The sequence below is a fragment of the Chlorocebus sabaeus genome, chromosome 8 (assembly GCF_047675955.1).
Source record: "Chlorocebus sabaeus isolate Y175 chromosome 8, mChlSab1.0.hap1, whole genome shotgun sequence".
Lineage (NCBI taxonomy): Eukaryota > Metazoa > Chordata > Mammalia > Primates > Cercopithecidae > Chlorocebus > Chlorocebus sabaeus.
Window position 1 is genome coordinate 2,723,232 of NC_132911.1, and position 144,179 is coordinate 2,867,410.

At 46.5% G+C, this 144,179-nt stretch overlaps 1 protein-coding gene across 1 annotated transcript; it reads left to right on the top strand.

Moving 5' to 3' along the window:
- The first annotated feature begins 835 nt into the window (after positions 1 to 835).
- MYOM2 (myomesin 2) lies at positions 836 to 102,354 on the top strand. The gene is made up of 37 exons (XM_073017921.1): positions 836 to 994; positions 6,222 to 6,340; positions 7,639 to 7,794; positions 12,801 to 12,939; positions 13,076 to 13,233; positions 14,597 to 14,689; positions 25,737 to 25,825; positions 25,906 to 25,956; positions 28,579 to 28,743; positions 29,654 to 29,815; positions 32,918 to 33,059; positions 35,437 to 35,636; positions 36,253 to 36,306; positions 44,169 to 44,296; positions 48,604 to 48,787; positions 51,247 to 51,421; positions 52,886 to 53,007; positions 55,192 to 55,379; positions 57,784 to 57,910; positions 59,738 to 59,916; positions 61,815 to 61,929; positions 65,035 to 65,191; positions 65,284 to 65,390; positions 67,560 to 67,604; positions 68,175 to 68,311; positions 72,300 to 72,444; positions 72,555 to 72,614; positions 74,895 to 74,962; positions 80,176 to 80,289; positions 80,478 to 80,565; positions 81,100 to 81,138; positions 86,256 to 86,361; positions 97,284 to 97,447; positions 97,703 to 97,739; positions 98,950 to 98,972; positions 100,274 to 100,329; positions 101,561 to 102,354. Exons 2-37 carry the CDS (start codon positions 6,234 to 6,236, stop codon positions 101,876 to 101,878), a joined length of 4,398 nt encoding a protein of 1,465 aa, XP_072874022.1. The 5' UTR covers positions 836 to 994; positions 6,222 to 6,233; the 3' UTR covers positions 101,879 to 102,354.
- Positions 102,355 to 144,179: the final 41,825 nt, after the last annotated feature.

Consider the following 144,179-nt stretch of genomic DNA (forward strand, 5'->3'; position numbering starts at 1 on the left):
GCCCCCGTGGGCGGAGCAGCTGGCCGAGGTCCTCAGCCCCTGTGGAGAGGTGCAGCCCGAGTGTGACTGTCCGGGTTCTCAGATGGGGGCGTCCCCTTGAGGCCCCGCCTCTTGGCCAGGCTGCAGCCCAGGACCGTGCCAGGTGTGTGTTATTTATATTTGGACACACGCTGTGCGAAACGACGGGCACCCTGTGGTTATCCGTGTGGTGTAGACGCCGTGTGCATCTGTGGTAATGGCTATAAATAAGCCACAACTTGCCCAGTAGGCACCGCTCCTCTTCTGGGTCGGCAGTTCTTGCTAAAATAGCCCTAAGATACAATCAAGTGAAGACCTGAGTCGTTCTTGAAATGAAAAAACGAACAAACACACAAACACACGCGCACACACACGCACACAAACCCATGGGCTTGCGCACCTGCTTCTGCCACAGCTGACCCCAATTCTGGAGTCCAGGCCTGCGAATGGCCCACATGCTCACTGAAATCCCCATCATAATTAAAGAATCCTTCGGGGGTATCAGTTTATGTGCCAGGGAACCTGTAGCTTGAAAGGGTTGGAGATATGTCTGAGGATTCACACCTAAGGATTAGAACTCGTGGAGGAGAGCTGCAGGAGGGAGCGTGGGAAGTCAGCGTCCTGCCCTCTCTTTCTGGGTCAGGGGCTGAAGTGTCACACCCGGTTTCCTGCGGAAAGTGCACTTTGGGACTCAGAAGGGACGCGTTCCAGTTTTGAATTGTGATTTCCACCGCCCTCCATTTGAATAAGAAGCTTTTCCTCCTGAGGTCAGGCTGGTGATTTATGATGCGGCCATCGATGTGGGGAGAGGCAGGCCCGGGCGTCTATATATAGCAGCTCCTCAGACCTTAAACTGGAGGGAGGCACAGGCACTTTGCAGGAGTCAGCTCTGCCTTCCTTGGCTGGAGTGTGGGTGGCTTGGTGAGCCGGTGGCCAGGGCTTCTCTCTCCTCCTTGCAATTTTCCTTTCTGTCTGGGTAAGTGTCTTTCTCTTCTTTCCTTTTCTAATTTGTGGCTTTAAGGGGAGGACTGGTAACTTCTGCACTCACATTTTCTAAGTAGCTCTTCTTCAGGGTCAAGCAGAGAGAGCCAGTGCACTCCCTCGCAGGCACCCTTCACCGTGGAAAACAGAGCAATTAGTTCTGGGCTCTGTATTTCTTTGACGAAATTTTATGCTCAACTAACAGTTTATTTCCCACAGCCATGGTCTTTGCTAAGTGCCGTCTAGCACCCTGCAGCGTGTGCTTTGGATTTTAACCCTGGTCTCAGCATGGCCCCAGGGGCCCCCCAGTCAGGGGACTGATGTCTGCAATTTTCATGAGATTCTCCAAAATGAAAGCCTCCCCAGAGGAGAGAGCTGGCTTATAAAAGTATGAAATAATAAAACTGGACATTTTCTTAGGGGAAAAAAGAGTTGAGAGTCATTCAGCTTAGACCTAGTCTATATTATCCAGGGTATGGGAAAGAGAATAATCCTTGCCCAAAAATGACAGCGTTCTCATGGCTGTTTTCTTCTTGGTGCCGTTGGGTGTGCTGTGAACCTGCAGACTTCTGCTGATAGAGGCTGTGCCTTCTCAGGGTGCACTCTTGATGAAACCTGCTGGAGAAAGTCAGTGGGGCTGGGTGGTTGCATGTGGAAGGCACCAGACTTGACACGGAAGGAAGGGGTTTGCCGTCGCTGGGAACACCTGGCTTTTTCTAATTCTCCATTTCACATTCCTTTCTAAGTAGAAGTAAAACAGGACTCAAAGAAAGCGTGGAACAAAGATGATTTAAGGCGTTATTTAATAAACCAAGTCCTGAGCTAAAACTTGTCTTGGGAGCCAAGGACTTAGCCACCTGGGGCACAGGCCAATGCTGTGTGTTTTGGAGTCCATTTCCCCTCTAGAAATGCTTTAATTTGGTGTATTTATTGACTTTGACATTTTTAACTGTACAAACAACAATTTCATTCATTGAGTGGAAGTCAGTGTTTTGTACTTCAGACATTTTTTGCAAATTAAAACACATCTGGTGACATGAGGAATGGGCTCCACATACTGTTCGCAGGAGGATTAGGATGGGGATATCAGACACACAGTGCCCTGCACTGGAGGACAGGCTCACGTTTCATCCTGGTGTCATGATTCCTAAACGTGTCAGGAGCATTCCGGGAGTGGCCGGGGAGCCGGGCTGTGGTGGAAAGTGGGCTGGACGCCGTCAGGAGACTCAGCTGGCGCCTGGGTTCGGCCGTGGCCCTGCCGGTGACCCGGGCGAGTCATATTTCCCTGGGGACGGTCTGTGCTAACAGCGCAGTGTGGCTCCAGGATTACCTACACACACACTGTCCGAGCCGCTGGACTGTTAGCTGCCACCTTGCTCAGCCTCCTGGTTTTACAGCAGAGCAGGTGGAGGCCCTGAGCTCAAGGTCAGCAGGTCCCCACTGGAGTCGCAGCCTCCCAATGCCCCTGAGCCCCAGGGACTCACACCAAAAACTGCCCTGCGAGGAAAGGCTGTTTGCTCTCTCTCTCTTTTTCTTTTTTTTTGGTGTGTGTAGCGGGTATTTAACACATGTCTGAGATAGTTCCTTAAAAAGGAAAATAGCTTTCTGCATAGGCAGTGGAGGGACACTGGGGTGCTGATCGGCCTAGGTCCTGCCATTTTCTTTATAGTGTCATAAATAGTACAGGTTGATCACTCCAAATCTGAAGATCAGAAATCCAAAATGCTCTAAATCCTGAAACTTTCTGAGCGCTGGCATGACTCTCAAAGGAAATGCTTGTGCGAGCATCTCAGGTTTCTGATTTTTGGATTTGAGTTGCTCAACCAGTAAGTATAAATGGAAATATTCCACAGTCTGAAAAACAAATCAGACATTGGAAACACTTCTGGTCCATGGATTACAGATCCAGCATTCTGGATAAGGGATGCTGGACCTGTAGGGTGCACTTGGCAGGTCCTCTCCAGGGTTCCCTGCACGCAGAAGGGCCCTGTGCTGCCAGGGATGCAGGCACCCAGCATGCGATGAGTCCGTGGGAATTTGCTTCCCCACTGACTCAGGAGGGCCATCACACCCGGCCAGGAGGTGGTGGCCCAGGCTGCGTGAGGGATGCTGGGGAAGTTCTAACATAGGAAGTCCCCCAAAAAGTGAAGAGATTGCAGCGGGGACACACATTCCGGGTGGGTGAGGCTGGACGTGCCATCCTGCTAGTTTTCTGGGTTGGGCATGAGATTGATAAAAGTGGAATTGAAGGCACACTGGCACCGGGAGTCAAATGCACAGAAGACTTGAGGCTGCTACTCCTCTGAGCCAGGAGCTCTAAGATGTTTTCATTGTTGAAATCCAAGGGTTCTGATTCAGGCTTGGCTGGCACATGGCAATTGCCATTCTTGTGGAATGAACTGAGGCTGACGGATTCTGCAAAGCCTCTGACACCTCCTGATTTTGGTGGTCCTGAGCATGAAGTGAGCAGGGAATACATGTGGGGATAAATGCAGCAAAGTGCCTATGACCCCCATCCAAAGACACCCCAGGGAGACTTCCACAGTACAGTACCATCGGAGTGAGGAGTTCAGGAAGTGTGCACACTTGATCCCAGCTCTGCCTTGCTAAGCACTACAAAGTGTAGCCCCTCACACATGAAGTGTTTGAAGACTTCCAGGCCCAGAGGACTGGGTGTCAAGTCAGTGATACGTGGGCTGCTGGTTCTGCACACACACTGGACAGGACGTCCCAGACTAGTTGAAGGATAAGCTAGTCTGTGAGCTCTCAAGGCCTGAGCCGCTTCACATCGTTCCAGGTCTTAGGTCTAAGGAGGACGATTTCCATCCAGGGTGATTCTCCTCTTTTTTCTCCTTTGACCTCATCGGTCGCATTTTTACTCTTCCCTTTGCCAAGAAATAGAAACACATCTGAGGTGCAACTCAACATAAATGTAAGTAAATACTGTGATGACACTTGAGCCTGTGCTGCAATAGCAGGTACTGGGGATGGCTCACGTGTCTGCTGGAGTGGAACTGCCTGGTATTCGTCAGGCCAATCCCAGAAGAACCTTGGATAGGACACTGGATGGAAGCTGAAACATCTTCCCCAACCTTGCTCCAACTTCAGTTCAGAGAGCTCTTCCCAGTACCCTGCTGGTGAACCCCAGAGAGAGTAAATGGGTTTCCGAGCAGGAAGCGCTTCCTGAAGATCCACCTTGATTAACTCATTGGAAAATCCCAGTGAGCTGCGTCTGGGGAGATTTCAAATAGTAAAGCAATACATAGACTTTCTCAGATACCTTTTCCTGTCTGCAGAGTTCTTGAACCACGATAACAGTCGCAGTGTAACAGAGACAGCTACCGATCTCGGTACCAGGGCCAGTGCCAGGCGTGGTACAGATTCAATATGGAACACCAGAGCTAGAGGAGCTAGAAGCTACCCAGGCCTCATCCGAATGCTGGAGTCAGAATTTGATCCCAGGTCTACCAGACGTCAAAACCGGGGCACTTGACCTCTGCACTATGATGCCTCCTTCAGTATTGGGGCGGGCGGAGGAGATATGCTTTTACTGTGTTCTGTCAGGTGCCACGTTCTGTTATATCCCTGGAGTAGAATGCATGCTGGCACACTCTGAAACACGGCTGGGCCCTCCTGGGGTGGGGTGGTTGGTTGACTAGTTGAGTTTTAAGAGGCAATATTGAGAGAGTTAGTGTGGCAGAGTAATAAAGGCCCAGAATAAGGATGGCCTTGGGGCAGGGGGAGCCTCTTTTACATGCTTTTGAGGAAGAATTTCTCCTTTCTGGCCTGTGTGTCCTGTTTTCTTCCCTGTAGAACAGGAGTTTGGATAATCCCTAGTGATCTTTCCAAGCTCTACAATACTGTCGTTCTCGGAGATCACAGAGTTCAAAGGAAACAGATCCTAAGGAGTGTCCTTGGGGCAATTTATGTGTTGTGGTAGGTTTTCTAGCACGTACCCTGGAGATCTGAACAATGACACATTCATCTCCCAGCAGCCCTTGGCATTTTCCACCCAAGTCTCATTCCCATGGGCCGGGATGTGGGTGGCCTCCCTGCGGCTGTGCCATGGGGCCTTACCGAGGAGTTCTGTCTTTAAATAAGGACAGATTCTCATCGTTTAAACAGAAGAGTCAAAAATGGAGCTCAGGTTGTGAGTCCTTTTGCACCTTGTTTGGGAAACTAATGACTGCAGAAATTTAGCAATATGGTCCCTGCATCACTTTGTAGCGATGATCGAGTCACTCAGCATGTTGGCATTTTATGTATTTTGGGTGAACATGTACAACAGATTGCCATGTCTAACACCTGTAATGCTGCAAGTTCCCAGAGAAAAGGATGGAACTCGATGATTTCTTGTTTGGGGAGAATTTCATCCACGCTCTCAAATTTCCCCACACCCCTGAGGCTTTGATGCCAGGCTCCGTCCTCACTTTCCTGCTCACCTCCTGCCACACCCATCTACTGTAACCAGCGAGACTTCAGACGGCAGATTCCAGGGGGTGTCTCCAGCCAGTCCCTTTTTCCATGTCCCCCGTTGCGTGGTGGAACAACCCCCGGCTCCCCAGTCAGACACCAGCCACCAGCCACCTCTGCTTGCGGCTGCATCTTTCCACAGTGATCTCTGGTCACACCCCTGCAAATCTCCCACGATCCTGGATTCTCCTGCCCCGACCTTTGCTCACGGGCTGCCCTCCTTTCCCACCTCCGCCTGGCAGTCCTGCCTGTCCACCAAGGCTCCTCTCTAATGTCACCTGCCTCGAGGGCCACTCGGCCGTCCTCGGCTCCTGCCATTCCCAGGATACCTTCTATCTCCCCAAGCTCTTGGCTCTTATCGTATGTTCTCTTGTATTGTAAGTGTTTGTTTACTTCTCTAATCTGCTTTAATTATTTTTGTCCTTTCCACTCACATTGCTTTGAACTTTGCCCTGAACACACCAGGGGTTCTAGGAATACTTGTTGAGTTCACAGTTAAATGAAACACCAGCCCAATCTTCCAACTGTTATGGGAGAAAACAAAAAATAAAGTTGGATCCCTGGGAAGTTAATAGGCTTCCTGACTGCTGGTCTAAGGTGATTTCTGGTTATGTAATCTTCCGTTTTTTCCCTTCCCAAGGCGGTTTTATTAACTGGAGTTCATTTTCCCCTTGGGAATGATGCAGAAATTGCAGAGGCCTCATGATGCCTGCGAGGGAGCTCAGTGTTGTGTGTGACTCTCTTTGTAGGAGCACGCCAAGATGTCCCTTGTGGCCGTCCCCTTCTACCAGAAGAGACACAGGCACTTCGACCAGTCCTACCGTAATATTCAAACTCGGTACCTGCTGGATGAATATGCATCAAAAAAGTAAGCTGACATTGGCTGATGAGACGCTCAGAGCTTTGATTATGGGGGTCTGACATTTAACGGCTTTTCCAGTCCTGTCAGCCCTGCAGAGGCATGGGTTTGCAGGCGTCAGAGAGTAGGGATGGCAGCCTCTCCCATGCCCAGGTCCTGCCACGGAGCCGCATTGTGTGGAGCTGGTGCCATGTCCTGGCAGGTCCTGCTGGCCGGGCTCTGAGCTCCTGGTTGAGGTGGGGAGGCAGGAAGTCCTTTGTATGAGCTCATTGATTTTACTGCTCATCGCATGCCTTCCAGAACTAGGATCTAAAGAGCCACCCAAAATAAAGATAAATGAGGTTGAAACTCGTGGGAAAGGCTGTCGGTAGGAGAGAAATTAATGGGTGGCAAAGTAAAGACGGAATGGGAGGCAATATTAGTGATTTTGCTACATTGATCATGGATGTGCCAAGATCAAGAATCCCTGCCTCTGGGGTTGGTGTGGAGCTGCACCTGCCGGAAGCTTCTTGGAGATGGCCTCATCCAGGATGGCAGCTCACGCCCCCATGGACACTGTCTGTCTAGCAGCAAATCTGCAATCTTAATAGGCTGATTGGAAGGCTGTGGTGAAGAGAGGGAGGGACCACGGGCAGGCATTCTGTGGCCCAGGTGCCTGCCTCATGTCACCCACACCCTATATTTAGAAACGCTTAGGGTACTTTTATTTAGTTGCCATCCCTTGTACCAAACAAAGCCAAACATTTGCAGCCCCTCCCAGCAGCCTTGGGGTGTCTCAAATCCCTCAAGATATATATAATCCTGGCATGGAGCCAGAAGGGCTGTGGCCGGCACTGGCTGGCTCTGAGGGGAGGTGGCACCAGCCACAGTGAGCTCAGGGAGAAAGCACCCCAGGGCGGGTGTGTGTGGGTGTGGGTGTGGGCACACAGGGACACAGGCTTGGTTTGCCTGTGTGCAAGCGTGTGTGCACTTGTGTAGGTGTGTTTATGTGTGCACACGAGTGTGTGTATGCATGTGCTTGTGGGAAGGCACGTCCTTGCATTTATGCATTTATTTGCATACACGTGTGTATGTGTGTATTGTATGTGCATATGTGTGCATGTGTGGCCACACGTGTGTGGGCGTGTGCATGTGTGCATGTATGTGTTTAGGTGCATGCCGCTCATATGCCTGTGCATGTGTGTGCTTGTGTGTGCTCTGCGTATATGAGTGGTTTGGGGTGTGTAGAGAGAAAGTGATGTGTGTCAGGATAAATTTCTGTACTGTGCCTGCGTGTGCATCTCCTAATTGTGTCCATGTTCCTGAAGGCGAGCCTCCACCCAGGCATCTTCCCAGAAGTCCCTGAGTCAACGGTCATCTTCGCAGAGAGCCTCCAGCCAGACGTCCCTGGGAGGAACCACCTGCAGACTCTGTGCGAAGCGGGTGAGCACACAGGAAGAGGAGGAGCAGGAGAACAGAAGCAGGTGAGCGTATGGCTTCCCTGACTCTGCCTGTGCCCTGCGTGGTGTCGCAGTGGAGGGACAGTGAGGAGGGAAGGGAAGTGCGACCTTAGCTGAGAGGGAAGACGGAGGAACACAGGCCATACCTGGGGTGAGGGAGAACCCTGCTGTTTCCCAATCACCTGCTTCTCTTTACCATCATTATCTCAATTAATCCGAACAAGAAAACCACTGGGCACAAGCTTCCCACCATTTTGCAGAAGAGAGCATTGCTGTCCAGAGCGCTCATGCCACTGTTTAGGGTTCCATGTCTCACACACGTCCCAGCCGGGCTTAGAGCTCCAGGGTCTGTGGCTTCTAAGCCAAGCTCAGCCCCTCTCCACACAGAGCAGGATAAGCACGCTTGAAAACATCAAAACCTAGCAGCATGAGATTAATTCTGAATTTCCACTTGCAACCTCTGCAGCTATGCAGGAACAGCGTGGAGGGTTGCAGATTCAAGCAAGGTCATCTTCCTAAGAGGGAGCCAGGGTTTTAAACAGTTGTTGTGTGGAAACTAAAGAGTTGGGAAGGGATTCTATAAATTGTCATGCTTTACATTTCAACAGAGGCAGCTCATAGGGCTAAATGTCATAGGAACGGGATGGATTAATAAAAATGCCAGTCTTAAAATTATTTCCAGATGACGGAGAAACAGGTGGTGATATTGCTTTTATCTTTTAAGGACGAAGTGAACAGTTAAATGTTCTCGGATGCCTTGTTTTATACCTGCTATATTTTTTCCCTCATCTCCCCCTGCTACTTCTGGGAATTTTATCTATAGCTTCAAAGCACTTAAAACCTGAAGGAAAAATGAGATTCGAGTAAACATCTTTCACTTTGAAAGTTTCAGAATGATGAAGCCATCTGTTGAATATAAACAATGTATAGCCAAGGAGGTTAACCTTTATTTTAAAAAATTTGAATTTTTAAAAATGTCATAGGATAATTTTGCCATGTAAATGAATTCTAAAGTGAAGATTTCTTTTGTGAAAGAATCTGTTTGAAATGTAGACGTTAACACCATCCAGATTTTTACGGATTGGATTAAAGGGTTCTTCCACCTATATTTAGGTTTTGGGGGCCACAATAGAATACTTGAGCTTATCATTTTATTTTTTTATCATTTAAACATTGATGTGGCCTTGAACATATTGCATAAACTTCCTATCGCTCAATTTCCCCGCTGGTAAAACAGTAACAGTGAGTGGCTTACTGTGATTCACACGGTTTCGGTAGCAAGGACTTTCATGACAGCTTTGGCTGTTGGAAATTGTCCTAAAACCCATTGGGCTATGCTCTTGCAATACCAAATCCGACTCAAAGAAGGGATTTGAATGACTGGTGATGGGTTATGTTCTCACTGCACCTCTGATGCTCACGTTAAATGCCAGTCTCTCTTGTACATAGTAGAGACACAGCTCACGCTCTCCATGAGATTTTCTTCAGCAGTCCCCCAGTGTTGTATTCTCCTAACCCATGTGCATGTCTTCCATGGGGAAGGTGGTTTTGAAATCAGTTCTTTCCTCCTTTAAAGGTAAACATAAGTCGTGGGGACCTCAGTGAGTTGGGTAACCACTAATTGAGATGTATTGTGAAGCCTCTTCTATTACCGTCATGCAGAAGGGCCCAGGAGGGATGAGTGAGCCCCGTGCTGAGTGATGTGAGCAGCTCCGTGGATTCCAGCCCTTATTAGAATTCACCACTCTCATGGGCTGCCAGCATCATTGCAAGCATGTATTTATCCCCGACCTCCCAAGGTGGATATTAGTTTAATGCACTGGACAAGTGGGTCCTTTGCAAAAGATGAAACTGTGGGCTCACTGATGTGAGTTACTGCTGATGTCCCTGTGTAAAATAAATACTGAAGAGATGTCCGCGCTCTGAAGGCACTCAACACATCCTTCTGGAAGATATGGCCCGTTGGAAATGTCCCTCTGACATCTTCCTTCAGTTCCAGTGAAAAATGGGCCTCCCCGAATCTTGCAAGCAACCTGTCCCAGGGCTTGTCGTCTGCAATCAGAACGTGACAAATGACATTGCTTTGCACGCTGAAGTCACGGCCAGCTGGTCATCGACCCGCAGAAATGTTTCCTCGATGCCCTGACTTGGGGTTGGGTGTGGGAGGAATTCCAGACCAATTAGTTATTCTGAATCATAGAGGGTTAGAGGATAGTGGTGCTGTTGACTTAAGAATAAGCTGAGGCTCTCGTAACTCAAACACAAAGAGCCCATAGAAATGTAAACAGCATCAAGAGAAGACGTTCATGGCGCTGCGGGGCACAGACCAAACTTTGTCTTCTCGATCCCTGCAATTCAGTGGGATTCATTCCCCGTAAGAAGGCTTGTTCCATGCAGGACATCTGACGCCGTAGCTCATTTCTTGGACACATATTCCTAGAATTCCTCCTGGCATCTGGCACCTGGATCCCGGGGGAGCTAAGTACCGGGATACTGGGGGAGCTAAGTACCGGGATACTGGGGGAACTAAGTACCGGGATACTGGGGGAACTAAGTACCGGGATACTGGGGGAACTAAGTACCGGGATACTGGGGAACCAAGTACCGGGATACTGGGGGAACTAAGTACCGGGATACTGGGGGAGCTAAGTACCGGGATACTGGGGGAGCTAAGTACCGGGATACTGGGGGAGCTAAGTACCGGGATACTGGGGGAACTAAGTACCGGGATACTGGGTGAACTAAGTACCGGGATACTGGGGGAACTAAGTACCGGGATACTGGGGGAACTAAGTACCGGGATACTGGGGGAACTAAGTACCGGGATACTGGGGGAACTAAGTACCGGGATACTGGGGGAATCAAGTGGGCATTTTCCTGCTTGGTTGGGATTCAGAGTCACAGTACAGGGCTGGTGTCATTCAACATGCACATGCATGTGCTTACAGCAGTGGCACGTGCTCTGCAGGAGGATGAGGACGTACGAAAGAGACCGGCAGGGCTGTGATTTGAGGGTGGCCCCAGGGGAGAGTCTCTGAGGGAGAGACCCGTGTGCTGAAAGCAGGAGGAGCAGAAGCCAGCCCATTAGGGGTTGGGGGGAATCTGCCCCGGGCAGAGGGCATGCAGGACAGCGGAGGCCCAAAGAGACTGTTCCCTAAACATTGGAGGGAAAGGCGGTGTGTCGGATCTGAGTGGGGACAGGGAGGTGGGAGGTGAGATCCCAGATTCCTAAGGAGGGAAACCCACATTCCTTTTATGGTTAGATTTTAGTGGTCCTCCCACCCTGTTTCTGTATGAAGAGGCTGCAGACTTTTCTGCAATTCTGACTGCGAACTTCCCAAATGCCTCACACCAGGCCTTAGTCTTATTCGCTGCAGGGGAAGTGCTGGTCCATGGGAGCTCTGTGGGGTGTGGAAGCACCTCAGACAGAGGCCCTGCACCCTGGGCCTCCGACAGCCCTTACTGCCAACCTGCAGCGGGTCTCGGACAGCCCTCCCCGTGTCTCTGGACAGCCGTGACTCTGTTGTCCGCTCCAGCTTTGACACTGGGACTTTCTGTGCCCTGTGGCCCTGGCCGAACAGCCTCTTGGTGGCTCACACAGTACCGCAGGCAGCGCTCCGGCTCCACCACCTTTCCCTCCACCGCCTCCTTCCCAGGCAGTCTGTGCAGCTTCCCGTCCCTGCCACTCGGGAACCAACCTCCCCCAGCCTAACTTAGACTACTGGGTATTTATGAGTCGTCTTCTGTGTACTGAATCTGGGGAATACAGAGGTGAGAAGCAGCCAATCCTTTCTCCGGGAAGATGAAATGTATGCAAATTACAATCATAAAGGCCCTAAGAGAAATAAGAAGAGGTCTGACGTTTAAGGCAGAGGGGGGAGAATTAGGAATGGCTCCATGGGAGAGATGGCATTTGAGATGGGCCTTGAAGGAAGGATAGAGTTTTGATTGAAAGGGATGGCAGCGCGACTTTTCTCGCGAGTGGGACAGAATCCCAAGACGGCAGCAGAACAGCGAGAGTCCTAATTTCAGGGAGACTTTGGGAACACGATGGTGAGGGAGGGAGATGAGGCTGAAAGAGCTTCCGCAGGGTTTCCGGAGCATCTCAGAGCATGGAGGTAGCCCGGGCCTGGCAGTGTTGGGGTGCGATCTGTGGGGCTCACAAGATGGCACGTGAGCCATGAGGATGTGGACATTTCTTAGCCCCTACGGATTGAAGATGCTGAATCCTTTATTTAATCCTTTATTTATTATTATTATTTTTAGCGTTCAGACATTTCTTATCTGTGTTTTTTTTGAACTCAAAATACTTTAATTCAGTCTTAAAATCCCTCAGAAACTGCATCCTTCCCAGGAAAACACATAGCTTTTATTTGCTGCCCTGCAGAGGAAAACTCACACAAAGGGACATCACCATTTTCCTAAATTTTCAAATCATGGAACTGACTTCAGAAGCACCCCTAGCCCAGCAGCACCTAACAGTTTTGAGTCTCAGACCTGGGAAAGCATCAAGCCCTTTGTCTGATAAATCCACAAAGCTTCCCTGATTTCCCGAGGTGCCCTGTCTTTACCGAGCACCTGCGGCATGCGAGTTTCTGGGCACGCGAAGATGAGGAACGATGTCTCTGTTTTTAAGAGACCAGATTAACTTCCCCACTCTGAGTGGGTGCCTGTTGTCTTTTGCGGCTCACAGCAATTCTCCAAAGCATCTCTGAGGGCCTCCAAGAGGTTGCAATTGTGCACTCTCGGTGGTGAAAGAAAGTTGGGGCCGGCACCTCCTGTATTATTTTTTTATTAATAAATCACATACACGTTCTTCTTTACAACTTCATCATGCATGGCATTCACACATCAAAATACACTCTTGGCGATAGATACAGATGAGCAGAAGTAGCATTTCTCCTGTTCTCTTCTTGAACGCACTTAAGGAAACCCCAGGGGGAGAGAACGGCCTGCTCTTTCTAGCCTTCAGGGGCCCCCTGGTTTTCTCTGCGATTCCTGAAACTGAGGCCGCTTCTTGGCTCCTGCAGGTACCAATCCCTGGTGGCCGCCTATGGCGAGGCCAAGCGACAGCGCTTCCTCAGCGAGCTGGCCCACATGGAGGAGAACGTCCACCTGGCACGCTCCCAGGCCCGCGACAAGCTGGACAAATACGCCATTCAGCAGATGGTAGGAGGGTCTCAGGGTGGCTGGGTCTCTGGGATGCGTGGACTAGATCTTAGCTTGTCTGCATGGTGCTCGAAGGGCCGAGGGCGGAGCGTGGCTCGCTGCCTGGGTACCTGACCATCCTTGCTTCTCGGGGCAGATGGAGGACAAGCTGGCCTGGGAGAGACACACGTTCGAAGAGCGGATAAGCAGGGCTCCTGAGATCCTGGTGCGGCTGCGATCCCACACCGTCTGGGAGAGGATGTCTGTGACGCTTTGTTTTACCGTGCAAGGATTTCCCACACCCGTGGTGCAGTGGTGAGGGGCTCTGTTCCTAGGGGGTTAAGAGGTCCATTCTGCGTTTTCGTTAAGAAAGACCCTAGTTAAGGAGACAAATGCCATTGAGCCTGTGCTGGAGGCTGCTTGCGTTGAAACTTTATGCAGAAATATGTTTATAGAAACTCTGAACGTCCACTTTAATATGCACACATTTTTATTTTCATGACATTGAGTCAACACATTTTTCAAGGGCTTTTTTTTTTTTTTTTTTTTTTGAGATGGAATGTTGCTCTGTTGCCCAGGCTGGAATAAGATGGTGCAATCTCAGCTCATTGCAACCTCCACTTCCCTGGTTCAAGTGATTCTCCTGCCTCAGCCTCCTAAGTAGCTGGGGCCACAGGTGTATGCCACCACGCCTGGCTAATTTTTGTATTTTTAGTAGAGATGGGCTTTCATCATGTTGGCCAGGCTGATCTTGAACTCCTGACCTCAAGTGATCTACCTGCCTTGGCCTCCCAAAGTGCTGGGATGACAGACGTGAGCCATGTGCCTGGCCAGAGGGTTTTATTTAAAAGTCACTGCCCTGAAATGAGCCTGGCTGTCGTCCTGTTTGCAGGAGCACACACGTGATTGCTGAAGGTACACAGAGCTGGAGAGTCTGCTTTTCAATGTGGAAAACTCATAAGTGGAAAGCGTAAACTCTGAAGCTTTGGGACCGCAGGGCTGCAGTTAATCAAGCTGTGATAATTGAAGAATTACATCTTTAAGCCCCGAGACCCTTTTTGTATCAACATGTATTGCTAAAGTTATACCTATATCTATGTGCATTTATACGCGGGGTTGGGACTCTGAGCCACAGACCAGGCGCATTGTGGCTGATGGCTGGATGCTGAGGTTCTCTGGAAGGCAGGCTTGGGAGGCGGAGGCTCGCCTGCTCGTGATGTGGAGATGCTGGGGGGGATGTGGTCCTGCCTTCTGGATGGAGCCATGAAGCCAGCTTCCCTTCCCCAGGGTCAGTGTGTTAGGTCTCGCAGAACTCCCTGAGACACTAGCTCCACCGCAGCTTAAGCAGGCGGGTCCGGGACCCAGCACCCCAGTTTTCCTCATGGAATGACAAGTCCTGAATTCCCAACAAAAGTCAAGCAGGTGTCGGATCTGCCAGGTGGGGAATCCCCTGAGAGTCTGAACGAGGCAAGTGCTGCTCTCGCCTTAGAAACCAAAATCAGTGCGAGCTGTGGGCCTCACCCTCAGGGCTGTGTCCTCCTTCCACCTGAGGCTGTAAGGGAAACATGCGGAAATGGGCAGCAGCATGTCCGAGGGGCGCGGGGGAGCTGGGGCAGAATTGCACACACACAAAATAACAACTCTGCCTTTAAACTAAAAACGTATTTTCCTCATTTAGGTACAAAGATGGCAGTCTGATCTGCCAGGCGGCTGAACCGGGAAAGTACAGAATTGAGAGCAACTATGGCGTGCACACGTTGCAGATCAACAGGTATGGCCGCGGTGGGGGCTCTGGACGCTGGTGTCCAGTAATCAGCATTGCAGACCCCAAAGAAGAAGTCAGATGGGTAACTGGAGGCCAAATCACACCTGTCTGTTTGCACCCCGGGTGACTTTAAATAGCATTTATGAGTTAATGGTACTGGTGCTGGAAGCTTTCCTTTGTTTTTCCTTAGTGTCTGGCCAGAGGAATGCAAACTCTGGGAATAAAGACAGTAGATAGTTTAGGGAATGGTAATGGCATTTGGGTGGAAAGGCTGCTATGCAGTGCAAGGAGGTTTCATTGACACCTGCTGCCAGGTTCAAGTAATACACCCTAAGTTCAGACTGTTCAAAAAATGATAACCTTGATTTTCTTATAAAAAATCAAAAAAGTATATGAAATGTAGACAAATGAAGACAATCATCTGTACATCCAGCACCCAGGATGTTGCTGTATAGCTGGCATTTCTTCTTTTCTCACGTGACACACACACTTCTTTTTTTTTTTTGAGACAGAGTTTCACTCTTGTTGCCCAGGCTGGAGTGCAGTGGCATGGTCTCGGCTCACCACAACCTCCACCTCCCAGGTTCAAGCGATTCTCCTGCCTCAGCCTCCTGAGTAGTGGGGATGACAGGCATGGGCCACCACACCCAGCTAATTTTGTATTTTTAGTAGAGATGTGGTTTCTCCATGTTGGTCAGGCTGGTCTTGAACTCCTGACCTCAGGTGATCCGCCTGCCTCGGCCTCCCAAAGTGCTGGCATTACAGGCTTGAGCCACTGCCCCCGGCCCACACATTTCATTTTTAAAATAAAAGTGAGACCCTGCTGTTGTTTTTCTGTTTCTCTGCATACACGGTTTTTACTTTTCACAAAAGACCCTGACATTACACAAGTCAGCTTTTTTCACCAGTAGTATATCATGGCACCTTCCCATGGCTCTAATGTTAATTTTTCCAGTGAACCTGACAGCCTGTTATAGAACTTAAGGAGCACACCCTTGTCCAGGAGCCAGAAGGCCACATTTACCGTGTGACTTTGGATAAGCCATTAACGTCTCCTGAAAACAATTATCAAGAGACAGTAACAATTTTATCTTCACTATAGGACTCATAGAGTTACTGCAAGAAGATGCACTTTGTGTTTATATATGTTTATATATATGTTTATATATATAATGGGATGTTTGGGGTGTGTGTGCTTGTATGGGTGGTCAGTTATATCAAATCCCTTCTAGGAAAACATGAGGGATGTTAATATTAATAAGGTAAAAAGTAAGCGAGACATTGGAATAGACGATTTGATTGATTTTATTCTGACTAAACTGTAAAGCAGTGAGTGTGTCATTGTTAGGCCTCGTTTCTTCAGAGGAAAAGGTGCCCACTGATTCCCAGAGGGAGCTCGGAGGAGCTCAGAAGGTGAACGCAAACGTGGATCATCCCTGCCTCTTCTCCCCAGAAGCCGGCTTAGAGTGAAAGTCTTGGTTTTTTTGGTTTGTTTGTTTTTCGTTTTTTAAAGCTTTTACACATTGGATCCTGTTAAAAAGTTATCTTGACACTTGTTAAGGACATTAAGGAAGACTTCCTTCAAGGACCACAGGGAGGATTCTTGCCCTGGGGGAGAGAAACTGGGCTCAGCTCTGAGCACAGCAGGAAAGTGGGAGTGAGACCAGGGAGCAGGGTAGGGTGGATGGGAAATTACTCAGGAGAGACGGGGGTGACGGGGCTCACGCCGAGCCTCCCCGGCAGGGTTCCGGCTGAAGGCAGGCTGGGGCCGTCAGACATCCCTGGGGATGGAGGGGTGAGGAGCCCATCTGCTGTCGAGGGAGGGGCTTGAGCTTGGCTGAGCTGGTGGGATTCTTACTCTTGAAGGCCCACCGAGCATGGGGACTGGTTCAGAAGGGGGTTCCAATGAGTTGTCTCTGGTTTAGTGAGGGAGGGCGTCTCTGTCCCCTCCAGCCTGGTGTTTAGTGAGGGAGGGCGTCTCTGTCCCCTCCAGCCCGGTGTTTAGTGAGGGAGGGCGTCTCCGTCCCCATCCAGCCCGGTGTTTAGTGAGGGAGGGCGTCTCCGTCCCCATCCAGCCCGGTGTTTAGTGAGGGAGGGCGTCTCCGTCCCCATCCAGCCCGGTGTTTAGTGAGGGAGGGCGTCTCCGTCCCCATCCAGCCCGGTGTTTAGTGAGGGAGGGCGTCTCCGTCCCCATCCAGCCCGGTGTTTAGTGAGGGAGGGCGTCTCCGTCCCCATCCAGCCCGGTGTTTAGTGAGGGAGGGCGTCTCCGTCCCCATCCAGCCCGGTGTTTAGTGAGGGAGGGCGTCTCCGTCCCCATCCAGCCCGGTGTTTAGTGAGGGAGGGCGTCTCCGTCCCCATCCAGCCTGGTGTTTAGTGAGGGAGGGCGTCTCTGTCCCCTCCAGCCTGGTGTTTAGTGAGGGAGGGCGTCTCTGTCCCCATCCAGCCCGGTGTTTAGTGAGGGAGGGCGTCTCTGTCTCTGTCCCCGTCCAGCCCGGTGTTTAGTGAGGGAGGGCGTCTCTGTCTCTGTCCCCGTCCAGCTCGGTGTTTAGTGAGGGAGGGCGTCTCTGTCTCTGTCCCCGTCCAGCCCGGTGTTTAGTGAGGGAGGGCATCTCTGTCCCCGTCCAGCCCGGTGTTTAGTGAGGGAGGGCGTCTCTGTCCCCATCCAGCCCGGTGTTTAGTGAGGGAGGGCGTCTCTGTCTCTGTCCCCGTCCAGCCCGGTGTTTAGTGAGGGAGGGCATCTCTGTCCCTGTCCAGCCCGGTGTTTAGTGAGGGAGGGCGTCTCTGTCCCCGTCCAGCCCGGTGTTTAGTGAGGGAGGGCGTCTCTGTCCCCATCCAGCCCGGTGTTTAGTGAGGGAGGGCGTCTCTGTCTCTGTCCCCGTCCAGCCCGGTGTTTAGTGAGGGAGGGCGTCTCTGTCTCTGTCCCCGTCCAGCTCGGTGTTTAGTGAGGGAGGGCGTCTCTGTCTCTGTCCCTGTCCAGCCCAGTGTTTAGTGAGGGAGGGCGTCTCTGTCTCTGTCCCCGTCCAGCCCGGTGTTTAGTGAGGGAGGGCGTCTCTGTCTCTGTCCCCGTCCAGCCCGGTGTTTAGTGAGGGAGGGCGTCTCTGTCTCTGTCCCCGTCCAGCTCGGTGTTTAGTGAGGGAGGGCGTCTCTGTCTCTGTCCCTGTCCAGCCCAGTGTTTAGTGAGGGAGGGCGTCTCTGTCTCTGTCCCCGTCCAGCCCGGTGTTTAGTGAGGGAGGGCGTCTCCGTCCCCATCCAGCCCGGTGTTTAGTGAGGGAGGGTGTCTCCGTCCCCATCCAGCCCGGTGTTTAGTGAGGGAGGGCATCTCTGTCCCCATCCAGCCCGGTGTTTAGTGAGGGAGGGCATCTCTGTCCCCGTCCAGCCCGGTGTTTAGTGAAGGAGGGTGTCTCTGTCCCCTCCAGCCTGGCGGAAAGTCGGGCTCTGCCTGGCTTCTCTCCTGTCTGGCTCCTGCCATGTGCCCTTGCTCAGCATCCTCACCAACTCTTCCTCTTCCTGCCTTCCCTTCCTCCTGTTTCTGATTCTGCCTGGGGCCGTGGCTTGAGCCAGTTCTTCCTGATGCTCGCCCCGGTGGCTGGAGCATGGCATCTGCCCGGTGGTGCCCCTCCCTGAGTCAGGGGGTCCACCAGCTCCTCTGGGTGAGACTCCCTCCTACCTCCTCTTCCAAGGAGCCTGCATGAGGCCTGTGGCCTTTCTCCTGCTGGAACTGTCCACCTTTTGCAGATTCACTAGAGTTGGTTGTTGAAAGGCGATAGTTAAGACTGAAATTTGCGGGGCATCCTACCTCGTTTCCCCAGATAAATCTGAGTTTCTCTAGGAAAGCTCTCCCTCTGGCAGCCTCCTCGGCCCTGCTCACAGAGAGCCTGCTCTGTGCCTGGTGCTGTTCTGGAGGCTCGGGAGGATTCAGGGGTCAAGACCCGGATACCGCCTTCCAGGTCCCACTCTCTGGCATCAGGAGGCAATTGTGAGTGAAGGACAGAGCCAGCCACAGCAGCAGTGCTGGGCACGGGGAGGGGCTGCGGCCCGTTGCGGTGTGAAATAGACGCCAGGTGGACCTTCATGGAGATGTCACGTGAGCAAGGCTTGAAGGCCAGTAGAGGACCCAGAACTGTGGAGTGGGTGGGCCCCTGTCACAGAGGCTCTGAGAGGTACATCAGGGGTCCCGGGCTAGCGGATTGGCAGGGGACAAGCTGTCATAGGCATAGCCAGTGGCCCTGCGGTTCAGGGGACCCCGTGGGCCATTGTAAGGACACTGGTTTTGCTGGAGGGAGGCAGGGAGACCCCAGAGGGCTGCGGGGAGAAGGAAGGATGTGACCTTCACCTCGAGAGGATCACTCTGACTGCAGACAGGCTGCAGGGCCTGGCAGGCCTGGTGGGGAGCCCTGGCCAGAATCCAGGAAGGACCACGGGCCTGGGAGCAGGAGGGCACAGGGGAGCGGGAAGAAGTGGGTGCTCTGGGCAGATTTTGAGGGTAGAACCAGCAGGATTTGCTGCTGGGTTCGACTGGACATTAGTGAAGAGAGGGGTCCAAGTGTTCTCAGAGCTGTGGCCGTCACAGCGGGGTGAGCCCTGGCATGGGCAGGGGAGTTAGGCACAGGCTGCACGGGATGCCTCGCCCAGGAACGTCTCCAAGTTTTTCAGAGAGAAACTTTCTCTCCTTGGATTTCCGAAAGTTGTGGGAGTTTTAATAGACCATAGGCCGTCATGTCTGGCAAGAGACCATCTGCCTTCATTTCGGACAGCTCGTGGATGTGTGGGGCTGTCTGCTTTCTACCCTGTGTGTGCCATGACTGTTTAGGGGTAAGTAGGTCGGTCTGAGTTCCAGATCAGCTTGTTCCCAAGCTGTGTTCCAATAATTGTTTTAAAAAGAAAATAACGATATTCCTTTTTCAAGAATGAAAAACGTCACATTGACACTGGTGTTGGCAACATTCAAACTTTACCCTGGGAACCGTACGGGCTTTGAACGGAATGGACTCATTTGTGAGCTAAAGTTGTTTAATCCGCCCCGGGAACACCACGACTCCATGATCCCCAAATATAGGTCTCCTCTGATGGACTTGGATTTTGCCTGAATATGCAAATATTTGGGAAACTTGGGAAAAGGAAATTTCCAAGACCAACTTTTCTCTCAGTATTCTTCTTGGTCCTGGGAAGCTCCAAACAAATGAAATGTTAATATGCTTCAGGAAAAGAGCAATGAGATAAGCCCACAAATTACAGCTTGTCTCAGCTATTCATTCCAAACTGCTGAGCCGCCGGTCATCGGATCTGTGGCCATTTTCAGGGGCGGAATGTGTTGGCACCCACGTCTTCATTGGCTCAGGAATGAGCTTTTCCATCTGTGAGATGAGCGACATTTATTCCTATGAATATTCTTTGGCCACTGTAAGCTGAATTCTTCAAGTGCCGAAAAAGAAGCTCCCCCTTGGTACTATTTGATTTTAAATTTGTAATTGGCACTGTTTTATATGCTCGTAAGATTTTCTCATGGGACTCAGGATGTGAGCCCTCATTCTTCGAAGAATATGATGTTCTCATATTTTTATAAAAATATTTATAATAGAACAATCTATCTGGTTTTCTCTAAGTAACACGCTCACTCCCCACTCACTCCTTGCTGAGTCATTTTAGGGTGAAACATTTCTTGTACTTTATTTGTAGAGTTTGCTATTTACATTTTGATTTAATTAAATTACAAATCCAGTGTCGTCACCGCTTACAATGTGAGAACATGAGGCCCATGAGAATCGATATGGCACTTAACCTCATGTCTGCTCATCTTTAAGACAGGACAGAACCACTTCTCCCAGGGGGTTGTTTTGGGGGCCTTTAAACAGAGACTCTGGGATGGCAAAGGGCCCCACGGACGTTTGTATAAATTGAGACCAGAGAAGACTCTCTCCGTCTATTCTGGGAACCTGTCCGAACAGAAAATAAAACCCTTGCCTCTCCCTCACTTGCTTGCAAGTTCTTACAGCATGAAGCAAAGGCTGGAATTAGACTGGGGGTGAGCCGAGTGCTTGTGTGGGACCTCGGGAAAGGAAGGAAGACTGGGGTCCTTTGGAAACTGCCCATGGACAAAAGCTGTGATTTGCCTCCAAATCCCGAGTGGACAAAGGCTAAGCTGAGGAAGTCTCCACGCGAGAGTGGCTGACCTTCCTCCCGGGTCTGCTCTGTCCTCTGCCCAGGCCCCCTGTTTCCCGGCCTTGGGGCAGCCAGGGGGCAAACCCGCCAAACCCCGTTTCGCCCTTACCTCCCTCCCAGGGCAGGTCTGTGCGTTTGTTTGTAATCTACACAGGGACCTGTGTTCCAACACACATCATACAGCATGAAACAAGGACGAAAGAGAAACAGAAAAGGGTGAGATAGCGGGGACCATAAACAGAAGGCCTGACTTACCCATGCCCACCCTGGGGGTGACTGCAAGCTCCTTAGCGGGGCACACCCTGGATGGATTGGGGCCACCGCCATCGTCAGTGGGTCGGGATCTGTGCTCAGGTGATGGGTTTCCTTACAGAAGGAAGGAGAGCGCTGTCTTCGGAATCAATTCTCTTTGGAATCCATGCTCACGAGCCCAAGTGTTTTGCATCGGTCGCTGCGGGCGGCGAAGTGGATGGAGGGCTTCTTCCCCAGTGGCTGCTGCCTCTGAGCACCAAGTGCTAATTGGTGATTTGACGAGCTAATCAGTGCTAATGCGTGAGGCTGCACTCCCCTGGGATCTTAATGCCTTAAGTCAATTGAAAAACAAGCTCCCTGCCCTTTGGGAGAGGCTGCTGGCCTGGGAGACACATCCCCCTCCTCCTTCTCCTCTCCTGGCACCAGTGATCCTATTTCCTCCATTCTAACACAAGCTTTATCCCCTTCCTGGGCCCCTCCCAGCTATCCCCTGCCAAGGAGCTGTGAAACAGCAATTCGTGGCAGTTCTCAAAAGACTTGGAAATTGTGCTGCTGTATAGGACTATAAGGGCAAGGAGGGGTTTCCGTGGAGGAGAGGCCAGAAGAAATCATCTTTGAACTTTTGGATCAGGAATTCAGCTACTATCTCTTAATTACTGATACATAAGATGAACATTACATGATGAAACTACAAAGTGTTTGCAAATACATTGTTTTATTTAATCACCAAAGTCACCCTAGTAAGCTGTGGGTGCTCAGTACATGTACTCTAGAAGTCTAAAACACCCTCGATGTGTTTCTTGGAAAGTCAGTAGATAAGAATGATTGGGCTGGTCTCGTGAAGGCACCGATTTGGAAGGAAAATTCGAGACTGGCAGCTGCTGGTGTGTAAGAACCTTGGCAGGCCGGGCACAGTGGCTCAGGCCTGTAATCCCAGCACTTTGGGAGGTCGAGGCAGGTGAATCACGAGGTCAGAAGTTTGAGACCAGCCTGGCCAACATGGTGAAACCCTGTCTCTACTAAAAATACAAAAAATTAGCTGGGTGTGGTGGCGCGCACCTGTAATCCCAGCTACTCGGGAGGCTGAGGCAGGAGAATTGCTTGAATCTGGGAAGCAGAGATTGAAGTGAGCCAAGATCATGCCACTGCACTCCAGCCCTGGCGACAGAGTGAGACGTCGTCTCAGAAAAAAGAGCCTCGGTAACTATTTGTGCCCTGAGTTTTCTTATTTATTCTTATTGCTCAAGGTTTCTTCTTATTCTCTCTTCTTCTTATTGCCTCATATTGAAAAAAATCCTGAATCCCAGACAAGTAGTTGCAAGTGAAAACATTTTTACCTTGACATCTCAGAATATTATCCGATTACACAGAGGTGGTAGGAGAAGCTCTGCCCGAGGCCACGGTACCCGTGAGTTAAGTGGCTGTGTGGGGTTTGAGTTGGGCTTCGATGCCTGACCGGTGTGTGATGTGCTGAGTCTACACTGACACCACAGTTTAAAAACGGCTAAAACACACAGAAGAAGGAACGTGCAGCACACAGGGGAGTTTTGAGTTGAGAGCCGTGGGGCGCAGTGTGAACGCCGTCGATGTAATGTAACAGGCAGCAGCAGGGTTTTTGAGGGGACTGGCTGGAGCCCCGTCCATGCAGCCCACACTCCCGCTCCTGGAGGACAAGGGTGGGTCAAGACATTCACCCCTCCTCACTCAGGAACTGGTCATGACGGTGACCTGCTGGGCTTGGGGACAGCCTGTGCCCTTGTCCAGTCAGGTCACGCCCCCTGAGTCCTGCCCTGGTCCAGCAGGGTCACGTCTGGCGGTTCCTGCATGGGAACTGCCCGTGCACCTGCTCTGTGCTTCTCTGGTTTATGGCTCCCTCCTTGCGAGTCTGAGTCCACCTGGATTGTGCATTCACAGGACAGGCTCCAGGTCAGCAGATTCTGATCAAGCAGATTTTACAGACCGCCTTGCTCACTTCCATATACGCTGGCATTCGAATCCTTCCAGCAGTGTCTGTGGGAGGCTGTCACCCTTGTTTCTCTCATCTGTTGTGTTATTGCTAGTGGGGGTGGGATTGTTGGAGAGGAACGGTTAGGGCGAATCCCAAAAGAATATCTTTGGGTTTGGAGAATGCATTTATGAAAACATAATGGTTTTATTATTTAGAAGAAGTAACACGAGCACAAAACAAACAAACAAACAAACAAACAAACAAACAAACAAAATGGAAAAATGCCCATGGATCCCACAGAGAAGCAGCTCCTCCTTCCACCCTGGACCCCAGTCCCAGGCGTGTTCCGAGAGGCAGTGGCACATTGCGCTCCTTGTGGGAATGTGTATACAAGTATTATGTGTGAATTATATGGGTAGATCAGCACAGGTTGTTAACGCTTAGCATTGGAGAAAGCCTCTACTTATGGGATTTTTATGTGTTTTACACACACTGTTACTTTGCCCCTGGAGACATGGCTGTACTTGCGGTGAATCTGGAAATTGCATAGCAGTGTAGCTTCTAGTGAGTTCAGGCTGGAATTGTAGCTTTGGTGATGATTTTGTAGTTCGGCTTGTATTCCTCCAAGGTGAACTAGAAGATAATGCTCTTGGTTTGAAGATCTACTCGGACTGGGCTGTGGGGTGTCATCTGTCCCTTGAGCAGTGGCAGCCAGGGAGACCGGATGACTTTCTCTGACATATTGAGGCTGGATTTGAACTTCAGGAGGAGGGGAAAGAATTCTTGGTAATAGCACAGGTCTCAGACACGCTGTTTCCCTTTTGTTGGAGAAATGGAAATTTTTGGTCTAAGAAAATATGTTCAGCTCCTAGTGGAACAGAGAAGAAAATAAAATTACTAATGACTTTGCAGGAATGGATTTTGTCTCTGGAGGCACTGGCTTCTTGATGCATTTGAAAAGTCAGACTTGAGTAACTCTTGCTTTTCTCAAAAGTGGGACTTCTTGTGTTGTTTCTTTTCCTGGATTAAGATTCTGCTCAGGTGTCCATGGCTTGGAAAGGAGTTACCAGAAAGAATGCAATTTTGGAGTCACGTGGACCTTGTTAACCTAGCTTCTTAGCTTGCCATGTTGATTGCTCGCCATCCTAGTGGGATAATGACGTCTATTTCGAGGCTACTTGGGGATGAACATGGAAATGTTGACATAACGTGACCTGAAGAGGGCTTGGTGTTGAGTAAAAGCTCAGCTGATCTCAGCGCCTCTTCCGTACCCCCTCTTGTCTCCGTTTCCTGGGGAAGCTGGTGGGAAGACAGTTCACAGCCAAGAGAAGAAGTTTTAGCTTTAGTGCCACGGATATGGGGAAGCAGAAGACCCACCCCCACAGGGACTTGGGGTTTGTGAGCCTGTGGTCTCTGGCTATTCCTAAGTCATGTTTTTTTGTTTGTTTGTTTGTTTTTTCCCCAGGGGTAAACATACATCAGTGTCTCAGGTGGAGTCCAACTCAGACATTTCAATACACCGTTGAGTGGGTGATTCGTATCTGGGGATCATATTACTTTGGGATTCTGGACGTAGCCTCTTATGAGCATGGGATCCTGCTGGGGAGCCGGGTCGGGCTGTAGAATCGGCTTTTGGAACAGGGAGCTTGTCACTTAAGAGTTAATTGGTCTCTGTTTGCACCTTGGAACCCTTCGTGTGTGCCAGGCACAAGCTGTGCTGAGGGCTTTGGTGGGTTCTCAGCGGCTTCCTTCCGGGATTCTCATCCCAGGGACATTAAAGGGTGGGGAGCATCCCAGGTGCAGCTTCTCAATGCCTGCATGCACAGGTGGGGGGCATCCCAGGCACAGCTCTTCAATGCCCGTGTGCACCAGGTGGAGAGCATTCTGAGGGCGGCCCCTCAGTGCCCGTGTGCCCCAGACGGAGAGCAATCCGGGGGTGGCCCCTCAGTGCCTGTGTGCACCAGGCGGAGACACACAGCATTCCAGGGGCAGCTCTTCAATGCCCGTGTGCACCAGGCGGAGAGCATTCCGAGGGCAGCCCCTCAATGCCCCTGTGCACCAGGATCGCCTGGGAGAGTGGAGCAAAGCTCAAGCTCCTGGACTACCTTAGAACTGTCATGGGATGGATTGCCCACGTGGGAACAACTCCTTTCATGGGAACAGCTCCCTCATGGAATGGACCCCCGGCCATGGCTCAGGGCCTCCCTGAAGCAGCGCTCTGCCTTCTTCTCTGGCAGCAACCTCGCTCCTACACGGAGCGGGTCCAAGGCTTTCCCCCACAGGCTCTGTATCATCCCATCACGAGTGGTTCTGCCGGAGCTTGAGGTCCCGGGAGGCTGTCTGTTGACAAGATGAAGCCTCACATTCTACAGAGGTAGTAAAAATAGGACCAGAATGGAATAGAGACTTCTCCTTGAGAATGAACAAAGGATTTTCAGGAGTGCCAGTACCATTTTATTCTGAAGGCCAAAGCTGCACCCTCATCTGGGATCAGGCCTTCATCTGTGTCTATAATTAATACCGAGTGCTGCCTCACCTTTCCAAGGACAGAGCTGGCATTGTTCTTGTACAAATCACTCATGAACAAATAACCCACGCCATGTGATTTGCTTTCGAGGAATGCTTTTGTGCAATCCGGGTCACTGACTTTTACAGGACGGTCCCGCAGACTTTCTCTCGCTTTTTCTCTCCAAGGGCAGACTTTGACGACACCGCAACGTACTCAGCAGTGGCCACCAACGCCCACGGACAGGTGTCCACCAACGCGGCGGTGGTGGTGAGAAGTGAGTGTTGGGTGGGCTTTCACGGAGCGCCTTCCTCCTGCTTTTCTCTTTCTTGCTGCACTCACTTCACTGTCTTGCAGGGTTCCGGGGAGACGAGGAACCGTTCCATTCGGTGGGACTCCCGATAGGATGTAAGTGGGTCTTCGTTTCCTTTCCATGTGGTGAAATGTTTAGTGACATAGCAGGCAATTTGAAAACATGGTTTCCTAAGGGCCAAATCTTTTTTTTTTTTTTTTTGGGACGGAGTCTCGCTCTGTCACCCAGGCCGGAGTGCAGTGGTGCCATCTCGGCTCACTGCAAGCCCCGCCTCCCGGGTTCACACCTAAGGGCCAACTCTTTTTTACAAAAATCATATTTCAGAAAACTCCTCCAAGTTTCTCCTGGCCAGTGTTAGCGTGCTGACATTTGTTCCCACATCATTCTATGGCTAGGTGGTATTTTTAGACTGGTGAAAACATCGCTTGGAGAGACTACATTTTTGAATTGGAAAAAAAGAGACACATTCAAATTCTTGACCTGAATGCATCCCGTTGCTGTTTCGTGTTTAAGGAGATGTGGTGTTTTCTTTTTTTTTTCCTCCAAAAGTCTCTTGGTCCTTGTAACAAATAACTTCAGGTCAAAATGAGGGCAGTGCAGCAGGCTTTGGCCCAGAAACCCGCCCCAGGCCTGGGACCTGCCGTGGCCCTGTAATCAGGCGAAGCTGTCTCTGGCCCTGGGCTGGCTTCACCCTCGCAGTCCCGTGGTGCTGGGTGACCCATTCTGGGTGAGGTGAGGAGGTCCCCATGAGGGCATCTGAGAACTGGGACATGATGGATGCACTTTCAATGCAGCTTGTTTATGGCTTGGGAGTGAGTTTCAGAATTGGCCTGAACTTCCCAGGAAGGAACCGTACATTCCGATGGAAGCACTGATTTTACTGTAATGCAAGGCTTAGATGCTCCGGGCCACGTGCTGGGAGTGGAGAGTTGACCAAAGTGACGATGGAGGGTGGAGCCTCCTGGCAGCTGCTGGACGCTGTGGGCGTGGCCTCCGCTTGCTATTTCTGTGTGACTTTTATTGCTGGGCTACATCCAACACTCGGTGAGCCTCCAAGACCACCAAAGGGCAGGCAGGGACCAGGCCGAGGTGAGCCTGGGGAGGCTGGGAGATCTGGGCGTCTGTGTGCAGTTCTGGCCCTCAGGACAGCACGGAGTCTGTGTGGAGAGGTGCCCCAGGCACTGATGAGCTGGGCTGGTCCTGGCGGTCACCTGGTCCCATCCCGGAGTTTCTCCTACCTATGACCATTTTATCTTTCTAAACAAGAACCGGGGTGCAGTTACAGCATAGATCACCATGTAAGAATGCTTGTGTGTTCACCACCCGTGTTTGACAGGGGGAACTATCTTGCTATTTTTGCTTCAGTTGTTTTTCATTGAAGTCCAATTTACATAACACAACATTAGCCATTGTACACTGTACCATTCAGGCTAGCTTCAATTGTTTTCCAAGAGCTGAAACAATCACAGAGATGATGAAGGCACCCAACGCTGCTCCTGTCCGTCTCCCACACCGTCCTGGCCTTTGCAGTGGCTTTTAACATTTTTTATTTTTATTTATTTATTTTTGAGACAGGGTCTCACTCTGTCGCCCAGGCTGGAGTGCAGTGGTGCGATCTTGGCTCCCTGCAGCCTTGATCTCCCTGGCTCAAGGACTCAACCTCCCGAGTAGCTGGGACTACAGGTGTGTGTCACCAAACCTGGCTCATTTGGTTTTTTTGTATTTTGAAGAGATGCAGTTTCACCATGTTGCCCATGTTGGTCTTAAACTCCTGGGCTCAAGTGATCCTCCCGCCTTGGCCTCCCAAAGTGCTGGGATTGTAGGCATGAGCCACCGTACCCGGCCTGTGGCTGTTGTTTAAACTTCCTTACGTGCATATATCTGTAAATCATACAGTTTTTTTTTGGTTTTAAAAATTCAGTATAGACTTTTTCCTGACACGTATGTACTCCCCCTACCACACGTATTTTTGAAATTTAACCAGGCTGACACTTCTGGATCTCGTTACTTCACTTGGGTGAACTCTAAACTCTATGGATGCAAATACCACCGTTTGTTTTGAAGAGGAGGCAGCCGTGGCCTCGAAGTCCATGTGACTTGCCAGAAGCCACAGTCTGGGGCTGAGGTTGGACTTAAACCTTTAGTCTTCACACACGGTCAGGTTCTCAGCCCTGCCTCTAACGACACCACAAGGTCGACTTTGTGACATTTAATTCTTCAGCAGTGGCTTGTCTCAGCTCCGGCTGCTGGAACAACACGCCATGGCCGGGGCAGTTTACAAACAATAAGCACTTATCCTCTCTGTTCCGGAGGCAGAAGCCTGACACTCAGCAGGCGTAGCTTCTGGTGAGAACCCTCCTCCTGGGTTGCTGACGGCACCTGCTCACAGCATCCTCACATGGACGGGAGGAAGGTCTGGCCTCTTCCTCCTCTTCCAAGGGCGCTCATCCCCGCCCTGGGGCCCAGCTCTCATGATCTCATCCCACCCTCATCGCCTTCCAAAGGCCCCACTTCCTCACACCGTCCCACTGAGGGTCAGGGATTCAACCCTAGAATTTGGGACACAGATATTCCGTCTGGAGCACAGACCTGGCTGGGGTGTTCCATGCTGTGGGGCGGTGACAAAGATATGCTTTTGCAGTGACGGCCTGAGTGTGTCTGCTTTCAAAGTTGCTCTCTGCCCTTCGGCCCTGAAAGCCTCCATCGTTTCTGTGCAGTGCCCCTGTCATCAGTGATTCCGTACACGCACTTCGACGTCCAGTTTTTGGAGAAGTTTGGGGTCACCTTCAGGAGGGAAGGCGAGACGGTCACTCTCAAGTGCACCGTGCTGGTGACACCGGACCTGAAGCGGGTGCAGCCGCGAGCCGAGTGGTACCGTGATGGTGAGTAGGACACAGCCCAGACCCGGACACACGCCAGGAGGATTTGGGTCGAAATGTCCTTTAAATGTGGGTGTCAGTGTGGCTTTTGTCTCTCCACTGGGTCAGCTCCAGACAGCCAAACAAACTGAGGGACTGTAGAGAACTTGGCGGCCCACCGTTGACTTTGAACTTCATCCAGGAGAATCTTGGAGAGAAACCCCAAATCTAGAGCAGCCACTTAGAGACTGATGGCTCGTACGACCACAGACAGAATGGTCTCGTGCTATTGAGATTGAGTTTAATGCACATTACTGCATGGAAGGGGCTGGTTAGCAGCTTGTGTACTATCTCTAGACAGAAATGCTACCTTAGTCCTATTACGATTCTTTTCTTCCTTCCAGTCCAGTCATTTTGTTTTTAGAGTTTGGTGATGCGGAGGGTCTATGCTGGGTTCTTTGGAGATGTGACAGTAGCCCCTTCAGACGCACGCCCCTGTGATTCCCTACGGGCAGGAGGAAGCTGGTTGGGGCAGTGGCCACCCAGCAGAGAAGCAGGGAGCCCCCAGGTGAACTCAGCTTACCTGAGGACAAAGCTGGCGACCGCTCGCAGCACGTCCCACCTTTACCCACTCAAGTGGCAGCCCGTGCTCTGGGCTGTGGGGTGGCAGCCTGTGCTCTGGGCTGTGGGGTGGCAGCCTGTGCTCTGGGCTGTGGGGTGGCAGCCCGTGCTCTGGGCTGTAGGTGCCCCATTCATGCACATGCTTCCACGAAGTGCAGCTGTTGGGATTTTACCAGGTTGAGGCTCTGCCTTCCGTGGTGTGCAGTTCCACTGTCCTGTCCCGCTCGGAGACGGCGCTGGTGTCCTCAGGCTTTCTTTGCCTGCCGGGGTGATTTTGGATGCAAACCTTGCGTGTCAACGCTCTTTCTTTCAGACGTGCTGGTGAAAGAGTCTAAGTGGACGAAGATGTTCTTTGGAGAAGGCCAGGCCTCCCTGTCCTTCAGCCACCTGCACAAAGATGACGAGGGCCTGTACACCCTGCGCATCGTGTCCCGGGGCGGCGTCAGCGACCACAGTGCCTTCCTGTTTGTCAGAGGTGTGGCAGGGTTGTCAGGGTGCAGACCTTGTGTGTTCCCGGGGAGGGGAGGCGGCCCTGGGAGGAGGGAGGCACTGGGAAAAGGAGTCAGGAGGGTGTGAGACCACTTTGATCCTTGGAGACCCCCGTGCGGCACCGATTTTCCCTCGGTGCACGGGCACACCAGGCGCTTCCTGCCGATGAGCAGACAGAAGAATCAGGACACAATTCGGAATAGACCAGAATCGTCATTCGTTCATATACTCATGAGCATTTGATAAATGGCTCCCAAGAGTGAGTGCACCAGATTTACTGATTCTCAGGGAAGGTAGCCCGAGGACAAAGAGGGGCACAGTGTTGGAGTCCCAGGGAAGAGCTTCCTTCCTCTCCTGCCAGCGACTCACTGCCTCTGGACTTTGGCTTAAGAGAAACAGACGTGAGGATGACAGCCAGTGCTGTGACCTCCACCAACCGCTTTAATGAAACTTGTGCTTAAGACGTTTGTGGCCGGGCGCGGTGGCTCACGCCTGTAATCCCAGCACTTTGGGAGGCCGAGACGGGCGAATCACGAGGTCAGGAGATTGAGACCATCCTGGCTAATATGGTGAAACCCCGACTCTACTAAAAATACAAAAAAATGAGCCAGGCGTGGTGGCGGTGCCTGTAGTCCCAGCTACTCAGGAGGCTGAGGCAGGAGAATGGCGGGAACCCGGGAGGTGGAGCTTGCAGTGAGCTGAGATCTGGCCACTGCACTCCAGCCTGGGCCACAGAGCGAGACTCCATCTCAAAAAAAAAAAAAAGATGTTTGTGGCCACAACAGCCATCACCACCAGAGGCTTTATGTCAGGCAGTGTGCTGGGGTCCTACACGGATTTAGTCTTCACGACAGACTCACTATGGAGGCTTCACTCATTCCATTTTATGAAAAGAAAGACAAAATTTGTGATATACATATATATATTTATAAAATGCCTATTGTATACATCCTATAGGTGTGCATGTATGTGTCTATACTTACATAAACATCCGTGTATACATAAGCTAGAATTCTTACAATAACAGCTAAAGGAAATACTATTCTCAGTTTTCCAGATGAATCCGTTGAGGCTCAGAGGCAGGAGAAATGTCTCTAGGGTGGAGAGGCTGGGATTTAAATTTTGTTGGAGCCTGAGCTCCTGCTATACAGTTGTAGTGTTTTTGGCATCGTGTGACTGAGAAGGAGGGGCCACCTACCCCCCAACCCTTTTTTGTTTTGTTTTGTTTTGCTTTTGAGACGGATTCTCACTCTGTCGCCCGGGCTGAAGTGCAGTGGTGCGATCTCAGCTCACTGCAAACTCCACCTCCTGGGTTCAAGCGATTCTCCTGCCTCAGGCTCCTGAACAGCTGGGACTACAGGCACCCGCCACCGCGCCCGGATAATTTTTTGTATTTTTATTATTTATTTATTCATTTATTTTTTGAGACGGAGTCCTTGTTGCCCGGGCTGGAGTGCAGTGGCGCTATCTTGACTCACTGGAACCTCCGCCTTCTGGGTTCAAGCGATTCTCCTGCTTCAGCCTCCCGAGCAGCTGGGACTACAGGCGTGTACCACCATGCCAGGATAATTTTTGTATTTTTAGTAGAGACGGGATTTCACCGTGTTGGTCAGACTGGTCTCGAACTCTTGACCATAAGTGATCGGCCCCCCTCGGCCTCCCAAGCGTTGGGATGACAGGCGTGAACCACCCTGCCTGGCCTCACCTACGTTTTTTATCAGTGTCTATTTCACTCTGTCCCGCTTCTGCCCTGGGCGGCATCTCAACAGCCTCTGGGTTTAGGGGCAGCCTCCTTGCTGAGGCACAGCTGACCTACAAGGAAGGCGTTGGAGCACTCCTGCGCCATGTGGCTGCTGCTCCTCTCCGGGTCCCCGGGCTCCTGGCTCCATCCTGATCAGCCCGGTGTCCTTACGTGCTGCCCAGGTTCTCACCTTCCCACCTGCCTCCAGCTCCAGTGGGGTGCACGATGCATCTGTACATCGTCATGATTATTTTTCCATTGCATCCATTAGATCAGAGCTTACAGGAAGGACTGTATCATTAAAGAATATTTCATCTGAAAATAAATAGAAGAAATGTCGACCAAACGTATCTCACCCTCCTCACTTCCCACACGATAGCCTAAGCTTGCAAGTCTGTGAGGTTAGACACTTCCACCATGTTTCACTGCTATTATTAGGTGGGCGTTAAATGTCCCTTCCATCCTCTGCATGTGCCTGCTGGTATGACGCTCCACCCCATAAAAAGGCAATACATGCAACACAGCTCAAATCGCCTTGCTCACTCAGCACCAACAACAGGAAGAAATTAAGGCGAGGGTGGGGAGTTTAACCATTTTCAATCGCTTTCTGAGGCTTTTGAATGTGAGAGGAAACTACTTGGCTCAATGTCAGGAAATTCTCAGCTTTTAATACCCCGAGGATATGTGAGCAGGAAACTGGAGAGTGCTTACACTGCTAAGGATGCATCACAGGACAGCCATGGCTACTGAATAAATACATAGTTCAGATAAGAGGGTTAACATTCTGTGTATTAACTTTCTAAGTTGCTCTGTTGGTTTTCATGCAGCTGTAATTAAACCTAATTGCAACATGGTCATCAATAGACTGAGAAATGAATGATACAATATTGTCCCAAACATTGGCTCAAAATTGGCCCAAAGAGTAAATCACCCAATTTCCTAAGGATTTTGAAATAGAAGAGTATCTCAGGTCATATTTCTCAGGTGCTAGAAATGCTGAATTTTTGCCACTGTTTCATCCGCACCTTTCTGGCCATGTGCCGTTATGCAACATAGCAGCACCAAGAGAAGATGAACTGAATTCGGGATCTAATGACAGAAATTTGTAGACTTAAGTGTTTTATCGAGGATTCTATGTTTTGAAACTTTTTAATTCATAAATAATTTTATATTTCTTGTCACCAATTTCCACCAGAGTAAGAAATATTCTAGTACTTGGAACATGAGGATTAAACAGTGGATCAAATCAAGGGGATAGAATTGGAGCTTGGAGGAGCTGTAAACAAGCTTTGCAGTGACCCCAGCCTTTAAATGACAGATGTGTGCCTTTTCTCTCCCTGCCCCAAGATGCTGACCCGCTGGTCACAGGGGCCCCCGGCGCACCCATGGACTTACAGTGCCACGATGCCAACCGAGACTACGTCATCGTGACCTGGAAGCCGCCCAACACCACCACCGAGAGCCCTGTCATGGGCTATTTTGTGGACCGGTGAGTGTCTTCTGCACGGAATCTTACCACGGACGATATATTGAGAAATCTTTCTCAACACAGGTTGACGTTCCCATTTTTTGATTGGCTCTAGGTCCATGGCTAATTGGTCGTATAAGGTCCTGTTTAGGCAATTGGTAAATACGGCCAAGTAGGCTGAGCCCAGCGTAACCACACTGGGTTTCTTTTTGTTGAAAGTGGGGCCTCATTTGCCTGTTGCACAGTAACCAATTGCCAGTAACCAATCCCACCAATGTCTTCAGGCTTGCTCTGAGCCTCATGCTGTGCTTCCGTTGAGGTACAGGCTGTGCCTCATACTGGAGAGGGCCCTGGCTCTAGCAGAATTCGGGTTTGGAACTGTCCTTCCCTCCTGAGAGAAAAAGTGGTGTGAAGAATGCCAGCTCATTTCTACCGAAGTTCTTTCCTTTTCTCTTCTGAGGAATATGAGTTCTTCTTGTTTCCAAGGCAGAAATCTTGAGCTTTGAAATATTGGAGTTTGTGTCTTAGTTGATAACTTACGTTTAGGTCACCGCTGGAGCCAGTGGAGTTTGAACTCTTTGACTTCCCGTATTGGGGACAGCACTCGGAGGCTGGGAAGTATACTGAGCAGAGCCAGTGGGTTTACTGGATATGCAGTTTATGCCCTAAATACAAATTCCGGTTATTGGAGTAAATTCTAGTTGAGAAAATGAATTTAGAAATTAGAGAGTATAAGAGGATGGTTCTGGCCAGGTACGTTGGCTCATGCCTGTAATCCCAGCACTTTGGGAGGCCAAGGCAGGTGGATCACGAGTTCAGGAGATCAAGACCATCCTGGCCAATATGGTGAAACCCTGTCTCTACTAAAAATACAAAAATTAGCTGGGTGTGGTGGTGTGTGCTTGTAATCCCAGCTACTTAGAAGGCTGAGGCAGGAGAATCTCTTGAGCTGGGGAGGCGGAGGTTGCAGTGAGATGAGATTGCGCCACTGCACTCCAGCCTGGCGACAGAGTGAGACTCCTTCTGGAAAAAAAAAAAAAAAAAAAAGAGGATGGTTCCTGCTAGAAATGCAAAATTTTATATGTATATTAAACAGAAAAATAAGGTGATTAGCTCAGGAAAAAAAGAGGGAATTGGCTTAATTTTTTTTTACGTTGATTAAATTCTCTTCCAACAAAGCTACTTGTTTGGCTTAAACATTCCCCATCAAAGTAATATTTTGATGTGCTAGAGTTCTGCAGGGACTGCTGTTCAGGGCTTACCTGGAATTAAGCAACAACAACAAGAAAAACAAGCCCTCAAAGTGATCTTTTCTCCTGGGACAGCTGATAACTTCTCTGGCCATGTTGACACAAACCATTTCCTGCACTGTCTCAGTTAACAATCCGCACTCCTCCTCTCATCACAAAACGAGCAAACATGAACATCAAAGCAACCGAATGTTTTGGGAATGGGGGTGCATTTGGAAGTGGGGGGTGCAGCTACTCCTCTGTCCTTCCTTCAGGCTTACAACTTGCTAGCTGTTGCCTGAAGTTGAAGGTTTTCCCACCAGACTTTTGGTTTTGACCTTGTTGTTGTCTTTGGCTAAAACAGCCCATGACTTGTGGATCAGAGAGCTTTCATTAAAAGTGCTAGATCCTTAGTGGGAGAGCCGGTTCTTTCCCAGATGAAGGCACCACTCTGGGGTTGAAGTGCTCCCTCCCAAGACTGATTTTCTGAACTGGCTCTTTTCTCCTGGGGATTTAACCTGAAGGTTTTTTTCTTACATTTTTTAACCTGTGGAAAATGGAGGTTAATCTTTCCTGTATTTCCAGGTTTCTGGTCAGGAATTAATATTTTCAAGAGACTTCTAAATTCCACACGATAAGCATTCTAGAAAGAAATGCCCTAATGTTATTCCAGGAGACTGGAAGCCAGCTTTCCCGGGGACCTGGGCCCTTGGTCCCACAGAGTAGGACGGGAGCTGGAGGCAGAGCGGGCTGAGCCTGTTTCCCCAGCCTGGGCCTCAGACAGGTTATGCTGCAGCTTAGGGGTGCCTTGACTATGTCACATAATTCGGAAAAAACTGTTCAGGATACGTCTAAAATAACTTTTTGAGGAGATTTTTGCCTAAATGTGTTTGATGACAGGAATTAATCTTCAACTATAAATTATTAAGATTCATGGGTATATATTACACATATACTAGATAATACATATAATATATATATTGAATTTTCTAAATAGCTCTGTCTTTTAAAGTTTATCTATACAAGACAATATTTTAGCAGCATAGATTTTACTGGCATGAGATATTTTCCTGTTATAATCGGTGTGTTCATATATGTATATACCTATATATATTTAGTAGGTTGCCACATTTGTTATTCTCTGTTGTTTTTCTTTTATTAACTTGAAGATGTGAAGTAGGAACGAACAACTGGGTTCAGTGCAATGATGCACCAGTGAAAATCTGCAAATACCCGGTCACGGGGCTTTTTGAAGGAAGGTCTTACATATTCCGAGTGAGGGCGGTGAACAGTGCGGGCATCAGCCGCCCCTCCAGGGTCTCTGATGCGGTGGCCGCACTTGACCCCTTGGACCTCAGAAGGTTACAAGGTAAGCCGCTCACACCTCAGTATCCGCTGTGCCCAGGAAGCTTTGTGTATGATCTGTTCTCTCTTTCCCTCCCAACTCGATGTGAGCCGAGAGAACGCCCTGTGTGCAGAGTGTAGCACAGGCTGTTTCACTGTTCTCCAACGTCTCTGCCAACATCACTGCAGGAATGGGAACAGGCTGACATGTACACTCTAAAATGATTGTGCCTCACCTCCAGAAAGCTCTTTGCTGGAATCCAGTCAAATTGGCTCAGAATTAGACCTTTTTTTTAATTCCATTGGTGATATAATTTCACACATAATGACACTTAGAAGGCCGTCCTATTTCTGAGTTTTAGTTTCGCATGACACAGTTTCCTCAATGGGACTGGGCCCTTCGTTATGGTTCTAGGCGAGCCGCTGTATTTCCTTCCCACATGGTCCTTTGCATCCACCACCAAGAGCGGAGAAGTGCTGTTACCAGGACACTTCCAGAATCAGCTCGGATGCCCCCAGAGGACTCACAGGCTGTAGTGCGAATGCAGAGGAGACGCAGAACTGGCACAGAATTAGGGAAGACAGGGGATTTTTGGGCAACCTTCACGTGTCAAGTCAAGTGTCAACCTTTCTCTCCACAGCCGTTCATTTGGAAGGAGAGAAGGACATTGTCATTTATCAGGATGACCTTGAAGGTAAGTCGCTCCTCATCACTCCAGCTGCTCGTCCCCTGGGGATTTGGAGTTGTCATTAGAGATGGGAGAGATGGACAGAGAACGCCCCTACTGAGCACAGCCTCTGCATGGAACAATGAAAACTGCGGGTCAGGCCTGCAAGCCCAGTGCCCACAGAAGTTAAAAAAAGAAAAAAACAAGACAGAGTGAGAGGGTGGGAGAAAGGGTGAAGGAGTAGTGAGTGTTAGACTCACCTTTCATTTGGGGTTTACAAAGGCATTCTTTCGGGGACTCGTAGAGAAGAAACCCAACTAAAGCTAAGACTTGATTCCTGGGTGACGTAAGATCCTTTCTCGTGGATTGCGTTGTGAAATCGATTTCATTTTACATTTTCTAAGCAAAAATTTTATTCCTGACATTTTAACTGAAATGGATTGAGTCTTTCCTGCCAAAGGATGTTCTTGGTCCTTATTTATATTTGATTTTGTGGATATTTCTTCTCCCTGATATTCCTTTTAAAGAGCTTTAGAAAGAATGATGTGTTAAGGAGAATCCAACATTATTGACCATAAATCAAAAGATTTTAATTGGACTTATAACTAGAGTTCATAGAGTGCCATGGGTGAAAACTTAAAAAGAAAGATTTCGAATTAGTTTGGAGCCACTGGCTAAGGAGCGGTGATTTTGAGCTGCTCTTTAAAATCACAGCCGTGTTCTCTCTCCCAGAGCTGCAGTCGCAAAAACGTTTTCTGGATCGGTTTTCTACATCTGAAGCGATAGGTCCCCATCTAGTATCCACACATGGCATTTTCTGCCACATGAAGATTTTTCTCTGGGATCTCAGAACAAACATATGTCCCAATGTGTCCCATGAGGAACATAAACTCCCAAAAGAAGACCGTTAAGAGTTCTGGTCAAGCCAAGCTAACCTTTGAGCCTTAGTCAAACCCCGTGGCTCCAGAAGGACCTAGAACTCAGGACGGACACTCCATACGTAAGGAATGAAAGTGAGGGCTTTGGGGAGGGCGACTGCTTGCAGCTTCCTGGGCGTCTGGTGTTTTGACTCAGCCTAGTATTCCGTCTCGTGCATGGAAACCCTCTCCATTTTTTGGATGATTAAAACATGGATATTTGAATGACTGAAAAATGGCTCCAAATTCTTTTGGAAGAGAAGGCATGCTTGAGGCTGACCAGCCTGTGTGGAATGAGGTCTGGTTCTGGTCTGTGGGAGGAACAGGCAGCCCAGGCTGTGTGGAATGAGGTCTGGTTCTGGTCTGCGGGAGGAACAGGCAGCCCAGGCTGTGTGGAATGAGGTCTGGTTCTGGTCTGCGGGAGGAACAGGCAGCCCAGGCTGTGTGGAATGAGGTCTGGTTCTGGTCTGTGGGAGGAACAGGCAGCCCAGGCTGTATAGAATGAGGTTTGGTTCTGGCCTGTGGGAGGAACAGGCAGCCCAGGCTGTGTGGAATGAGGTTTGGTTCTGGCCTGTGGGAGGAACAGGCAGCCCAGGCTGTGTGGAATGAGGTCTGGTTCTGGTCTGTGGGAGGAACAGGCAGCCCAGGCTGTATAGAATGAGGTTTGGTTCTGGTCTGTGGGAGGAACAGGCAGCCCAGGCTGTGTGGAATGAGGTTTGGTTCTGACCTGTGGGAGGAACAGGCAGCCCAGGCTGTGTGGAATGAGGTTTGGTTCTGGTCTGTGGGAGGAACAGGCAGCCCAGGCTGTATAGAATGAGGTCTGGTTCTGGTCTGCGGGAGGAACAGGCAGCCCAGGCTGTGTAGAATGAGGTTTGGTTCTGACCTGTGGGAGGAACAGGCAGCCCAGGCTGTGTAGAATGAGGTTTGGTTCTGACCTGTGGGAGGAACGGGCAGCCCAGGCTGTATAGAATGAGGTCTGGTTCTGGTCTGCGGGAGGAACGGGCAGCCCAGGCTGTGTGGAATGAGGTCTGGTTCTGGTCTGCGGGAGGAACGGGCAGCCCAGGCTGTGTGGAATGAGGTCTGGTTCTGGTCTGCGGGAGGAACGGGCAGCCCAGGCTGTGTGGAATGAGGTCTGGTTCTGGTCTGCGGGAGGAACGGGCAGCCCAGGCTGTGTGGAATGAGGTCTGGTTCTGGTCTGCGGGAGGAACGGGCAGCCCAGGCTGTGTGGAATGAGGTCTGGTTCTGGTCTGCGGGAGGAACGGGCAGCCCAGGCTGTGTGGAATGAGGTCTGGTTCTGGTCTGCGGGAGGAACGGGCAGCCCAGGCTGTGTGGAATGAGGTCTGGTTCTGGTCTGCGGGAGGAACGGGCAGCCCAGGCTGTGTGGAATGAGGTCTGGTTCTGGTCTGCGGGAGGAACGGGCAGCCCAGGCTGTGTGGAATGAGGTTTGGTTCTGACCTGTGGGAGGAACGGGCAGCCCAGGCTGTGTGGAATGAGGTTTGGTTCTGGTCTGTGGGAGGAACAGGCAGCCCAGGCTGTATAGAATGAGGTCTGGTTCTGGTCTGCGGGAGGAACAGGCAGCCCAGGCTGTATAGAATGAGGTTTGGTTCTGACCTGTGGGAGGAACAGGCAGCCCAGGCTGTGTGGAATGAGGTCTGGTTCTGGTCTGTGGGAGGAACAGGCAGCCCAGGCTGTATAGAATGAGGTCTGGTTCTGGTCTGTGGGAGGAACAGGCAGCCCAGGCTGTGTGGAATGAGGTCTGGTTCTGGTCTGTGGGAGGAACAGGCAGCCCAGGCTGTGTAGAATGAGATTTGGTTCTGGCCTGCAAGAGGAACAGGCAGCCCAGGCTGTGTAGAATGAGATTTAGTTCTGACCTGCGGGAGGAACAGGCAGCCCAGGCTGTGTGGAATGAGATTTGGTTCTGGCCTGCAAGAGGAACAGGCAGCCCAGGCTGTGTAGAATGAGATTTGGTTCTGACCTGTGGGAGGAACGGGCAGCCCAGGCTGTGTGGAATGAGGTCTGGTTCTGGTCCGTGCGAGGAACAGGCAGCCCAGGCTGTGTGGAATGAGGTCTGGTTCTGGTCTGTGGGAGGAACAGGCAGCCCAGGCTGTGTGGAATGAGGTCTGGTTCTGGTCTGTGGGAGGAACAGGCAGCCCAGGCTGTGTGGAATGAGGTTTGGTTCTGGCCTGTGGGAGGAACAGGCAGCCCAGGCTGTATAGAATGAGGTTTGGTTCTGACCTGTGGGAGGAACGGGCAGCCCAGGCTGTGTGGAATGAGGTCTGGTTCTGGTCCGTGCGAGGAACAGGCAGCCCAGGCTGTGTGGAATGAGGTCTGGTTCTGGTCTGTGGGAGGAACAGGCAGCCCAGGCTGTGTGGAATGAGGTCTGGTTCTGACCTGTGGGAGGAACGGGCAGCCCAGGCTGTGTGGAATGAGGTTTGGTTCTGGTCTGCGGGAGGAACAGGCAGCCCAGGCTGTATAGAATGAGGTTTGGTTCTGACCTGTGGGAGGAACGGGCAGCCCAGGCTGTGTGGAATGAGGTCTGGTTCTGGTCCGTGCGAGGAACAGGCAGCCCAGGCTGTGTGGAATGAGGTCTGGTTCTGGTCTGTGGGAGGAACAGGCAGCCCAGGCTGTGTGGAATGAGGTCTGGTTCTGGTCTGTGGGAGGAACAGGCAGCCCAGGCTGTGTGGAATGAGGTTTGGTTCTGGCCTGTGGGAGGAACAGGCAGCCCAGGCTGTGTGGAATGAGATTTGGTTCTGGCCTGCAAGAGGAACAGGCAGCCCAGGCTGTGTGGAATGAGGTCTGGTTCTGACCTGCGGGAGGAACAGGCAGCCCAGGCTGTGTGGAATGAGGTCTGGTTCTGGTCTGTGCGAGGAACAGGCAGCCCAGGCTGTGTGGAATGAGGTCTGGTTCTGGTCTGTGGGAGGAACAGGCAGCCCAGGCTGTGTGGAATGAGGTCTGGTTCTGGTCTGTGGGAGGAACAGGCAGCCCAGGCTGTGTGGAATGAGGTCTGGTTCTGGTCTGTGGGAGGAACAGGTAGTCCCCCTTCTCACTCCTCACAGGCAGACAGATTCAGGGAGGAGACGGGCAGCCCGGACCTTGCTGAGTGGATGTGTAGGATTCCAGCCTGGCAAAAATGAGCCACGGTGAGAAGGTGTAACTTGCTTTGTAAACGTCACATATCTGTGATGAGATCTGCCTTCTGTCAAGGCCATTGTGAAGAGCACTGGGGAAGGGAAATCATGGAATGGAATGAATCTTCCCCAGGCGGAAGCCCTGCCTTTTCGGAGGGACAGTCTATCTTTCTAGCGAGACGTGATTGTGGTGGGATAGACCGTAGCCCGCTGTTCATGACGTGTCAAAGGAAGAAAGAGCAGGTGTCCTGAGGCTTGGTTTGCCAGTTGATAAAACGGAAGTTTGGTGTCCAGAAACAGTAGCTCTCATTTCCCGCTGGAGTAAAGACACAGATGCTATTTTCCATGGTCGCGTGTTTTCCTTGCTTTCAGCAAGGCAGGTTTCTGGCTGGTGGGGCCTGTGCCCTCCTCTGTTGGAGGCGGCTGTGAACACAACAGGATTTATTCATCCTCAGGGGACTTTTCCAAGACTGTGTTTATGTGGTGGGTCATGGGAGGCTGAGGGTGAGACTCTTAGATGGAAAATTGCTTGACTTGGTACGTGGACACTGCCTGAGGCTCAGCCTCCCGGGCTTCAGTTCTCTGACGTGACACCTTGTGTACAGTGAACAGGCAATTTCCACGGTCAGAAACAAACTGGGTATGAAACTGAAATTCTGCTACGTTGATATGGGGTTTTGGAAAGTCCATCTGTTCACCTCAGCCATTTTAAACAAGGAGTAACTCCTCTAACTTAAAAAATCTTTATCTGAAGAAAGAGATCTATAATGTTTCTAAGCAAACCATTTCGGGCTTCAAGAATTTGCTATTAGGAAGTTCCCTTTTCTACCTGTGTCTTTTTTCTTCAGCTGATTTTTTTTTTCTTTTACCATTGTTTTAGCTAGAAAACACTTGGTAAATGCCACTTGTTTTTAATGAAACAGAAACTCAGTACTGTTGTTAGCTAAAAATGGCTCCTCTGCTATTTTTGACTTTTTGCTAAGTTTTCCGTATCGTTTTAATCTTCGGCAATGTCTTCCTTCAAACATTTAAACGGCTATCCGTGCTCTTCCCTTAACACAAACCCAACTTGCCCAGTATTTCTTGAATTGCTTCGTTGAAAAATGGACACCGTATTCTTGGAAAGGCCAGAATAGACTCTCGCAGAATTTAATGAGAGCGTTTTTACTCTACTGTTTTACCATGTTTTTCTCTCCTAATTATGCATGTAAGCGTTGGCTGTGCTGTCCTAGGCTGGGTCATCTGCAGCCCACGTGCTCAGTCACTTGCTCTGTGCTCTGCAGGACCCTAGAATTCTGTCAAATCTAAACTAAACTTGGCGTTTCATTTACTTAGAGAAAAATCTCCTGGGGAGGTTGTGGTTTCCTTAGGTGGTTGAGGGAACAAAATGCAGAAGATGGAACCAGAAGACCTAAGTCTGGACTCCAATTCAGCCACCCAGTAGCTGTGCGATCTTAGGAAAATGTTATGTTTTTATGAGTTCAATTTCTGGATTTTTAAGTGGAGGAAACCAATAGTATCTTCCTCCATACATGAACAGAACCCAAAATAAGATATTGGATGTGAAAAGCATTTTACAACAATAATATATATTATATATTAATAATGTATATAACATATAATAATACGAGAAGTATGTGTGTGTTTCTCTCTCACTGTTTTCATTTAGTATTGACTTGGCCCATTGGAACAGGGCTCGGGAGCCTTCAGGGCTGAAGCAGAAGTGAGGGCAGTGTCAGTGCCCTGGGGGTAGAACCGTTGGCCAGTGTCTCGCCTGTGCTTAGCGGCATCTCCGGTGTGCTTAGCAGTGTCTCATGTGTGCTTAGTGGTGTCTCATGTGTGCTTAGTGGTGTCTTGTGTGTGCTTAGTGGCATCTAACCTGTGCTTAGCGGCATCTCGCATGTGCCTAGTGGCATCTCATGTGTGCTTAGTGGTATCTCGTGTGTGCTTAGCAGTGTGTCACGTGTGCTTAGCAGTGTCTTGTGTGTGCTTAGCGGCATCTCACATATGCCTAGTGGCATCTCACATGTGCTTAGTGGTGTCTCATGTGTGCTTAGTGGCGTCTCGCGTGTGACTAGCGGGATCGCACGTGCGCTTAGCAGCATCCTGCCTGTGCCTAGTGGTGCCTTGTGTGTGCTTAGTGGTGTCTCTCGTGTGCTTAGCGGTATCTCACATGTACCTAGCAGTGTCTCGTGTGTGCTTAATGTTCATTTGCTTTCCCTCGGCTCCCCTCTCAGCTGCAGGGTCATTGCTCATCCCCACCCCCGTGCTTCCCTCTCCCTGGCTTGTGGGACCCTTTTGAACCCTTTTCTCCTCTCCCCATGGTTGGAGCATCTGCAAATCCGCAAGGCTCCTGTGATCACATTGTCCGAGGTGATGACGATGTGAAGAATGACTCAAGTGTCTTGCCCTAGCCGGGGATCCCCTGCTGACAAAGCTGTGTTCTTTCTTCCCACCTTGTCATCAAAGGAATTGTCTCTCACTGTGCTTTCTCTGGTCTTTTGCTACGTGCAGGGGCAAAGGCGGCAAGACCGTTCCGAGAGTGTGAACGAGATTCTGCAGTCAGCGGCTCACATCTGCTCGCTGCTTCTGTTCGTTGCCTTGTTCTTTCTGTCCCCTTGGTTTGCTTCCCTCGTCAGCACCTCTAAAATAAACCAGGATTCCATTTTGGAATTTCGGCGTGTATTACAGGAGATGAGTTTTCCACATCTTCTCTCTGGCATGCTTTTTTCTGTGGGTCTCGAGGTGTGGACATGGTGCGTGGGTGGAGAGCAGGCCTGTGGAGTGTCCCCCGCCCCGGTTACCCTCTGCACTTTCTGGAGACACGCTGACTCCTTGTGTGAAATTCAGCACCTTACCAGAATGACCCCAGCTCAGCCTGTGTTGTCTCTGACACGCAATGCACTGTGCAATAGGGCTCAGGAAACGAAACCCAGTCTTGTTTTGTGCTATTTCTGTGTTCAATTCCTGGCCTGCCACAGAGTCCTGAGGGAGCAACTGGATTTTGAGAAGGGCTCAGAGATGTCCCAGGGAGGTTTCAGACCATTTTAATCATGTGCTAATCTAATTGGAGGTTCATAACATTTTGTATCACAATTTCAAGAACTGTGGGTCTGGAAAAACCTCCACCTCCACGCCTTATGAGAATCTCCTATAAATTGAGACAGAAATCCCCACACTTCATAGTGTATTTTAAAAAGATGTATGTCAGAAGAGAGGCGTATGGAGCATCTCTGACTGCAAATATTCTAGCATAAGTCATTTGCAGAAGACTTATTAACATCACTCCAGAATTCAAACATACAGACATGGACTACCGTGCCTGTGAATATGGTACTGAGCTTCTGAGGGAGGAGCAGGCAAGGTGCTTTAGAAGCGGATGCATAATTTAAGTGCTCTGAGGGCACATGGTATAAAGAAAGAACCTGGAGGGGATCCTTAGAGATGGGGCCGCCTCGTTCTGCGGTGCTTCGTATTGCAGAACACAGACTGCGAATACGTTCTCTGCACAGATTCCCAGTGCAGTCAGGGTTCCATTTCGGATGCAATGCCTGGTTTCTTCTGGCAAATCCTTCCCCCTCTTCCAGCAGAATCTCTGGAAGACTTTTGGATGAGATTCCTTTCTTATGAACTGGCTTATATCTGTATCGGAAGCACAAATGATCTAATGGTACCTTATCCTCTGGTTCCGAAGAAGCAGATCTTTGGGGTTTGTTTGCTTCCCCCAAATAGAAACAAGACAAAGTGCAATACCCATGTGGTAGCATCCTCCAGTGCCCCGAGGTGGGCCACGGCGAGGCTGATGGGAGTCCTCCAGCCCTCACCGAGTTTATTATTCCTCCAGGTGATGTCCAGGTTCCAGGGCCTCCCACCAATGTGCACGCCTCCGAGATCAGCAGAAACTATGTCGTCCTCAGCTGGGAGCCACCCACTCCCCGCGGCAAGGACCCGCTCATGTACTTCATCGAGAAGGTAAACTCTCAGTCTGTGTCCTGGAAAAGCAGATCTCTGTGTGGCCCCCCACTGTCATGAGCTCTGCGTGGCCCCCCACTGACGTGATCTCTGCGTGGCCCCCCTGTCGTGATCTCTGCGTGGCCCCCCACTGTCGTGATCTCTGCGTGGCCCCCCTGTCGTGATCTCTGCGTGGCTCCCCACTGTCGTGATCTCTGCGTGGCCCCCCACTGTCGTGATCTCTGCGTGGCCCCCCTGTTGTGATCTCTGCGTGGCCCCCCACTGTCGTGATCTCTGCGTGGCCCCCCTGTTGTGATCTCTGCGTGGCCCCCCACTGTCGTGATCTCTGCGTGGCCCCCCTGTTGTGATCTCTGCGTGGCCCCCCACTGTCGTGATCTCTGCGTGGCCCCCCTGTTGTGATCTCTGCGTGGCCCCCCTGTCGTGATCTCTGCGTGGCCCCCCACTGTCGTGATCTCTGCGTGGCCCCCCACTGTCGTGATCTCTGCGTGGCCCCCCACTGTCATGTTTGCTGTGTTGTAAAGATGGTCCAGCCACACTGTCGTGTTTGCTGTGTTTTAAAGATGGTCCATCAGTGAGTCCAGACGCTGCACCATTGCTGGGGAACATGAGGTCACACCACAGCAGGGAGGAAATTGGCACCAGGGGGCTGGGCTGCGTCCTAGCCTGGCGTTGCACCTTGGTGTGAGCACGGAGTGGCTTCCCTCTCTGGGTGCCCGTGTTCTCCACTGCCCCGTGGAGAGTTCCACCATCTCCTTCCTGCTGCAGCGTTCCAGGCACCTACGTCTGGGGATTCCAGATTCCTCGCTGGCCGTGCTTGTGCACAAGCCGTATGGCCACTGGGTGGCAATCGTGTAGAGGAAATTCACACAAGACGGAGAAGCGTTAGAATTGCCAGATCATCCAACAGAAGGCTTTTTTTTTCCACCCTGAATGCATACAAAGAAATACAAAATACATTGTATATTGCAGTTCTGCAATCACACACATGTGTATGTAGGTAACCTACAGAATTTCACAGATGATAACCTCACCCAGCACACATTCTCTTTTTAGCCTGTCCTGTGACGTTAAAAACACAGGTTGTGACCCACTGATCTGACTTGGTGACCCTCTATTGGGTTGTAGACCATAGTTGGATAAGCCTCCAATGTCCTACAAAGGCTGTAACTATGGTTTTGTGATACAAAATTTATATTATAATATGTAATCCAACAGGCAGTATGCACGTGACAGAGAATATAACATATATAAGCTTATGCCACCTAATACAGTAATCACATCCAGCACCACTCAGTGCGGCATGGCGGAAGCAGAAATGGAAATGAACATATTTCAGACTCCAGAATGGAGGAGGGCCCTCTGGGCTTCTCTGCTTATTTGCAATGCGTGCTATCTAGGGGGTAGAAACTGGAATTATTTCAGGGTAAACATTACATTATTAATTCTGGGTGATAAAATATAGTTATTTGTGTTACGAAAATACAAGTGGTCAGTCCCTCTGTGGGGCTCTCCTGGGGTGGAAGGTATTTTCTCAGGCCCCTCATTCCCCTCATCTTCCACCAATACCAGAAACACCAAGTTTGCAAACACACTTTTATTTTTGTTTTTGAGATCAGGTCTCATTTTGTCACTCAGGCTAGAGTGCAGTGGCACAGTCATGGCTAACTGCAGTCTCCACTTCCTGGGCTCAAACAGTCCTTCTTCCCCAGCCCCCAACCCCCAGAGTAGCTGGGACCACAGGTGTGCACCACCACACCCAGCTGATTTTTAATTGTTTATGTAGAGATGAGGTCTCGCCGTGTTGCCCAGGCTGGTCTCAAATTCTCGGCACAAGCAGTCTTCCTGCCTCAGCCTCCCAAAGTGCTGGGATTACAGGCACTTCAATGTGTTTACAGGCCAGGTGAGCCACAACACCTGTCCTGCAAACACAGTTGTAGAAGGAGGACCGTACCGTCGAGCCAGTGTGTGGGCAGAACCACCTGCGGTCAGTATTGATGACATGGCAGACACACTTTTTTTGTAATTTTTATTATTTTATTTTTCTATTAGTTATTGGGGTACAGGAGGTATTTGGTTACATGAGTAGGTTCTTCAGTGGTGATTTGTGAGATGTGGGTGCCCCCGTCACCTGAGCAGTGTACACTGCACGGTATTTCTTGTCCTTCATCCCTTGCCCGCCCTCCCACTCTTCTCCCCAGTCCCCGAAGTCCATTGTGTCATTCTTTTTTTTTTTTCTTTTTTTTTTTTTTTTTGAGATGGAGTCTCACTCTGTCGCCCAGGCTAGAGTGCAGTGGCCGGATCTCAGCTCACTGCAAGCTCTGCCTCCCGGGTTCACGCCATTCTCCTGCCTCAGCCTCCCGAGTAGTTGGGACTACAGGCGCCCGTCACCTTGCCCGGCTAGTTTTTTTGTATTTTTTAGTAGAGATGAGGTTTCACCGTGTTAGCCAGGATGGTCTTGATCCCCTGACCTCGTGATCCGCCCATCTCGGCCTCCCAAAGTGCTGGGATTACAGGTTTGAGCCACCGTGCCTGGCCCATTGTGTCATTCTTATGCCTTTGCAGTAAACACATTTTTAAGAAAATGTAATTTCAGCTTTTATTTTAGCTTCAGGGGGTACCTGTGCAAGTTCTGACAAGGGTATATTGTGTGATACTGATTTCGAGGTACAATTGATCTCATCACCCAGGTAGTGGGCATTGTACCCCATAGGTGGTTTTTCAGCCCTTGCCCTGTCTGGTAGGTTTCGATGTCTATCGTTGCCATCTTTGTGTCCATGCGTACCCAGTGTTTAGCTCCCACTTATAAGTGAGAACATGCAGTATTTGGTTTTCTGTTCCTGTGTTAATTCACTTAGGATAACAGCCTCCAGCTGCACCCATGTGGCTGCACAGGACATGATTTCGTTCCTCTTTATGGCTGCGTAGTATTCCCTGGTGTGGAGGCACCACGTTCTCTCTGCAGTCCACCGTTGATGGGCCCCGGGGTTGAGTCCATGTCTTTGCTGCTGTGGACAGTGCTGCGATGAACATACAAGCGCATGCATCTTCTGGGTGAATGATTTATTTTCCTTTGGGCACATACCCAGGAATGGGATTGCTGGATGGAATGGTAGTTCTGCTTTAGGTTCTCTGAGAAGTCTCTACACTGCTTTCCACAGTGACTGAGCTAACTGACATTCCCCCAGCTGTGGATAAGCCTTCCCTTTGTGGACCCACATTCTGAGGTAGGAGAGGAAGCTCTCCTATAGACACCTGGACTGCGGTTGCTTGGGGTTGTGAGGGCCTCAGGCCCATGATGCCCTGGAGGCTCCCACCACGAACGCCTGGGGCAGATGCAAAATAGCGACTTTTCACTTCCACCAAAATGAGAGAAAATCCCTTCAAATATGAGTCTGATTTCTAGAAGTCTGGGTTGCTATCTGAAATTTTCAGCAGACTTACCAGGGTCAATGTATATCCAACTTTTACGACCACAAAACTACTTTCAAAAAGGAGTTTTATCTCTATGTGAAAAAATAAAATAAAATGTAATCAAGGTTTTTAAAGTAATTATGAAAGATAAAAAATAAATAAGCAGTATATAAAATTTGGGAAAGACAGAGAAGTTACATGGAATGCAATTAAAATCAACAATAATTCCATCATATTAAATAGTCATATTAAAGTGTGGTACATATAGTTATAGTCTTTTTCTCCATAGATTTTAATGTACTTGTTATATCATACAGTTTGCATTCTGTGTTACATTCCACAAAATAACATAATTTCTCTTATTAGACTAAATATCTTTCTACAGTAATTTAACTGGCTATGTGGTTTTTAATCTATGAACATATCATCATGTGTCTTACTGTATTGGTAGTCATTTTGATTGCTGTCATTTTATCACTACTGCAAGTAGCTGCAATATGGTAATAATTTTAAGTTGAAATGTGAACCACTGAGTTACGATGGAATTTTGCAAACATACTTCTAAATTATCTTTTATTATTTGCAGGTTAATTCTATTTTGCTAAAACTACCACCTATGTATTTATTCTCTTACGTTTTCTATGGTTTAATCATTTACTTTAATGGAAAAATATTTATTAGTAAATATGATCAACTTTGGGTAATTTGTGACTTCCTTCTCCAAACTGGCATCATGTTTCATAAAACTCCGAGAAGATGCATGGCCATCCTCTGTGTGCGAGACGCGGTGGGCGAGCCTGGTGGACCTGGGTTAGAGAGAACAGAGCATTTTTTCCTCCTCCACACGCCTCTGGGAACCTCTCGGTTTTCACCGCCAGTCTCGTTTCTCTTTGTAGTCCGTGGTGGGGAGCGGTAGCTGGCAGAGAGTCAACGCCCAGACGGCCGTGAGGTCCCCGAGATATGCCGTGTTTGACCTCATGGAGGGGAAGTCATACGTGTTCCGAGTGCTGTCAGCCAACCGGCATGGCCTGAGCGAGCCGTCGGAGATAACGTCCCCCATTGAGGCCCAGGACGTGACTGGTGAGCTGTCACCCTGGGTGGCCCCAAGGCAGGACGGGCTAAGAGTGGAGTGGGGTGACACCAAATAGCCTTAAATTATGTGAATAAAGACATTAATGTTATAAACAAATTGAAGTTCAAATGGACTTAAAACTTCACTTTACGAGAGATTAAGAGCTCTGTGCCATGTTTTGTTTGGTTCTTGACATTTCTCCAAAGCTCCATCTTCTTTTCATGAAACCAGTAAGTGAGTTGAAAAATATGGTTAGGAAATGGTCACTTTCATTGTTTTGTTTAAACTTTTTTTTAACTTTTATTTTAGGTTCAGGAGTCCATGTGTAGGTTTGTTACACAGTTAAACTTGTGTCCTGGGGGTTTGTTGTAAAGATTATTTTGTCACCCAGGTACCAAGCCTAGTAGCCATTAGTGACTTTTCCTGCTCTTCTCCCTCCTCCCACCCTAGACCCTCTGACAGTTTTCAGTGTGTGTTGTTCCCCTCTATGTGTCCATGTGTTCTCATCATTTAGCTCACTTATGAGTGAGAACATTTGGTGTTTGGTTTTCTGTTCCTGCATTAGTTTGCTAAGGATAATGGCCTCCAGCTTCACTCACGTTCCTACAAAGGACATGGTCTCGTTCTTTTTTATGGCTGCATAGTATTCCTTGGTATATACGTACCACATTTTCTTTATCCAATCTGTCATTGATAGGCATTTGTGTTGATTCCATGTCTTTGCTATTGTGAACAGTGCTGCAATGAACATTCACATTTATGTCTTTATAGTAGAATGATTTATGTTCCTCTGGGTGTGTACCCAGTCCTGGGATTGCCGCGTGGAATGATAGTTCTTTTTTTTTTTTTTTTAGCTCTTTGTGGAATCATGACATGGCTTTCCACAATAGTTGAACTAATTTACATTCCCACCAACCGTGTATAAGTGCTCCCTTTTCTCTGCAATGGTCACTTTTAAAGTAATTCAAATTTTAAGTACACTAGGGTTTGTTTTTTTTAAAATTAGTGTTTTTTTTTTTTTATTTTTTAAATTGTTTTGTAGAGATAGAGTTTTACCATACTGCCCAGGCCAGTCGTTTGAACTCCCGAACACAAGGGATCCTCCCACCCTGGCCTCTTGAAATGTTGGGATTCCAGCGTGAGGCAGTGTGCCCAGTCAGGCACTAGAGTTTCTTGTCTATCTGGCTTGACGGTCCCTCTTGGAAGGTTGCAAATACAAATTACAGAAATTCTGAATTGCAGTCCCTGGAGTCATAACTCCTTCATGGATAGCAATTAACTAGCGTGTAAGCGGAGGCACCCTGGAAATCCCCAGAAGCCTTCGTGGGAGGCACGTTGGTGTCAGGAACACAGTTCTGAGTGCCTGGGTGCCCTCCTCCCTCTCTCTCTATGTCCTGTTTCCTGAGAAAGCCAGATATGGAAATGAACAAGGTCATGAGGCCGGCTGCCTCCAGGGCATCCTCAAGTTTCTATCTGGCTCTGGTTTTAATCAAAGCTCTTAGAACTCACACCCAGAACCACAGGCTTGACGAGACCAGCTGTCTCTCAGCAGGGCCCAGCCTTCTTGTGCTTTATGACGCATGTGAAAAATGACAGTGTCCATCATTGAGAAACATTGTGGGGTGTGGCCCAGGTGGCCAGCATGGAGGACACAGGTGGCCCCAAGGCCTTACCGGACCCCAGTTCACAGTCCACTAGTGGGACCTGGCACGAGATGAGAAGATCTTTTTTTTTTTTTTTTTTGAGACGGAGTCTCGCTCTGTCGCCCAGGCTGGAGTGCAGTGGCGTAATCTCGGCTCACTGCAAGCTCCGCCTTCCGGGCTCACGCCATTCTCCTGCCTCAGCCTCCCAAGTAGCTGGGACTACAGGCGCCCGCCACTGCGCCCGGCTAATTTTTTTTCTATTTTTTTAGTAGAGACGGGGTTTCACCATGGTCTCGATCTCCTGACCTTGTGATCCGCCCGCCTCGGCCTCCCAAAGTGCTGGGATTACAGGCGTGAGCCACCGCGCCCGGCTGAGATGAGAAGATCTAATGGTCAGGTCATGACTGAATTTTGAGTGCCCCTGGGAGATTCCAACAGATCTGATAAAATTGAGTCTTTCTTTCTTAAAATTGGTTAATTTCCAGTCCAAAAAATAGTTATTACCCAGGTAGCCTCATCCCCAGTGCCAACAGAGGATCTTTTTAACTGCTTTGGTGGGGGACAGGAGGCTTCAGGATGGATGTCATCCTGTGTCTCTAGGAGTTGTGTGGAGCTTGGGAAGAGATAGGAGAGACCAGCACCTCCCAATGACCCTTGGGTGGTCGGCCCCGGGCTCCTCTCCTGCTCCCGGACCCCTCGTCTGATTTTCTTCCAAAGCCCCCAACCTGGCTGTCCAGTTCCCTGTGGAAAGGGCTGGAAGATCTCTGGTGCAGCTTCCAAAGCTCTGATGCCATCTCACCACTCCTTTTGTTTCCTACAAAAAGTTGTCCCTTCTGCTCCGGGTCGGGTTCTGGCTTCCCGAAACACCAAGACGTCGGTGGTGGTGCAGTGGGACCGACCCAAGCATGAGGAGGACCTGCTGGGCTACTACGTGGACTGCTGTGTGGCCGGAACCAACCACTGGGAGCCCTGCAACCACAAGCCCATCGGATACAACAGGTGCGGCCTCCTTCCCCAGCCCCGGAGTCAGCCCTGAAATAAAGCATGAGAAGCAAGACTGTTGAGGCCCCTGTGGCCCTGGAACAGGGAGTACCACGGCCACAAGGCTTCTGCATAAATGAGTCTGTGTTAGCCACGCACGAGGACTGTATAATTTTACAGTGTGACCACTTGGATCAGCTAGTTACTGCACTCGCTCATCTTGACCAAAACGATTTATTTATGGATGAAAGGAGAGTTCCAGAACCTGTTTTTTTTTTTTTTCCTGACATAATTAGCACTTAGGCCTTTTCTTTGAATAGCAGAGTTAAAAATAGTGACTACAATGTGAAAGTCATTTTATTTTTTTCATATTGATTTTTTTGAACTTGAAAGTTGCTTTGATCACGTGCCTGGTAGTTCTATTCTCTAGTGCCTGATGGAGACCCCACCAGGCGCCAACTCTTCACTTGTTGGGGGGTGGGGGCAGCTTGGGGGGATGCTGGCTGCTTTGCAGGGGAAAGCCAGTGACCCTGCCTCTGGAGACCCTTCCTCCTGCTGCCTGCTGAGTGTGCAGGGATGTCTGAGGTATTAGGCTTCTCTGTGATACACGTCTTAGGAAAATGTCGGCAGCTGTCAGAACCACCCTTGTGGATGAATGATCAATTATGGCTCAGCCATTTCTCCTTTTACAATCTGAAAAAAATACACTGTAAAAAGCGGTGGCTAACAAAAAGAGATGTCATCGAAAAGAATAACAGATGTTCTTCACAGCCCACACCAAATGCAGAAATATCGATCAGAATAAGAAACTTAAAACATGATTCCAGTACAGGGAAATGGTTAGTGAGTATTTATTGACTATATATGATAAGTAATAATTGCTTACACAGACTGAGTACCTTCCATACACAAGGCATCTGTGCTGAGTTCTCCACCGAGAGTTTTCCATGTAGTGCCTGCAACAATACTGTGGGTAGGAATTATCCCCATCTTACAGACAGAAAAACGAAGTCTTACAGGGGTTAAGAAGCTTGATTAAGGCCATAAAATCTGTGAGGATCTGTGAGGTGTCAAAGCCAGTATTCGAGTCTAGTCCATCTGACTTCCAAGTCTTGGCCTCTAACCACTGCAGTGTGATTACCGCTCACTAAGTTTTACATACCTGAGTTCTTTTAGATAAGGAACGGCATACTGTTGGATAATAGACCTTTGATCCAGACAAGGCCCAGAAAGTGCAAAAACAAAGGTGAACTCACAGAACAAATGGCTTTGACACCACGTGTAGTCAGCTCCGGCTATAATTGGGTGCTGTGACCTTACTTTTAGACTCTAAATGTTGAGCTAATTAACTGGAATTGAAAATGAAGGATGTATGTTATCCATAAACATTTTTTATGGAGCGTTCAGGATGATTTTCGCTTCTGCTGCAGGAGAGAAAAAGTGGAGCCTGGCAGTTCTGACCCTGATCCCTGTGTTTCTCAGGTTCGTGGTGCACGGCTTAACCACGGGAGAGCAGTACATCTTCCGAGTCAAGGCGGTCAATGCCGTGGGGATGAGTGAAAACTCCCAGGAATCGGACGTCATAAAAGTGCAGGCTGCACTCAGTAAGTCACTCACAGGCTGTTCTGGGCCGATGGCTCCCATACACTGTCATTTCTGTATGAATATACATTTATGATGCCATTCGGAAATTTATTGGAGGGAAAAAGGGGACTCGATTGTTGAACAGAGAACATGCATTTCTTTGAAGCCTCTCGGTTGGCTGCTTGTCTTGGAAATGAGGGAGAAATGATAATAGGCTAATAAAATGCAAATTAAAAATAGAAAACATTATTAGAGGTCACATGTGTTGCCAAATACCTGTACTTGTGTGAAAATGTATGCTGTAGGCCGGACGCGGTGGCTAACGCCTGTAATCCCAGCACTTTGGGAGGCTGAGGTGGCTGGATCATGAGGTCAAGAGATCGAGACCACCCTGGCCAACATGGTGAAACCCCGTCTCTACTAAAAATAGAAAAATTAGCTGGGCGTGGTGGCGCGTGCCTGTGGTCTCAGCTACTCGGGAGGCTGAGGTAGGAGAATCACTTGAACCCGGAAGGAGGAGGTTGCAGTGAGCCAAGATGGCACCATTGTACGATCTTGTGTGTGTGTGTATATATGTGTGTGTGTACATATATATGTACAATCATGTATATATATATGTATATGTGTGCTGTAGGGGATACATTTCTCTTTTCAAAATATGTGGTAAAATACAGCAACATCAATGGCCTTTTTAGCTGTTCTCAGTTTAAGGAACTTTAATCACTTCAGAGAATGTCACGTTTATGTAACTTTGTGACTTTGTTGGTAAATAGTGGTGTTTAACAGTTTTTATTATTTTGATCCAACGAGACAATTGGGATCCTAAATCTCAGGGACCCTCCCTAGAACAGTTGCTGTGTTAAGCTGTGCTGCAGCCTCCTGGCTTTGCTTTCTCATGAAATGCACCACGCCAAGTAAGTGCCCATACTCAGAAACATATTGAAACACAAAGGCCACACACGACACACTTGGATTCACAGTATTATCTTCCCACTTCAGAGGGAACTGTGTTGCTTGTTGATGATTTTTCATCTCTGACTAAATTTGCAACATTTTCAGAAATTAAAATTTGTCTTCTAATGAGATTGCTGTTGGATTTCCAAGGAATGTCAAATCTGATAACACCTAGCTGGGTACAATAGCGCTGACTCTTTTGTTTTAAGATTAATCTCTCAATTTTTTCCATGAGGGACTTTCAAACATTCCCATTTTCTTTTTAAAGTCATTCCTACTAAAGGAAAACCCGTAATTTTCTTTTTAGACTTAGAGTCTCGCTCTGTTGCTCAGGCTGGAGTGCAGTGGTGCGATCATAGCTCCCTGCGACCTTGAGCTTTTGGGCTCCAGTGATCCTCGTGCCTCAGCCTCCTGATGGGCTAGGACCACAGGGACGCACCACCAAGCCCAGCTAATTTTTTGATTTCTTGTAGAGACGGAGTTTCACCATATTGCCCAGGCTGATCTCAAACTCAGGAGCTCAAGCAGTCCTCCTGCCTCGGTCTCCCAAAGTGCTGGGACTACAGGCATGAGCCACCGCACCTGACCTGTTTTTATTCTACAATAAGTATCACTTAACTCTAGTCACCTGTGTCTCGGGTAACAGAGGATGGCCACACCGAGGTGACTCAGAGCTGGGCAAAGCAGACTCAGGCCCATCCATTCTCGACTTGTTAGGAGAAGGTGGTCTGTTTCGAATGCCCTGCTCAAACAGGGAAACACAAATTCACACTCATTTGAAGGAACCTGAAGCTCCTGTAACTGTGTAGGAAATTAAAACAAACTGGAATCGTATCTGTCATCTCTGGTCACAGATGCTGAGTAGTTAGTCCTTATGGTTGTAAAGGTGAAAGCTCCTTCTCCAAGCTTCTTTCAGGGGCAGGGAGGACAGGCCATCTTCTGCTGTGTCAAATGTTCACACCAGATTCAAACCGTTCATCACCCTTGTCCTACGGAAACCTAGTGGATACACTTAGAAATAGCAATACATATACAGGAGATACACTTTTGATTTATTTTTATACTCATCCCCTTTAAAAGGGTATAAAGACCAAGGTGGTTAAATGTGGGTTAAGAGGGATCAGAGGGCACAGTGTTCAGGCCCTTCTCCACGTTGCTTCCTCCTCCCTCTGCCACACTAGAGCTGGCTGCCCCCGGACAAAACTCCCAGCTGAGGCCCTCGGTAACTCCCTGGCTGTGCTTCCTTGCAGCTGTCCCGTCCCATCCTTATGGGATCACACTTCTCAACTGTGATGGCCACTCCATGACCCTCGGCTGGAAGGTCCCAAAATTCAGCGGTGGCTCGCCCATCCTGGGCTATTACCTGGACAAGCGTGAAGTTCGCCATGAAAACTGGCACGAGGTCAATTCCTCACCCAGCAAACAGACAATCCTAACGGTCGGTTGGTTTTTATTTCTTTGTTTATTTTTGCCTGGGTGGTTCTTTACATTTTTTGGGCAATGTTTCCGCGTTTGATGACATTAGATAATTTGATAGACACAAAAATGGATTAAAAAATAGTATCATGAGATCATGAAGTTTTGGAGCTAAAAAGATCCTAGGAATCATATTCTTTTTCTTTTTGAGAAGCAGTGAAGAAGGGAGCTCAGTGGCGGAGTGGGTCTGACAGTGAGTCCATGACCTCTGGTGTGACCAGCATCTGGTCCCAGTACCGTGGTAATGTTCCTTGCCCCTGACTCTGAGGCCTGGAGGGCAGGGATGGAGTCTCACGTGTGAACCTGAGGGAAGAGTCGTGCTGAATGTCTGTTTAGGAAGAGTGATGTTGGCTCTTTGCTTGTCACCCACCGCTTCCCTGAGACATTCTTGTATGTCAAGCCTCCAAGAGAATCCCTTGCCGCGGTGCCCGTGGTGCTCAGGTGCAGAGCGTGGCAAGGACATCAACTCGGAGCTCAGAGATCTGGGGTCAGATCCAGACACACCCTTGGCAGCCATTGTCCTGGTTCCCTGCCCGACCCTTGACCCCTCATCTGAGCATGGATGAACGGCCCTCATCTCACAGTGCAGCTCCCATCCCGACCCTGGGGAGCCACAGACCCCCGGGGAGTCACTTACACTCCAACAGGAGGCCTTTCCTTTGTGGAGGGGGTAAGGCCTTAGACGATCTGATCTTTGTCTACTAGAAAATTCTGCCTTATAAATATATCTCTTTATAATGTATTTTCAATATTTTATACACATATTATGATATGTAGGCAACTTCCCAGTTTGTTGTGACATGACTGATATTTTGCCTGCGTTCAACCTCTGTTCTGACCCCTTACAATGTCTGAATGTTCTCAACTTAAAAATTGTTTTATTTTCAATTGACAAATAATAATTGTACGTATAAATGGGGTACAATGTGATATTTTAATGTATGTTTACATTATGGAATGATTAAATCAAGCTATTAACATCTCCATTGCCTCCCAGTACTTATAATTTTTTTGTGGTGAGAACATTTAAAAATCTATTTATTTATGCATTTATTTATTTTTTGAGACAGAATCTCACTCTGTCACCCAGGCTGGAATACAGTGGCATGATCTCGGCTCACTGTAACCTTCACCTCCCGGGTTCAAGCAATTCTCCTGCCTCGGCCTCCCGAGTAGCTGGGATTATAGGCGCGTGCCACCACATCCGGCTAATTTTTGTATTATTTTAGTACAGACAGGGTTTCACCATGTTGCCCAGGTTGGTCTGAAACTCCTGACCTCAGGTGATCCGCCCACCTTGGCCTCCCAAAGTGCAGGGATTACAAGCATGAGCCACCATGCCCAGCCTAAAATCTATTTAAAAAATTTTTTGAAATGTGTCTACAACACATTATTATGGGTTAAATCATCCCCAAGCTGTGCAGGAAGCACCAGGACTCGCCCCTCCTGTTCATGTTGGAGCTTTGTCCCTCTGTCCAGCACCCCCGCCAGCCAGCACCTGCCCTTCAGCTCTCTGTCTTTGTGAGTGCTGCTGTTTCAGATTCCACATCTGAGCGAGATCGCACAGTGTCTGTCCTTTTGTCCTGGGGTCATCTCGCGCGGCACAACAGTTCTTTACTTGGTACGAGATTCCTGAGAAAAGTACTGCTTACTTTCTGAATGCTTCACAGCTCATCCAGTGAGGAGGATGAAGGCCATCACCATGGACCGAAGCCGTTTATCCTCAGATATCTTACTTTGGAAGCTATTTTTTTGAGACAGTGTTTACCCAGATAGTGTTTTTGTCCCACTAGCCCTGTGGAGTCGAGGCTCGTAGTGTTGGCCAAAGGCCTCCCTAGTGCTTTGTCCTCCAGCCAGACAGTGTCCCTGAGGGCCTGGTGGGTGGCCCTGGACTGCAGCATCCCAGGGACCTGGGCAGCCCAGGGGCTCTTGTCCTGTAGAGTCTGAGTGTGGGGGACGTGGTGGGCTCTGTCTCCAGGGTGACCCCCCCTTGGGTCCAGGGCAGGGCCTGCTCAGGGGACAGTACGTAGCCTGAGTGCCTGTCTCCTCCAGGCCTCTGCCCTTGCATTGGCCCTGGGTGACCGTCGCCTGTCTGTGCCTCAGTTTCCTTACCTGCCGCTGGGGTATCACCTGTCCCCAACCCCCGTAGGAGCCTTTGGGGATTGAGTGAGGGACACGTAAGGTTTCACATGGCTGCTGCTTGTCGGGCTCCATCAAGGGCCTTCCTGAAATATTTGGTCCAATTTCCCGACAAGGTTCCTTCCTCTCATATTTTATTTCACAAACCAGTTATAACAAATCCTCCCCCTCAGTGGACTGTAATGCATCCTTTATCTCATGTATTAATTTAAACAAAATCCGAATAGGTGGACGGCTTGACAGAAGGCTCACTCTACGAGTTCAAAATTGCTGCCATCAACCTGGCTGGCATTGGGGAGCCCTCGGACCCCAGTGAGCACTTCAAGTGTGAGGCCTGGACCATGCCAGAGCCCGGTGAGTCGCTGCCCCCAGGATACCTGCCTTCTAGCGCACAGGCTGGCTGGGAAGGGGCCTCTGTGGCTGTGGCTCAGGCCTCGCCAGCCTTCACGGCATATCTGTTCCTCTGACACCCGCAGCCGCAGAGCCGCCGTGTGCCAGGTGCAGTGCAAGGCTGTGAATCAGGCAGGCTCAGCGTCTAGTTTGGGCTGTGCATGGTCCACAGACCAGTGATGAGGGCAGAGTAGGAGGCCCTGAGGGTGAGGTGGGAGGGAGCACAGGAGGATCCAGACTGTGGGGGAGGGATAGCTTCCCATGCATCCCTGACCTATGACAAGGATTTGGCCCAGGTCACCTACCCCAAAGGAGCAGGCAGAGAGGGTCACAGCTGGAGGGGAAGGTGCAAGCCCGGGCCCCAGCTGGGAGGCACAACAGGGTTCTAATTCGTGGGTTAGCTCCTGCCGTCCTCTCATACCATTTGGGGATCTCGGGGCTTCCAGTTCTAAAAGGCCAATTGTTGCAGATCTGCATTTATTTAGCTAGTACTCTACTGATTTTTTGTTCTGAGATGAGGTCTCTACGTTGCCCAGGCTGGTCTTGAACTCCTGCCCTCAAGTCATCTTCCTACCTCAGCCTCATGAATAGCCGGGATCACAGGTTCACGTCACCGTGTCCCGCTAACATTTTCTCTCTGTTTTTACAAGTTCTCAAGTACCAGACGTTGATTTCTTTGTCTCTAACCTATCAAGAATCAATTGCAATGGATAATATGCTCATACTTTGACAAAGTAAATCCTGAAAGTTGAAGCTGAAAAAGATCAAAGTTCAGAGTGTTTTCCGATGTTATGGCCGGAGTATACTGCCTTTTTCCTTTCAGTCAGCGTCTTTTGACTTAGCAAATCAGCTGCTAAGAATCCAGATAAATAAGTCAATTAGAAAATTCCTTCCTTCCTTCCTTCCTTCCTTCCTTCCTTCCTTCCTTCCTTCCTTCCTTCCTTCCTTCTTTCCTTCCTTCCTTCCTTCCTTCCTTCCTTCCTTCCTTCCTTCCTTCCTTCCTTCCTTCCTTCCTTCCTTCCTTCTTTCCTTCTTTCCTTCTTTCCTTCCCTTCCTCTTTCCCTCCCTCCCTCCCTCCCTCCCACCTTCTTTCCTGCCTTCCTGCCTTTCTGGTTTTAATGAAATTAAATTTTGGACCTTAGAAAACCAGCAGAAGAAAAAGGTTTTCTAGTTTCCTGAGCCTTTTTTGAGGGTTGATAGGAGATGGCCTCTCAAGGCTCAAGGCTGCAGTGAGACTGGCTGAAGATGGGGCGGGGCTGCCTCTCCGTTCCCCTGCACCGCTTGGTGCTTGCCTGGACCTGGGCCTCTGCACCACACGCCCTCAGAGTTGCCGTGGGTGTTTGTAGAGGACAGGGCTGCAGCGATGTGCTTCTGGCCAGGTGGGCAGGCTCCCTAAACGACTATGACTGACAGGTGTCCAGCCCCTTGGAGGGTAACTTGAGAACCCGTCCTTTTCTGCACACCGTTCCTCTCTGTGATAGCATCTGCTGGTCCTGACAATGCAGCGTGGACTTCTGAATGATTCTACGTAGATCCACAATTGCCCAGATGCCCAAAGAGGGGGTGGCAGGAGCATGAGGCTGGGCCCTCCTCCCCGACCCCCAACATCACGCTGAGCACCCTCCTTACCCCGCTCTCCAAGAGAGGCTGATAAACATCAGATGGGGAACAGATACAGATGGTCCTGGTGGGGGGCATCCTGGAGGAGCAGTAGGTCCCCGGGGCTGGGTTGGTGGTGGGTGTGCTGGGCTGGCTGTGCGCACAGAAGCAAGGTGGCATCTGACTTCGCAGGTCCTGCCTACGACTTGACGTTCTGTGAGGTCAGGGACACATCCTTGGTCATGCTGTGGAAGGCCCCCGTGTACTCCGGCAGCAGCCCTGTTTCTGGATATTTTGTGGACTTCAGGGAGGAGGATGCTGGAGAGTGGGTCACTGTCAATCAGACGACAACGGCCAACCGTTATTTAAAGGTGAGTCTTGGCCGGCTGTAGTGGCTCATGCCTGCAATCCCAGCACTGTGGGAGGCAGAGGCGGGCCAGTCACTTGAGGTCAGGAGTTCAAAACCAGCCTGGCCAACATAGAGAAGCCCCGTCTCTACTAAAAATACAAAAAAAGGCCGGGCGCGGTGGCTCAAGCCTGTAATCCCAGCACTTTGGGAGGCCGAGACGGGCGGATCACGAGGTCAGGAGATCGAGACCATCCTGGCTAACACGGTGAAACCCTGTCTCTACTAAAAATACAAAAAACTAGCCAGGCGAGGTGGCGGCGCCTGTAGTCCCAGCTACTCGGGAGGCTGAGGCAGGAGAATGGCGTGAACCCGGGAGGCGGAGCTTGCAGTGAGCTGAGATCCGGCCACTGCCCTCCAGCCTGGGCGACAGAGCAAGACTCCGTCTCAAAAAAAAAAAAAAAAAAAAAAAAATTAGCCAGGCATGGCACCATGGCAGGCATCTGTAATCCCAGCTACTCAGGGAGCTGACGCAGGAGAATCGCTTAAACCTGGGAGGCAGAGGTTGAAGTGAGCTGAGATTGAGCCTCTGCACTCCAGCCTGGGTGACAGAGCGATACTCTGTCTCAAAAACAAAACAAAACAAACAACAAAAAATAAAGGTAAGTCTTTTGTCTTGGAGTTTCCCTGTGTGTGAAAGTGCTGTCGATCTCTGTGCAAGCCAGCACCGAGCCCCAAGGTGAACCTGTTCTGAGGACAGGGGCGTGGCTGCGGAGGGAGCAGCCGCCACGCATCGTGGGTCCCAGCAGATGGGGAGCAGTACACAGAGCCCTCCTTCCATTCATACCAACATGCTGTTCGCTCCTGGGGAGCTGCGCAGACACACCTGTGTTCTTCCACATTGCAGTCTAATAGCTGTTAATTGTCTGTTCATGGGCTACGTCTGTGTGCTTTCCACAGGGATGATGCATTTTGTGTTATGTCCTTCCACTTCATGCCCTGCATTGAATTTACTTAATTCATGTGATCGCTAAAGTCCATTTGATGAACATCACACACAGATATACACACAGTTTTCCTACACGGAGCAAAACTTTAATGTGGCACTTCCGCCAGCCTCTCTTTCTCCAAATGTTTCGGTTTTCAGCACTTGCGGTTCCCCAGTAACTGGGTCAGGTGTAAGGACTGAGCCCCAGGAGGCCTACATGCTCCAGCTGAGTTGTCAACTGCCTTAACCCAGAGGTTTTCTTCTCTGGGTGCTGGGCCCTGTGGTGGGGCGGATCTGCGTCCTTCCCTAAAGCACAGTCACATCTGGGTCCGGTGCCCGAGCACAGGCCGAGAGGGGCTTCCACAGGTGACACCTTCTGGAAACCCTTTGACTACAGGAAACAACCAGTTTCTTTAGAATGAACGAATCAGCTTCTAAGAATCAGCTACATAAATCAACTAGAAGCTTAGTAAATATATATTGATGTTTATCCAAGCAGGTTTTAATAGGAATAACCCAGGTATGTACAAGTAGAGATAGATTTAATTTTGATGTCCCAGTGATGATTTTACACAGTTAAATATCACACTTAAGACTGTATTAGTTCCATAGAATTATGTTAAACATAAACACCAACATAAACACCAGATTATAAACTAGTCAGTATGATTTTACTTCTGCTTTAAAATATGCAGAGATAAAAAAAAAGAAAGAGGTTCTATCAGATTGGTAGTGAATGTGTTTATTCCTCCAAAGTCAAATTCTGCACCACTGTGAATCTCCTCTTCCCTCCTTTTCTAGCTCATTCAGTATCGTTTTTCCAACTGGAAAAATAAGCTATTTTTGAAAAGGTCTATTCATAATACAATCTGAAAAACTCCAAAGTCATCTTTATTTTACCTCCACACATCTGGTGTTTCCTCTGTTGTTTCAAGGTCTGTGACCTGCAGCAAGGTAAGACCTATGTCTTCAGGGTCCGGGCAGTCAATGCAAACGGCGTGGGGAAGCCCTCGGACATGTCAGAGCCCGTGCTGGTAGAGGCGAGACCAGGTAAGGCTTTGCTGTCAGTCATTCAAAACAACAAAAATTACAGAACAGCAAGGATTTGGGGGGAGAGTGTGCATGTATTATGTATGTATGGATGGGTGTGTGGATAGATGAGTGGGAGAGCGTGCATGTATTATGTGTGCATGTATGTATGCGTGTGTGGATAAATATATGGGACAGTGTGCATGGATATATGTTTATGTATGGGTGTATGAATAAATGAGTGGGAGAGTATGCATGTATTATGTGTGGATGTGTGGATGGGTGTATGGATAAATGAGTGGGAGAGTGTGCACATACTGTGTATGTATGTATGTATGTATGTGTGGATAGATGAATGGAAGAGTGTGCGTATATTATGTGTTTATGTATGGGTGTGTAGATAAATTAATGGGAGAGTATGCATGTATTATGTGTGGATGTGTGGATGGGTGTATGGATAAATGAGTGGGAGAGTGTGCATGTACTGTGTAAGTACGTATGTATGGATGTGTGGATAAATGAATGGAAGAGTGTGCATATATTATGTGTTTATGTATGGGTATGTAGATAAATTAATGGGAGAGTGTACATGTATTATGCATGCATGAATTGGATGGGTATGCGGATAAATTAATGGGAGAGAGTACATGTATTATGTATACATGTATGGAGGGGTGCATAGATAAATGAATGGGAGAGTGTGCATGTATTTTGTGTATATATGGTTGGGTATATGGATAAATAAGTGGGAGAGTATGCATATGTTATGTGTACATGTGTATGTATGGATGGGTATATGGATAAATAGATGGGAGAGTGTGCATGTGTTACGTGTGCATGTATGGATGGGTGTACAGATAAATGAATGGATGTCTTGTCATTATTTTAAAAAGATTTGGATGGGCAAATGAAGTGTGCACTTAAATCTCTGCCTGTGCACTAATGGCCCTGGGTTGGAAGCAGAGCACGTTGGGTCATCTTCATGGTTGGCAGGGGTTGTTCTTGGAATGATCAAACCATGTGCAGGAAGGAGGGCATTTAAAAAATATTACTGCTGAATTTTTATCAGAAAATTTTAAAGCTGTTGGTAATTTTCTTGGTTTCAATGAATAAAACTTCCCTGGAGTCAACCTTAAAAGAATGAATACTTCTGAAGGCAGGACACATATTCATAGGATACACAGTCTATTTTGTGTTGCTGTAACAGAACACTGAGGCTGGGTAATTTGTTTTTAAAAGTTTATTTGGCTCATGATTCTGGAGGCAGGAAATCTAAGAAGCACAGCGCCAGGATCTGCGGTGGTGGCTCCCGAGGCTCGGGTGAGGAGGGCCTCCCGCTGCCCCACAACACAGGGGAGAACTGGGCTGTGTGCGGAAATGGACCCAGCACGGGAGGCAGCCTTGCTTTACAACACTTACTCTCACTGGAACTAGTCCACTCCAGTTTAACTAACCAACATCTGTCGTTATCAGCAAGAATCTACCCAGTCTTTCCAGAAAGACATGAGTCTATCTTAACAACCTCATCACCTCTTTTAGAAAGATTTTCATTATTCTATTTATTTATTTATTTATTTTTTGAGATGGAGTCTCGCTCTGTCACCCAGGCTGGAGTGCAGTGGTGTGATCTCGGCTCACTGCAAGCTCCGCCTCCCGGGTTCATGCCATTCTCCTGCCTCAGCCTCCTGAGTAACTGGGACTACAGGTGCCCACCACCACGCCTGGCTAATTTTTTGTATTTTTAGCAGAGATGGGGTTTCACCCTGTTAACCAGGATGGTCTCGATCTCCTGACCTCGTGATCTGCCCATCTCGGCCTCCCAAAGTGCTGGGATTACAGGCATGAGCCACTGTGCCCGGCCTTCTATTTTTTATAGAGACAGGGTCTCGCTATGTTGGTCTTGAACTCCTGAGCTCAAGTGATCCGCTGACCTCGGCCTCCCAAAGTGCTGGGATTACAGGCATGAGCTGCTGCCCCCAGTCATTAATCACCTCTTAAAGGCCCCATCTCCCAACACCATTGCACTGGCTTTTACATTTCAACATGAGTTTTGAGGGGATAAACCACATCCAAACCACAGCCACAGAGTGTGACCTGAGTGAGTATCAGGAAGCAGTGCAGCCTCAGACTGTGAAGATCCTCACGGCTCTCTGCAGTGGCCTCTCGTTGCTTCATCTCACCCTGCCACCTGGCTTTCCTTGCATCTGTGTCTTCTTCATAACCCGAGAGCATTGACACTTCATGGCCTCAGTTCCACTCACCAGCAGAGGCTCAGATGTGTCTTGTCATTGGACATGGCCAGATGTTCACCTGGGTCAAAAAGTAGCAAATAAACCACAAACAACCCCTACTCCCAAACAAGACAAGGCAAGGCCCCTTGCAGAAGGCAGAGCTGTGTGAAGGGGGAGCTCTGTGGTGGGCACATGGCTGCTGGGCTTCTCCTGAGGGTCAGAGGAGGAGATTCCAGAGATAACAGGATCTTTAGGGCCTGGAGAGGCAGCCCTGATAGGTTTTCTGCGGTAGTATGAGATGCAGAGAAGGACGTGGGCAGAAATGTGATAAATTAAAAAAATCAGCAACCACAAAACAACCAAGCCCCTCCAGGTCCTCCCTAAAGTGTTTTCTCTCTCATGACTCTCTGGTCAGCCCTGGGTCATTAAATGCAACGGAAGATTTGGTGTGAGATGGGGTCTCTGCTTTGGCTAACCTCTGTGTATTAGTCCATTCTCATGCTGCTATGAAGAAATATCGGAGACTGGGTGCTTTATAAAGAAAAGAGGTTTAATTGACTCACAGTTCCTCATGGCTGGGGAGTCCTCAGGAAGCTTACAGTCATGGCAGAAGGTACCTCTTCACAGGGCGGGAGGATGGAGTGAGTGCCAGCAGGGGAAATGCCAGGTGCTTCTAAAACCGTCAGATCTTGTGAGACTCACTCACTATCATGAGGACAGCATGGAGGAAACCACCCCCATGATCCAATCACCTCACTCCCTTGACACTTGGGGATTACAATTCGAGATGAGATTTGGGTGTGGACACAGAGCCAAACCATATCACCCTCTCCCAAAAAAGAGTTGAAAGAACACCATGTCCCTGAGCCGCTCACCTCATGCTCTTCTTACACAGGCACCAAGGAAATCAGTGCTGGTGTCGACGAACAAGGCAACATCTACCTGGCCTTCGACTGCCAGGAAATGACAGACGCATCTCAGTTCACCTGGTGTAAATCCTACGAGGAGATTGCGGATGATGAGAGGTTTAAAATCGAAACCGTGGGGGATCAGTAAGTCAGGCCTGGAATTTGGATATTGGAAACTTTTAGAAGTTCCTGCCAACAGAAATGATCGACATTCACCGACTCTTCTTCCTTTTTAGCTCCAAGCTGTACTTAAAGAATCCGGATAAAGAGGATTTAGGGACTTACTCTGTGTCTGTAAGTGATACAGACGGAGTGTCCTCCAGTTTTGTTCTGGACCCAGAAGGTAATGTTTATATGGCAGAACCTTGCCTGTTTTGGTTTTATCACACTTTTAAAGATTGACGCCAACATAGAAAAGGCTTACTTGCTTAGAAAAAAGATGTATGTTTGCAGGAGGCTGGCGGTGGTGGCTATGTATATAAGGCAAAACTTACTTTAGAAATTAAACAAACTCTAAAGTTTATACTGTTTCCACCAAATAGTCTCTGGTCCTGATATATTGCTTGTACAGCCTTCAACTTGTACTTTTAAAGTTGAATCTTAGCCACATTTTAATAGTTTGGTATGCAGAGGGTAACATATTAGCTAAGAAATCCATGAAATTAATGAGACCTACGGATGGAAGAGTCTTCCCTTCCTTCCAACACTGAGACATCTGGATGATCAAAGAAAAAATTTTTTATGTGTATGAAATAATGTTTAACTGCCATAGTGAAAACCTGCTGTTCTCTTACAAATGGAAGACAGCAGAGAGAAGTGAGAAAAGTCTGTTTAGTAATCAAGGGGAAAAATAATAGTTTTCTTAGGTAGGTTCACAGATCTGAGTTCACCAGGCACACAGTCTCAGGCAGGCAGGGCTGATTTTTTAACTGTTTGGTATCACGTGTATTTGTGTGGCCGCTCATCTACCCCACTCGTAGGGCAGTGTCAGCCTTAGACATTTTAAAATGAAGGGGCAGTGATGCAGCGTGACCTTGTAGGGCTGGATGGTATCCTCAGATCTCTGGGTTTCTTTGGGTCTTTAAGGCATGAGTTTCCAAAAGTTTTCTATTAAAATGCTCTCCACAGATGGCATAAATGATCTCCAGGGTTGCCCTATGATTGACAAGCAGATCCTTTAGTTAGCAATCACTGTCCTGGCTGATATCATGCAGAGGCTGTGATCTGAGAACATCTGACCCAGGATGGGTGCTGTGGGCTGGGCAGGAGGATGGGCAGGGACCCATGGAGGGCGCAGCCAGAATCACACTCCCAGCTTCTCAAGTGTGCGGATCTGGCTCAATGTTGGTTAAATTCGGGAAAACTCATGCACATTTAACAAGACACAGCCGGACAAATGAGGAGGCCTCATTGTCTTGCCTTTCTGGGGTCCTCAGTTCACCGCTCACAGGCAGGGCGGGGAAGGACCCAAAATCGACTTGAGTGCTTTTAAAGCAGCCTCTGCTGGCCCCACCTCCAGGGTCAGTGCAGTTTTGTACCTTCACGACATCCTGAAGGAATTCCGAAAAGCTATGCATTCCTCCGCACCATTTCAAAATTTCCATCTTAAATATTTTAAATATTTGCAAAAGATAAAATTTCCACCTCTCTTATATCGTGTATAGACTTCAAATATATTTGAGGCGAAACTTTGCAGTTGAAGATTTAGCTCATTCCATGCATGGAAATTCCTACCAGAAGATTTAACTGGGAAAGCCTGTCCTCCCTGTCAAACCTGCTGCCAATGTGAATTTACTTTTGGTCAGAAAAATCTGACTCATTTTTCCATTTTGAAGAGACATGTTCTTGAAGGCCTTGGGGACCACCGTCTTGTTTCCAATTCTAATTTTAGGAAGGAAGGAGAAAAAAATGAAGTGGCTTAGAGCCTCAGATTTTCTTACCTTGCTCTTGGGACTTTCTCATGAATGCAGTGTATTTTGTTTATTTATTTATTTTTTTGCTTTATTTCTTCCTTCCTTCCTTTTTTTAAATTCATGGTAATACACTATGGTGATGAAATGAGTGGTATGTATACTTTTCTTTAATGAGATTGAAGACGGAAATCTTGAGAGGGGAAGGAAAGTCACAGGCCACAAGCATGTTCTCAGCCAGTCCAATCAATTTTAGGAAAGAGCTCACATTAAGTGCAAGCAACTGGAAAAGGCTCCCTTTAACCTTTTGTCTTCCAAGTCTTCCTATATTCCATATACCTGCCCCTGCCCCCAATTCCTTCATCCCCATGACTGTACCCTGCCTTGTCCTCAGCTGCCCCTGTACTAGGTGGGTTCTTAAAATGGTGAAGTTTTGGTAAAGCTATCCTCTATGTCCCTCAGACTTGTCGTTTAAATTCCTTTCGTGTCCTCCAATTAAATCCTGGGGGTTTCCAATCTTGCTTGTGTGTAGCCTTGCTGATGTCTACAAACCTCTCAATGTGCAGGTCCAAATCAATTGAAATACTTTTTCTTTGTTTCAGAGCTCGAACGTTTGATGGCATTGAGCAATGAAATAAAGAACCCCAGTAAGTAAGCCTCCAGCCCTGCACCTCTGCTTACAGCCGCTGGCTGGAGAGCCATGTTCATTAATGCATGAGCTCTTGGAGGAACAGCTTTGGGGAAAGGATGGCCTCATTTCCTGATCCCAGCTCACAGGATTGAAACCTATTGATTTAAAACAAATATTAGCTTATATTATAGCTTGTTGAAACTTGGCAAACTTGGCATACAGAGTGATTTGAATTTTGGGTTTAGTATAGCTGTTCCTAATCCAAGTGAAATCCAAGATTTCATTTCCTATCAAGTGAAATCTTCTATTATTGAATTGCATTAAATATAGAAATAATCCAGGCATCTTTACTCATCAAACACATCCGGAAAGCTAACTGAGAACTCACGTGGTATGAGGCTTTAGAGGCGACAACAGGCTAACTCAAGTTTTATGTTTTATTTTTGGCTTCCATAATCTAATACTCCAGGGTTTCACATTCTCAAAAAATTTAATAACTAGGATTGATATTTCCCTACAATTTGCAGCTATTCTTCCTCACAAGGATTCATGCATTATTGACTTGTGATTTCTTTTCTTCCTGTAGCAATTCCTCTGAAATCAGAATTAGCTTATGAGATTTTTGATAAGGGGCAGGTTCGCTTCTGGCTCCAGGCTGAGCACTTATCACCAGACGCCAGCTACCGATTTATTATTAACGACAGAGAAGTCTCTGACAGCGAGGTGAGTTCCTGTGTGAGTGATCTCTGGCTTTGCAGGGAGCCCGCCTTTGTTGTGGTAGGTCAGTTACTGAGTGTCAACACTCTGTCTGTTTCCATCCCTTTTTGAGCCTTAAAGGTTGGGGCGTGGAAGGTTGACAAGATGAATGGAGATGGTTGATTCTTACAATGTTCAAAGGTTTGGTCTGGGTGACAGGAGACATCAGGAGTCTTTAAAATCTGAGCCCGTTGGAATTAAAAATGATGTTGAGCTTGTTTTTGTGAAAAAGGTTCAGGTCAGGTGGGGAAAATATCCTTGATGAATCAGTCCACTTATTCTTGATAATGGTTTTGAAGAATTATCAAGAAAAACTGGCTGAGCCATTTCTTAAAATAATCTCCCTCCCTCAAAAACAGTCTGAGGTCATGCCTTCTCATCCATTTCTGTCTCTTTCTATCATTTTAGATGTACCAATTTCCTGTGCCAGTTTTCTGTTTATTAGAAAAAGTCTCAGTGATCTGACACGGTATACATTGTGTGATCTACATCTCTGATATAATATTGGAATTTTTAATTGTGAAGGTGATTTTTGTGTTTATGGTAAATCAAAACCTGAGGTAGGAGTGGAGCAGACTTTATTCATGTAAACCCTGAAAGTCAGATTCAATGAAGCAACAATTGCAGCATCCCTGGGAGCTGTTGGGAGCCTGGGCGGTCCTCTTGCTTTCCCAGTGGATGGCAGCACCTATCCTGTACGTGAATATCCGCTTGGCCAACGCACCAGCAGGGACAGAACAGTCAGATGTGAAGCTGCCCTTACAGAGACTGTCATGGGTCAAAGAAATACACCTTCAAGGAGAGGAGGACAGAGAAGAAAGATAGAACCCAGGTTCTATTAAAACAGTGCAGTAGACACTCTCAGAATTCAGAGAAGGCAGAGAGTTGAAGAGGCTGAGGTAGTCAGGAAGGATTTCAAGGGTAGAGGGTTATTGAAATGGGTGTCAAGGAGGTAGAAATCGGGGCTTGAGGGGTGGGGGTTGGGGATGGGAGGGAGAGAATGAGACATTCCAAGCCGCTCAAGTGCACAGAGAGCCAGTAATGATCAGGGAATAGGGACACAGGGAAGTGGAGGGGTGGGCTCAATGGAGGGGGCTGTTTGCCGAGTGATCTTAGGACATATTATTGGGAATGGAATGGGTGAGAAGATACAGGCTTTGAATGTCAGGCAGAAGAACTTAGAAACAATGCTGAAGAAAATGAACAGAGAGAGAAACTGAACCAAGTGGCTAGTTGGCTAATATTCCTCTTCTAAAGCCTCTCTGGTGGCTCAATGTCAGACATTGTATCATCCAGGTGGAGTACAATGCAGTCCACTAGCAGCCATAAAACCTTTCAGTATCTTAGCGCATCCCAAAAGCTGAGCGAGCAGAGGCGTGGGGAAGGTGAGCTGGGAGCAGGCGATGGCCTTGGGAGGCTTCTACCCCAGATGCTGCCTGGGCTGGGGCTTCTGTGCCCAAGGCATAGCTGCACCAGGGCAGGGAGGTCAAAGAGGGTGGTGCAGGGGGTTAGCTGTTGAAGGAAGGGAGGTGACAGGTGCAGCCAGGGATGGAGGAAGGACTGGCTGGGACAGGTTTGTAGTTTCAGCCAATGACTGATCAGGAGGGGAAGGTCTCAGCTGATCAAGAAGGCTTCCTGGGTCTGCACTGGGAAGGACGCTCTGGTCCTGACCACATCTGTGGGCTCTCACTTAGAAGGATAATTATCTTCTAAAATTGCTCAGTGTCACTCAGTAGTGTCAGAGACCACAGCCACCTCAACACCACGGATGGCAGGATGAGTTAAGCCCCCTCCAGCTGACGTTCTCATCAGGACCTCGACGGACGGGTGTTTGGTGTTTCTCACTGCCAGGCATGATGCTAGGCACGGCGTGAGGCTACAGGGATGAGTAAGGCCGTGCCTGCTCTCAGGGGCTCATTGTCTAGTGAGACAGACGGCAGGAGGATAGGTAGGCCGGGGAGGGTGCTCCCGAGGGCAGGGTGCTGCTGGGGGAGTGGAGGCATGGCTGTGGACCCCAGAAAACACCAAGCCTCACCCCAGGACATCAGGGAAGTCTCCCTTGGAGCCAGTCACAAGGGCTGCATTCAGGTGAGGTGGCCACGGCAAGGATGGGCAGAAGCTGCTGCATGGTTGCAGAGAGGCCTGTGAGCTCAGAACTGTGGGGCATGGCCCTCGGGGAACTCCAAGGCATGAAATATATCCCTACATTCATCCCCAAAGCAGCAGAGAGGCAGGTAGTCCAGGCTTCTGTGGACTGTTCCTGTCATACAGTAAAACCTAGAAATCATGAAGCGATGCAGTTTAATGTTCTCAGAGCAACCAACAGCCTCCCCTCCCAATCTTTCTCCCATCTTAGCAATAAGACAGCTGCACTGCAGGCAGGAAGGGGGAATTGTGTGGGCAAATGTTTGTAGTGTGGTTGTATGCACTATATATGGCAAAATTTCCTTTTTCCCCCTTTTTCTGAGACAGAGTCTCACTGTGTTGCCCAGGCTGGAATGCAGTGGTGTGATCTCGGCTCACTGCAACCTCTGCCTCCCGAGTTCAAGTGATTCTCATGCCTCAGCCTTCTGAGTAGCTGGGATTACAAGCATGCGCCACCATGCCTGGCTAATTCTTGTATTTTTAGTAGAGATGGGGTTTCACCATGTTGGCCAGGCTGGTCTGGAACTCCTGACCTCAGGTGATCTGCCCGCCTTGGCCTCCCAAAGTGCTGGGATTACAGGTGTGAGCCACTGCACCCAGCCCAACAAAATTTCTTTTTATTTTTTTGAGACAGGGTCTTTCTCTGTCGCCCAAATGATCCTCCTGCCCCAGCCTCCTCTGTAGCTGGGACCACAGAGATGTGACAAATTTATATACTGTTACAAAGGAAAACTTGTTTTCAGAATTACAAAGAAGAGATGGTTGAATATATTAAGAACATATATTGGCAAAGACCAATATCATATGAAATTGGTTTGAAACAGTTCTAAAATTTACACAGACTGATTGATGTTTTGAAAGATTCCATTAGAATTAGTTATTTAAGTGAAAAAGTGAAATTTAACTACTAATATTAATTTATAATAATTTTAATAATTATCAAGCACAAAAAGGTAAAAATATCAAACCCCCAAATAAGGAAACCAGCAAAAAATAAATAAATAAATAAATAAATATAAAAAAATAAAAATAAAAAATAAAAAAGAGAAATAAAGAGAAATAAACATTAATAAAGGTAGGGAAAATGGTTTTAGTGAAGTTAAAAATTTAATAAACATCACAAAATCAGAGGGAAAAAAAAGATCAAATTCGTTTGATGCATCTGTGTGTTAGAGAAACACTTGTTCTTCGACTTGTAGGATTACCTAAATAAAATGTGTTCATATGTATCTGTGCATGTACTGTAGAATAAAATGAAACATTTAAAAAATAAAAGAAATCAAAAGTGATTTAAAAAGTCAACACCTGTTGGAGGTCCATTTATCCTTTCCTCACCTGAAACCCCTGCATCCTGATGGACAGCAGCAGGTTGGGGCTTGTGGGTGCTGTGTCTCAGGAACTGAAGCTGACAGTGGCTGTGGACATTGCCTGTTGCCGCTATCCATGTGGGATTTTGTCATCAGCTGGCGATCGTTATAATTTATATCAATTGCATATCATTTTTTTTTCTCCTGTGAATTTTATCTGCTTTACGTTAGTAACTCATTCTTGGGTAGGTGTGGAGTCTGCCTAGAAGGTACCTGGTTTGGACCCTCAGATCTCCTCACACAGCCAGGCTTTGTGAGTGACAGCTCATACCCACAAGTTTGATCCTTGTTCACCTGGAGGTTTCCTTGATAAAATTTCATTTTGGTTTCTTCCTGTCATAATCCCTTAAGATCTCATGGCTGATGCAATTGTTAAATGCTGAGAGGGAAAACTAGGAGAGATTTCCTTGTATAATTTTCCATTTCCCTTGTTTTGCTTGCAGATACACAGAATTAAATGTGACAAAGCTACTGGTATTATTGAGATGGTGATGGATCGATTTACTATTGAAAATGAGGGGACCTACACTGTGCAGATTCATGACGGAAAAGCCAAAAGTCAGTCTTCTCTAGTCCTTATTGGAGATGGTATGCTATATCAAATATTTCCATATGTCCATAAAAGATAATTCAAATGAAATTCTTTTGGAGAGAACCAAATATGTTTCATAAAATTTTTTTTTAAATATTGAATTTAGCATTCAGGACTGTGCTGGAAGAGGCTGAGTTTCAAAGGAAAGAATTTCTCAGGAAACAAGGTGAGTCACTGACCCGCTCCCCTGCCCCTAGCATAAAGCAAAGACTTACGACTGGAGTATTTGTCAGAAGCAGATCCTACGTGATCCCAAGCGACCCTAAAGGCTGTTCTAAATGATTAAAGGTTAGGCTAGGCCAGGCCTGGTGGCTCACGCTCGTAATGCCAGTACTTTTGGGAGGCTGAGGTGGGAGGATCACCAGAGCCTGGGAGTTCAAAATCAGCCTGAGCAACACAGGCAGAACCTGTCTTAAAAAAAAAAAAAAAAAAAAAAAAAAATCAAAAGAAGCTGGGCATGTTGGCGCATGCCTGTAGTCCTAGCTTGATCCCAAGGTTGAAGCTGGAGTGAGCTATGATCACGCCACTGCACTTCAGCCTGGGCAACAGGTGAGACCCTGTCTCAAAAAAAGAGAGAGAAAAAAAAGAAAAGTTAGACCATTGCCATTTCTTAGCACTAGAAATGTGTATACTTTTCTGTTCTTTGTCCTTTACATGTATTTTGCCTGCATTTTAAAAAATGTTTCTACCTTTAAAAGCCCCAGACTCGTCTGTTTAATGTTCACATTTCCTGTTACTATCTTAAGTCAAAGAAACCATCAGTCTAACCAGGATCTGTGACTGACTTGTTGACTAACTACTCTCTTCTATACGCTGCTGGGAGGTGGTTCTTCCGATACACTTAGTTTTTTTAGGCGCCCCTTTGCATAAAACACTTTAATAGCCCCATAAAGCATGCATCAGATAAATGCAGGCTTTCCACAATCTGCACCCACCGCTTAACCAGATCTTATTTCCCACCATGGGGACAACTTCCTGGATGGGCCAGACTGATTTCTTCACCTTGCCCCTTCCTGGGCGTCCATGCCTGTCTCTGTGGTCTTGTCTCTCTTGAGGTCTTTCCAATCCCAAGTCCAAAGGGAGTCTTCCCATCTCCCTGTGGCCTCCCCCTGTGGCCTTCCCTGACTGCAGGGGCCCCGGCTGTTCCTTTCGCGGGCTCTGAGCCTTTGTGAGGGGCTGGATGTTACCCTGCACTCAGAGGACAGGCCGGCTCTTCCGTTGTTTGTCGAATTCCTAATATTTCTTATGGGGCTGAGCATCTCGTAGATGCGTGGGGCTTACCAACTGCATGGGAAAGGAACCCACTTTATAGCCATGAGTGATGAGGAAAGCATGCCTATAGCTTTAATGTCCAGACAGAGTCCAGCAATTTTAATGAAAAAGAATATAGAATGGGGGTGGAGGAGGCAGGGGCATCATTCGGCTTTGAAATGTAGAGAAGGCAGTAGAGGCTATTCCTATCACCAGGAAATTGTTCATTCTACTTAAAATTGTGGGAGCTTTTAAATTTTCTGACGACAAACAATATATTTTAACTAGATGGCTTTTACAAATACATGTTAACTAGATACAAAGGAAAATGAACACATTTTAGATTCTCAAACATACCCCATGGGTTTATTCGAATAATATTTTAATATATGGGATTTCTGTACTTGTTGAGAAAAATTAGAATATGAAGTATGAAACATAAAATCAAAACATTCATTTTTATTATTTTTCATTGTTTTTATTTCTAATCGTCACAAATATTTTATTTTACTTATTTCTACATTATGAACATTTTTTGGCCAACTTTGTAGGATGTATTCATGTATATGAAAGAAGTCAACACATACTTTCCAAATCTGCTTTGTATTTTTGCATTGAATGGCAAAAGGGTATTAGTGTATGACTTATTCCTACATGTATTTTAAATAAAAATGATTAACATTTTTTAAAAAACATACATAAACCCATCTTTGATTTTGAATGCTATCTAAAGAAAATGTGTTTTACACAACTGCTAGGTCAAACTGTTATTTCTTCATCTCATGTCTATGCTCTTATTTAAAGATATTATTTACCGTGTTGTCGAATGTTCGGTTAGACATATACTTTGGGAAACAAAATATAATTATTTCAATAGTCTCCTTTCTAAAGAGCAATAGATATGAGATGACAGTAAGGAGGAGCCATCAGATGGAGTGCTCCTACCAGGAAGCACAGATTCCAGTGGAGAATCAGTGTTAACACGTGTCGACATCCCAGGCCTGAAAACTATCTCAGTTTCATTCTGCACAGCTATTGTCTTCTGCCAAAAATGCATTACATAAATATATATAATATGTTTTCGTATTATATATACACACCATGCATATATGTGTAGGTATATATATAATAGCTATATATTTATTTGTTTACTTTTTCCTTTTTAAAAAGTTGTTTTTCCTTTTTTCCTCCTTAGGCCCTCATTTTGCTGAGTACTTGCACTGGGACGTCACAGAAGAATGTGAAGTTCGACTTGTTTGCAAGGTGAGAAACCCGGTTCTAACGGGGAAACGATAAGTCTCGTTCTGGTTACTATCAGAGGGGCCTTTCAGGGAGCAGCTGTGGCCAAATCTGTGATGCTGGTGATGAAACGTGTGGTGTCTGTGTAACTGCGGATGGGCAGAGTGGCTTTTGGGTTCTGTGGAGTTTTTATTACTTGGACTTTAGTGCTTGTCTTTTCTTCTTCATGAAAAGATTACAGTGTTATGGGATGCAATGGAAGGTTGAATTACAAAAATTTTACTTAAACTATTATTGAGTTTATGAGAAAGCATGCCCTGCTGAAATACACTGGAGGTGCTGCTCATATGAGTTCATCAGGAAAGAAAAGGCATGCTTTGGAGACAAGATGCTTTTTTCAGTTTCATTTGACAATGTAGTAATGAAATGTTTTATTGCTAAACATAAAAATCTGTTTTTTAAGCAGCAAACCTTCAATTTAATAACCACCTACTATTTGACTGTCTCAGGATGGGGGGATGGGGGAAAAAGATCAATAATGCATTATTTTTACCCCCAAACTAGTTTCTTATTGTCTACTGGATAAGAGAGAAAAGTAAACAGATAGTTTCAATAAAGAGATGATTCCTGAGCTGCGTGTGCCAAGGGGACTAAGAATTATGTAGGCCAATGAGTGGGAAAAGATGGTTCCAGGAAGATCCAGCAGCAGGGAGGGACAGAGAAGCAGGGAGGGACAGAGAAGCAGGGAGATCCAGCAGCAGGGAGGGACAGAGAAGCAGGGAGGGACAGAGAAGCAGGGAGGGACAGAGAAGCAGGGAGGGACAGAGAAGCTGAACTGTGCACTTAAAAATAAAAACAATAAAAAATCCAAGGCTGATGGGCAAGTGGGGCATTCTCCTGCAGGACCCAGAGGCTGGCCACGGTCTGAGAGGGTGCAGAGCACCTGAGGGCTGTTAGTGCAGTGACATGGGCTGCTTGTTGACAAGGCAGGCTGGAGGTGGCAGGGCTGGAGGGCGATGCTTCAGCAGGCTGCTGAGAAAGGGTAACTCCAGCAGGGCAGTTTCATATCCACAGAGAGAAGGAGATTTAGGATAAACATCCAGCAGTTAAAACCAGCAGGAGTTGGCAAGTAGGTGGGTGTGGGTGAGAGGGAAGGACTGAGTGGGTGTGATATTACTTGAGATCAGCACTATATGGGGAGGGCCAAGTTTTAGGGTTTTGAGAATACATTCAATTTCACAAAGATTTAGTTATATCCGTGGAATGGGCAATAAGGCATAACCAGCTCACAATGGGACACGTAAACCTGGCAGCAATGGGAAAGTCAACTGGAGCACATGGAGTCATGAGATATAGGGTGTGGATTCATGAGGTATCGGGAATGCTTGGCTGCGGACATGACGCAAGTGGGTCAAGCTGCCAAAGGACAGCCTTTAGAGACAGGAACATCACAAACAATTGGGGCAATCTGGAAAATTCAGACTGTCAGAGGAGAAGAGGAGAGCAGCTCTGGGATTATTGAGCAGAAACCGTCAGAGAGTTCAGAGGGAAAGCAAATGACTTGGTGCCGCTGGCAGGGAGGGACTTCGGAGTGAAGCGCTGCATGGCCGGGTGAAGATGGGCAGCTGGAGGAAGTGTTGCATGGCTGGGTGAGGAGGGGTGGCTGGAGGCAGCACGGGCTGGGTGCTGTTGGCAAGGCGGGGTCTCTACGTGGTGGGTTGAGGAGATGAGAGACAAGGGAGGATGTGAGCAGGAGCCCGCTGCCCTCTGAGGTGCTCAGCGGGCTGTGAGGGAGAGAGAGGGGAGTCAGGGCAGCTTTGTCTTTCTCTCTTTCTGGATGGGGACACTCAATCCTATTTATAGGCAGAGGGGTCAGTAGAAGAGGAGTCACAGGTGAAGGAAAGGGAGGGCATGGGGACACAGGAGGGGCAGTGCTGGCCTGGAGGGAGATGAGACCAGGAGGTCAGCGCAGCCATGCAGGGGGCTGCTTGGCCCCCAGGGCAGCTCCCCGTGAAGGACAATGAGGGGGCGTGGGTGATGCCAAAAACCAGGGCAGAGCAAGCAGCAGATCCACCAGTGTAGCCAGTTGATTTCACGCTCTTTCCAGTGAAAGGCTGGAGGGTGTTGAAGATGAGGAAGGTGGCCCATGGTGGGGTGGGTGGCAGGAGTGGGCTGTGATTGCCACTGAAGGAGGCATGACAGGAGCTCCTTATTAAGAATGGAAATCACTGTTGAGTGAACCAATGTGGAGACAGTTCGTAGTGGCCCAAATAGGGGTGTTGGGGTTGATGTTTCCAGATGTGGCTGGTGACCCTGGTGTGAGTCAGGGGATAGATCCATGATTGGGGTCTTGCTGGATGGATGTTGCAAGAAGGGAAGATGGAATAGGAACTTTGGGTCTTGCTTAACTGTAGTTAGTTGGTCAACCAGCTGTCTAAGTTGAGCAGGAAAGTGAGGCCAAGCAGGACAAATGGAGAGGAGGCAGGGCTAAGCCTTGGTGATCTCCGCTGGGCCACCTCGGTGGGGACACTGGGGTGCAAACTCGTTGATTCATGTAAGCGTTAGATGGGGACCTGCCATGAAGAGGTCTGCAGTGCACTCGGGAGTGGACCTGGGCACAGGGATTTGCAGGAGGGTGGGCACGGGGGTTTGGAACTAGGTGGGTGTTGAACACACCCTAGATAGGTACAGGTTGCTCGTAGAAATTTGTGTGATGAAACGAACCTTTCTTACTATTTTGATCATCCTCAGTATTGGTAATTAATTTGCAATTTGATTTCCTGTATATATATGTGTGTGTGTGTGTGTGTATGTGTGTGTGTGTGATAACTAGAGCTAAGGCTTTAATATCAAACACACTCAAGGTTGTGGTAAATTTATTAAATACTTAGATTTTTGGTAGTGAATTTCTTGCGCTAGTATGTTTAAAAGGAAGATTCAGAAATGAAAACATTGATAAAAGAAGAGAAGAAGGTTACTTGCAAGGAAGCTGCAAGGGAGGTGGTCTTTAGAAGTCTTGCTCAACAAATGAAAAGCATAATGGATACTTAAAGGGAAGATACCCACCAGGTGACTGATGATAGCCTGTGTACGTAGTCCGTTTATGCTGGAAAAACAACTTTCTCCAATTATTTACCCTACGCAGAAAGGTATGTTTCCTCAAAATTGTAGACATCAGCACTGCAAAAATCAGTTCCTTAGGGAGTCAGCAACTCAAAGCCCAGAGCAAGTCAGAGTGACTCGGTTATGGCGTCAGTTTATTCTTTTTTGTTGTTGTTGTTGTTCTGAACATGCCATAAAATGTGTGTGTGCACTCCCAAGGCCAGTGGCGAGACCCCCGAGTTCTGCTTTACATGGACTCTGATATCATCTTAGTGGGATAGAACCGTCTATAAATATTTAAAAGTATTTTAGGTTCCCTGACTAAAGTAATTCATAAATCTTTAAACACAGATATTGGGAAAACTAATATTACTTGAGATTTGAGGGTTTTTTTGTGCAATTTAATACATTTGATTTACATACTTGTGTCCCTGTCAAGCCTGTGATTCTGTGCACCATTTTGTCTACTGGTTTTTCATTTAATAATGTGGTGCAGATGGTTATTTTAAAAATTATTTACATGAAAAAAGTACATGGAGAAAAATTTATACAGGGATACATTCACATTATAACTTCAGAGAAAACCATTTTTAAAAGTTTAAGACACAGAGAAACCACAATCATAAACATAAGAAAATCTGTTAAACATCTGTTGCACAGCAGAAGTGGAGAATTAGCACTGACTCTTAGGAAGTGTGAGTCAGGAATGGGCCATATGTAGCCTAAGAAGTGATGTTATCATCTTTCCTAGACATTCATGTACAGTTTAGGTGCCCATATTTTAAAGAGTTTATGGTACAGAGTTGTTGAGGGAGTGCGGGGAAGAAACAAATGAGTTGTTTTGGGGAATTACAACTGCCTCCCCCACTTATAGGACAAATAGATTGATTACAGATTTTTTTTTTAGAAAACAGAAATTGAAGGTCATTGGAAAGGCATTTATTGGAAGGGACCAGCAATGTAAAATTGGAAAGGACCAGCAATGTAAAATTTCTTTGAAGAAGAGAGGAAGGGAAAACAGTATTGATTTAGGAGACAGTAAGCAATTAGCCTGGCATTGAAAAGAGACACCAAAGAAAATCTTGAAATGTTAAAGGGGATCGTGTGCTAGAGTCGTGCAGCCTCAGCCTCAGTCCATTCTAAGATTTGTTATCAAGGAGTGGTTCTGACTTTAGAAGGAGACCCTACTTAGGAGCTCAGTGGGATACCTTCCATCTGTGTGTTCCACAAACATTGACAGGACAACCTCTGTGTGCCAGGCAGGCAGCCATGCACTTGGGGACAAGTGTTAGTGAAACAGACAAAACCCCTGCTTCACAGAGATTCAGTCCCAGTGCTGTCAAGAACGATGCCATTTCCCATAGCACATGTGGAAATTCTGTGTTGTACTGTTACCCTAGCAGAGCTGATCACACTGTTGAATCATTTGCAATCTTTTGTCATCAACATCACTCTTCTTGAATCCACATGGATGTGAACGTAGAATTGTCAGACTCGTATAGTCCGATGGGATTCGTATATCCTGCCATGCTGAATATGAACTCTTCCTCGTCCCTCAGATGAACGCCAGAGCATGTGAATTGGAATGCTCACTTATCTTCGGAGTCCGCAAAGCTTAGTTTCTAGCCAGTGATTGAACTGTGAGGAATTTCAGTTAAGGGAAGGTCCTCACCTCTAGTGGGCATTTTTTGTGTTAAGGTTTCATTTCCTTTGTGTTCCTGTACCTGAAATGTGATGCTGCTAAAAGAGCAGCTGCCAAGCAGCTTTACAGACCTTCAGAATATTCTATATTATTTAGAAATCCCTATATATATTGCTTAAGACTTGTCTTTGTTAATGACATTTCATAGAGACCAAAGATCTTTATGCCCTCTAATTTCATGGACTAGAATGACGAGAATCATTTGTCCTTCTGTGAGCAACTGTGAGGACTTAATAACTTTAGAAGCTGGAATTTAGAAATGTGTTTGACGTTATTAGGAGCGACAGCTTTTCAATAAGCCTTCATCTGAGACTGTCTATAGTAAAAATTAAGGTTTTTTGAGGGGGCTCTGTGATTTAAAATTCTAATAGACTTTCTTTTTCTCATGAGTCAGAATGATTTACATACTAAACTTAAGATTTCTATTCCATAGGTTGCAAACACCAAGAAAGAAACCGTTTTCAAATGGCTCAAGGATGACGTTCTGTATGAAACGGAGACATCGCCTGACCTGGAGAGGGGAACCTGTCAGCTGCTCATCCCAAAGGTATCAGGCATTGAGTAATACAAGACGAAAGCAAAACAAAAACGGCACTTTCAAATAACTCGAAATTCTGCATTCCTCTAATTTGCATCCTGAATTTCAGTGGTTTGCAAAGAAAATGTATTAGAGTTTATTACACTTCCTATTGCTGTATCGATTTTACATAAATATGGAATGTGTTTTATTTGTAGTTGTCAAAGAAGGACCATGGTGAATACAAGGCAACCTTGAAAGATGACAGAGGCCAAGATGCGTCCATCCTTGAAATAGCTGGCAAAGGTAAAAGAAAACCTTTGTTCTGCGAACAAGAAATTCCTTTCACCAACAGGATGCGATGTGTTCTGAAGGCAGGTCTATCTCTAGCCTCAGCTATAGCACACTTTGTTTCTTTAGCAGTAACACTGTACAAGAAAATATATTTGTTCTTTGGTTGCCTTCAGAGTTTTTTCAGTGTTTTAGAATAATGCATGATATTACTCTGGGTTTATATGAAATGTCATTTCGGTCCATCATCAGAAGCCAAGTAGCCCATTACTAATGCAGTTAAAATGATAGAAACACTGAGGCAGTGATTCAGTTAAATGTAGAGTTGGATTTATATTAAGTAAAACGTTCTGGATCCTTGTTTAAAAGTGAATAGGTTAGAAGGATTTATTGCACACATAAGCCTTTTATGGATAAAGACTGCCATTTTAATGATTCGTTTTTCAACTGAACATCACAATTTCCTGTATCCATTTAATTAAACATTGAAAATGCGGCTTTCTGTTAAAATTACATGTCGTAATGGTGCGTATCCCTTCTCATTTTCAGTGTATGACGATATGATTTTGGCAATGAGTAGAGTCTGTGGTAAGTAAATGCCTTTTAATTTTCAAGTCATTTGGGGTGCTGAAATCACTATTTCCTGAGATGGGCAGTCACTGCTGCGAAAGAGGGCACGATGGCGCTGCAGTGGGTGTTCTGTGTGAGGCCCTGGATTGAAGGGCAGGGTGGTGATCTGCTGCCCATGAGGCTTTTTCAAGGACTTCCCCCAGTTTTGTCTGAAGTTTGAGTTTTACTTTAAGAAACTGTCTGGACTTCCTGATTAGCCACTTCTTCTATCCTGCCTTAGGTTAACTGGCATGATTGCTTTGTACACAATTGCTGTGAGCGGCTTTGTACACGTGTTGAATAGCCGTAATGAATTTTTACACCTCTCACTTTGCGTCGTACACGTTAAACCATATGTTATCTTTACAAATAAATGCCCAGAGGTGGGATTGCTGGATCACATGTCAGTTCAGCTTGTTTTTGGAGGAACCTCTACACTGTTTTTCATAATGGCTGTTATTAATTTACATGCCACCAACCGTGCACAAGCGTAGCCTTCTCTCCTTGCCAGTATTTTATCTTTTGTCTTTTTGATAATAGCCATTCTAACAGGTGTGAGATGATATCTCACTGCAGTTTTAATTTGCATTTCCCTGATGATTAGAGATGTTCAGTATTTTTCATGTATCTGTTGGCCATTTTTCTGTCTTCTTTTCAGAAATATCTATTCAGATCCTTTGCCCGTTTTTAATGGGTTATTTGTTTTCTTCCTGTGGAGTTCAGTTCCTTATGGATTTTAAGTATTAGTCCCTTAGCTAATGCATAGCTTGAATATATTTTTTCTCCCAATCCATGGGTTTTTTCTTCATTCTGTCAACTGTTTCCTTTGCTGTGCAGAAGCTTTTTTAGTTTTGTGCAGTCACATTTATTTACTTTTGCTTTTGCTGCCTATATTTTTCGCGTCCTATCCAAGCGATCACTGCCCAGATCAATGGGGTGAAGGGTCTCTTCCAAGCTTCCTTCCAGCGGCTTCGCAGTTTCAGGTCTTACGTTTAAGTCTTTTATCCAATTTGAGTTAATTTTCCCTTGTGGCGTAAGTTAAAGCACCAATTTCACTCTTCTGCATGTGGATATTCAGTGTTCCCAGCACCATTTATTAAAGAGACTGTCTTTTCCTATTGTGTCTTCTTGGCATCTTTGTTGAAAACCAATTGACCATCAATGTTTAGTTTTATTTCTGGGCTCTTTATGCTGTTCCATTGGCTGATCTGTCTGTTATCATGTCAGTGCCATGCTGTTTTGGTTTCTGTAACTACATATTTTGAAATCAAGGAGTGTGATGCCTCTAGCTTTGTTCTTTGTCCTCAAGATTGCTTAGACTTAGGCTTTCCTGATTGCATATACCTTTTAGGATTCTTTTTCTTTTTCTTTTTTTTTTTTTTTTGAGATGGAGTCCTTCCCTGTCGCCAGGCTATAGTGCAGTGGGTCAATCTCAGCTCACTACAACCTCCATCTCCCAGGTTCAAGCAATTTTCCTATCTCAGCCTCCAGAGTAGCTGGGACTACAGGCACCACCACCACGCCCAGCTATTTTTTTTGTATTTTTAGTAGAGACGGGGTTTCACCACACTGGCCAGGATGGTCTCCATTTCCTGACCGTGTGATCCGCCTGCTGCAGACTCCCCAATTACATGCTTGAACCACTGTGCCTGGCCAAGAATTATTTTTCTATTTCTGTGAAAAACAACATTGAAATTTTGATAAGAATTGCATTAAATCTTTAGATTATTTTGGGTAGTAAAAATGTGGCTTTACTCTTATACTCATGAAATTATTTTGTGTTAAAATATCTCATAATGTGCCCAAGGGTCACTCATGGATAACAGAACTGACCAGAAGGTCTTGAAGAGTGAGTGTGTATAAGGCAAATGCAAAAGGCAGAGTCCTCACTGTGTGCTCGTCACCTCGAGGCAGAGATGCGGCCGCTGAGGGGACATACACATTATGTTGGGAGTTGGATAGGGACAGAGGGGACAGGCCCAGAACTTCCCACGTCACTAGGAAACCTTTATTCTCATGGGAAACCGGACACCGTGGGCCGTAGTCTCTCCCTGACTTATCAGAATGAAAGAAGTGGAAGCCACGTTGTCAACACACTCACACCCACACACACCCACACACATCCCCACACTCACACAGCAGTCTCACACACACGATTTCCCACTCACGCTCATACACACACACCAGTATACCCACACCCGACACACACACTTATACATGCACTCACACGTGAACTCTCACACACTGATGCCCACACACTCATACACACACTCACATACTCATATGGGCACACACTTCTGTGGACTCTCACACACCGATGCATACAGACTCATACACAGAAGCCCTGGGAGGCTGGGAGAGCACTGGGGGAAGCTGATAGAGGCTGGGGAAGCACTGGGAGAGGCTGATGGAGGCTGGGGGAGCACTGGGGGAGGTTGGGGAAGCACTGGGAGAGGCTGATGGAGGCTGGGGGAGCACTGGGGGAGGATGGAGAAGCACTGGGAGAGGCTGATGGAGACTGGGGGAGCCCTGGGGAAGGCTAATAGAGGCTGGGGAAGCACTGGAAGAGGCTGATAGAGGCTGGAGGAACACTGGGGGAGGATGGGGGAGCACTGGGAGAGGCTGATGGAGGCTGGGGGAGTTGCTTCTGGTCTGTGTGCTTTGCTCTCAGGCTGCTCCGACCCTCCCGTGTTCCGCCTGGTTAGGGTGGTGGTGGTCTCATAAGTCAGTGTCAGGGAATTTGAGCGGAAGGAATGGGGTCGGGTGGGGGAATACGACTCTGCAGTCTGTTAACTTCACCCAGTTCCCAAGCTGTTTTTCAAGCTGTGATTCCTTGAAGGGTGAACTGCTGTCTCCTGGTAGAGGAAACAGGGTCCCACCTGACTGGGGAGGGGAGATGGTGGTCAGGGATCTCTGCTTCTTACAGATTTTCAATAACCCTCTTGTCTGTAGCCGGCCCAGATGCGGAGACCCTCCGAGTCCTAAGCTCACTCCATTCCCTGGGCGCTTCTTGGCTTTCTTAGCCCCGCACAGTTCCCTAGACCTCATGCCCCTCCCTCCACCTCCGGAAGCTCTGGGGATGGGCTCAAAGTCTGCCATTTCCTCCCCTGTTGTCCCTTGGGTTCCTGGGTGCTTTCCTCCCTTGCAGTGGACTAGCGGGGTTTAGGGGGGTTTAGGGACGTGTGGAGGTCCAGGCAGGCAGTACCTCGCCATGACGCAGTGACGCAGCCGCAGGCGGCAGTACTAGGGTGTGACGCTCTGACGCAGCCGCAAGCAGGCAGTACGTCGGCCTGACGCGGTGACGCAGCTGCAGGCAGGCAGTACCTCGGCATGATGCGGTGACGCAGCCGCAGGCGGCAGTACCGGGCTGTGACGCTGTGACGCAGCCGCAGGCAGGCAGTACGTTGCCCTGACGCGGTGAGGCAGCTGCAGGCAGGCAGTACCCAGGCGAGACACGGTGACGCAGCCGCAGGTGGGCAGTACCTCGGCATGATGCGGTGACGCAGCCGCAGGCGGCATACTATGGTGTGACGCGGTGACGCAGCCGCAGGCAGGCAGTACCCAGGCCAGACGCGGTGATGCAGCCGCAGGCGGCATACCATGGTGTGACGTGGTGACGCAGCCGCAGGCAGGCAGTACCTCGACGTGACGCGGTGACGCAGCCACAGGCAGGCAGTACTATGGCGTGACGCTGTGACGCAGCCGCAGGCAGGGAGTACCCTGGCGAGACGCGGTGACGCAGCCGCAGGCGGGCAGTACCCTGGCGTGACGCGGTGACGCAGCCGCAGAGAGCTTCACGCACGATCTCTTCATTCTTCCCCAACTCTGTCACGGAAGGGGTCTTTATTTATTTATTTTTGGTTGATGTTCTTTCTTTCCTCATGTGCATTTAAGGATAAAAGGAAAACAAAGAGCTTCACCATCACAACCGTTTTTATTTTGGTTTTATTTCTTTACATAGTTGGAGTCACAAATAGCGTTCATTTTTTGTTTTTTCCCCCACATATTTTATAATAATTTTCTTTGTTTTATATAGATGTTACATTCACATTAACTTTTGAAAATAATTACTTATTGTTTCATGAATCACAATATCATGGTTTAAGCTCTTTTCTATTGAGAAATTAATGAGTTTTCGTTACTTTAAATAATTGTACAATGCACATCTTTGGGCAAGAAAAGGCTCTTTCAGTATTTAGGAATATGTTCTTTGAACTAGAAGCACAATAACTACGTAGAAAACGAAGAATAATTTTAAGATTCATAATATAAATTTCAAGTTGCTTACTAAAATGAAAAAATACTATTTAAAATGGCTGTTTGCTACAATATCCTCCGCAACAGTTGGTGACCATCTTATTTTCCATTATCTGTGCTAATTATGTAAATCTAGTTTTCTAGGTAACTGTATGTGAATGTAAATTTCCAAAGGTTGAATATCTGATAACAATCTCTACCCAGTTCAGAGCTTCTGCGTTCATCAATGCTACTTCCTTATCTTCTCCTTTCTGACATCTGACCCATAGATCACCTACCTCTATCGAATTAGTCTACATTTTTATTCCAAGCACATTTTATGTATTCTCGTTTCTTGCATTTTCTTGTGGCCTCTGGGCTTTCTTCTGCTTTCCTTCCTCTGACCCAAGCTTCATTGGTCTTGAAGAACCAACCGAGGTGCTCCCGTCTCCTTGACTGCCACCTGAAAGAGTCCTGCTAAATCCTTTTGCGGATTTTCTACAATACTTCAGCATGGGGTCAACTCACATAGCATTTGCCATGCGCTGTTGTTACTTTGCCTCCTTTTCTTAAGCAAAGCTGCTGAGGGGCAGATGCTGAATCTTTTTAGACAATTCTATGTCTTTCACAGTATTCTGCAAAGAGCTTTTCGGAAAATTCTAGCATGATAAGAGCTTGTTTAATGAATGGATGCAGCATGGGAATAAAGTATAAGAATTTGTGCCTGGCCAACTTTATGAGAGACACACGTGTGAACAGGATTGCAGGTGGGGACAGGAGGGCTTGCTGCAGCGACGCCTTCTGTGATCGCATAGCAAGCACTCCTTTTCCTAGATCTGAGGATGTTTTATTTTCTGCAGGGAAATCTGCTTCTCCACTGAAGATACTCTGCACCCCAGAAGGAATACGACTTCAGTGTTTCATGAAGTATTTTACAGAAGAAATGAAAGTGAACTGGCAACACAGGTAAGTGTGACAGCAGCCGATGGAAGCCTTGTCGTAGACGGGGCTGTCCAGGGCTCACAGCTGGGACCAGGCGTTCCCTGGGGAACATCAAGGCACTGCCATTTCCTCTCAAAATTTTATAATTTTGAGCAATGATGACAACTTTTAGCTCAGGGAAGGGGTCCCTCATGGCAGTGGGGAGGACGTGGAAGAAGGAGGCAGAGTTGAAATTCCTGACAGTGTTACAGACAAATTTCTCCAATGTCTCAGTCACCAAAGGTGGCTTTGGTAGTAACACACATTTTCTCTGGAAGCGAACAGAGAGCTGAGGCAGAACTAATAAATAATGTGTGGAAACCAGACTCCAAATTTCCGGTCTGTTGGATTCCCACTAGATTTGATTAAAAGTAAAAGGACCAAAACAAGCCCAATCATTAAAATTAAAAAAGGAAGAAAACAAGACTAAGTCTGAAGACACAGCAAGGTTTTCTGTATTTCATGCTTCTCTGGGTTGGTACGGGTCACTGAGAAAACTACCAGAGACTTCTCATGCAATCCATAGCACTGGGCAGGTCCCTGCTGCCCTGCCCCGGCGATCTGGTTCCTTCCCAGCCAAAGCACAAGCCAACATCTGAAACAACTAGGTAATCCTCTGGCTGAATTGAGGAGTCCCCGAGAACAGGACTCGCATCAGGGTCACCAACCCCTTAGACATCACTGCAGATAAAAGTGGACTTCAGGTGGGTGGGAAGTACAGACAGAGCAGGGACGGTGGCTTTTCATCGATCTCTTCGCTTTCCAAAGGAAAGGACATGTTCAGGCCAATTATTTGATGGTGTCAAGGCACCCAAATTTTAACAGCCCTAATATCACTGGTTTGCTTAGGTGACTATATTTGTAAGTAAACTCAAGTGTTGAAAGCGTGTATGTTCTTAGCTTTTTTTCCTATTTCAATTTTGACATACTATGCTTTCATCTTGTAATGATGTCAGTACATCGGTGCTTGGAATCTCGCACGTCTTTTAAGTTTACTAGTCTGGTATTCAAACTCAAATGAAGTCACTATAGATCCCATGTTAAGGGATTTGTTAGGAAAGTGTATTAAAGGCAGGGTCTTTTTTAAAAGGACTGTGATAACAGGAGCTTACAGGACTGGAACTCTGGTGTGTTTTTGTGATATAGTTGTTTATCAGGATTTATTTTGTAGGACAATGAGTAAATCTATGTTTCTAGCTGAATCAAACCTTCCCCTGGAAAAGGAGAATTAATCATCAGCATCTTTGAGCTTCCTTGTTATTTACAGCGTATTGTCTTGCTGTAAGTTATACACAGTTGTAATGTGTGTCTTGCCATCCGTCGTAAACATGTTCATCTTCTGGGAGAGGCCACCCCCCTCTTCAGCCTTGTGGGGTTTGTAGTACAGGCCATGCACTGTGCTGGGTCTGGGAGGTACGGAGATTAAACACACGTCCACACACAGGATTAAACACACGCTCTGTGTATGTGTGTGAACACACAGGAAATGTATGTGTAAATATAGGTCATGTTAGTGTTAACAAGCAGGTACTTTGTGTTACACATTTAATACATGTTATTTTATCTAATCCTCACAAATGCCCTGTGAGTTAGATATTTATGCCCACATTTTATAGATGTGGAAACTGGGGTTCAGGGAGAGAAACATGCCATTTTGTCAGTCACAGCCCTACTAAGCGAAAGAGCAGGGATTAGAATACTGGCTGGTCTGGTTCTAATCAGTGCTCTCCCGAGAAGCTCCAAGCCCATTGGAGGAGATGGGTCCTGGACAGGCAGGCAGATCAGGGCACAGCTCACGCATCTGACTCTTCAGTGACCCTGGATCAGTAGAAAGCATCCCTAGATACAAAAAGGGAAGGAGATGTTATTGTAAATTCCACAGACTTGTAAAAGTAACATTATTTCTGTTTTCTCTTCCCCAAACAAATTCATTATACAACAAAACAGGCATTTCTTTAGCACCTTTGTAACTAAACTATAACTTTAAGACCTTAACTTCTTATTTGACTATTAAACAATGTGAAACTATATTAGGTAGCCATTATGTATGATTGTAATTCACTGCTTGATGACTAAATGCGTTCCTACTAGATAGCAACTGGAAAAAAAGAATAATACGAAAATTTATTGGAAAATTTGTTGAAATATACTTTAGCCATTTGAGGCTAAATAATTCACTTCACAAAACCTATGAAGCCAGGGAATGGAGCTGCCAAAGACTGGTGCTGTGGGTTCTGGAATATTTTGTGTTAATGGGTGACATGGAATCAATAGAGTGCAATGAGAATTTTATGAAATGCAGACATAAGCAAAGACAATTGTTCTTTAGTTAAAAATGCTGAGTAATACATCAGAGGCTATAGAAGATGTCACTTTAAGGGAAGGTTAGAAACTTAATCAACATGAGTTAGAAGCAGGCAAAGAGGAATGCAGCAAAAATGTTCTTCAGAAAAGAGATTTTGTCCTCCTACTCAAAAGTGAGATTAATATATCATCTAGATATGGCTAGATCTCAAATTCTTAACATATTGACCACTGAAGTCTTGAAAGTATCTCAGAAACTAAAGAAATTTCAGTCTCTCTCTCTCTCTCTCTCTCTCTCTCTCTCTCTCTCTCTCTCTGTTTTTGAGACAGAGTCTTGCTCTGTCACCCAGACTGGAGTGCAGTGGTGCCATTCCAGCTCATGGTAGCCTTGATTTCCTGAGATCAAGTGATTCTCCTGCCTCAGCCTCCTGAGTAGCTGGGATCACAAGTGCGCACCACCATGCCTGGCTAATTTTTAGATTTTTTGTAGAGACAGGGTCTTGCTATGTTTTCCAGGCTTGTCCCTAACTCCTGGGCTCAAGTGATGCTCCTGCCTTGGCTTCTTAAAACCCTGGAATTACAGGCGTGAGCCACCTCACATGCCCCACAGTGTCTTTATGCATAAAAATAAGAGCATGCTTCAAACTCCAAATGTGTATTTTAATTCAATTCAGGAGATTTCACATACAGAGCCTGGCTTTGTAAATGCTCTCCTAAAATCTCAACTAAATTGAACTAACTGGGAGGAGAGAGGCCTGCCTGACACCCTAGGCGCCTTCCCTGGCACATTTTCGTCCTCATGTCCACAGGGTGGGAGGGGCCGTGGCTGGCCGTGTCCCCAGTGGGAAGGGCTGGGCTGTGATGGGGCCTTCCCTCTGGCCTGGGCGTGGCATCAGCTGATGTGTGGGCTGCCTTATGGTCCTGGGAAGGGCTGGGGCAGTGATGGGGCCTTCCCTCTGGCCTGGGCGTGGCTTCAGCCAACCTGTGGGCTGCCTTGCCGTCCTGGCCTGTGACAGCTGCAGGGGTGGGAGCTCCAGGTGTGTCCAGTCCCCTCTCAGAAAGCACAGGGCATCTCCCGTTCTCTGCGTGTGTTCTGATGTTCACTATTTAGACAGCAGTAGCAAAAGGCTGCTGGGTGTGTTAAGGTCCCTGCAGGCTGTACCGTCTTGTGGGGCTCTTCCCGAAGGAGCTCTGCATTCCTCAATACTGTCTTCTCCAGCCTAGAAGCAAATATTTCCTAGCTTTTGGGAATTTTCCCGTTTTATCTACATTTCCCTTCAAAAGGGGAGCAGGATCTAGGTGGAGTTCGCTTGAATGTCAGACCGCACTGAGAAGAGCGAAAGTCTGCCTTTCCAGCTCCGACACCACAGTGCTGTTGAAACCTCAGGGCTATCATCAATAACAACCTTCAGTGGACTCGACGGAAGCACTGCCTCTGAGGCTGCAGCTCTGTTCTTGTGCTTCCATCTACCTGCCTCTGTCAGTCATTATTATTATTATTTTTTAGTTTTTATTTTTTGATTCGGAGTCTTGCTCTGTCACCCAGGTTGGAGTGCAGTGGCGTGATCTCGGCTCACTGCAACCTCCGCCTCCTGGGTTCAAGTGATTCTCCTGCCTCAGCCTCCCGAGTAGCTGGGATTACAGGCATGTGCCACCACACCTGGCTAATTTTTGTATTTTTAGTAGAGATGGGGTTTCACCATGTTGGCCAGGCTGGTCTCAAACTCCTGACCTCAGGTGATCCACCCACTTCGGCTTCCCAAAGTGCTGGGATTACAAGCATGAGCGACCACGCCTGGTCTCTCAGCCATTATTGATCTCAGACTTAGTGTTTAGATTTTTGCACTTGTGTTAGTTCCAACCATTTATTTTATTATATATAATATTCAGTTACAAATATATAATATTTCTAAATCATTCACTGTGAAATAATTTTAGACTCATAAAAAAGTTGGGAAGAAAGTATGGCGTTCCCTTATATCCTCCATCCTCTTCCCCTGCGGTTAACGTCTTGTCTAGCCACCTTACAACCATCAAAACTAGGAGCTGAATGATGATGTAATGCTATTAATTCCGCTTCAGACCAGTTCAGATTGCACCTGTTTTTCCAGGAATGCCCTTTTCCGTGTTCTCGTGTTGAATCTCGGGTCCCATGTTGCAATCAGGTGTCCTGGCTCCTGGTTTCCCCCTGTCTAGGACAGTTCCTCAGGCTCTCCTCGTCTCTCTTGGCCTGGGTGCCATGAAGCCATCTGTCTGTCACTTTGAAGCATGCCCCTCCATCTGGGTTTATCTGGTGTTTCCCATGATTGGGTTGGTGACTCAGTTTTAGCTGGAATACAACAAAAGCCGTGCTGATATCTGATCACTGGGTTAAGGCAATGTCTGCCCTGTCTCTTCTTGGGAATGTTATTATTTTTCCCTTGGTAATTAGTAAATACTTTAGGACTTGGCAAGTCTCTTGTCCCTCCGCAGACCTGTGTGCTGAGATTTGAGGTTCAGCAGTGAATCTGGCCTGCAGCACTGATTTCTGAGGGGCTGGGTAGAGGGTAATTTTCTAGTTCCCTCTTCCCCCTATGTTTGTTCTGCTGGGAGACGCTGGCCTCTCCTCTGTGTACCTCCTCATTCAGCTGCTTGACTGCATCCGTTTGGACTCAGGGATGCTGATTTTATTTTGTGAGCTGTTACTTTGCTCAAATTGTTCCAGCTCTGGCCTTTGGGAGCTCCTTCCGGTTGTCACCTGCTTGCTCCAGCGTGCATGCCTGCATCTTCTTAGCAGCAATGCCTTACTTTCTGAGTCCATAAAACATTCCCAACTCATCTTGTATTTTCTGCCCCAGTTCTACAATCCCAGAAGCCCTGGCTCCTGGACCAAGGGTGGCATCAGAGACTGTCAGTGTCTCCGGGAGCCGCGGGTCTTACACGCTCTGGAGACAGGACCGGGTGACATGTGGGTGTACGCGGAGGCACACACTTGTACATCCGTGTCCACTTCTGCATCTCACCGTCTGTGTACTAGAATCTGATAGGATCCCAGTCCAGTCCAACTCCACAGGCTTCATTCAAGCCTTGCCCCTTTCCTGAACTGTAACTCGGTTCCCCAGGGAGAAGCCTGGCTCTCATCTATTGTTTTTTTTTTCCCCCCAATCCTAGTATTTATATCAAACAGTTTCAGAATTAGTAACTCATATCTCTGTGAGAAAGAAATGTGCAAACTAGAGTTCAGTGTTTCCTGCAATTAATTCCTTTCATCTTTAGCCATACAGTATCAAATCAAAATATTGCTTTCCAAAGCTACTGTATTTCTTTGTGTTGTGGGTGATAAGCAATTGATTTGCGACATCGTTACGTTCGTTTGTTACTGTTCGTATTTTCTTTTGGGTTCCCCTTGCTTTCACGCTGATGTTCCTCATTTATTTTGGGAAATGGGAAAGGCAGTGTGGTTGCAAGAGTCTGAGCTACAGAACTGGAGCCCAGACCTTCCCTCCTCCTCCCTGCTCACCTGCCCCCATGCCCCTTATCTGTCTCCTTCCCACCTACCCTGTCACAGGCGACCGAACTGCTGGTTGCTTTTGCACGAAGGAGCAGAAACATGTGCTTTCTTCTATCCTCCGCTGTCTTGTATGAATACAAACCATTTTCACTTTGGTTTGGAATGAAGGAATTTGGTCATGCTTTGTAATCAAGTAATACGAAGGAGCGGTTTTGTCATATTGGGCTCATTTATGTCTCAAACAACAATAAAAATAATTTAAAAATCCCTGTATGTCCAAGTCGTTGTCTAGGTAAGACAACAGTTATAATTAATTCAGCAACCAGATAGTCAGAGAAATGAACAGCTGTTTTTGAGCACTAGGACGTGTTTGGCCCTCTTTTAAGTTGCTCGTTCAGGGGAAGCCAAATGAGAGGGCTTGGGGTCTAGGGTGAGACCCTGAAGCTGGGAGTAGGAAGCTGGAAACCAGCATTTGCCCTCAAGGTGAGCAGCCAGGGTTGCAGACATCAGGGACAGCAGGAGCCTCTGCTAATGGCTGTCCATGTTCTGTGAGTGACTTTGTCTGAGTCGTATTGAGGGAACAGACTTAGAACCCAGTCCAAGAGAAGTGTGTGTGATGCAAGAGAAGCCAGGGTCAGAACACCAACATGGGCAGCTCGAGGCTGGGGTTGGGGTTTAAGACAGGCTCCCGATCCCAGGCTCATGGCTGCCTTTCTGTAGCTGCAGCTCAGGGAAGGGCAGTGTCCCAGCTGCAGGCTGTGGGGTCCTGGCTCAGGGCATCTCGAACGTGTGCATGTTTACCCAGATCCCGGGGTGGCAACGGAGGCTGCAGCTGTGACGAAGGAGGTGGGGCCAGAAGCATGTGGGTTCCGAGAAGGGCACCGAGTGGGCCAGTATGTGATCTGGTGTTCAGTGGACCCCATTCCTTCATTACAGTGGTTTTTACCCTTTGTCACTGGCTGAGATTTGGGTTCAAGTGTTCTTTCCCCAAATTGTGTGGCTGTTGTAAAGAATCCCTCATTGAAGTAGAGGGTCACTTTTTAAAAGTGAAACTTGAATGATAAGTCTCCAAAGGCCTAGAGCCATCAACGTGAGGCCAGTGAAGCAATTGTTTGCAGTGGGGCCCTTGTCTTCACTGCTGCCCAGCCAGTGTGTCCAGTTACACCAAAGCCAGGAGGCCGGTTGGACACATTTACGGCCATTTTATGAATGCTCGTGTGAAGGCGTACCTCTTTCCCTTGTCACCTATATCAAAATAAAATTATCTTTCTTTTGTCTATAAGCAAGTTGCTAATTGTGTGAGTAGAATGGATCACCATTGGAATGGGACATAGTCCAGCAGAACATAAATGCCGCAAAGGGTAAAATGCCACCACTTCATGAAGCATTTGCAAGGTGACTTAGCGGCCCAGTGAATTTCACCTGTTGGACAAAGCTGTGTACGACGTGGCTGATACAGTGGAAACTTCACTAGCTTTTCTTCATGGCTCTGAGTCTAAACAGTGAGATTTCGGGGCTGTTTGCAGTTTTACCCCATGGAAGAAATTCTAGTCTCTCTCTCTTTCTCACACACACACAAACACACATAACACACACAAAGAGCAGAGGTGTGAACATCTTTGTCTATACATCTAGGATGCAACAGTTTGGCACATAATTTAGCTCTTTGAAGAAGACATATTTGAGTTAATGGAGATCGAGAAAACGCTGTCTTCTTCCTAACACTCACGTGGCATGTGGGAGGATGAGCTCACACAGGGGGATGAGCTCACACAGGGCGGCAGCAATTGTTGCGTCCTCTCGGTGAGACTGACCAGCATCAGCACAAACACAGCATTTGGTGCAGGATTCAAGACACCAGGCATGACAAAAATCGTCCCCTTATCCACAAGCAGGGAGCTCATCACAAGTCCCCAAGCAGCGTCCAGGCTTTGCAGGGCAGGGAAGCAGGGTGGGGCCGGGCAGGACTGAGGGCCTTATTGGTGTGTGGAGTCTCAGGCTGGAATCCTGCCCCATGGGTCTTTGTGTGTGCAGGAAGCACATATAGCCAAGTTGGCAGTGCCTGGTTGTGTGTGTGTGTGCGTGCATTTGTTAGAACTTTGACCCTCATCAGTTCCAACAACAGAGGGTGACAAGATGACTAAGGCCCATCAGTGTTGGCAAAACAAGTTTTTCTGACTCTCACCAGAAGAGTTCCACACCCTTGTTGAACCCTGTTTCCTTGGATGGGGTACATTTAGTCAATAAACGATTACAGCGGGCTCAGTTCCCCACTGATCTGTAATTTCCAATCCGCTGATTGGTCTGTGAAGTGTTCAGCTGTAAGTGCATATGGGCAGGGGGTGGGGGGATAAAGAAGTCTTTTGTAATCAAGCTGTGAGGTCCGTACAGTGGGTCAGTGTCTCTTTACTGTCAGGTCTCTGCACAGATGGGCTTTCTTGCTGCTGCTCGCACGCCAGGGTCTGGGATTGACTGGCTAATCCGCTGCTTGGTATATGTTCTGTGCAAGGTTTTTCTTTTCTGCAGAGCTGAGAATCACCGTGTAAAGTCTAATTTCCCTTTTGTACACAGGGATGAGTAGGTCTGAGTGCTGGAATGGCCCATCAATCACTTTAGTACTGGTGACCTGCTGTGAGCTCACAGGACGGCCGGTGTGGCCACTGATGCTCACCTGCCCTTGGCCACACCACGGATGGAGAACCTGGCGAGTCCGTGTCGCCTGGAATGTGAGCGCCAGCCTGCAGCTTGCAAACATGGCACTGTCGGCCTGGCCCTCTCTGGCTCCTGAGTGCTGGGGTCCTGGGGTCCTGGCCTTATGACTTCTCCTTCCCTCTCCTGCTCCCCATGCAGCCCGTGCTGACTGTGGACTGAGCGCAGCTGGGCAGAGCATGGGGCTCTGTTGCGGGGTCAGCCTTTGTGAGGCTCCCGGGTCAGCAACGTACAGAATTCCAGATGTGGGGCTGAGAGATTCCTGAAGGATTTCCTGGTCCGATTCTCCTGCCTCTTTCCGGGGAGGGGCAGCTCATGGGAAAAGGGAGATAATTAACATATTGTGAAGGGCTAAAGGGGTCCCTTTTACATTATGTGCATTCTAACACCGTTTTTAAAAGTTTAGATAGAAGTCAAGTGCTCACACTGCCCTGCCTTCTAAGGCAGCACGAGCTCGTCCCACATCGGCAACAGGGGAGGCCGACCTGATGATTGTAGACAAATGTGTATCAATTATGTTCCAGAGTTGCTTCAATAGATGTTGATCATATCTTCTTGGATTCCTAAAACAAGCCCACATGGGCAGTGTTAGATCCTCCCTTCTCTGTCCAGGATCCGAGACGCTAAGTCTCAGGCTGAAGCCAATCCCACAAAACCATCCCTGGGAACAGCTGTTCCGTCCTCTCTGGCTTAGTGTGCACCAGGATCCTGCTGTGCCCTCATGGAGCTCCCACTTGCTATCTGGACAGACTCGATTCTGACACTACACTGCCAGCACCACCGCCAGAGACCAGGTCACAGAGCCAAGCATTTATTTTTACATATATACTTTTTGAGACAGGGTCTCACTCTGTCGGCCAGGCTGGAGTGTGATGGTGGGATCGCAGCTCACTGCGTCCTTGACTTTCTCTGGCTCAGGCAGTCCTGCTGCCTCAGTCTCCTGAGTAGCTGAGACTATAGGTGCTTGCCACTATGCCAGGCTAATTTTTGTATTTTTGTAGAGACAGTCTTGCTTTGTTGTCCAGGGTGGTCTCAAACTCCTGGGCTCATGTGATCTTCCCACCTCGGCCTCCCAAAGTGCTGGGTCTACAGGCATGAGCCACTGCACCTGGCCCGAGCTGTGCATTTATTATAGGCTTAAGATATATTTGTTAAAGGGAAGAATAGCAGAGAAAAAGGCTATGATGGTGAGGAGGGCTGGAGAATTCTTTTTCCTGATGGAACTCAAGGCATTCTGGGTTGCCGGAAGGGTAATGAAAGATGCCACAAGCACCACAGCTGGCTCTCTGTGCAACTGACACAGCCCGTTTCCCGAGCCCCAGCTGTTCTGGAGCTGGTGCCTGAGAGAAGCGGGTCCACATTCCAGCTCTTGTGTGGCCCTAGAGTCAGTCCCGTTTTCATGCGCCTGTGACTACGACTTCCACAGATCTCTCAGGCTCCCTCTAAACTGAAGTAATGTTAGGAAATAACTTATGCCCATTTGTCTGCAGTAAACAGGTTGGCCTTATACGTTACAGATGTGGGAACCTCAGAAGGTAGGAATGGTATGAGCACCTTGTTTTTATCTAAACTTTAAAAAATTGTGGCATAATACACATACTGTAAAAGTTAGCATTTTAACCATCTTTAAGGGTACTGTTCAGTGGTGTTAAGTACATTCAAATCATTGTGCAGCCACTACCACCACCTAGGACCTTTCTATCCTCCCAAACCGAAACTCTGTTCCCGTTAAACCCTCACTCCCTGTTCCTCTCCCCTAGCCCCTGGTACCCACAGTTCTACTTCCTGTCTCTGTGACTCTGACTGCCTAAGCCCTTCATAGGAGTACATGTTTGTCTCTTTGTGACAGGCTTATTTTACTCAGCAAAATGTCCTTAGGGTTCATCCACATTGCAGCAGGCATTGGGATTTCCCTCATGTATTTATGGGCCACAATCTGTTGATCCATTCATCACCAATGGACGCTTGGGCTGCTTCCCCACCAGGGCTGTCGTGAACGATGCTACTAAGGATGTGGGTGTGACAATCTCTCTCCAAGACCCTGCATTCAATTCTTCAGGGCATCTACGGAGAAGTGCAATTAATGGATCATACAATAGTTCTAGCTTTAATTTTTTGAGGACCTACCATACTGTATAGAATAATGTTAAGTCCATTATGTTGTGACAAGTATATATTAAATAATAATATACCTTTGAAAATTAAGTATCATTTAGTGTTAGAAGGTTTTCAGATCTGAGTTACCGATGTGGTCAATATATTTGTGACAGCCAGAATAATCTATTGTGATATTGGCATCAGCAAGTTAGAGAAGGCTGTCACAGCAGCAGGACATTGCCCCATAGACATTGTGCATGTGACATGGAGACCCTAACTTGGATACGTTCCTGTTGCTATTTTAAAGAGATGCTAAGATCTCATCCAGTGAGCATATGAGAATCGGGGGGAGTGAAGAGATGGCCTGGCTGCAGATATGTGAGCCGACGGAGAAGGATAAAGGAAAATACACTTTTGAGATTTTCGATGGCAAAGATAACCATCAACGCTCCCTCGACCTGTCCGGACAAGGTAAGAGAATTCTTCTTTAGCATTTAACAATCTCTATTTAGAAATCCATTTAGATGCTAAAGGGAGGAAATACTATATGAATACAGGAGACAATATGAATTTATGATTTTCATTTAGAGAAAATGAAAAAATCACTTTATTCATTCTTTCAGTATATCAGTTTTCATGAACCAGATTCACTGGTAGAATATTTGAGTGAATAAATAAAATCTGAACACTGAAATGGTTACTAACATAAGAACTATTTCCTTACAGCTTTTGATGAAGCATTTGCAGAATTCCAGCAACTCAAGTAAGATTTGTGTATTTGGTTACTATGATATCATCCTGGGGGTAGTTGAGTCCCAGTCAATTTGGCTGCATGTGGGAATCTGTATGGAAGCCTGGGTGACCCAAAGAAAGAGCCATTCCTGGGACAGAAGTGGCAATTTAAGCAATGCAGTATGTGGAGGGGTGGGCATTCTCCTAAACCAGAAATGCATTTATCAGCGGACTGTCCAGGGTCATTGGAACCCTGGATAAATTTCGAAAATCATTATTGTAAGAGTTGAAGAAAGAGGAAAGAAACACACAAAGCAGCTTAACAGTCAAAGACAGGTTTATTTTGGAGAATAGACCTGAGTGGGGCTTCTGGCAGATTTCGGTCAGAAGCACTTTCTCTTACAGACTAAGGGTATTTAAAGGTTCTGATTCAGGCTAGGAATGTTTCTGTGTGAAGGAGAGTTTTATCATGGGGTTGGAATGCCTCTGGTTGGAGGGGAGGTTATCTAAGGGTTGGAATGTTTTTGATTGGAGGGTAGGTTATCCCAAGGTTGGTATGTTTCTGGTTGGAGGTGTCATTTGTGGTTTATGGTCATGCTGATATTGGCCTTTAAGCTGATGTTTTTGAGCTGGACTTAGGCGGTTTCTAATCAAGGAAAACTTAAAATGGCGATGCTAGTCCAAGATGGTGATGCTGCCGCTGTCAATTATCATCAGTCTGCACATCACACAGAGCAACTTTTTAAGGAAAATTTGGGGTTTTCAAATGCACGATCGAGTTTTCGCACATCCAAAGCTGACCACAGTCCTTGGCCTGTGCTAGCTTATTTAATAAACATTTGTTGATTGGGTACAGGGATGAGCAAGATAGATCAGAAACTGACAAGTTCCAAAAATATCTCAAGTCTCTGGTGAATTTGTGGGAAAAAAAAAATCTCTTCAACCTATGAACTGGAATGCTAAACTTTTCTGTGGGTTTTAGCATCTGGATAATAGGGCATTTTCCACCTCAAAATGGGCAGTGGAAACCATCAGGAAAAAGCGATGATATCCATGCTGGGATCCTGTGATCTGAACGTGTTCTTCTAAGAGAATGCAGACGTATTTCCTTCTGAATGCAGACGTATTTCCTTCTTTCTTTTGCTCTCATCGCTAGTGAGTCTCTTAGCTGTACATTTTGTTGGAAGCACTTTCTCATACTCTTTTTTCATTCTTTCCTCTCTGTCCCCTTTAACTTTTAGAGCTGCTGCTTTTGCAGAGAAGAGTAAGTACCTGTTAGATTGTAACCAGGATGGTAAATTATTTTGGGTGGGGCAAAAAGGTCTATATTTTAGAGTACTAACTTTGTGTATTAAATAATAACCAGCAACCCCCCACCCTGATGTAACAATGCCACCAACACTGCACCCTGTCCTGGAGCCCCACGTCCTGCACTACTGGTCCCTGCACTGCTTTTGGCCTTAGCCCCATCACCCCTTGGGCCCCCACCTTCACTCCTGTCCTCCGTGTTCCCTTGCAGAATCTGCAGCCCAGACACCCAGGGCCCTTTCACTTTTCTTTCCCTTCCCTCCCCTCCCCTCCCTTCCCCTTCCCTTCCCCTTCCCTTCCCCTCCCCTCCCTTCCCCTTCCCCTGCCCTCCCTTCCCCTTCCCCTCCCCTCCCTTCCCCTTCCCCTCCCCTCCCTTCCCCTCTCCCTTCCCTCCCCTCCCTTCCCCTCTCCCTCCCCTCCCCTCCTCTCCCTTCCCTTCCCTTCCCTCCCCTCCCCACCCTTCCCTTCCCTTCCCTTCCCTTCCCTTCCCTTCCCTTCCCTTCCCTTCCCTCCCCTCCCCTCCCCTCCCCTCTCCTCCCTTCCCTTCCCTTCCCTTCCCCTCCCGTCCCCTTTCCTCCCTTCCTTGTCCCTGTCCCTTTTTCTCTTCTCTTCTCTCTTTTTCTTTTTTTTGACAGAGCCTTGCTTTGTCACCCAGGCTGGAGTGCAGTGGCGTGATCTCGGCTCACTGCAACCTCTGCCTCCTGGGTTCAAGCGATTCTCCTGCCTCAGCTTCCTGAGTAGCTGAGATTACAGGCACCTGCCATCATGCCCGGCTAGTTTTTGTAGTTTTAGTAGAGACAGGGTTTCACTATGTTGGCCAGGCTGGTCTCTAACTCCTGACCTCAGATGATCTGCCCACCTTGGCCTCCCAAAATGTTGGGATTACAGGCGTGAGCCACCACGCACGGGCAGGACCCCTTCACTTTCTGCCCAACTCGGACACACGCAGCTCTCCAGGCTTTCAGTCCTTGGTGAATTCTTCACCCTTCAAGACCAGCCCCTATCTCACATTTCCTCTGGAGTGTTTCACCCCCCGCCCCTTCACAGAGTCTATTATCTCTTCACCTACCTTCCCTTGGCTTTGGTTTATCCCTCAACTGTCAACATATAAATCTTTTTCTTTGGTGCTCTCTCTCCTGAGCATAAACTCCTCCCCACGTTCACCTTGGTACCCGCTGCTGCTTACACGGCCCCCCCTCAGCGGGAATGTCCCACAGATGTTTTCCTAACTAAGGCGCTTTCCCTTTCCCATCACAGATCGTGGCAGGTTGATTGGCGGCTTGCCTGATGTGGTGACCATCATGGAAGGGAAGGTGAGGATTCTAAACTCAGCTGGGGCGGGGCATCAGCACGGTGCAGTGCACGCAGCCCCTCCTTTTGGGGCAGAGCAGAGGGAACCCAGCGAGGGGCTTCTGTGTCCTCACTCAGCCTGCAGGGAACCCAGAGTCCCCCGCACTTTCCTGCCCCTCCTAGACAGCCTGGGATAACCCCTGTATTCTCCAAGGAAGGAATCACGTAACATTCTGACTCCACAAACCTGTGGTCACAGGAACATGTGCCACTTGGGCACCTCAAGGCAGGTGCTGTGGCTATGGGTGTTTCTAGGCCCTCAGGGTCTGCCAGGGTCTGGTGCCACCTGCCCCTGTGGCCATTCACCCAGAGGAGCTAGTGCAGGATGAGGCGGCCACACCCGCCGTGGCCTGCCTGCCTGTGTGAAGGTGCAGGCCCCCTCTTGCCATGTGAGAGAACAGCTTTTACTACACGGAAGAAGAAAATCTCTGCTCCCACTCTCAAGGTCACTGTGGAACACATCGCGGAAGCCGCTTACTGGAGTGTAATTTGTTGCCTGTCAGGGGAATTATTGATATCTAATTGATACTTCTTTGGTTGCTTCAGTGGGTTTAACTCAATGTCACAGGGATGGAGGTACTTGAGAGAATTTTATTAGGCCAGAAGACAAAAGTTTATAGACTTCTTCTTTAGCAGCTAAAGGAAAAGCCTAGAGAGCTCTTGAGATGTCATCTTAGGATGTAATTGAGAAATTAGCAATCGTTTCACTTTATCCCAGGCTGAAAGCATGTTTTAACTAAGCTTCAAGAATGCATTTTTTTGCCTTCAATTTACCAGTTATAAGACAATATATTCATGGGGTCTGCCAGAGGAACTGGTAAGAGGGACCCATACGTCTAAATAGAAAGGAATTTGGGAGCAGGCTGGATATAGCTACTATAAAACACAGAGCTTAATTAAATTACTTTCAAATTAGTTAATTGACTTAGGCTATGGATAAAAGCTGAGAATAAATAGGACATGTGCTCACTGATTTTTTTATGAGCTCCCCTGTGACACAGTGAACCTGTTCTCTGATGTCCTCTGGCTGCTCTGTCTAGAGTGGTGCTTATATACATAAAGCCTTGTTGCTAAACAAACCATGGAAGGACCAGTACATGTCACTGAGTGTGACCTGGAGCACACCGTCTGAGGCGGTGGTAGGACTTTCCCTTTTCTAACTCTTCCTTCTCCACCAACCTCTTCCTTCCAAAGACCTTGAATCTCACCTGCACGGTGTTTGGAAACCCTGACCCCGAAGTGGTTTGGTTCAAGAACGACCAGGACATCGAGCTCAGCGAGCACTTCTCGGTGAAGGTGGAGCAGGCCAAGTACGTCAGCATGACCATCAAAGGCGTGACCTCTGAGGACTCGGGCAAGTACAGCATCAACGTGAAGAACAAGTATGGCGGGGAGAAGATCGATGTGACGGTGAGCGTGTACAAACACGGGGAGAAGATCCCAGACGTGGCCCCACCCCAGCAAGCCAAACCCAAGCTCATCCCGGCATCTGCCTCGGCGCCAGGCCAGTGAAGGCATTTTCCCGGCCTGGAGATGGGAAAATATGCTTGGCAGAGACAGGAGTGCTGTGTGCTTGTTCCAGAGGAGCAGCCGGCGTCCGAGTGGCGTCCTGTGTGGGCCGGTAGTTGATCACACATTGTGCTTTCGATTTTTGCATTTGGTGATGATTATACCCGTCTAAGGGAGAAAGCTAGTATTTTCCACAAGACTGAACAGCGTGTTTACACGAGGGTAGACGGCAGGCACCTGACAGAGTGGGTTGGCAGATGACACACTAGCATTTGCACGGGTGTGGGCACATGGGCGCGGCACCCGGATGTGTGGAGCATGTGGTGGTCTGTGTGAAGCCACCGAGAAGCCGCCGTGCTGCTCTCTGGGGGCCACGGGATCTAGCAGTTCTGAAATCCTGGCTGTGGAGCCTTTGAAGCATGTGTTACCTGGTTAAGCTTGTTTTCTCTTGCTTTAGGCAAATAAAACTTCAAAAATCACCTTGTTGTGGTTTTCCTGTACCAAATCACACCTACCTGCACCTGCTCACCCTCCTGGCTTGTTTAATTATGGGGTATCATGCACTTTCACGGCTGGTGGGGTGCAGACAGCGCACTCACACTCCAGAGGGCAGGGCATGACGAATCACACCTCCAAAGCACCTCCGGCCTGCGGGGCGGGGCTGCCAGCCCCAGGCGGCACCCAAGACAGCACCAGTCTTCAGAAGTGTGCGTTTTGTGCAAGGCTTAGAAAGATCACCTAGTGATTATACCACAGGGAAAGCAAAATGCATAGGCGGCTCTGTTCTTTTTTAGTGTGCTAATGAATTAGGAAGGGATATCAAAAGAAAAAAGGCACTCATTTCGAATGATCACTGTAGTAGCCATGGAGGAAGAATAAAAACTTGGCTGCCTACACAAGGCCTCTTGGTGAAGTTAAAAAGCATGTTTAGGAGGAACATACCCTCTCTCTGAACTTTTTCTTCCTTTGTTTGGAAAGAGGCTGAAATTCTTCTGGCATAAAAATCCCATTTCAGTATTTTAGTTTTATTGTTGCTTTATAACAGGAAAAGCTTTGATAATTAAGAATGTTTTACCTTTCTGTCTCATTAAGGGCAATCCAAATTTTACGAGATTTTGTTATATTTTTCTAAGGTAATAATAGAAATCCTGAGAATTAAATATGTCCCCAATAACATAAAGCTGGCTGAGCTGGTTTCCATGGCAGTAAAGTGAGTGTCAGCAAGAATTTTATTTTTATTATTTCTCCCTTCTCTGTCAAGCAGGTGAACTTCAGCGGAGTTTGTTCTTACTGCCTGGTGGAGCCGCATTTTCCAAAGCGGCTTGGCGAGGGTAGGCACAGACAGACTTGTCTCCATTTGACCTTGATTTAGGTAAACAGATTTTGTTTATTTTCCAGTTTAAACAGTCATTTTTGTTTAGCAATTGTGGTTCATGGGAAAGAATTCAAATGGTTGTGAATTTCTTAAAGCCATATATACTATTTTTAATAGATCCCCTTTTTGAGCAGTTTTAGGTGCACAGCAAAGTTAAAGGGAAGGTAGAGATCTCCACTCCAGCCCCTGCCCCAACCACAGCTTCCCCCACGACCAACACCTCCCATCAGAGGGGTGTGCTTGTTACACCCACTGCACTCACACTGACACATCACCATCGCCACGGGGCAGAGTTTACCCTGGGCTTGCTCTTGGTGCTTGTTACAACCACTGCACACACACTGAAGTCTCACCACTGCCTGGGGCTGGAGTTTCCCCCGGGCTCACTCCTGGCGCTTGTTACAACCACTGCACACACACTGAAGCCTCACCACTGCTGGGGGCTGGAGTTTCCCCCGGGCTCACTCCTGGCGCTTGTTACAACCACTGCACACACACTGAAGTCTCACCACTGCCAGGGGCTGGAGTTTACCCCAGGCTCACTCCTGGCGCTGTCGGCTCTGTGGGTTTGGTCGGGTGATCAGGACTCATGGCCACCACTGTTGCATCATGCACAGTCTTTTCTCTGCCCTAAAATTCTTCCCTTCAGCCACTGAGCGTTTTACTGCCTCCACAGTTTTGAGTTATAATATTTTTTAAATAAGTTTTTTTTTTTAAAAATAAATAGTCTCAGACATGCCGCAAAGTGTCTTTACAACAGTGCAGAGAGCCCCAGTGGACTCCACAGTCTTCCTGTTGTTCACCTCTCGTGTCGCTGTGGGGCGAGACGATGGCCTCACCTCCAGGCGGCCTTTGGACCTTGCTGGGTTTCCCCAACGCCCTCTCTCTGTCCCAGGACCCATCGAGGACACCAGGTGCATTTGCTGGTCACGTCCCAGCCCCTCCGGCCTGTGACAGTTTCTGTCTGTCCTTGCCTTTCATGACCTTAGTGGCTTGGAGGAGGCTTGCTGGGTATCTTGTAGGATGTTCCCCAGTCCATGGAAGACGATCTTCCCGTGATGAGATTGGGGGTGTGTGATTTTGGGAAGAGAAGTCATGTGACACCATGGCGCCCGACATCCACTAACCTTCGTCACTGGCTCAGGTGATGAGTGCCTGCTGTCTCCCATGAAATGCCTGTGTTTTCCTCTTCTCCTTCTATTCCTTGGGAGCCTGTCTCAGCCCAGACCACCCTCAAAGAAGGAAGAGCGTGGAATCACGTTCACCTCTCGGAGCAGGAGCATCTACCTCTGTTATTTGTAATTCTTCTGCAAGAAAGATTGTCTCCTCTCCCGATTTATTTATTTATCCCATCATTTACTGATACCTGCATGGACTCTTGTGCTCTGTTTCATCTCTGGGATGTGACCCATATTCCGCCGTGCATTTTCCTTCCTTCCCTCCCTCCCTCCCTCCTTTCTTTCCTTTCTTTCCTTCCCCCCCGCCCCTTGAGACAGAGTCTCCCTTTGTTACTCAGGCTGAAGAGCAGTGGCACGATCTCGGCTCACTGTAGCCTCCGCCTCCCAGGTTCAAGCAGTTCTCCTGCCTCAGGCTCCTGAGTAGCTGGGATTACAGGCACCTGCCACCACACCCAGCTAACTTTTATATTTTTAGTAGAGATGGGGTTTCACCTTGTTGGCCAGGCTGTTCTTGAACTCCTGACCTCAGGTGATCCACCTGCCTCAGCCTCCCAAAGTGCTGGGATTACAGGCGTGAGCCACCGTGCCCAGCCTACTTTCTTGCTCAGGGTTTTCCAGTGTTGGCCATGGGGAGCCCTTTTCTGTTGGCCTCCTGCGTCTGTTCACAGCTTCGCCTTTGGGCACAGACTGATTTTCTGGCACTGCAGGACACCCAGGCTCATCTGTGTGTTCCCTGCTCTGGTCCTAGACCCATTTCTCCAACAACCCCTGGTTCCTTTTACTGGAGGGTGGGATTAGAAGCCAAGATCCGGGTGCTGCTGTGTTTATGCAAATGAATGTCTCAAGATATAGGTGATGCCACTCGGATCACCCACGGCTCCCTCAGGGCAGTGCAGAGAACTGGGCACCTGGAAAGGCATCTAGGTCACCCACTGCCTGTCCCTGGAAATACTGGGCTTACCTCTCTCGGAGGAAGTGTCTGCCCTTTCGTCGCTTTTTAAGAATCCGTGCATGTGGCAGCGGAGGCAGCAAAGGCTCAGCACGGGGAGGGCGGTGGTCGGAGTTTGTCACTTGAGTTGTTTCATTTGACAGCTGTGAGGATGACACCAGGAGGGTACAGAGTCGTTTGCCGAGGTATTGATTCTGTGAAAAAAAAAATTAACTTATCCTAGAGCCATTTGGAAATACATTTCATACGTCGTCGGCGTCACACTTCTCTGTCTTGGTTGTTTCCCAGGAATAAGGAGCAGAGTGTTCCCTTGTGTTTCCACAGCACAGCTCTCAACGTTGAGGGACCGACCGTCACACAGCAGCACCATCTGTAATCTGTAGGCTAATCTCACCAGTCATCCCGACAACGTCCCTGGAGGGGTCCCCCAGCTGGAGTTTAGGATGCAGTTTAGGCTTACGTGTTGGGTTTAGTTGCCACAGCTTTGTTTCTCTGGAAGACCCTTGTTTGTCATTAGTCACGTGGGTAATTTTGGAGCGCGCAGGCCAGTTGTTCCACAGAGCAGTTCTTCTTCCGGGGCCTGCCGAGGGCTCCTCCTGACTCCATCAGGGCTGCGTATCCTGGGGGTGTGACTGTATCCCGGGTGTGTGACTGTATCCTGGGTGTGTGACCGCACGTGTACTCTGAGAGCTCGGTTACAGAAAGGATGAGTTTGGCGTTCACATGATTATGAAATGTGGGGCGTGGGTGTGGAAGTGAGGCTTTTAAAATAAATCAAGTATCTGCTAAAAATGTCTATCAGTTCAACAACTTCTGTGGCCACCTCTTGAGAATCGTTAGATAAAGGTTGCTGACACCCAGCTGAAGAAGTGATCTTCCTGGGAGATGCTGAGCCCAAGAGAGTAAAAGTTGTGTCTGTGGGAGTGTAAATAGTGGAAATTTGACTCAGCATGAAAAAAAAAAAAAAAAAAAAAAACAATAGTTCATCAAACTAACAATGTTAGGAGTCGCTGGCTTCCAAAACGGAGGCGAGGGCTAACAAGAGTGAGACAAACGTTTTTTGCAGACTAACTCATTCCTGCTTATTTCCTGGAGAATGTGCTAGTGTGTTCAGCTCATGTGAGAAACAGAAGGATTTTGCATTTTACAAAAGTAAGAAAGTAAGACTGCCCATAGACTAATTTTTAGGCTTGATTTTAGCCAAAGGCAGAGAAGTGATCATATCCCATTTTAAAGAAATAAATTTGAAGCCAATTAATTCATTTCAACTCTACCTTCTCAGGCCTCGCCAGAATGAAACTCTGTAAGATTAGAAAATGAGCCCAAGATCCCTTACTGGGAACCACATTTTTTTCCCCAGGCCTCAGAGGGGCGTGTTGGAGGAAGTGCTGCTTCGAGCAGAGAGAGAGAAACCCAGGAACAGACACCATTTGTTTTGTAGGATTCAGTAGACCTCATTTTACGTTAAATGGATATGGAACAGGGAGATGTACTGCAGATAAACGAAGCGGCATTTATACCATTTATTTAAAAATTGGTTACTTTCTGAAGGATTCACACAAGGTTTCTTTACTGTACAAACATTAAGCCAAGACCTATTCCTTATACTGTATCACAGCTGCACTTCCATTTTCGGAAAAGGAGGATCATTCTATATGTGTTTCGATGGCTGAGAGTGAAAATACACGCCACAGACAGGGCTTGCATGGAACATGCCAGCCTCACTCCATGGGTGACTAATATGTGGCTGACGGCAGGTCATGCATTTTTTTTCTTTTTTTTCTTTTTCTTTCTTTCTTTTTTTTTTTTGTGAGATGGTGTCTCACTCTGTTGCCCAGGCTGGAGTGCAATGGCATGATTGATCTTGGCTCACTGCAACCTGAGCCTCCCGGGTTCAAGCCTTCTCCTCCCAGGGAGCTGGGACTATAGGCACCCACCACCACGCCTGGCTGATTTTTATATTTTTAGTAGAGATGGGGTTTTGCTATGCTGGCCAGGCTGGTCTTGAACGCCTGACCTCGAGTGATCTGCCCACCTCAGCCTCCCAAAGTGCTGGGATTAGAGACGTGAACCACCATGCCCGGTCAAGCGTGTATTTTTTTCTCCCCACAAAACCTTTAACCCAGGAGTACAGTGGAAGTCATCATGGGAACTTTAAGGACTTAGAAAATTAAAAACCATAAGCAGATTTAGGAATTAAATTTCAAAAAAGTACACTTACAGTAATGATGACATTCAACAAAGGAACAGATGCATACTTGTGCATACTTTTTTTTTTTTTTTCCTTAGACAAAGTCTCACTCTGTCACCCAGGCTGGAGTACAGTTGTACAATCTCAGCTCACTGCAAACTTTGTCTCCCGGGTTCAAGCGATTCTCCTGCCTCAGCCTCCCAAATAGCTGGGATAACAGGCATCCACCACCAGGCCCGGCTAACTTTTGTATTTTTAGTAGAGACACAGTTTCACCATGTTAGCCAGGATGGTCTCAAACTCCTGACCTCAAGTGATCCACCTGCCTCAGCCTCCCGAAGTGCTGGGATTAGAGGTGTGAGCCACCTCACCCATCCAATTTTAGGCCATTCTTTACCATTCCTCTTTGTGCGTGTGTGTCTACATGATTTTTTAAAATATTTTTAATTGACAAATAATAACTGTAGTATATATTTACAGGGTGTGCTGTGAAGTTTTGCTATGTTTACCATGTGGAGTGACTAATCGGGCTAATTCACACATCCATCACCTCACATACTAGCCATTTTTTTTTTTTTGTGGTGAAAACATTGACGTTCTGCTCTTTCAGCAATTTTGAAATATACAATGCATTATTATCTATGATACTGGCCATTCCGTGCAATCAGTCTCTAAGCTTATCCCTCCTGTCCTACTGAAACTTTGTACCCTGTGACCGTCATCTCTCCTTTCTCCATCCAGCCCTCACCCCAGCCTCCAGTAACCACCATTTAACCACCATTCTACCCTCTACTTGTATGAGTCTGACTTCTTTAGATTCCACATATGAATGAGAAGATGTGGTATTTGTCTTCCTCAGCCTGATTTATTTCACCTAGCGGAATGTCTTCCAGCTTATCCATGTTACTGCAAGGGACAGGAGTTCCTTCTTTTTTTAAGACTCACTTGGGTATTCCATTTCTACATTTCCATTATCCTCTCATCCTTTGATAGACACTGAGGTTGATTTTCTGTCTGGGGTACCGTGAACAGCGCTGCATGAACACGGGGGTGCAGGTTCTCTTCCACACACTCATTTCATTTCCTTTGGGTACGTAGCCAGAAGTGGGATGGCGGGGTCGTATGGTAATTCTATTTGTAGTGTTTTGAGGAATTTCCACACTGCTCTTCAGGATGGCTGTATTAATTTACATCCCCACTGACAAAGCACAAGGCGTTCCTCCTCTGCACACCCTCACCAACACATGGCATCTCTTTTCAACAACAGCGTCTGAACAGGTGTGTGTGAGTGACAGCGCATTATGGTTTTAATTTGCATTTCCCTGATGATTAGTGATGTTGAGCATTTTATTCTGATTGGCCATTCTGATATCTTCTTTTGAGATATGTCTGCTCAGAGCCTTTGCCCCAGTTTTTAATTGAGTTATTTCTTTTATTGTTACTGAGGTGTTTGTGTTCCTTATGTATTTTTGGATAATAGTCCCTTGTCAGATAAATGGTTTGCAAATATTTTCTTTTCTTTTTCTTTCTTTCTTTCTTTTTTTTTTTTTAAATTGAGACAGAGTCTCACTCTGTCACCTAGGCTGGAGTGCAGTGGCACGATCTTATCTCACTGCAGCCTCCACCTCCCAGGTTCAAGTGTTTCTCCTGCCTCAGTCTCCCGAGTAGCTGGGACTACAGGCACCTGCCACCACGCTCGGCTAAATTTTGTATTTTTAGTAGAGATGGGATTTCAGCATATTGGCCAGGCTGGTCTTGAACTCCTGACCTCAGGTGATCCTCCCACCTCGGCCTCTTTGTTCTGTTGTTTCCATTGCTGTGCAGAAGCTTTTCCGTTTGATGCAATCTCTTTTGTTTATTTTTGCATTTATTGCCTGTACTTTTGGGGTCATATCCAAAAACATCTTTGCCTGGACTAGTGTCATGGAGCTTTCCCCCGTTTTCTTTTAGGAGCTTCACAGTTTCACGTCTTACACTGAAGTCTTTAATCTATTTTGAGTTGATTTTTGCATATGGTGTCTGATAACGGCCAATTTCACCCTGTGCCTGTGGAGATCCAGTTTCCCCAACACCGTTGATTGAGGACACTGTCCTTTCTCCATTGTGTGCTCTCGGCATCTTTGTCAAAAACCATCAACCACACGTGTGTGGGTGTGTTTCGGGGCTCCCTCTCCTGTTTCACTGTTTACCATTTATCTTCATGGAAGTTTATATGTGGAGTCTGGGTCTCTCCTCCTGTCCCGCTTGTATGTGGTCTTACCGATGTTGAGGGACCGTTCTGTCCTTAGGCTTCCTCTTCACATCCTTTTTAAAATGAGGCTGTGGGAAAGTTGGGCTTGTTCCTCATTGCTTTCAAAATTGTTTTGTACCCCTAGGAGTAGAAAGTTAACTTCTGCATACATTGCAGGCAATAATTAAATTAACACAACCGGTCAAAGTATGTATCTCCATCACAAATGTCTAGATGAAACTATAGATGACATTTGTGATTCCCACATAAAGTAAATCACCAACACCCAGGTTTACCTTTGTCTATCAGGGCACACGCGCACCACAGCACACAGGAGATGACTCAGTGTGGAGCCCTCGGCTTGCAGTCAACTCCGGCTGACACTCCTGGTGCTGAGATGCCCCTACTGGCTGCTCCGGCTCGCTCTCAAGCACAGTGTGGCCTGGGGCAGGTGGGCTGGACGTTGGCCAATCACGCGGGCCTCTGTGCTTTCTTCTGAGACTCTCGCGCTGGAAGCATGGGCCACTTGGGGTGGGTTTTTTTGTTGTTGTTGCTGTTTTGTTTTTTGTTTTTTTGACAGAGTCTCACTCTGTTGCCTAGGCTGGAGTGCTTGATCTCAGCTCACTGCAACCTCTGCCTCCTGGGTTCAAGCGATTCTTCTGCCTCAGCTTCCCAAGTCGCTGGGATTACAGGGGCCTGCCCCCACACACTGGCTCATTTTCTGTATTTTTAGTGGAGATAGGGTTTCACCATGTTGGCCAGGCTGGTCTCGAACTCCTGACCTCAGGTGATCCACCTGCCCAGGGCTCCCATAGTGCTGGGAAAACAGGTGTGAGGATATTTTAAAAACACATTTGCTTCGCTTAGATCACCTTTGATGTCCACCTTGTTAGAAAAGGAACTCTGTATAAAAGCCCTTCCAAGGCTGGTTCGCAGTGGCTTGGAGTTTCGAGCTTAACTGAGGGTGGCGTTTTATGGGAGAGCTCTCAGTGGCTTCTCTGTGTCTTCATACGATTTGCCCAGACCCCTTCCTGTGGACGCTGCCTCTCACCCGGTTTCTCTCTCTGCGCCCCTTGGGAGTCATGCTGTGAGGCAGTGGTGCCCTGAAATGCTGTCATTCTCAGCCTTTAAAACATTCTTATGACTAAATTCAGTGAACCTGGAGAAAAGTCCTCCAACCTGCTTCCCTCTGCTCCAGGCCCTGTGAAGCCTCTAGATGTCACTGGGAGAACAGACACGGAGCACCTGCCCCACCGCCAAACCAGATCCGTCTTTTTGATGCAAACACATCACTTAGTGAATGGAAGATTATTAAAAGCATTATACTTACCCCAGTGACAAGGACAGGTCCAGCAAATTACAGTTTCCAGGAAATAGCAGGTCATTTTGAAGGCAATAATATAGCTTCTTAATCTGCACAGGATACACATTAGGAAGGAAAAAATATATCTTTTGAGCTATTACAAGGCTCTTATTACACCAGTGAAGTCATAAAAATGTGTGATCTATCTATACATTAAGTTTGGGTATGAATTTTAAATATTCCATGTTTCAAAGAGGCATGTCAAACGGAGCAGGCTCACTCATTTTTCAAAGCAGTAAATTACAGCATTGAAATACTTCGCATTAAGCATATGATGCTGCAAAGCTATCACAGGGCGAGGCAGGACCTGAGTCAGGAGTTCCTGGGTCTTCAGGGAGCTGTATTCACCCCGGTGTCCTGATCTGCCCTTGAACATTTTCTCCGTGGTGGTTCTGCCTCTCAATTTTCAAAAAGACTTTCTCATGTTTGGGATAAAGCAGTGGCTGGGAACCGTTAGAAACTTCTCTCATCCTTTGTTTTGTAGAGGCTAAACATGGTCAACACTGGTGGTCTTTATTTTTTAAATTGCCTTTTTGAGCTGCAGTTAAATAATGAATGGAGAGAAAGATTGCATATGATAGTCTCATTTTTCACTGGCTTAAAAATAGATGAATATTCTACTTAGACATCATTTTACCTGTAGGATCATGACCTTATTTTTTAAACAAAGCAGGCATATTTAAAAGGTATATTGAAGGGAATAATAAAAGGGAATATTAGAAAGGTACATTAAAATGAAAATTAAAATAGACAATCCCAAACTGATTGAACTTTATGACACCAAAAGAAACACCCAGCTCCCCCCCACCGGGCTTCTTTAATTCCTTGTGTCCACTCTGGTTCATCGTTCACATTCATTCATATCTGCTTTTATGTTACTAAGATGTGAGTCTACTTCCCAGTAACACAAACATCACTTCTTTTAATATATTGCTGACAAAAAACAGTGAACCTGAAGTGCAACAGGAAGAACACAGAATCCAGCTTTGGTCCTGGCTCTGTTGGAGCCTGGGCTGTGCACCTGATAGGGTTCATCTTTGTGTCCCCACCCAAATCTCGTCTTGAATTGTCACCCCAGAATGCCCATAGTCCCCACGTGTCAAGGGAGGGACCAGGTGGAGGTGATTGAATCATGGGGTTGGTTTCCCCCATGCCGTTCTCCTGATAGTGAGTTCTCACGAGATCTGATGGTTTTACAAGGGGCTCATCCCTCTTCACTCAGCACTTCTCCTTCCTGCTGCCTTGTGAAGAAGGCACCTTGCTTCCCCTTCACCTTCTGCCACGATCGCAACTTTCCTGAGGCCTCCCAAGACATGCTGAACTGTGAGGCAGTTAAACCTCTCTCTTTACAAATTAGCCAGTCTCAGGCAGTCCTCATAACAGTATGAAAACAGACTAATACCACACCCTTGGACAAATGGCTTTTCTTTTTCTGAGCCTGTTTTCTTCTCTGTAAAAGTTGGGTCAGCAGTTCTCAAATTGAGCTCCATTCACGTGCGCAAGGGGACTTTGCTTTCCCCCACTGTGGCCCCCACCTCCCAGTCACACCCCTTGGTCACACTCCCCAGTCACACCCCCCAGTCACACCCCTTTGTCACAGGCTTGGGTTTCGTCTTGTATGTTGCTCTTTCCCACAAGAATCCTCTCCCAAAGGTTCTTGGGTCTTTGTTTTTCAGGTAGAATCATGTAGTTCAAAGGTTTTCTAAGCTACTTCTAGGATCTAAAATTTTAAGGCATTATAATTTCTGTCTTTCTCATTTTGATTACTAGCAAATTCAAAATCTCTGCTCCTAACCTTTAGATGTGCTGAGGGCTGAACGCAGCTGTGCCCATCAGGTGAGTGTCTGGGAATAAACACACCCCTTGCCCTTGGCCTTCTGCACTGACCACTCATGGCTCCTTGTCCAAGTCAGTCTGTAGAAATCTCAAGTCCATTAGAGATCTTCTCCTGGTTCAGTGATAGCAGAGGCTGCACCATCACTTCAGACACGCGGCTGTAACAGCAGCCCTCACCATTTGTCTGTTTCCTCTTCATTCCCATATGCTAGTCAAGCCATTAACAACGTTTAAAGAAACAGATCACCATACTAGTGAGGATGGCGGGTCTCCAAGCCCCCACTCAGTGAGAAACTAAGAATCAGGTGGTATTTGAGCAGGTAAATCCTGATATTGCAGGACTCCCCTCCAATTGGCAGAAATCAGGCCCAGACAGGAGGGACGGCACCCAGGACCCAGCCCAGGTGAGCTCGCTAATGAGGCAGAGAGTGCCTCCCAGGCAGGTGCTGAGGAAGTGCCAGACTGGATGTCAGGACAGTGGGGACAGCAACAGCGTGTAGACCAAGGAGCAAAATAAGACAATCTTCTGGAGCTCTGGCACCAGCGACCTCAAAGCTCCCTGGTGGCACAGAAGGGAGCCTGGGTCCAGCACCGACCTTCTTGCTCTTTGGGAAAGGGATTGTATGCTGGTTGTGGTAGCCTCAGCCAGGCTGCAGCCTGCCAGAGGGACAGGAACCCAGGGACATGCTTCAGCAGGTGGGTTCAGCTCCACCAAGTGGGTGGGGCCTGCATCAGCAGAGCCTGCTCCAGATGTGGGCACCTTCCAACCCCACCTCCAGGCTGCCGTTTGCTGTCACAGAGTGGCTGTTTTCAGTATGGCTTCAGTTCTTTTGCCCAAATAGAGGAAAACTTGCAGGTATGTATTTCCATATTTGTTTTTTTTTTTTTTTAAGATTAAAACAAAGAAAAAACCCACGTCCTTCTATTTATCTGTCAACTAGGCTACCTGAGTACAAGGAGGCTTTTATTTTTATATTTACTTATTTATTTTGAGACAGAGTCTCCCTCTGTCACCCAGGCTCGAGTACAGTGGCTCAGTCTGGGCTCCCTGCAACCTCTGCCTCTCAGGCTCAAGCAATCCTCATGCCTCAGCCTCCAGAGTAGCTGGGATTATAGGCACGCACCACCGTGCCCGGCTAGTTCTTGTATTTTTAGTAGAGATGGGGTTTCACCATGTTGCCCAGGCTGGTCTCTCTGGGGCTGAAGCTATCTGCTGGCCTCGACCTCCCAAGGTGCTGGGATTATGGGTGTTAGTCACTGTGCCGGCCATAAGCAAGCTTTTAAAAAATGTTCCATGTCTACACCATTGCTACCAGCTTTACAGTGTTTTGAGAAAATGCATCTTGCCTCTATCCAAGCAGTGACACCATTCATTCATTCATTCCATCGCTCATTCCCCGAGCATTTGAGACCACCCAGCCCTGGGCTCCGCTGCCTCTTAGTGCCGTCAGTGCACAGAAGAGCTGCTCACTAGGGGTTGGAATCAAGCAGTCCGTCAGTGGGTGGATACTACATTTATTACAGCAAGAGTTCACGTTATTGACTGATCTACACAATGCTGGTACAGTCTTACTTTCTTTGGGCCCTTTACCGTGAAATGTGAGATAACTTAGTTTGGCACCAACGTAAATTTTGTTTAGGATTATCCATGAGCAAAAGATTTACTGAGCAAAACAGTGAACGTGAACAGGGTCATGGAAGAAATGTTTACACTCACTAACTCTGTTTTCCGGTAAACCTACCGCACAATTGCAAACATGTGGCAATTAACGCACGGAGTCCTTGGTGTTAGGTGCCGTGGTGCCATGAGGGCAGCACGCCTGTGTTCTTCACAGCTGCACCTTTGCTCTGAGAGTCCTGCCTGGCCCACAACAGGCGCTTCACCAATATTACCTAAAGTGTAAACAAATCAAAGCAAATCACGTCAGAGCCTCTGCTAGATGTGTTCCTATTAGTCCACCTGGCAGGACTAGAGACATTTGAGGAAATACCTAGTTAAAAATAACCTGTGAATCAGTCCTGATACATATGAAAGCAAACATGACTGCATATATTATTTATCAACACAGATGAGCTTATTCTCTCTGTATATATAGCCAAATCAAGAACAACTGTGCCACTTTGTAAATTTTACAGGATAATTTTGGAAATTTTTGCTGGGGTACTCTCTTCTTTTTATTTCTCTTCCCTCCATTTCTCCTCCTCTCCCTTCTGTGTTTGCTATGCATCGATCTATCTTAGTTTTATAGTTTTATAATTAAAAATTTAAAACACTTAGAACGCTTCAGAAAAACATGTGACAGGGAAACGCACAGGCACATGTGCGCTCACTTAAATATTCGAGGTCGTTAAATTTGGACGCCCTTCCTCTCTTCTACTCCAGAGTTTACCACTGTCTTGTTTGAAGTTGGTACATAACATTCTCTTGTCTCTTTTTTCCCTTCCTCCCTCCCTCCCTCCCTCCCTTCCTTCCTTCCCTCCCTCCCTCCCTCCCTCCCTCCCTCCCTCCCTCTGTCCCTCCCTCCCTCCGTCCCTCCTTCCTTCCTTCCTTCCTTCCTTCCTTCCTTCCTTCCTTCCTTCCTTCCTTCCTTCCTTCCCTCCCTCCTTCCCTCCTTCCTTCCTTCCAGATTCTTGCCCTGTTGCCCAGGCTGGAGTGCAGTGGCGAGATTTTGGCTCACTGTAACCTCTATCTCCTGGGTTTAAGCAATACTCCTGCCTCATTCTCCTGAGTAGCTGGGATTACAGGCGCCTGCCACCACGCCCTGCTAATTTTTGTATTTTTAGTACAGACAGGGTTTTGCCAAGTTGGCCAGGCTGGTCTTGAACTCCTGACCTCAGATGATCTGCCCACCTCGGCCTCCCAAAGTGCTGGGATTACAGGCGTGAGCCACCACGCCCAGCCCTCTATCTGCCTAAGTAGTTCTATATTTTTCTACTGAGAAATAATTACGTTGTTTTTAATTTTGATACAGTAAGTAGAATTCAATAGACATCTTTATTAATATGTCTTTGTGAATATTTATGGGAGTTTGTAAACGTGGAACTGCTGGGTGGAAGAAATGATGCACCAGCTTCAGCAGGGATTGCCGAATTGCTCTCTGGAAAGGCTGTGAAGTTTCTCCTGGGGCCCCTGTGTCGCTCTGTGTGCACACAGAGGTCTCTGCGTTCTTGAACACAGCGGATGCATGTGACTCGGCTGACGACTCTGGGATGGCGTTGTCCTTGTCATTGTTTCACTCTGTCATTACGGCCAATGACGTTTGATCTGCTTTACTTTTCTATGTCGATGACCATCTTGCCTGCAAATAACAATTTCCTTTCCTTCTTTATAATTCTCGTGAGTTTTATTTTTCATGTTACATTCTCAGGTTAAACGTCCAGTGCAATAGCCGAGAGGACAGAGCATTGCAGCAGGCACACCTGGTGGATGTTTCTGACGTTTGGCTAGAGTGAGGCTCCTGGTAAGCTTTTGGTGGTTCCACTTGTTAGGATAATTGAGTTCCTTCCTGCTCCTAGTGGCTAAGTTGCTTGTGTTCATTTAAAAGTGACAAATAGTTGTTAAATTTCTTCAGTATTTTAGCAGAGCTACTGCAATACTTATCTTCCTATTTTCTCTTTTAGTCTGGTTAATGTATTAAATTATATTCATGAATGCTTTATTGTTAAACCATTGGGCTCATGACATATGTATAAATAAACGTTGCCGACATATTTGCAAGTGTTTTATTGGAAATGTTTGCATTTATCTTTCCTGTAATTAAAGTTCTACCATGTCTGGTTTGGGTATCGATCATGGATTATGTCTTCCTTGAAAGTTTGGTGGAAATCACTTGTAATGTGATCTAGAGCTTTTGTGGTTTGCTTTCATAAAAAGTTATAGGACTAGTTGTTTTTATTTATTTTGAGACAATTATATATTTTAAAAATGATCATTTTGTATAGGTTTATGCAACTCATTACAATTGACTGCCAGATTGTATGGAATAAGTCTATTTAGATTTGTAAGAAGCCATAGTGTCTTCCACAGCAGCCGCCCCATTTTGTGTTCCCACAGCGGTGGGTGAGAGCTCCTGTTGCTCCACATCCCCGCCAGCAGTGGAGGTTGCCAGGGTCTGGACTTCGGCCCCATTCTAATTGGCGTGTGATGCTGACCTGTCCTTTATGGCCCTAGGACCCTGTGCTCATCTGTTAGCACATATCGGTCGGCCACATAGCCCAGTGAGCCTGGCCCAGCTGACATTCTCAGCTCTTCCTGCCCCAACCTTCTCTCCTGCGACTGAGGACTTCACGGTCTTTCAAGAATTACAAAAGAAGCAAACAAAAACCAAACCACTGAAGGAACAGCATTTCTAGCTGTTTGTAGGAGGAATTTGTCTACACTATCCTTGTCTGCCATTTTCCTCAAAGGGGAAGCATCGGGAATGTTTACGGGAAAGGGCTGTGTGAATGTGTCTTTCAGTAAGTAACGGTTTTTTGAAGGGTGAGGGGGAGGCATCTTTATTCATACGTCCAGATTCCTTCATGGGTGACGTGGTACTTGCAGCAGTCCAGTTAATTCTATTTTCTAGGCTGCAGACATGGTTATGAGTAGTAATGTCTGGCATGTGTGTTCTTTAACCCTGATACGTGTCTAAGACACTCCCCAAAGACGAGCATCAGTTTCCGTATGGAGCTTACTTTTTAAGCTATTAAAGTGTACGTTATTGAACTACAGGATTCTACTTATTAGGTAATTTCCCTCTCAGTATTTCCCTTCTCCATTGATAATGCTATCATTCAAAGGGTTGTCTGTTCCCTGAAGCTGTGCCGTTTCTGAAGGGAGAGCTGCGTTTTCTAAGGGGACGTGAGACAGAGCAGCATGGAAGACCTCAGAGGAGAGAGACTTCTGTGATCTTCCCACTTTTTGCCATTCTGTATCTTTTCTGTACTTTGTACGTTATCCCCCGCTCCCCTCAACTCAGTTCAGGAGAGGTTTTGGGGACCTGTCTGAGCATCCTCTTTGCCTCAGGGTGGCAGGATCAAAGCCTGTGAGAGGGGTCAGTCAGACCAGGAGAACCTGGCTCTCAGCTCACTTTTGGTTCCTCATGTAACTGCCACAGAACCACGTGTCTTTGGAATGCCGTCTGCCAAATTTTACTGGGTTTCTCGCCTGAAAAGATTCCTATTTAGAGGACAACACGAAGAAGCTGAAAAGTCTTAGAATTCAAACCGATCTCCACCTGTCCCACTTATCTCATTCATGTCCTGCCCACATGTTGGGCTGGAGAAGATTTATGGTTTTCCTATATGTGCTTTCCCCCCATGTTTTGAATCTATTTTCCTGAGGTTTCACTTCTATCTTCTTTTTTTTTTTTTTTTTTTTTTCCCCCGGGAACGTACTTCTTTTTGATTTTTATGTTCAAGCCAACTAGCAGCTTTTCTAAGATGATGATGTCTCAAGTTAATCTGATAAAGAAAATGGGTTTTTTCCCAAAAATTGTAATCATGGATTCCATTGAGGTCTATGAATATGCTAACACAGACATTGCTTTCTTTACAAATGGCCATTTAAAACATAATTATTCACCCCAAAAACCAGGACATGGTGACCATGTGAGGGGATGGATATGTTAATTGGCTTGAGCATGGTAATTACTTCACGGAGTACATGCATATAAAATGTAAAGTTGTTCACCTTAAATATATATGATTTTTATTTTTCAGTGATACAATTATACTTCAACAAAGCTGGAAAAATAAGATTTGGTTACTATAACCTCAGCATCAATGTTTCTACCCAATTCATGTGAAGAACACATGATCCCTTAGATACGTGGGGCACTAACTTTCTCCCTAGTACTGTTCATTTTTCTTCTATCCTATTTTCCCTTTGTCTGTTTTCTTGTTTACTTTCACATAATTTTTGAAATAATAGGTGCTCTTGTGTATATATATATATTCCAATAAGTGCATCTATTTCAAAAATTGTATAAATATAATTTTATATATAAAAATATATATTATTAATCATATAAAATATATTATATATTTATTATATAAATATATGTTACATATAATATTTGGCTAAATCTTACTATAGTTTGTGAAGATAGAAAATAAAGACCCAATGATAATCCCACAAATGAACTAGATCAGCTGGTCCCAAGTATCTACTGGATAATGGTGCTGACCTGGTGGATGAAAGGTGTTACATTAGTCTTTTCTCACACTGCTCTCAAAAAGTGCCCCAAACTGGGTAATTGATAAAGAAAAGAAGTTTAATTGGCTTATGGTTCCTCAGGCTGTACAGGAAGCATGGCTGGGGAGGCCTCAGGAAACTTACAATCATGGTGGAAGGCGAGGGGGAAGCAGGCAAGCCCTACATGGCTGGAGCAGGAGGAAGAGAGTGAAGGCAGAGGAGGATGCTACATACTTTTAAACTACCAGCTGCTCTGAGAACTCATTATCACAAGAACAGCAAGGAAAAATCCACCCTGGTGATTCAGTCACCTCCCACCAGGCCCCTCTTCCAACATTAGGGATTACAATTCGACATGAGATTTGGGTGGGGACATTAATACTTAATGTAGCAGACAGAAACTGTATCTTAGTGTATCTCAATGATATTACTCAGTAATTGATAATAAGAAGTTTGAGCTAAATGATCCATCTCCGAGGGAACTGGAGGGTGTGGTCCTCCAGGGGATCCATTGAGTTTTCTGCTCCCTTGAACACTTTTATTCTCATTGATTTTTGTTGAAAGTACTTCTCAATCAACATGTCATTTGCCTTCAATTCAGACTCAAATATTCCCCTTAGGTGGCTTTAATTTGTGAGTTCATTATTTACTGTGGAGCTTTAGAACACAGAAATGCCTTGATATTCAGCCATCTTTCCTCAAATATTTCTTTCACACATTAAGCACCAAAATGGCATTAACTGAACAGAATTCTATATATATATAGTCATTTGATCAGCAAGTTGCTTCCCAGAAGTTGTTGCTGTCATATCTGTCATATATATATTTATTCCAAGAGGAGCTCCTGTTATGATAAAATTATGTAAAAGTAAACAAGACAACTGAGATAAAGGGAAAATACAGAAGAAAAATGAACATTACTAGGGAGAAAGTTAGTGCCCCTTTTATCTGTCTAAAGGATCATGTGTTCTTCACTGGAATTGGGTAGAAACATTGATGCTGAGGTTGTAGTAATCTTATTTTTCCAGCTCTGTTGAGGTATAGTTGAAATATAAAAATTGTATATATTTAAGGTTTTGACCATAATAGGTGGCATTTCTCTTAACCTGATTCAAGATTTGCACTCAAGTCAGCTTGTCTTTATTTTCAGTGAAAATTCACTCTTGCCTTGGCAAAGAAGAAATATGATTTAGGTACCCAGCACAAAACAATAATATAAGTCAGGGAAGTTGGGTCTGTGAGAAAACAAAACTTTTCAGTGAAAGCATGTGGATATTCATGTTGACAAGGCTGGCTTTGATCTGGTTGACTTTGTGACCAGGGCTGCGGGCCCCTTTCGTTGGCCTCGGGCTCCTTATTCGGGCTGATGTCACCTTTTCCTCCGATTTCCATGAGGAATATATGAAATTGCATTTGTAAAATACTTAACTCGGGGCATGTCACATGATAGGATCCCATAAACATTGCTTTTAAATAATAATCCTGATTGGAGTATCAGATATTCTGTATGTTAGAAGAAACAAGTCACTAGTTGCTAAAAGTGAATGGAAACTTGAGAACTGAAATATTTAGATATATTTATACTTTTATTTTAGATTCAGGGTATTTGGTTGATGCTTACTACAAGTTTACCTGGGTGTGTGACTGAACTTGCTCCCTATGAAAATAGGAGCAAGAAAGGGAAGAAATGAAAGGAAAGGGTAGGCCAACCACAGAGGACCTCCCTTGCTCATGGGAGGTAATGTCCAGCGGTCAGCAGAGCAGAGGGACTCCCGGGAGGGGCTGCACCACTGACAGGCTGGCCGTGGAAGCCTTAAGTCACCTCTGTGGTTGGCGTTCATGACTCCATGAGATGGGACCTGTTCTCCCATTCCAACTCTGAGAAACTGGAAGTGGATCAGTTGCGTGTCCAGGCACTTCTCTGGGGAAGCGTGTGCTTCCTTGAGCAGGCCTGGGGTTCGCCTTGCTCAGTCTCCCATCAGCTCCCTTTTACACAAACACAAAGCCAACTCCATGTCACTTGTGTGAGGACAAAATTAGGCCACATATCCTCATATCCTTTAACCACAAAACCACCTCCATGCCATAGGAATGGGTTATTGCAGACATTTGCATCGAGGTTGGATAACTTTTTAAAATTAATGCAAATAAAATATATTTCCTTACATGGTACTCTTAACACCGATTTGCTGACCATAGAAATAGAAGGAAAAGAATAAATAGTGTTTCTTTTGGTAGACTCTAGTAAGGGGATTCTCAACAGACCACCTATTACTAACCTGAGAACAAATTAAACCTAAGGGTTATGGAAATCTTTTTCATGGCTACTTTTTTTTTTTTTTAACCAAGAAAAGAAAGATTTAAGATAACACTCTTCCCAGATATGAGTAAGCTGAAGATAAAGCCTTAAATATTTTCTTGCCCAACAGGAAAAAAAAAATGATCAGCTGAATCTTGTCTTTTTCTGTACTAAAGAGATACTATTGCTGAAGAAGCATATGAGGGTTTACTGCAGTCCTTGGCACACTGTAGGCATTGCCTAAATGTTTGCTGGTGTAGGACCACCTGTCTTATCAGAAAGAAAGCAAAAACAAACAACAGCATCAACAACAAACCACACAGACAGACAAAAATGCTGCTTAGAGGCCCCTATTCCACTAATGGAAAAATACAGCAGGAGGAAGGGTGTCGGGAGAGTTACAGAATGAGGCTTCTGGCTTTACCTCCTCCCATAGGTGCACTAAATAAGCATCTACATGTGGAACATTTCCTCTGGGAGAATTCAGAAACTGGCTGAGACACTCCTACACCATGGGTCACTGAGAAAACATCTGCATCAAAACACGTAGGAAAAGATGAGCCATATCCAGGCACAAGTCCCTCCCCAAGCCCTGTGTAATATAATCAAAAAGGAACCCCCAGCTCCCAACCACTCCTGAGGAGTGAAAGGCTTCAACTACAGATATGGTGCTCCCGTTTTTGTGGTTCTCCTGGAGGCTTTGTTTTGTAAGTCACCTAGCTCTAAAAGCAAAAGGGACTGGGCGTTTGTGAGCATTCCTAGACCACAGAGAGCAAAGAGGTGGTTTTAAGGGAGCATTTTGAGGACTTTTCAGGGACAACGCACCCCAGAATTAGTGCAGAGAAGAGACTAAAATGCACGGCTCCCATTTTCTTCCTGGGAGGGGATTTTCTGCACATACCTGAGGGTCAGACTTTCACTAGCCTGCATCTGAGAGTCTACAGGGCAGATAAACAAGAGGGTGTGAAGGAGCCTGAACAGGAATTGGTGAACTTTTACATTTTCTTCCCTGGCTCATTCTAGTAATAAATCCAGATTCTCCCTGGAAGTTTTCTTTTTTTTTTTTTTTTTTTCCCCACAGATTGGTTATCCCAACTTTTACAGCTCCCACCTGAGGAACTGCCTCCTAAATTGCCTAGCTTTGGAAGCAAAAGGTACCTGGAATTCACAAGTCTCCCTCGATCACAGAGAACAAATGTGTCAGTTTTAAACAGGTGTGCAAGTGTGTCCAGTGGCTGCACCACCTAGGATCAGAATGTGTGGTCTGAATGAGTGTGCAGCCATTTGCCACAGATCCTCTCCCAGGCTTAATGCAGAATAAGTGGGAGATAAACTCCAGCTCTCAGCTTCTCCCTGAGGATCAAAAATACTGGAGCACACACCTACCACTCCAGCTGTCCCAGCTGTGTCTTGAGGGACCAGCTTCTTTCCTGACTATTGTGGGGTTGACAGGATGTTGCCCACGCCAATCTCATAAGGGCCATTATGAGCAAAGAGAGCAGCTAGACAAGCACAAAGTTTTGAAAGGCACCTCTGATCAGGCTGATTGGTGAGGTCCATCTTCTACAGAAGGCCATTCTGACAAGAATGGGAGAGGTAGTTGTCTTATCCAATGCTCAAAAACCAACATGGAGAGTTGAGGAAAATAAAGAGACAGGGAAATATGTTCCAAATAAAAGAACAAGATACATTTTTAGAAACTGACCCTTATGAAATGGAGATAAGTGATTTGCCCAATAGGAAATTTGAAATAACAGTGATAAAAATGCTCACTGGGGTCAGGAGGGCAATGCATGCACAAAGTGAGAATTTCAACAAAGAGAAAATATTGAAAAGTGCTAAACAGAAATCATAGAGCTAAACAACTGAACTAATATATTCGATAGAGGGCTTCAATAGCAAATGATATCAATCAGAAGAGAGAATCAGCAAACTTGAAGAGAGTGCATTGGAAATCAATCTGAGGAGAAAAAATTAATAAGGAATAAGAGTGGAGATAGCTTAAGGGACCTGTGGGACACCATCAAGTGGATGCACACATTACTGGAGTTCAAGAAGGAGAAGAGAACAGGGCAGGAAGCTGATTCACGAAAATAATGGCTGAACACTTCTGAGACATGGAGAAAGAAATAGAAACCTCAATCTGAGAAGTCAAACAGCAAGTCAGATGAATACAAAGAGACCCACACTGACACACATTATAATCAAATTGCCAATAGACAGGGAGAATTTTCAAAGTAGTGGGAAAAAGTGACTTGCTGTGTACAAAGGAACTCTCATAAGACTATAAGGAGAAACTTTGCAGGCTAGAAGTTAGTGTGATGATATAGCCAAACTGATGAAAGAAAAAAATACCTTCTGATCAAGAATAGTACGCTCAGCAATTCTGTCATTCAAAAATGAAAGATAGATAAAGACTTTCTCAGATAAACAAAAGCTAAGGAAGCTTATCACCACTAGACCTGCCTTATAAGAATAGCTTAAGGAGTGGTATAAATTAACATTTTGCAATATTTTAATATTTTTGTTGTTTGGGTGCCATCCAATGTGAAGGCAAGGACAAAGTCTAGAGGTCTTGGAACCAGAAAGTCTTGAGTTTCGAAGACGGCAGCAATGTCAGGTATGAGCCAGTGACTCTCATTTTCTCATCTGCAGGATGGTAAAATTAGCCACTCCAGAGTTTGCCAAGATTGTTTGCTATGCCCAAGAGGTGGAACTTGATGGTTGCTTGAGTAATCTAAGTAAAATGAGGACTTTCCAAGGAAAGGAGGGACTTAGACTCTTATTTACATATATAATAATGTTTGAGCAAAATTGTCAATGTATGACAAAGATGTGGTTGTTGCCTAATATTACTTGCAAGGTCAAAGGGATGAAAGAATACATCAAATACTATTGTATCTAATCAAAGACAGAAAAATCCCACCAGGGTAGCAGAGATCTGGGCTAAGTCTCAGCAAGTTTATTTATATTCCCTTCAATGCATTTGGTATCTAGAATAAGAAAAATATTCATGAAAGTGCTTTGTCAAAGTTATGGTATTATTTACATGTCAATTATGACAATTTAATTCATAGTTCCATTGAACAGGTCACTTTTTTGTCAAGTTTCTACAATTCCAGTTTCATAAACGTTTGCACATTATTTGAGAACAGTGGGTTAAAAAACTGTTATTTTCTGAGTACCTACACTCATTTAGGACCTCTAAGGCTATGCAGTGCCTTGTCCCTGGGAACTGGCTGTAATCATGGGCAGATGCAGTATATTTTGGCATTCTGAGGAATTTCTGCACCTGCCTGTTTAGGATCTAGCCCTGTCACAAAGCCATCCACCATCACCTGGCCATGGCAAGATCTCTGTTTGTTGAATCATTGTCTCTTCTTTTAAATATTTAGTGTGTGTGTGTATGTTTTCCATATAAATTTGGTATTTATGATATGCACTGAAACATCACTATTCGTAAAAGGGTCTATGGGATAAGAAACTTTATGTGTTTTTGTTCTTGATTTTAAATAGCTTTCAGAATCTTTTCTTCTGGTTACTTCATATCCCACCTGGCAGAACATTTTAGGATTATGAGTTTAATTAAAACACAGTGCAACACCATATACTGCCTGGAACAATTAACCTAATCAGTTTCACAATTGATACCTTATAATTATCTCTCTCATGTTTATAACAGTCTTTCTGAAAGGCTACTTTATCTTATTTCTTTAACATGAGACCTGATGAGACCCAATTTGCAAGGGCTTGTTTGGTCGAGGAGTTAAAAACAAGTAAAACATCCTTTCAAGTGAGAAAAGTAAATTCTTAAACTAAAACGCGAGCTGAACACAAGCATTAGAATGTCCAGCACGCATGGCGACTGAAACATTAGTTTTCAGTGGAGTGAGGTCTGGTTTGTCCTATACACAGGCACAGCAGCTTGAAGATACTATAGGTGCTTATGTCAAAATTAGCCAAAACTGCAAAGAAATTCACTGCATGCTCTCAGTTCCTCCCACAGCATGCAGACAGTGCCAGTTCCTGGATAAGCCACATGGAGCTCTCCCTCCCACAGTCTCAGTGAAAAGTGCTCTCCTGAGCCCAGAGCTTCATTGTCCCCAACAGAAATTTCAGGAAGCAGACATTTGCAAAACTCCCTTGAAGCTGGGACTTCCCCACCATTATTTTCCCCTTGCCTTTTCCTTCTAGTGGCCCAGGGAGCTGGTGGGGGCGGGGGGGGAAGGGAGGCCAGTGGTCTCTTCCTTTTGCTGACCTCCTGAGACTGGTTGACCTACCAGCCCCTCCCCAACCAGGGGACAACCTGCAGCCTTTCTTCTTCCTTCTTCCTCCAGTCACGGGCTTACATGGTGTCCTGCTTTGGAACAGGTGTTTATAGCATCAATTATTTGCCTCATTTGACCTTATCCACCATGTTGCTGTTTGAGGCATTTTATCATTTATTCCTCATAACAAAGTCCCCCTCTCTGGTTGGGAGGCAGATATGTGAAAAATCAAGGAGGTAACATGCTAAGAGGGGTGTCACAGCAGAGGTACAGAGTAGAGCCTCAGAAGCAAGGATGCAGGGGCGGTAACCTCGAGGCAGGCTGGCAGGGGAGACCCACCAGTCATTTACTTTGATGTGTTCTGTGAACGGTGACATGGTTTGCATGAAAAGGGGAAAGGGTAACTAGAAGAGGGGAAATGTTGGCACAGGTTTAGTATCTAGGAAATGCATTTAAATTTACACAAAGGATACAGTTATCCCCACATAATAAAAGGTTGGCTTTTGTGAGGCAAAGTGAACATTAGAACTTGGTTCATTTTCCCACGGTTGGCCCAAGGCTTCATTCAGCAAACAAGCAGATGCTCTCCAGAAAGTTTCCCTGACCTATCGTTCATTCATTCACCTGCTGTTTTCCCAAATCAGAGGGCCAGTAGCTTCCCTACTGTCTCCAATGGTTACTGGAACATCTCGTATCTTATTTTTAGTAGGATGGTAGGAAAATTGTTATATAGTGATCTTGTGGGAGAGAGAATATCCTCAATTATTCTATTTGGTAGGCAGGATTTATTTGTTTCTGGGTAGAGTGGACTGTTTCTAGGATCGCCTAAAACATTTTTGTCTGTCTCCATGTCATCAACATCTCATTGGCTGGTGCAGTGAAATAAATTCAAGTTCATTGATTGCTGCTCTAATCGGCTGATTTTATTTAAGTTCCAAATACTGAGAGTTCAGTACAAAATATTCAATCCCTGTTTGCTCCAACCACAATATGTTTCAGTAATGAAAATGATCTAAGCCGATTATTTACTCATGACAGTGTCGTGATCAGTTCCAGAGCCCTGAAGTAAAATGATCTCGCTTCTCTCTAACTTCGCTTCCTTAGGGTGAGACAGTGGCTCTTCTGCAGTCTGACTTCGCTTCCTTATTTGTGAGGTTGAGGCAGTAGCTCTTCCACAGGGTTGATTATGATATTAAATAACTATCTTGCCCATCTTCACCAAGGAAAGCTGGGGCAGGTGTGATGTGGAACCTGATGGCTATCCAGCCGGGTCTTTGAATGGCATGGACCTCACCGGTTGTGGATTTTCAAACTTCATCAATTTCAGATTTAATGGGTACTTTGTTTTACATCCTCAGACTTAACTCTGCTTCAGACATTTCTGGGAAATTGTGACTTGCCCTGCTGGTGGACTGTCATCTTCTTTCCATTTTTAATAGGCAGAAATTTTTTCTCCAATGGCAGATACTGATTTCTTTTAAATTCAGTTCCTTAAGCATAATTTTGTCAGCTTCTTTACCTGCTGCAAAAAGTCCTTTCCTAGGCCAGGTGCAGTGGCTCACACCTGTAATCCCGGCACTTTGGGAGGCTGAGGCAGGAGGATCACTCCAGCTCAGGAGTTTTAAGCTCTGCCTGAGCAAAATAGCAAGATCCTATCTTAGAAAAAATACTTTAGAACAGTATTTTTGATTCTGAAGGTGATGTTTGTCTTCTTGAAAATGTTAGTGGTTGTGAGAGATGAACCTTTGGGTAGTGCTGTCATTGTGTCTGTTTCTCAGAGCGCGAAAGTGATAGAGCTTTGTCTCCAGAACAGCGATGGTCCTGGTTGTGAGGGATAATGAAGAACTGCTGAGTGTTGGACGTTTTGTGCCGACAGGTGGCAGTGACCAAGAGAGGAAAGGGTGTGGCTGACGACTTTAGATGGAAATTGCGCAACCAGCAGAAAGGATCCTTGCGTACAGCAGGTGTCCTGCCCAGTTCTGAGATAACACACCCATCAGTGTTCTTTCCTAATGACATTTATCTTTATGTGTCTTATGAAACTCAATAGTCTATAAATACTCCTAAATTTGAGAGTAATGTTTTTAGAACTCGAGTTCTCTAACACTCCAGCCTATGAGGGACTCCCTGCTTGGCCTCAGAACTCCGAGATAATCATCGTTTTAAAACCAAAAGCCTCTTCCTCCTGTGTCATTTTTGCAACTCAGTATAATTGTTGTTCCTTAAATTAAGAATAATTTTGTCAGCTGCTTTATCTGCTTAACAGCTGCTTTCCTAGGCCAGGTGCGGTGACTCACCCCTGTAATCCTGGCACTTTGGGAGGCTGAGGCATGAGGCTCAGGAGTTTAAGCTCAGCCTGAGCAAAATAGCAAGATCCGATCTTAGAAAAAATACTTAGTTTAGAACAATATTTAAAATCAAGTTTTATTCATGGAATCTGTGTCAAAGTATGTGAAAATGAAGAGAAAAAGAAGGCAGTGAGAAATGTGTGTATGTGCATCATTATTAGAGTCCATGTTTTATTTCATGCACATTGAATTTGCCCTGTAGATTTCATTAGTTTTCAGTATTTACACATACAGCACCTATTTCTACATTATTAATATATTTTGTTTTAAAATCTCCTGTACTTTATTTAACTTTACCGTGGATTATATCTACTATGCAGACAAATATTAAATCATTTGATAGAAACAGCTAATGAGTGTGCTATAACATTCCACTATAAATTAAAATTAACGTATCATTATCAATGTACCGAAAGTTGTAGATGTTTAGCTTACATTGTGGAGAGTGGGTTAAAAACCATCCCGGTCACTCTCTGCTCCGCCTCCAATCTCAGATGCCATATTCGTGTTCCTGTCTTCCAAATGCAAGGCTGGTATATCACGAAGGTGTCTATTGAGGAGTCTTACAATAGATTAGAAAGTAGGCTTTTGACTCATCCTGATTCACGTGAGTCTTGTTGAAATCCTAGTTCCTGGTTTAAACAGACGTTAACATGTGAGACATCCTGGGTGCGAGGACTTGACATTGTCTCCCTTACATCCCCAGCAGCAGCGTGGAATAGCTACCGAAATGCGTTAGGAATTAATGAATTAACTTCCTTTTACTTCGGCATGAAGCAAACCAATAATTGATCCTCTCTAAATTTCCATATGCTTATGTGTTTCACAGCATTTTATAGGGAAATTTTAAGGACACATTACATGTCAACCTCATATTTGCTTTACATTTATTTGCATGTCTAATGCTTCATTTAACTTTTCTTTTTATAGAACATATGTATTTGCATTTTTTTTACGTTTTTAGGACATTGAAAGTAGTAAGTGCTTATTGTAAAAAAAAATTTTGGAGAGTGATAAAAATTAATTTCCTGCTTAATTTTATTCCAATTCTCTCACTTGTACTCTCTTCCTCAATTCTCAAACTTGGTAACCAATGGTAAAAAATTAGTTTATATTTTTCAACTTAGGTGTAGATAATTAATAACATCCTACCATCCATCCATCTGTCTATCCATTATCCATCCATCCATCCATCCATCCATCCATTTGTCTGTCTGTCTATCTATCTATCTATCTATCTATCTATCTATCTATCTATCTATCTATTGATCTATCTATCTATATCAGCTATAATCTATTATTCAACCGCCCAGTCAGTCAATCTGTGCTCTCCCTCATTTCAAAACTGTTTAGAGGAAAATTTACAAATGATGTATGTAGTACAGTAACATAAGGCATAGGAAAGTTAAGTCAAAGAGAAAACGAAGATGGACAGTTAAGTAAAAAACTGAGCACACAGAAGCGAGTGCCCGGTGAGATCCTACACAGTAACTAAAGATGAAAACAGATTTGCTTCTGAGCTCGGTAGCATCCAAAGACAATAAAGGACATGAGCAGGTATGAAGGAAAAGCTGAAGGGATCCTGTGCGCCGAGTGGTTGGATGGCTTGGGGAGTGCAACAAAAGGAAAAGTAGGTTTGATCTTGGCAAACTCAGAATATGTTTAATTAAATTTTTTTAAAAAACCAGTAAAACCGGTGGACTGGATTCCCTTGAACCACATTCCCGGTGTCCAAAAGTACGTATTGAATGAAATGTCAGCTCCAGAAGCATGAAATAAAAGTGAAAAGTGACATATTTTCCACAGCTCATTTGATGTGGTGTTCGTGCTAGCAGTTCTTTTAGCTGTTTTACAAATACTTGTTAATGTCCTCTTTGTTCTTATATATGATCTTTTTAGGTTTAAAATCAAGTTTTATTCATGGAACACCTTGTGCTTAATCTTTGTACATCATCCACAGGTGCCACAGGGACATCTGTGCAGAAATGCATGGCTACAGTGCATGGCGGCAGGCAGGCTATGGCAGCGGTGCTGGAGGCTTATTTCCCGGGGTGTCATGGTTAATGACGTCCCCACAGTGCTGAACAGAAAGGATTTCATACCCCACATGTGCGGGGTGAAATATCACAAAACCAAACCCCACCAAACAAACTCAAGCTCCCAAAGTGCACAGCTCAGCAAAATCTACGCGCGTCACGTACATCCTCAAGGTCGGTGATGATTCAACTGACTTCGAGAAAGATTTGAAGCCTTTGAGATGAAACACATATCCAGGAAAGGAAGAGTGTGTGTCTCTTGGCGCCACAGCGGCTGCTACCCCCACGGGTTATGACTGGCATGACTTCAAAGCTGCAGCGGATTATCTGGAGGGACGTCCCTCTCTCTACCTCCGCTTTGAGGGTTTTCTCACCCTCTGAAATGCTCAAGATTTCCACAGGCTGCGGCAATCCAAGGAAGCCCTCCTGACCCCTGCATGTGCTGGGGAGACCATTGGGATGCGCTCAAGCCACAGGTTTCTGCTTCTCTCAGTTCATAATGGGGGGCCAGGGCTGGGAACCCTGGAAACCCCATCTTCCTGATGGAGAGCCTGCAAGAGCTGCCATGGATGGGGAACCTTGATGTCCTTGCTGCCACCGTGGCCAGCTTCCCTCCTGGATCCTGTGGGTACAGTGTTTCTTGTTGACTTCTTTATGCTAAGGCAGCTCCTGCTGGACCCAGGGCTGCCTGAACACTGACCCACATCTGCCATTCCTTTCCCTCTTAGCCCGGGAATCTATACCCTTCTTCCCCTTTAACCCCGTGGCACAAAGGGTCTGAGTGCATGGACTTTCTGTTTTGGGTGCACTGGTTTTAAATGGAAGTTAATATTCAGTGATTCAGGTGAGTTCCCTCCAAGGAGACTCCCTTAGTGATCTCTGTGGTGCTGCCTTTCCTCTTTTTGGGGGACGGAGCAAGGTTATACCCTCAGTGGCCCTAGCACCTTTCCTGCTAGCAAACCCTGTCTCTGAGAGCAGCTGTGCCCTGGGATCCAGGCAGGAGCTGCCTTGGTCTTTGCCTTGGCTCTCCCAGGCTCTCCCATGACCCACATGATGAGGGATCAGCAGGGCCAGGGGATGTACCTGGGCCCTGAAACTCCCTGATGAATTGGACCTGGTTCTGGGGATTCTGGGCCTCTTCCTGGGTTCCTTGGTTAAGGGACACATCTGTTTACTAGTGTACACCCAGAAGGCACCTGCTGGCAGGGATGGGCAGGTGGCTGGAGCTTGGATGTTCTGCTGTGGGCATTGACACAGGGGCTGGGTGAGGCCACATGCCCGCTCTCCTGCAGGAAGCCACCACTTTCAGGGGCGGAGTACGAGGACACAGACAGCTCTCAGGGAAAATATGGGATATCTGAACATTGTGAAAGTATGTTTGTAAAGGGCAGGAGTTTCTAGATCATTCTGCTTCACTGCTCCTTAACTTGATTTTAACTTTAAAATATTTACTAATATGACTTATGTATCTCCATGTCTACCCTTGCCCAACTTTGCACGTTTTATGAGAGGATATACAGAGCCATGCAAAGCACTGATTTCCCGAAACACATCTGTGGTGTACTTTGTGATCTGGCCAGGCGTGAAGAAATTAATTGGCTGCAAGCTTTGGGCCAAGTGAAAAGAGCTAGGATTTAGTGTTCATCCACCTATCGCGGGGAACAGACCCAACTGCTGAGGATGGAAAAATGTCAAGCCAGGCAGGCAAAATTTAGTAAACCAGAAATGATGGTCTCAAATGACAGGTGGGATTCCAGGAAGCACTTAGTGTCGGAAATGTCTCACGGGGTTTCCCAACAGGCAAACTGGGAACAAGGGCTACTGAGAGATGCATCAGGTAGGGGATCATAATAGACAAACTGGCCAGGAGATATCAGCACCCCAGCCCCAGAATCCCAGTACAAGAATTCCTGGTGGGGCGGGATGAGGGGGGCCGCTGGTGGAAGTTGAGAGAGCAATCATAAAGAAACTCAAATGCAGAGAATAATATGTGACTCACCTGCAGAACTTGATGGTGGTGTGGGAGCAACCTAAGAACAAAACCATGACCATTTACTACATCTGGGCCACAAGGACTGGGTAGCACTCCCAACCAAGAGCGATTCCCTGAGCGTGGACCCGGCTTCCCCATCTCACCTGGGATGCAAATGGTTCCAGAGCCTAAGCACATACCTGGATGAGAATGGTTTTTATTTAGGAGAGAGGAGCATTTTCAGGGCAGGGAGAACAGGCAAGTTAATGATTTCTAACACGGTGACTAAACTGAAATTTGGGAATGAGTTTATCTTCTGAAATTGAAATTGCTGAAAAATCAGCCACAAGAATGAGATTAACCATGAGCAAGGGTGAGATGACACGCAAGGCAACACCAAGAGACCAAGAGACCAGAATAATGTGTCAGAAAGAGATGACTGGAATATAATGAAAGGTCATCTATCAATTCAGTTGATTTGAACCTTGTTGAGCGACAGACTTTTTTGAAGAATGAAAAAAGAATAGTAAACATCCTTTACTGAGGCTCTAATATTCAAAAGGAACTGGGAATGGAAGCTAGATAATGCAAGGTCCTGCCCCTGAAGAAGCTGTAGACAGACACCTTCTCACCTGGAGGACATTTGCTAGGCAGAAAATGGAAGACACTATACAGAAATGCACATATCTCAGTGTGATTCAGTCAACACCCACCTGGCTTGTCATCCAGTCATTCCACAGTGTTGGAATGTGTCAATGACAATAAGAAAAAACAAAACAAAAATATTTAGACACATAGGAGCTAGGAAGCCACCTGACAAAGTCAGCTCTGGGAAAGCAGGGCTTTGCTTCACAGAAGTTGTTGATGGTCACTAGGGTTAGGGTGAACAGCAACTTCATTAATGTCAATTGGCAGGGCCACAACTGCAGGTGACTGATTGCCCTGTGCTGTAAACACAGCCACATACAGATAAAGCCACACTTCTGGTGTAAGCAGAGACAAACAAAAGGGAAGAAAGGTGTTAGGATAAATAACGATCTTGGCTAAGGGAGCATTACTTCTTTCATGCCATTATAGCTTATTCCTCTTGAATGTTCTGCACTTGTCTTACTCCAGCCCCAACTCTAAAATGCTCCTTCTTCTTTAAACTGAAGAGTGAAAATGCGCTGTTATTTGGCAATTAGACAGTAACAACCTGGCAAGCCAAGTGAAGTCTTGAAGATCAAAGTGCCCATAAGGAACATACATCCCACCAAAGCAGAAATCTGAACTCTAAGCTCCTTTTCTCAAGATGTGTGGAAGGCATCTGTAAGCCAGGATGACATGTATGTGTGGTGGGGGAGAATTTTGGCCACCTGATCTTCATGCACCCTTGCACCTGCAATCGTGAATGGAAGAAAGCTTTGCACCTTGGTATTTACTTCTGAAAGGCAGATCCCTGTTCTAGGGTTGGAATTAGGATAAGAAGAAGGCATTTAGAAAATGGATGAAAATAAATATAAAAGGTCCAGTAGAGATTGATGACAGAATTCTCCAGAATTTTGCAATAATAGCTATTTAAAAATAGACGAGTTTTACTAAGATGAAAGAATTACCAATCTATAATTCCACCTCTTCCACCAATTATGTCACAGTTAATTTTATTGTTGAATCCATAATGTACAGTCATCTGTGTTTTTATGGGAACTGTAACATGTATGTGTTCTGTGCTTCCAACTATTTTTTTCACATCGCAATATTGTGTATACACTCTTCTATCTTTCTACAGATGTAACAATCATATATGTAATAGAATGAGCCAGGCTACTCCATGTGCCATAATTTATATTGCCTTTCTTCTGCCATTGGAAATTCATTTTCAGTTAGTTTTTTGAAAACTTACTTTTTGCTCTGAACACTTAGGATTTTGACAGAGTAACAGGGATAGTCTGGTAATTTTCACTTATTTAAATAGAAATTTCTATTATTTAATTACTAGCAAAATTTATTTGCAAAATAACTAGTCCAGGTGGTAGCAATAGTTTACAGTATGTAGATTAAAAAATAATTTTGACTTCCATTTTCAATTCAGAGGGTATCTGTGCAGTTTGTTACATGGGTATATGCATGATGCTGAGGTCTGGAGTACAATTCAACTTGTCACCCAGGAAGTGAGCATAGTAACCAACAGTTAGTTTTTCAACCCTTGCTCCCTTCCTTCCCTCCACCATCTAGTAGTCCCCAGTGTCTGTTATTTCCATCTTTATATCCATGGGTACCTGATGTATAGCTCCCTTACAAATGAGAATGTGTTATTTGGTTTTCTGTTCCTGCATTAATTCACTTAGGATAATAGCCTCCATCTGCATCCATGTGGCTGCAAAGAACATGATTTCTCCATTTTTTAGGGCTGTGTAGTATTCTGTGGTATATATGCACCACATTTTCTTTATCCAGTCCACCATTGGTAGGCACCAAGTTTGACTCTAGGTCTTTGGTGTCGTGAATTGTGCTGCGATGCACATAAGAGTGCATGTATCCTTTTGGTAGAATTATTTATTTTTTTATGAATGTATACTCAGCAATGAGATTGCTGGGTTAAATGCTAGTTCAGTTCTTACTTCTTTGAGAAATTTCCAAACTGCTTTCCACCATGGCAGAACTAATTTACATTCCCAACACTGATGTGTAAGCGTTCCCTTTTCTCTGCCAGCATCTTTTTATTTTATTTTATTTTTTTACTTTTTAATAATAGCCATTCTGATGTGAGATGGTATCTTATGGTTTTGATTTGCATTTTTTTCTGATGATTAGTGATGTGGAGCATTTTGTTCATATTCTTGTTGACTGCTTGTATGTCTTCTTCTAAGAAGTATCTGTTTCTGTCCTTTTGATACTTTTTAATGGGGCTGTTATATTTGCTTGTCGATTTGTTGCATGGGGCCTATGTATATGTAGGTCATCTTTGGTGAGCTGCTTGTGTTTTTGTCATTTGTTTATTTGGAAATATACTGTGAATGTGATTGTAATTTGGGCTTTTATGAACATTAAAAAATTTTGATAGCTCCCTGTAACACACTCTGGAATCTTGGGAAGTTTACTTAGCAACTCCTTAGCTTCAATTTTCTCACTGAAGATGACAGTAGTACTTATTACATAGGTTGCTGAGAGAAATAGTAAGAAAGTTAATATCTAGTGTTTAAGAGCACCTGGCATAGGATTTGATGATGAAGATAGTGATAATGGTGATGGCGGTGATGATGACGACAATAATGAAAATGATGATGGTTATGAGAATGGTGATGATGGTGTTGGTAGTGGTGATGGTGATGGTGCTGATGGTGATGTTGGTGACGGAGATAATGGTGATGATAATGATGGTGATGGTGGTGGTGATGGTGATGATGATAATGATGGTGATGATGTGGCTGGGATGTAATATGGTGGTGCTGGTGGTGGTGATTATTATAATGGTAATGATCATGGTGATGATACTGATGATGTTGATGGTGAAGGTGATGATGGTGATAACGATGGTGGTGATGTGGTTGGGGTGTGATATGGTGGTGATGACGTGATTATTATAATAATGGTGATAATGGTGATAATGGTGATGATAATGATAGTGTTGATGGTGAAGGTGATGATGGTGGTGGTGATGATGACAGTGTGATGATGTGGTGCTGATGATGGTGATAATTATGATGATAATGATGGTGATGATGATAATGATGGTGGTGATGTGGTTGGGGTGTGACAATGGTGGTGATGACAGTGATGATTATAATAATGGTGATAATGGTGATGATGGTGATAATGATAGTGTTGATGGTGAAGGTGATGATGATGACAGTGATGATGGTGGTGCTGATGATGGTGATGATGATAATGATGGCGATAATGATGCTGGTGATGGTAATGGGAGTGATGATGGTGATGATGGTGGTGATAATAATGGTGGTGATGATGGTGATGATGTTGGTGATGGTAGTGATGATGGTAATGGTGATGATGGTGGTGATGATAATGGTGGTGATGGTGATGATAATGATGGTGATGATGGTGATGATGATGATGGTAATGGTGATGATGGTGGTGATGATAATGGTGCTGGTGATGATGATAGTGATGATGATGATGATAGTGATGATGGTGATGATGATGGTGATGATAATGGTGGTGATGGTAGTGATGATGGTAATGGTGATGATGATGGTGATGATAATGGTGGTGGTGGTGATGATAATGATGGTGATGATGGTGATGATGATGGTAATGGTGATGATGGTGGTGATGATGATGATGGTAATGGTGATGATAATGATGGTGATGATGGTGATGATGATGATGGTAATGGTGATGATGGTGGTGATGATGATGATGGTAATGGTGATGATGGTGGTGATGATAATGGTGGTGATGGTGATGATGATGATAGTGATGATGGTGATGATGGTGGTGATGATAATGGTGGTGATGGTGATGATGATGATGCTGGTGATGGTAGTGATGATGGTAATGGTGATGATGGTGGTGATGATAATGGTGGTGATGGTGATGATAATGATGGTGATGATGGTGATGATGATGATGGTAATGGTGATGATGGTGGTGATGATGATGATGGTAATGGTGATGATGGTGGTGATGATAATGGTGGTGATGGTGATGATAATGATGGTGATGATGGTGATGATGATGGTAATGGTGATGATGGTGGTGATGATAATGGTGGTGATGGTGATGATAATGATGGTGATGGTGATGATGATGATGGTAATGGTGATGATGGTGGTAATGGTGATGGTGATGATAATGATGGTGATGATGGTGATGATGGTGATGATGATGATGGTAATGGTGATGATGGTGGTGATGATAATGGTGGTGATGGTGATGATGATGATAGTGATGATGGTGATGATGGTGGTGATGATAATGGTGGTGATGGTGATGATGATGATGCTGGTGATGGTAGTGATGATGGTAATGGTGATGATGGTGGTGATGATAATGGTGGTGATGATGATGATGCTGGTGATGGTAGTGATGATGGTAATGGTGATGATGGTGGTGATGATAATGGTGGTGATGATGATGATGCTGGTGATGGTAGTGATGATGGTAATGGTGATGATGGTGGTGATGATAATGGTGGTGGTGATGGTGATGATGATGATGCTGGTGATGGTAGTGATGATGGTAATGGTGATGATGGTGGTGATGATAATGGTGGTGATGGTGATGATGATGATAGTGATGATGGTGATGATGATGGTGATGATAATGGTGGTGATGATGGTGATGGTGATGATGCTGGTGATGGTAGTGATGATGGTAATGGTGATGATGGTGGTGATGATAATGGTGGTGATGATGATGATGGTGATGATGGTGATGATCATGATGGTAATGGGAGTGATGATGGTGATGATGGTGATGGTAATGGTGGTGATGGTGGTGATGATGATGATGCTGGTGATGGTAGTGATGATGGTAATGGTGATGATGATGGTGATGATAATGGTGGTAATGGTGATGACTATGACAATGATGTACCTCCCAGGTTGATGATAACAATGATGCTACCTGTGGGATTGAGTCCTGGAATTTTTTTAACACCAGGGAGTGATGGAGAACAGAAGACATATTCTCTAGAAGTAAAAACGAAAGGTGTCTACGTGATTCAAAATAGGAATGTTCTTTCCCTGTATCAGCAGGAGCTGTGAGGAGCCTGCTCCTAGGGATATTATGTGGGGTACATGGAGAATGGTAGGCAAAGCTGCCCACAAGGATAGAATCTTCTCTAGCAACTGATTTCCTGTGACTTTTTATTGTGGAAGAATCAATATTTTATTTAAAAGAACTGGCAATGTCAATACATTCTGACACACCAACAGACAAAAACAATCATCAGGGTTGTAAGTAATTAGCTTATTGTAACATGCTTTATGCAATTAACATTCTCTTGGGGAAGACAAAGCACATTTGATCACATTATGGTTAACCTTTTCTTATTCCATTTATCAATCCACGCTGTAAACAGATGGGCTTGGCTCGATTTAACCTTGCTCAGTTTTACAGTCTCAAGGAGAATTTCTGCATATTTATTTCCCTGATAAGGGATTTTCCCCCTTAGTAGTGTTTAATTTACTTACTTGCAGCGTGAATTTAAATTACATCCCTTCGGCTAAAGGGATATTTCCATAAAAAATATTGCATACTTTCAGCACACCCTTGCTATGCGAATCCTGTCAGAAGTATGAGTGGTAAGTGCTGTTCATCAGATTCAAGACTCAGGGAAAGGCTAGATTATTTTTTGGCTCTGTGTGGATGAAGGATGTTGTTTTCTAAAATGTGGTTGGGATGTAATATATAGCTGCTACATGGCATGGTACAGCTTATTGTTTTAGGCTAGAAGTATCAGGAGCACAAATCTCTCCACTGATCGGTATTTAAGAGGGTTCTGACAGTGGCTTTTTGGGAGGGACAGGAGAAATATCAATTTCCCCCTGAGCATGCCTCATAGCTTCTCTTCCTTGCTGGGACATTCCTTCTACAGTGGGAGGGAAGAGAGAGAAGGGGAGGGAAATTACGGCATGAGGGATATTTCTTTCCCTCCTTCACACTCTTTCCACTTCTCTTAAAAGGTATTCTGGGAGCTGTCCTCTTTACCCCCATGTATATTCATTTCTTTACACCAACAATGCTCAGGAAGAATCGTCATTTACAAATAAACACCCTTTGCAGGAGGCTAAGGTAGCAGGAGAGACATTTCAATTCTATGACTCCCCCCCCACCACTTTGTGTCCTTTCTCTTCACTCACGTGTCTCCCATTTGTAGGAAATCCAGGCAGAGTGTTTTCTGGACTGTCTATGAAAGCTGCCCCTTGCTGCAGTGTCTCAATAAGTAGCTATTGATTGACCCTGGTGTTTCACAGGCCAGGTTTTGTTTTGTTTTGTTTTTTGTTTTGTGTGTATGTGTGTGTGTGTTTGTGTGCTTGACTTGTGTGTTTCTCAGCACTCAATTTACCTTTTCTGAAAAATCCAAACAAAACCACATATGAAGCTCTTTCATGGAATGCTGAGGAGTGCCTGGTAAAATGAATTAAGTGAAATACTTACCTGGATTGCCCCCTTTTTGTGGACAAATAACAATATCTAAAAATTAGTCTCTTCATCAAGCTGCTTGCTTGGTAGTCTTTGATATAAACTGGGAGCATTTTCATATTAGATGCAAAAACATGAAGTTCTGTCTTTGTAGCGATCTTGTTCCGCCTGGTGAATAATGAAAATGCCTCATTTCATGTTGCTTTCTAAGTACATGAAGACTTTAAATGCTGCTGGTGTGTCTCCACAGATTAATATACTGAATTAAAAAACAGAATGAAATGATTAAAATGCTACTAAAATGATCTATAAATCACTCGTTTTAAGAAAGGGCAGCACGCATAGTGCATTATCCTTAGCACGTAAGCGGGAATAATTATTCTCACTCCAATTAAAGCTTGAGTTATATGTATATTAGCAGTTGCAATCTGATATCTTGGTGTTTTTTTTAAAGAGACAACAAAAGGCAGGACAAGTCATGGGAAAGAAGTGTCAGTTCAGGACACTGCTTTACTTACAGGTCATTATGATAAGGAAGATCTAATACCCTGGGGTGAGCTCCCAGAGGACTACTATGTAACATACGGCAGCTACACCTGGACAGTTTTGATCTTGATCCTCCAGCGTGTGGTATGGTCGTCCATTGCAGTGAAGATTTAACAGCTAAGGAAGAATCCTTGAATTCTCTGGAGCGACAGGAGTTTCATTGGCTGCTCGTCATGGTTTTCCACATGCTTTTCATGCATGGCAGAGTGGTTTTTGAGCAGTAACTCTGCGGAACCCAGAAAGTCCTAGATTCATAAGGAACCCAGAGATTGTCTAATGCAGTCGCTAAATTTTCCAGAAGTGCAGTGGAGCAGCAAGTTGGGATCTTTGCCCAAGATGGTGCAGGAGCTGGAAAGCAGGTGCTCTGGCCTGGGGCCAGAGGAGGAGGAAGGCAGAGTGGGGCCAGCTGGGGAATTGGAGCTGCAGGGTCTGGGATCCGTGTGCATTTTGAACAGGCATTTATGTCTCTGAACCTCAATTTCTCAGTGGTGGTAACACGAGGTTCAATAATTGCTTCGATAAAGATTAGTTCTCTTTCATTATACTTGCCTTTTCTCAGGGATGTGGTGGTTGCTCTAGGTCATGGAAGACACCTTAATTCTCTGTTCCTGGGTGCCCATTTTCTGGCTGAGGTCACTGGTGAGGCCCTATGACAGTCCCGGGAACACTCTGGAATCTGCCCATCACTTCTGGCTGCTGGACACCTTTGGCCTGGGCTCTGTTCTCATTCCTCTAGGGACGGGACAGCTTGTCACAGATCATGCCCACCACAGGCATGGCATACATACAGAGGCAGATGGGCCACTGGGGACAGGGGGCTGGAGAGGAGGTGAGGAGGGAGCAAATGAAGGGTGCTTGAGGGCAGAGTGAGAGCAGAGTGAAGAGGGCCGTGTGGTGAGCAGTGTGGTACAAGCACTTGCAGAGGGGTGAGCGGTGTGGCATGAGCACTGCAGAGGGGCGAGCGGTGTGGCATGAGCACCTGCAAAGGGGCGGGCGCCCTCATTGAAGACCATCTGTGCATCGGTCTGGAGAGCCCTTCCTATGGAAACTGAGTGCAGAGCCACAGGGCTGGAGACACAACCAGGGCTTCGTCTGCTTTCACCCAGTGCTGCCTGACTGGCTGTCTCGTTTCAGCCGCTGTCTGCAGGTGGTGATGCCCAGACCTGCATCTGCAAGTGTCCTCTGTCTGCTGGAAAAGGCTACTTACCAGATGTCCTCCTCATGTCAGAGCTGAGTGATGATGGGCAAATTCTCAGAGGGAAGCAATTCACTCCAAGGTCAAGAGTGCTCACCTCGAGTCAGAGTCCATGTATCTCCCTAGGGTTGCAGGTTCACGCCCTGGTATTCCGGTTGTAGCCTAGATACAGACCTCATATTTTTGTTGTTGTTGTTGTTGTTGTTTTTAATAACACATTTTTTTTCGAGATTTTGCAAGCATAAAGTACTCATGGAAGGATAATTTAAAAACACAAACAATGGAAAGATACATAAAAGCCCATACAATGTAATTAGTGCCAAAATTAACGGGGCACAGAGAGGGCTTAACACAAGCCTGGCTCATTGTCATGGCCAATAATAGTTAAAATTTACTGAGAAATTGCTATAGTTTTACACAGTTGGTTTTTCTAAGTCTGACAGCTCTTGATTTGAAGAGTATCAGGAAATACTTGATCATAGCCACATTTATTGATTTATTATTTCTTATATATATTTTTGAATATACATAGAAATAGATACACACACACATATATATATAATTGTCTTAGCCTTGTCATGCATTTATTTGTTTGTGTTTATAGAATGCCTCTGAAACGAGAGCTCCTATAATTCATAACTGAGGCTACATTTTGCCTCTGGGGACTGTGTTTATTTTTCCCAGGGCTCACGCATACCCACAGTGCTGCGTGAATGCTGTGCTTGGGAAGGGGGCTCCCTGATTTGCTGTGAGTCGTGTGTGTGAGGTAATGTCATTTGAGGCAGTCGTGGCAAGTGGAGAGTTTTTTAGTAATGTTGATTGGGGTAGCCATAGCGAGTGGCCCTGTGACGGGACTTGGAGATCAAAGCACATGGTTCAGACTCCGTTTCTGCTTCTGACAAATGGTGCCACCTGCCAGAGCCATTTCATCCCCATCTTTGTAGAGTGTTGTGTGTAATGGGGCAGCTTATGGACTTCCCAGAGGCTCATGTGCAGCTGGATGTGTGAAAATGCTTAATAAATTAAAAAGATGCCATGTGTAATACAAGATGTGCATATATTATAGATAGTTTTCTGTGTAAATATCACAGGAAAATGTTACAAAGTTCTGCTCCATGACTTCATAATGAGTAGAAGGTGATTTTTTACATTAAAAATGGTAGGTGACATGTTCAAAAGGCAGGTTCATGCCGTGCCTACAGCCTGCCCTCACAGCGGTGGAAACACAAAGAGGTGGGGCCCGAGGCATCTGTCTTTCCTTCTAGAAGGTACGGGAAGTATCCCTCTTTCCTTCGAGAAGGTATGGGGGGCTGTTCCTCTCCTTGATATCTGCTGCCCTGCCTTTTCCACTGAGCCACATGTTGGCACCTGTTTCCACACTTTAGGGTCTGTTTCTTGGAGCACACCCCCTTGTTACCAAATTCCATATAAATTAGGATATGCCTGCCCATAAGGAACCAGGTAACAAAACTTACTATTGCTTAAAAATAGAGTTTTATTTTCTCACATCTCAAGGGGTTTGCTGACAAACCAAAACTGAAACAACAATGGCAACAATTTAGAAATGCTCCTTAACAAGGAAGATGTGCAGGTCTTGAACATATTGCTTGTCGTTTTAGAGCTTAGCAAGGCGATCTAAGGTTTGTTATTCTAAACATCACCAGAATCAGGGGTTTGGCCACTAATATCTAACTTGCTTTAAAGAAAAGATAAATGGGACATTGCTTAAACTAATCTATATTGTGTAGAACAATTTGTGTTAAAAGTACCATGTAACTGTAATATCGACACTTTGTAAGGATAGTCTACTTTGATTTTCAGTTGAGAGACGTAAAATTCTGAATAAAAATTTATGTACATAGAATATAATACAGTGTTAAAGACATAATATACTAACTCCTGTTGTGGCTTATTTCAAGAGTCAAAAGGACGTTTATTTTCAGGAGATCTGCTGATGTACTGCACACATTAATAAGTTAAGAGAAAAAATCAAATAACCACATCATTACATGCTAAAACTACACTTGGTAGAATACACCAGGCAGTCCTAAAACACCTCTCTGTGTATTAGGAATACAAGAAGGTTAGATAGATAGGGCAGAAAATACTGCTAAAACAAACAATATCATTGAAGCATAAAAACACTTGAAAAGTGTCAATTAAAGTCAGGAATTAGATGGATCATTTTGTGATTAATATACAAGAAGTTTCTAAAAATAGCAGTAAGAATAAAGTGAATCAAACCAAATTAATATGAGGCAAAAGACATTACACTCTCTACCTTTGCTGATTTTATAATTGCTGATGGGGAATACTCAAGAGATTTTAGTTAAAAAGAAACTAGAATTAAAAATATGTCTTAAATATACAGAAGTCTGTAGCATTTCTTTAAACTCATTAAGCATCCGAGATGAACAGGGGAAAGACCCCGGTCTGCTTACACCCGTACTAGCCATCAGGTCTAGTGATAGAAGGACAGAAACAGCCTGGCCTTCCTACAGAAAATTTAAAACACTTTTTGAAAACCACAGCAAAAGTGTCTGACAGAATAGAAAGATGTTCCAGATTCTAGCAAGAGAAGACACTGTGTATGCCTTCTTCTCCAATCCCCGTAGGCTTCATTCTGTTCAAAATTAAATCCTATCAAAACTTTCTGGGTTTGAAAAATCAATAATCCGAAATTGCCGAGAAAGAGTTAAAATGGCAATAACGGAAGTAGGGAGGGGGATTGTGCCTGACAAGAACACACTGCAAAGCCAGCACGACCAGGTCGATATTGCCTGGGTGGGAGAAGAAACGAACTGACCAGCGAAATAAACTGTGAGCCACCAAACAAAGCCCACGATACCAGGAGAGGATTCCCAGCTGCACGAACGACCTGCAGGGACACGCGGTCGGTGCCACATTCCCCTGTGACGTTAGGAGAAGGCACTCCAGTCCCTGGAGAGTCACCTCCCACGCTACCTGATCACGTCACTTCTGTAGCAAATCCTAGGTGCTAATATGTGTTAATATGTAAGAGCATATTTTACTTTTGGGGTGTTAGTCTGCTACGGCTGTCATAATCAAATACACGGTGGGCAGCTTGAACAACTGATATTTATTTCCTCATAGTTCTAGAGGCTGGAAGTCCCAGAGCAAGGTGTGGCAGGGCTGGTTTCTCCCGAGGCCTCTATCCTGGGCGTGCCGATGGCCACCCTCTCACAGTGTCCTCACGTGGGCCTCCTGGTGCCCATCCCTGGCGTCTCCTC

Excerpts from the sequence above, each read along its gene's own strand:
- MYOM2 (XM_073017921.1), top strand. The coding sequence starts at position 6,234 with ATGTCCCTTGTGGCCGTCCCCTTCTACCAGAAGAGACACAGGCACTTC. Across the intron at positions 57,911-59,737 it reads CTGGACCATGCCAGAGCCCG|GTCCTGCCTACGACTTGACG; the intron begins GTGAGTCGCTGC and ends CTGACTTCGCAG. Across the intron at positions 98,973-100,273 it reads TGCTGCTTTTGCAGAGAAGA|ATCGTGGCAGGTTGATTGGC; the intron begins GTAAGTACCTGT and ends TTCCCATCACAG.